Raw genomic sequence first — 144,179 nt, 5'->3', positions numbered from 1 at the left:
TTGTCTATACTTCCCAGTTGACAAACCAACTGTGTATCGGGTTGGGGCTTGAAGCATCTATTGTTTTATTGTTGCTCTCCCTTTTTTTTTACTGTGCTGTGGGTTTGGGACTCCTTGCTGGGGTAGGAGGGGGCGATAGCGTGCTTCAGAAGGTGGATCTTTCCTCACTACTTGCTGTGTGTGTGTACACGAATGTGTGTAGACTCCAAATCACAAGTACTCACTCGCTTGTACTTCACCCCTTTTGCAGTGTGTGTATGCCACCATCACCAGTATTTCCTGTTCCTCTTCCGGTAAGATGCCCTCTCTCTCCCCGCAGTGCTCTTACCCGCACGCACCGCAGTAGCGCCCCTACTGGCCGAGAAGAAAATGGTCGGGGGTTTTTTTGTGATTTTTTACTTCCTTTTTTATGCTTGTGATTTGTATACCTTTTAACTTTTATTGCCTGCCCTAATAAACCTGCTGTTTTAATTCACATCTTAGTTGCTTCATTTAGTTGGAGGGACCTGTGTATAGGACAAAACATCTTATTAAAAGGGTGTTAATTATTTCTTTGGGTGAAACTCCCAAAGTGGTGTAGTTGGAAGCCTAGCACCTGTACATCACCACATGTACATCAGGTAGTATATGTGTCCTATCACCAGAGCTCAGAGCAACCAAAGAATGGTGTTATTCAATCAAACCAGCCAGCAGCACACAAAATACATACTTACAATTCCTTGCTCAGTGACCTCCCGCTTGATATGTTCACTGTAGCGCAGTGCAGTCAACATCCCACACTAATCACCATGCATGACCCCGTTTAATGGTAGCATACAAATGTGGAGCTCTTTTCAAGAGATTACCAAAGACCAAAGGATTTCTTTTGTTTCAATAAGTTTAATATTTTGAGGACTAAATCGAAATCAGCCTGGCCAGTCAACGAAAAATTGAATTGCTGGTACTTATGCTGGCTGTCTAGTTGATGTCTTAAAAATGCAATTAGCACTATGGTCAAAGTTTTAAGGCAATTACAATATCCTTTCAAGTTGTAAAATACAGCCCATAGTAAGCTATGATGGAGTGCACAAAGAGGAAACTCAGTCCCTATTAATATGTATTGAATTAGTTTCCTTTTTTACATTTTTTACAAGCAACGATGACGAGACGGAATACAGAGAGGATGTAGCCCAGCTGACACGGTGGTGCAAGGACAACAGCCTTGCACTGAATGTCAGCAAGACTAAGGAGCTCATCATGGACTTCAGGAACCACCGAAGGACCCACTCCCCCATCAGCCTCGACAGGACACTGGTAGAAATCGTCAGTTGTTTCCGTTTCCTGCGTGGACCCACAACATGGAGGTCATGCTCAAGAAGGCACACCAACACCTCTACCCCCTACAGTGCCTCAGGAAATGTGACATAAGCACACGATGGCTTGTGAACTTTTACCGTGGCACCATAGAGAGTGTTCTGACGGGTGGCATCACTGTGTGGTATGGTAATACCACTGTACAGGACAGGAAAGCCATCCAGAGGGTCGTGAGGACGGTGGAAAATTGGGTGTGCACTTCCATCCATTGAGGAGATCTTTCGGACCAAGCGTTGGAACAAGGCTGGCTCCATCACACAGGACCACAATCACCCTGGTCACCAACTGTTCTCCCCCCTGCGGTCCGGTCGCCGGTACCGCAGCATTCGTGCCAGGGCAAGTAAGTTCAAGAACAGTTTCTACCCACAGGCAGTGCACCTACTGAACTGTTAATCACTCAATTCTGGACTCATAATTACACTGGGAACTCGGCTACACAGCATGCAGGCACTCTCACTGTCCTGTACGGCTCTGGCCACTTATCATTATCATGTATCATTATACTGCACTGTACTGCACTGGTCACTCTATCATCATTATCATTATCATATACCTTTTCATTACCACCTTTTTTTGTTAATATTTATTATGCCATTACCACCCTATTGTTAATATTTATTATGCTGTTATTACTTGGTCACTTTACCACATTTTAGAATTTAGAAATTATGTTACAATTTATGTTTAGAAGTTCAAAATGTATATTAAGAGTGTTATTGCGGGAGTGAGTGGGGAGTAAGAATTCCATTGTACTTGTTACACATGGCAATAAAGAATCTTGAATCATAAATCTTGAATTTACATAACTAAGAATAAGTGTTTAAAATGACATTTCCCTTCCATTGTAAATACACAAGATGGTGTTCTGAACTCTGACCATTACACCAATGATCACTCATAAAATGCTGTTGTAAAAATTGGATTGTAATGTCTAATCTGAAAAAGTGTTCAAGCAACAAAAGAACTAGACATAAAAAGAATGGCTTTGTGGTGTTCAAAGAAACCCAACACTGAGTTATATTTCTGAGCAAAGTAATTTGAATCATGTCTATTTTTAAACAATGTAATGACAGCCATTTACATCATGCACTGTCTAGAAATACAGAGGATACATGATTCAGAAAGAAAAATATTATATCAACGTTATCACTTTTGTAACAACTGAGAGAAAATGTATTTGCCAGTTGGCCAAACCTGGGGGAATTGCACATATGGCACAGCACTTGCAGTACAGGAAATTTCCTGGACAAAGATGAAAACATTTGGAGGTAAGGAAGCAACTAATAGGTAAGAAAAGATTCCTCATGATTTGTAAAATTTTAGTAAGAGTATACTACAGTACTTATTTTAAAAATCCAGTTTTAAGGGTGTGTGTTTAAAAATAAAATGTTTCAATCATGTTTTATACAACGTTCTTGAAACAGTATGCCACCGATATCATTATTTATTGAGATGAATGAAATGAAGTTGTAATTTCATTGAATTTCATTTAATTAAACTCAGTTTCCCTTCATTCAAATTCAATTTCTTGATTGCATCAGGTAGCACCCCTTGCAACTAATGAGCAACTCAGCAGCAACCAAGCTACACAAAGTTGACAGCAATTCAACAAACTCAGCTTCATGCATCTCATTTCATGCAACAGCCAATGAACATGCAGATATTGTTCACTCACTTTTGCCTGGCCAAACAATGAATTTCACTAATGACTCATTTTTAATGAACAAATTAGCTGGGTCTTTTGTTCAGAGCTTAGTTTTCAGAACTGATGCACATAGAACTGTTAACAGATGGAGGGGAAAATACACTGTGTGCACTCAGGAGAAAGAGGTTGTACACACTGAGCTATGAAGTTCTGTACAAGTAGTCAAGTGGTAAATAAAATGTCAACATGAATCATCCATGTCAAATTCTATTAGCTAAAGTTAGTTGTGAAGAACCAACTGTTTTGTTGCATCTGACCAAGTTTTTAGTAAGTTAGGTAAAACATTCAGGGTTTGAAGTGATCAGTAGCTAGTTTGCAAGCTGAATATGACTTTTTTACTTCAATTTTATTGGCAAAATTTGTAGTTGCCTGTAGTTGTGATAATGCAATTTATAATTTTAAAAACTAATATCACATAATGAGTCTTCATAGCAGTGATTGTAGTGACAAAATGTGATTTATTTATTATTTATTGATTTATATTCATCAAAAATTAAATTGCTTCTGAATTGCTTTGTGTAACAGTAAAGTTGTGTGTATTGATGTCATATGCAACTAGTGTATGTAACTATAAGAACATGTAGGTTTCTTCATGTGACATCATTAAAGCAGTGCATATAAATATAGAAATAGGTTTAACAACAATATGCCTTGTATTGTCATAGTGAACTTTCATTGGTTAGCAATTATGAACATCAAACTGTACACTGACTATCCATTCTCTATGATGTGCACATTCCTGTCACGTTAAAAAAGTACCACACATGTCCCTGAGTTGAATAGCAGTTGCAGGTAGCCTAGATAGTTGGAGACATTTGTTTTCCCAAGTATGATCTTCACATTGATGCTCCTCCAAAATTTCAGAACTCAGGTCACATTTGTTCATGGAACTTGTTCATGAGTAAATATAATCTATGATCTGGTGATCAGGGAATTGTTTAAAGATCAGAAATCACCTTCACTTAACAATTTTAAAGGTGGTGCTGATCCAAGCTAAGAATACTGTGTTCTTGCATGTGTATGATGTGGGCTAGTATAATTAAAAGATTTAGAGTTAAAAGATTTGCGGTGGGCTGGAAGAAATCCCATAGCCAAAGACTGCTATTTTAGAGGGCTGCATAGTAAAATGTTGAATGAAAACCCACACAAGACTGTATGCAATATAAAAATAAAAAAGTCCCCACAATTTAAAGATTAATGTTAAGCTACTATAATATTTCACTTCCAATCACACATTAATGTAATCATTTTTGACTTCTGTGCTAATTTCGCTTGTTTGTCATCTTACTTATTACCTACCCTTAGATAGAAATAAATCAGATAGAAACTCTTCTCATAAATATGAGAGAGATTTTGTTGAGGTAAGAACTAGGCATAGAAATACTGTTGGGGAAAAAAACACAGCTCAAATGACCTGCTCACTTTAATAACCTCATGACAACATACTCTGTTTTGCATCTGTGAAATAATCCCCCATTGTCAAGAACTCAATTCAATGATTCCACAAAATGTGTTTCCTCTCTACTGCCAGCATGCTAATTCTGACTGTCAGAAGTTGTGCCAAGCATTGGCAATGTAGGGATGGAAATCACAGCCTGACTGTAAGAATTAGCATGTTCAAGACACATGCCTGATGGATGTCAAGAGTCTTTTAAAAAAGGAATTTGCACATTTAACCCAGGCCAATCAAGTTCTTATCCTTACAAAAGAGAGATGACATTTTTGTTAAAATTACTTAGGACTTAATGTAGTATCCAGCAAGAAGTCCACATGCACAGAAAAGCCCAGCTGTTGACATGCTTTTGCTGTAAAGGAGGGAGTGCATTAAAAGTTAACCTGAGATTCAGCTTAGCTGAGCTTGAATGATCTTGCATTGCCCACATTCCAACTATGTCCTTCACCCTGGAAAACACTACAGTGTTAGTCTCCTGACTGGCAACAGCCTCAGTGTGATTCTCAGCTCTGGAGTGACTTTCATGGTGTTGGTAAGGCCGGCAGATGCTTCCCTTACAACAGCCTAAGAAGCTTTCTCAAAATTTATGGTCCAGCCCGGACAACTTCAACCCCCTCCTTGCTGGTCTAATTGCATATAGACCTCTGCAGCTCATGCAGAATGTTGCTGCCCAGCAAGTCTAATTTCCCTGAATTCCCTCACGTCTTACCCATACAAATCTTTCTCCATTCCCTACCAGTAATGGCTCACATCTGTTTCAAAACACTGGTGTTAGCCTCCCAGGCATCAAGGGGAACAGTTCCTCCATGTCTGCAATTGATCATCAGAGCTTGCACACCAGCCAGATTACTCTTTTGCAATCCTGATCGCTTGACCTCCCCTTCATAGCCTCATATCCTGGTCGTTTCCTCTGTCTGTCCTGGACCCTGATGTGGTGGAACAATCCATTGTGGTTCCATGATAGAATGTACATATATGTATTTACTTGATAATTGTTTACAAATGTTATAGTATTTCATAGGAAAACTCAAATGTGTAATCTTTTAGAAGTTTTTCAGTCACCTTTCAGCCACCTTCAGATAAATCCACAAGACTCTTAATATAATCAAACTGTTTGATTAGAGATGATCAAAGCAGCACAGTTAGTGCCAGGGGAAGCATTACATCAACATGCAGCATGAGTCAGAGGAGAAGCATTATCAACCCATTACTGCTGTCATATCTAGCTTATAGCATATCTTATTATCATCTTAAAATTTTAGCACTGACCAGCCAATATATCAGTTTAACCTTTCCAGTGTGGACATAGAGGCTATTAGCGATCTATCAGTACAATATTCCATTATGTTTAAGCTCACTATAGGTTGTGTTGCCTTGGAATCTGTTCAAACAAGCAAAACTTTCATAGTTACAGCTATAGTTGGTAACATTTATTTTACTTTTTTGTTTAATGCCTGTGTCAATGTATGCCTGTTTAAATGAAGATCCACTGCTTCCACTTTGCAAAGTTAACAAGTGTAATACTCTTTCAGGGAATTTTGTTTAATACTGTGTCTGTGTTTAGAGTGTATACATGTCTATGAGGCCAGCAAGTGAGCAATGATCCACACCTGCCTAATTGCAATGTTTAAAATCAGGGATGTGGCTACAGCACGGGAGCTGGGATGAGCTGTGGGTTTGTTTGTGTCTTGGTCCAGGATGGGCTCTGCTTGTGGATGCTTAAAATAAATCATTTGTTTTCAGTGAGAAAAAAATCCCCCTTCCTTCTGTTTTGTGTGTGGTGCATCAGCCAGCACTGTCACAGTGTCACAATTCTGATGTTCCCACTCTTCATCACAGTTGTATTCGTACACTTACACAGATGATGGGCCATTTTTTTCTCATCCTATAATTGATGATTTACTTTTTCTTTTTCTGTTTTCACACATTATAGTTCATGATAACACAGACTAGTCTACCAAAAAAAAACATCATGTAGCCAATTATCTAAATGGCATACTTAGACGTTTCAACATTATCACAAACAGCCAACAGCACTTGTTCCTTACTCATTTTTGCAAGTAATTATTAAGTTACAATATGATTGCCTGCATCATTTCATCAGCCATATGTCTTATGAATTGTGCGCATACAAATATACATACATGTATATTTGTATAAAATGCAGAAACAAGGTGAATGATGTGAATTTTTGGTCTAAGCTCTATTTTTCTACCGAGTGAGCACACTGTTGCTATGCCTATAACCTCTTTTGGGCACCTGACAACTGGCAAAAGAAATGACATGACATGCCAGGACATTCCTTTTTGATTAGCCTTTGTATCCTCTAGCTGCCTCTTGGTGGTTGTTGAATGTAATAAGCTTGCATCTGCCCCAGTTAATGTGTGACCCTGAGCTGAGACAATCATGAGGCAACCATTATTCTTGTATAAGAAACAATATTCCAATGATATAACATACTTATTGTTCTTATACAAAAACTGCGACCTCACTGTATGTGCTAGATGAGTACCTGGGTGAAACGAGTTTTGGGTTCCATACACATAAACTGCATGTAATAATCTTAGTGTGTATACCAAATCCATTTATGAAAAGTAGTGAATGTTGCTAAGGTTGATTCAACAAGCCTTTTGGGAGCAGGCATGTAGCCTAACTAAAAGTGTTAAGTTACAAATTATGATCAGTTCAATGCATGGCCTTTCACACCGACTTGGATTACTGGTGCATTAGAGCAAAGCAGTTCCGTCGTGATAGGGAAGTCCAACGATATATTCACTGCTGTTGGGACAACAAGAGAGCCGGGTGAATTCATGCAGCACATTTTTGTCGGGCAGAGAGTGTGACTCAAGTGCACAGGTAGTGAGAGGGCACTTCTTACACATGCCACAGCAGAAACAAATGATGTCACCTCTCTCCTTATTATCTGACATGCTGCTGTGACCTGCCCCACGAGATGGTAAATCAAGACATCTGGGTGCCACCAACTCCAGACTTCAAACAAGGTCAAAATTGCCACTTACCTACATCTTACAAGAGACGCTTTCGCCTAAATGAGAAACATTTTGCTTTAAACAGGACTGAAGCACAATGTACAGGCTCTCTCCTCGATGCATTGTGTTTTTCACATCTCTGTCATCTGCCTTTTGTTCTTGTATGGCAGCATAATATCTGCTTAAATAAATTACACAGAAATGTGCCATCAGTGGCGCATGTGACATCAGTTTGAAGCAGTCGAAATTTGAAATGCCGTGCCATCATGCGTTACCATTTTTATGGAGCTTGGTGTTTATGATACTGAACTACATGTATTGCCTCCATGCCTACTTGATAAGAAACAAGCCCCTTCTGCTTCCTTTGTAGACCACCATAGCAGTGGGAGCAATTCCAAATGCGACATGGAGCCCTAAAGTGACTGATAGTGGTAGAGAAGCCTAATATATTATATCCCAGACATGACATAACACAGAATAAGGCAACAAAGGTTACAGTGAGCAGTTTCCGCTATTTTTAATGTAGTATTTATGGATGAGGGCCGTTGCATTTTATGGCTAAATAAACAATATCTGTCAGAAGGTTATATTTTTGGAAACATTGCTCTTATTGCTGGCTGTGCATTAAGGCATGGAGTGCCAGGAAAACAAAAGGAGGTGGCCCAGCTTTGAACTGGGTCAAGGCTCTGCTAACATAGATGTGGCTCTGATCTTTTCCGTCACATGCTGTGTGGCCATTCCTTCTTGTTCAACAAAGCCTCTCCATCCATATTTGGTGAAATTCAGTTACAAAGCCTCATTGAAACACTGATCATAAAAAAAAAACACAAGGCACCTAGGTCAGTAGCTGAAAAAACTGTACAAAAATGATAATTTATTATTTATATCCACTGGATCATAAAATGCAATCCTGGAAAAAAGGCAGTATTATTTGAAATTTAACTGTTGGGAATACATTTCACTGGATGTATACAGCACTTTACCAAGTGGGTTTTACAGGGCAATTCATGAAAGCTTGGTACATCTATCACCTATCATCTATCGTCATCACCTGGATTTTGTGACGGAATCACACCCAGAGCTGTTTCAACCTGAGAACAGATGTGCATCTGGGACAAATTTGACAAATGATAATGTTGGTAGCTGGAATGGGGCTGAGTGTTTACCTGTCTCCTGTTGAGACAGACTGAGAGGCAAGTGGAGGACAAAGGTGGGATGGCCCATCCAATATACCACACTGAACACACTTGATAAGATGGCGTATATGCACAGATTTAATGGATTGGTGGCAAGGGAATGATCTCAGATGAATCAACTGCATGCCATTAGTGACTATAAACCAAGCAGACTGAGTTGTTGTTTTTTTTTTTTTTGATAAAGAGCTAATGGCTTATAGTCTTGGACATATGGATATATGGTTATATGTGGTAGATATACTGGCAACATTCTTGCAACAAAATCTAAATTGAACCATGCATCTTTGGAATGCCAAAGATATCCAGATGTCCAATAACAAAATTTGTTTCATTACATTTAATGTAACATCTAACAACAGAGAAGCCCTGATTAGTTTCATTCAAGAGAATATATATGTATGTATATGTATATGTACACACACACACACACACACACACACACACACACACACACACACACACACACACACACAGAAGCCCAGACAAGGGAGTTTAAAAACTGTGGTGAAAACATAAGCTATCCTTAGGACCACAATTATACAGTGATTGAATAAGCGATTGAATGAATGATTCAACAGTGTTATCATGAACACTAAACTGTGGCTACATTCATGCACTGGTCAGATGTGCAGAGAATATGTACTCAGTTTATTTAACAGTTTCCCCACTCTCATTCCTGTCACCCAAAGGACTCAATCTGAATTCATAAAAGGTTGTCTGAATGTTTTTGTTTTCCTATTGTTTTGAGGACTGGATGGAGATTCAAAGCTGACATTCTGCCCTTACATAGTTTCAGAAAATTAAATGCTTGTCTGATTTCCCTGGAGTTTTCTGTACAACACAGCACAGTGCCTCTAATGAGTCTTGTTTATAAACAAAGAGAAGGACATGTGTTAATGAGAAATCCCTTGGGAAAACACTTGTAAAAGTAATGAAAATGAGAATGTTTCATAATCTTTAAATAGCAAAGCCAGAAACCGTCTAATGGCAAAAGGTTTTTATGATTTCCAGTTTTGTGGAAGTTTTCTCAATAGTAATTTGGATTTATATAACCATTGCTTTGATCATGCTACATATTTGTGAATAGTAGGGTTTTTATGTTTATTATGTTTAGTTAATTTTCATAACCCCAATACTCTAAGACACAGAATTTTTGGGACCATGTTTAACACATATTTTATGGAACACAACAACAAAAGGTTCTGGTTTGTTTCATTTGATTTGCAGAGTTACAAATTTACTTACAACTTACATCTTATTAAAAATGCATACACCTTATTAAAAATAGGTATTCGGTTAGTCTGTGGGTAGGAAACATGAACATTTTTGCAATTTCAGCATTTCTAAGTTTTGATAATTAGCACGTCCCAACCAATACTTATTGTGACTCGGCAGGATCTGTCAATGTAAATAAATAAAATTAATATACTTGTCCACAAATGTTGATGTGGGCATTTTGCTTCTTACCTGTAATGATTTTCAGGGGCCAGTTTCAAGATAACTTGTCTTATTATCTTGGAGGGACACTAGCTAGAGGTATTATCAGTTATCTAGCAGCTGTATTAAAAAATGTCAGTATCAATGAGGGCAAATGTATTCTTGGTCTGTCTGCAGCCTACGCCCAAGAGTCAAGACAACTCTAAATCTTTGAAAAGAGACAATGTATTAAAGTCATTCAAACCTCTTTCAATACATTCTTCAATATTATTATAGTTGCTTGCACTACAATCCGTTGCTTGCTTAGGGAATAAGAAAATAATGGTCATTTTTTTGTCTTCTCAAATTATAGGCTTTAATCTGCATTTAATTCTTCTTCTTTAAATCTGCTTTTTTATTGTTTTTTCTTTTGAGTGCAGTAAACAGGCATTGAATAGCTATCATCACTATTACAGCTTTTTTAACTAAAATCAGTACAACAACTGAAAGCCAACATCTGACTTTTGGAGCCACCCGTTCCTACCCCTCTGAGAATTTAATCAGCCATTCTCTGGATCTGAGGTAAAATACCATAATCCCAAAGTCTGGGTTGGATCAAAGGTGCATGTGCTATTTTGTAAAATTGCACAGAATGTATTTGTAACTGACAGGAGTGCAACCTTGTAAAGTATGTGGGGCTAACTGCATGACCTAACATGAATCCTGTGTTTATTTAATAATTTTTTGTTTATTGCATTTGTTCTACATTCTACAATTCTTACATTTATCTTGCATTTTTGTTTGTTACATTTGCCCTGCATTCTAAATCTCTGACCCATAACAATTACATTATTATGTAATATTCAGCTTCCTGACGCATAGTGTATGAGAAGTTCAGCCAACTTCTCATTTTTCTGTGACATGCCATTGGTAATAGTTGTGGTACAATTTTGATTGCATTGTTCCTTTGTAGGCATTATATTTCACTCTGCTGAGCTGAGTGATTGGCACAATGACAGTGTAACATGGAAAAAGTGCACTTCCAAGTGCAGAGTGAATAAGCAACACAGTAAACTTGGGTAATTTCTAAAAATTTTATCCAGTCCAAAAAATGAACATTTCATTTAGATGTTTCAGAATATCACAGTTCTAATTCTTGTACACAATCAATTATTTGTGTATGCAGGATAACATAGGTTGTACTCACTGCTGTAGTACATGAAATTGTATGGAATAAATTACTCTGATGGGAAATGTGTGAATGTCATTGTCAGATATGTTCATTTTCTCAGACTGATGGCAAATGATGCACAATTCTTAGTGGAGAGATTCCCAAAGCATACTACTACATGTATGGGTGTTTTGTTATTTATTTATTTATTTATTTATTGCAATAATGCTACATTCAGTCAAATACAATCCAGCACATCCTGACATTAGTTATTGCTACAGATGTGTGGCACTGTCCAGATTAAATCTAACGGCAATGCACTTTGGCTTTAAATTTGAATTACCAATTTGAGTGCGATTGCTTTGAAACTTTTGAACATCATGGCCTCAACTTTAATGGCACAAGCACAAGTCTCTGGCTCAGAGCATCAACATCGAATGTGACATGAGAGAGGCAGACGGAGGGAAGCCAGACACTGCTTGCTTCTTTCAAATAAAATAATTGTTTCCTTTGTACTCTTTAGATTTCCAAGCCAAGACAGAAGCTAAGGCAAAAGAATGTGACAACAAATATTTTTACGAGAACATTACTCTGTATTTTAATGATGATGTCCGCTTTGACTGCTCTGTGTAAGCATATGCGCGCTTCACCAAAAGAAGGAATCATCTATTTCTGAAGTGGCAGTGTGTGTATGAGACTAGCGGATAGAAATGTGAATTGTGAAGGAGTTACTTGCCAGTGGTGGTAATGGCTGAGGGCCAAGCAACATAGCACCATTGGAAACCTGAAAGAAAAAAGGGTCAGAGGGGCCATTGGCAGAATGTGGGCCTTCCTGGTTTTTATTTCTTGAATATTGATCTTGAGTTGGCAGAGCTGCGAAGGACAAGATGCCACCATCCTCTTTATGTATTGTCCTCCATGCGTGAGTGCATGGGGGCACATGTGATTGAAGCTGCTCCCAAAAGCTTCTTAGCTTTTGGATAGAGAGCTTTTGGATGGGATCTTTGTGCAGTCGGGGTGAGTTTGCGTGAGTTTGTGGATGTGTATTTGACTGCCATGCTGTGTTCAGCAGGAAGCTACATTTGAAATGCAAAGTGTGTATACCTTAGCTAGAAGGGGGTGAACATGAGTAGTTTAGTAATATGCATCTGTGGTGGGAATTTGATGCACACTTATCTGTAGAGGGCAATCTTTTGCCTGGAGGGATCCAGGAGGTATTTTAACAGCCCTACCTGTTGGGGAGAGAAGTGAAACATTCTAGTCTTGCATGATTGTGTAATATATTATGAATTGTCAATAAATTACACCTTATCAGTGACTGCATGGTGGGCTGGGGTGGAACATCCTGTGTGAGGGGGAGAGGAGACGGCCCACAGCTCATGATGTTGACACTCAGGGAACAGACTATCTGATTTAGTCCTGTCACAGAAACAACTAATGCATGAATTTCTGGTACATGAGCTGAAGACAGACAAGAACGATACCTTTTATTTTTTGCATTTGTTGCTTTTTCCATATGTTAGTAAATTACTTGGCTTTAATAATGATGAATGGCCTCACATGACCTAAACTCATCTGGAGATCTCATGGCTGGACAAAGCGATCTCTCATGGCCCTTTCTGAAAGCACTTTGCCAGTGGACTCTGTACACTTTCAAAGTTAAACCTTGGCAGAGGAATCCGAAAACTCACAAAGCTCTTTTGTCTGGACAGCACAAGCTGCCATCCCACATTTAGACAACAGCTCACACACTGTGGGGTCATGCAGTATTGAAGAACCACAGGTTCCAATTTTCAGAGACTGGAAATGGTTAAGATGAAGGCAAGTGCACTGCAAAGAGAATATTTCATGTTGGTCCTGAGAAGAAAGACATGTTTCTAGAACTGTTTGTACAAGAACTGTGTGTATCAGATAATTATCTAATGACATGGGGCATATTTAACTTTCATCTCTGGGCATCCGCAGCCTTCAGCAACTTCTACAAAAAGTTTCCTCATAGAAAACCGGAGTTTCAAGCACCCTGGTACTCGTAACTCAGCTCACTAGATGCAGTATTAAATAGTGAAGCAGGGATAAAAAATAAAATCCATAATTCCTATACCTGGCTTTCATCTAGTAATAGTACACAAGTTTTGAAAGAATGAAGAATAGCTTTCCAAGACTGATCTTGGTTCATAATAATTCAAGTTTAACTGTACCTATTGAAATGTTGTGCTCTACCCAGAGAGTAGTTTTCTGTTCTCAGGACAGCTCTGGAATGTAAGTACTGCACTCTGTCTGACATCAGTTGTGTGGCTTGAATGACTTGGTAAAATACAACATCTAACTGCAAATAACCAATGAAGAACCACCCCCCCACCACCATCACCCCGTGGCATTTTTCTCCACTTTCATTGTAGTGTATAAATAATCTTTATTGATGTTAAATGCTTATGTATTATGCTTAGTGATTTTACATTAGTAGCAATTGTATGATGCTGAATTTTATAATCATGACTATTTGTCATGACTACAGTTACTTTTCATATTTCCAAGAGCATGTGGTGCTTATTACTGTCAGCTCTCATAAACCCATCTCCGCAGTAGAATTCTTCTGGGATGTTTCTGTCCCTCCTGCACTACACGGTCTGCAAGCCACCACTTCCTCATCTGTGTGAGGCTTAGAGAAACTACACATTCCCCGTGGACCCACTTTAAAACAACAAACTAATTAAACTGAATGTACAGAGCTTGAACTTCTTGTCTTACATTGAAAAACATAGCAGGATGAAATCCCTAGGCAAAATCCACTTTATGTTTCTCATAAACGTTGTGTGCGTTGATTTTACTTTCTTTTCCAAATGCAAGAAGCAGCTTGATGGATAGCTGAGGCATCTAGAGAGAAAAAGCACCTCCCAAGTATCTGGGCAACTGCCATGGAAGTAATGAACACCAACATGCTGTTCCAGGTTGTCACACAACACAAAAATAAATCTGCATTTCCCTTCAAGAAAGCAAACTGTCGAGGTGAGGAAGAGGTGAAATAAAGCATGGAAATACCCCCATAAGTCTAGGTGCTAAAAACCCCAGACAAGATTTCAATTCTCACCATTGGGAATGATCTGGGACTCATATGGTTAACCTGGACCCTGAACTCATTAATGAAACTGGACCACTGAAGGATTTAGCCTTAAAGAACATGAGAAACAAACTTACCTCGATACATTTGTCATCAGACATCAGGGATTTGTTAATATGTTTGTCTGTAATTGCTAAATTAAACCTGTGCCACTACAGATCTCAGCAGAATAGTTAGTGTCTATGAAAGAACGATGAATGGACCAGTATGACGGATGCCAGATTGCCAAACAAGTTTGTAGATTAATGATAAATAACACCTAGCAATATTAAAGGTTGCCTTTATCAAAGAGCCAGCAATTACATAGTCACAGAAAGCATCCGTATCTATGGAGTCAGGTATTTTCTATAGAGCAGAAAAGCTCTTAAATTACAAAACATTTTAGAAACTATTTGTTAAATATGAAGATTGATTTTTTCCACTCAAGCCCAGCTGAGAGGTATCGCAATCACTTCACTGTTTAAAGTCATACCATTTCACAAGATTAGCTATCCATGTCATTTACATTCCATTATAATGTGTCTGCTTACTTCCTTTATGTAATATGCAACATATTGAGCCTAAACAAATTATACTCAGTCCAATGTTTGTTCTCTTCTAATTCATTCTGATCTTATGAATGAAAGGACACACAAATAAAAAGAAATATTGACAGTATATGGAATCACTACTTTATTTACAGGCACATTTACAGGTGTACAAAAGGTGGAGCATTAGCTTTCATTGGAGGAGTCTGAGAGGACAAAATTGGTGTTGATAGTTCATGTAGATAAAAAGCTACAAAATAGCTAAAAAGCTATAAAATTATTTCAATAAAAAAAGACTTTGTTTTGGATTATATTGCTAAATTACACTGCATACCTGTTGTCTGCTCTACATACATAATACTAATACTAATATTTATAATACCAATATACTACATAATGCTAATATTTTTTTAAGTATGTGCATGTTCCCCTCTGCTCTTTACTGATGTGTTGTGCAATCCATTCCTGGCCACAAAAGACACACTGCTGTTGTTTCTGCTGTTGTCTCATCTCTTTTTGTTTAGAATTTATGTTAATTTATTGTGCAAATTAAGATGGTTTGAATATGGAATGGTTTTTCCAATGTTTAATTGCAATTGCCCATACGTACTTGAATTGTGCTGATGTTTTTTTATTTTTTGTGTGTTTGTCAGCTGTTTACTCAAAAACAAAGGTTACCCAGGCATGATATTCTTAAAAGTATAAAAAGGTGGCTGAGAATTTTGAAGATATTCTTTTTGTCATTTTTGTCTTTCTTTTTTTTGCGAGACTGTTTGAGCATAAGGAATGTAGGTTCTGTGGGGTGGCTGGGTCTCCAACAAGATGTCGGAAGCCAGACTGTCGCAGCGGCATACCCCATCTGACTTGCTGGCTCATACATCCGAACCGCGGCCCCCCTCCTGCAAGTCACCTCGGCCTTCTACAGCATCCTGTGCCACACCCCACTCCGACAGTCGATCAAGGCTGTGAGATTATTCAGGTTGACACCACTGGCAGACCACGTCGTAAAGCTGCCACATGTTCCAATTTTAATTTCCGCGAGCGGCAAGAACCAGCGGCCCGAACCCTCCCCAGCAAGCATGTTAATCAGGGCCGTTCAGGCTCCCGTTGCCACAGCATCCAGGTATGTGTGAGCTGCAAAGCGCAATGAGGTGACTTACCACAAATGTCCAAGAGCCGTGCCGCAGCCATCATTCATTACTGGCTACGGACATGTTTCACCAGTGCTGCCCCCGTCACAGCCGTGCGCCCCGGAAAAGCCATTTAATCTGTCCGTCTGACAGGCGGACGGGAGATGAAGTGCCGTCCCGCCTTATCCGTGTTTTTCCCTCCCATTCCGATGAGTAAATAACGTGCTGCATTGGTGAGCTACATGCAACCAGCACGGCAAAAAAAAAAACACACACACACACACACACAAAAAAACAACAAGGGGCCAGTGGCAGGAATGATCGAGACAAGCTACAAATCGTGAAGACAGTGTTAGAGGCTCCTCATTTCAGACTGTCAGCCTCAGCATGACAGCAACATAAATTCACTCATAATCTAAAAGTAGCCCCTCGACAGGTATAGTCAGTGGCTGAGGGAAGATTCATTTGCCAGTTTTGCAGCATTTCATGTTTGGTCAAATTTACGCTTGCCTCAGAGCCCCAGTATCAGAGGCATATTGACTAATCCATCTCAGGATGGCAAACTGGTTCTACTGTATAGACAGGGCACTGTGCTTACTCTGTCCATGATGAAAATGTGCTAACCTATGAGACTTTATGAACCAAAAGTATTTTGCTCATAAAGTTTTTTGGTAAGTATTAAATTTTCAAGATCAATATTAAGCACCACTGGTTTTTAGTAATCTAAGAATATCCCCTCTCAAATATTGTAAATGTTATTGAATTAAAAACAATGAACTGCCTTAGCTTTTTTCTCAGCTTTTTATTGGTGTGCTGCATTCATTGTTTTCCTTTCATTGCTTTACTTCAGTTCCTGCCGCTTGTAAGCAATTAATAATCCATCAAGGCCTAATCTGAATTTGGCAATGAACCCTTTCTTCCTCAGATGAGAGGTATTACGCTTCTTCTCGCTGTATGAATCATTTACAAAAAAGGCAGCTCTTCTGCATTTGTTCCCTAGGCAGCTGATGCCTTCATTACAACAGCATAAGGGCTTTTGATCTTTCAGCACAGCAGTACTAGCCACATTCATGGGGTCATTTATATGCATGGACAATGTATACAAAAATTATTCAATTATAGCATTGCCATCTGAAGTGCTGATCCATAAAAAGTGGGAAAAAAAAAGGAGGAGACACAGGTAATTTCATCCTTTTTCTGTAGAGTCTTTTGTCTGTAGAGTTTCCGGAAGACTCTCCAATGAATCACTGAGGGAGTTGATACTGCCTGAAGAAGGATGAGGAAAATATGGCAAAATAAACATAAAATCCTCATTAATCTACTTCTATGTGAATCACTGAGTGAAAGAAGCTAGTGTTGTATGCAATTAGAACTGCAACAATCCAATAGGTAAATTTCATGGAAATTAGCCTGGCACTTGGTACAAGAATATACTCTACTGCATGAATGAATATTTAATATACCATACAGGACAAAGAGGTCTGTAATTTATGCAAGTACTGTATGTCATAAACCCAGTGCAATCTAAATGAACTGAAAATTATACTAGCTGCTGACAGTTTATATTTCAGAGGTTCAATGGTTTTACTGCACAGTCAGTCCTGCAGGTCTTCCAGTCTCTCTGCTCCTCTCATGTGTTGCATTTCTCCAACAGCTTCAGAAGAATTAATGCTTTACAGAACATGGTCAGAATTATGATTAGATGAGTTTCTATACATTTCAAGTTTCAGTTAACTTCCAACGTACTATATACTGTATGTTGTACACTAACTGTATGTTGTACACTAACTGTGAAAAATCAGCTAAAAAATGTTTTCAATTTTAATCAATAAAAACACATTTCATTAATTAACATCACATCAGTTGGACATCTTCCAAGCTCATATTCACTTTTAGAGAAGTAAAGTTTTGCACTAATAGAGTGATATTACCATTGATAGAGATATTGTCATGAAATGGATCTTTAAACATACAGTGAATGCAGTTTAATTTCATGTTGCTTTCACAAAATATGTTGAATGCTCTAATTTCATTTACTTGTATTTTGAAGGGCTGCACTCTCAATGTGATTTATGTGCATTTCTGATAATTGCCCATATTTTCACAAACTGATTAATATGAGAGAGTAGAAGTAACACTTCTACTGTGTACAAAAGATCACCTAAGAGCAAAACATTAATTTCCATTGGCGTGTATGATACTTTATATGATAATTTATGTGATATTCTACAGTACTTTGTGAAACATATATAGTTTTGTTATAGTTTATAGCTCCTATTCAAATGTGGCATATCAGAAACAAGGCCAGATTCATTAACCTCCAAGCCACGAAGTGTGGCCTGATGAACTTACCTCATTTTCATTGTTTAATAATTTTGTCATGTTTCCATGTAGAAACTTACTGTTTATTTTGCCATGTACAGGAGACATGTCAGTTTCAGTGTGAAAAATACATCAACACATTTGCTGAACTGGACTGCTTAACTGGAGCTGTGACATTTTTCTAAGAGAGATCTGTTCCTACTATGTGAATTAAGTTTTTTTATTATTATTGTTTAAAGCTTTTTTCCTAACAAATGACCTGAGGTCAGTTCACATAAAAAAGATTATTCATGAATGCATTCTAAATTGCCCTTGCATTATTTCCTCCAAGCAAAACGCATTGACACGTTTATATTATCCTAATTTAATGTCACGGTGAAACAGCATTATGTGCTAGTAGGGATTCTTTTCATTTTCTTTACAAGAACAAAACTGGTATGGGGTTAACCCGTTATGATAGTGTCCATCATTAAGATTTGCTTTTGGAGAGAAATTCAGATAACAAATTGCCTTGACAGAGGAAGGGGTGGATGCAGGCACTACATCATCCATCTCTAGGCATGTTCTGCTCCCTGACCTCCGGCCTTGGGGCCCGGTAATGAGCAGAGCACCAGCAATTGTTAATTAGCTACTGCAGAATGTCAGCAGATTGCCATGGGGAGTCAAAGTGGAGCAGGAATTCAGGACAGTAAAAAAAAAAAAATCTCCATGCCCCATGCTTGTGTCATGCGTCAGACTTCAAAACACACAGGATGGGAGGGGTCACATGGGGTCACTGATATAGGTTGCTGTCAGTTTACAGGGAACACCGGGAGTCAGCCATGTTAAACAAATAGAAAACACATTTAGCAGCATTTACCTGGAATAGTTATTAACTGTCTTTTCTACAAACATGCACGTACTGACATGTGGACTATCATGTCATTTGCATTTGATGTGAGGTGCTGTAAATTTACATGATCAGACTGATTTTTTTTTTTTTTTTGGAAATATAAGTACTTTCCATGGCAGACTTGAAAATACCCTCAGCATGTACAGGGTAGTGGAGAAATGTCACAAAGAGTGGAATAACAGAGAGTGGACATATTATGCCTCAACCTCAGCCTTCATCAGGCAGTATCAGTGCACCTGAAAGCAGGAACCAGTAGTCACCATACTGTGTATGTTGATTTTCTCAGCTATTATTAGCTTTATGCTATATTCATGGGTGCATAGATTTTGTGCAATATGAGTGTTCAAAATCTTCATTATCTGGTGAAATTCACTTCTTATTCCCTATAGTTCCTGTAGTTGAGAAGGTATACTTGAAACTGACAGATGTCACTTCCAAGCGCTAACAGAAAAGAGGTTTGAGACAGATTCATTAGGTACAAGCCACAACTGGTTACAATAGACCTTTTCATCTGCTGTCTGCTGACAGTGGTGTTAAATATGATCACATGCTCTGCTCTGGTGACAGCCTGTCTCCTACTGTATGTTGTCAAACAGATCAGCCAGTGCAATTAGTGCTGTTTTCCAACTATTTCCTGTTTCCTTATGACATGATTTTTTTCCCTCAAAGCAGCTGCACACGAACACAGTGTTGTTTCTTCTTTACTTAATATTGTCATGTAGACCAGGTGCTAAAAGTGTGGATCAAAGTATGACTTTTTGTTTGATAGCAAAACATCTATTCAAACAGTTTTTGAATTTTACTTTTAATCTATTTTATGACAGACATTGGCACAAGTCTGTGTCATTTGGTACAGGCCTGTAGATATGACAGAGAGAAAAATATGCTGCAAAGAAGTTGATGATGAGGTTGCTTGTTTGTCTGTGAACAGTTCTTCGATTGCTATTTTGAAATGATTTATAGGCTTTTTTTTCGCAGTGACAGACCACTGCAACTTGTTGCTAAGATGCACGTCAGTTCTGTATATGTTGTTACCACTTGCATTGCACACAATGAACAATCATTCATTTTTTAAGCCATGCAATGTTCACTTCCAATCTTCCAAAAAGGCAGTTTGCTTGTAAATTAAAGTATATTGGTGCAACTTTAAGCCTGCCACATGTTGAAGTGATAGCTTTTTCCTTCCATGGCAAGGGATGTTAAGGCATCTCTAGTCAAAGCAATGCTCTATCATTGCTCTGAGTCTTGCTAATATTTCTTTGAGCTGTGCCATCTTATCATTTCTCTTTTTAACTTGTCAGTGAGCTGGGATTTCACTTCTTCACTTTTTTTCCCTCACATTCTAATCAAAATTTAAAAATTCTCAAAAACTCTTCAATAATAAGGTCACATTCCTTTGCACATGTATTTTGTAAGGTTCTTTGTACACTGTGCATTTAGTGCATTTACATGGTGCATGAAGAAGTGGTACTCAAAAAGATGAACTCTGTTTCTCATGTTAATGGAGTACTTCTTTGAAACCCACTAAGTCTAGCTTCCCAGTTCGGTTTTCTTGCAGTAAGGCAGTTGAAGCTTTTTTCTCTGCTTTCAATCTGACCTCGAAAAACCCAAAATCCAAAATATTGCTTTTCTTGTAGGTGTGCAGACACTTCTTGCTGAAGCCACAGTTCAGCTCTGTATTTTCTGCCATTGTTTCCCATCATATAGTTTAAAGCATACATTTTTCATTCCTGATGACTAGCCAGCATCCACTGGAACTGCAGTGATCTTAGCTGAATAGGTAACCTAAACTGCCATTTATGTTGTATCTTAGTGTATCTTTTGACTGCTAGTATGCCAGCTATCACAATGGAATATATCAAGTTGACTGCACCCGTTTTGATCCTGCATATGTCTGCACTGTGATGATCACCATGTTGAGTCTGGACCTCACAGTTTTAAATCTTCGAATTAAATCTTAGAATTTGTTTAGTTACTAATTAGATAATTCTTATTTTGGTTAATTCAGATAAGAATTGTGCCCTCAGTTCAATTGTTAATCTGTGCTGATATTGTGTTACAGCTCCAGTCCAGGGTTTCCTGTGTTTCCAAGCAGAGATAACACCTGAGTTATGCAACTAGGTGAAATGTGCATTGGTGATGCAAGGATGGTTTGCATCTATATCTGTCTCCTCTGTCATTGATGTTATGTATTCAAAGTCTGGCTTTCATTCTCATTCTCCCTGTCTTAATCACAAGCTCAATAGACCAAAAGAGATCTCTCTCCTGTGGGAGTAATATGCTGCATACAGAGGATTAGACTGGAGGCATCTGGCTTGTTAAAATGTATTTGTTACTTTGGCCTGTGTCAGAGAAAGCCACCCTAGGCCTAAAGATTTGAACTGGTTTGACAGTTGCAAGGATTATTGCAGGATGAGTGATGTTATGCTAGCTAGCCAGCAAATCAATTGTTCCTAGTCAGCAAATTGTCAACAAAAGAACATCATCTTTTAAAGTTCCCAAAGATAGTTACACAAACACACCACACACACACACACACACACACACACACACACAAATTAAAAATGCAGATGGTAGCACCTTTCCAATAACCAAGGGTCATCATACAGGAGCAGACAGAAGTAAAAAAGCCATCGAGGCTATGTGAATACCTTTGTCTTTCTGGCTGGCCTATTAATGCCCGTGTATTATTGCCAGTAAATCAGGGCAGGGTTCTATGAATGACTCGTACATCTGTCCAGTAACTCTCCAAAGATACATCAATTCTACAAATACTTGATCTGGTGTTCAGTTTTCTGCACAGTTGGTGATGCTGTCAATGCCTTTTTTAGGCATGTCGTTAATATGCTTCTTAAAGGAGAATATATGTTGAGATTTGGTAGAAATCCAAAACTAAAAAGTACACAACTAGACACTGCTTACTTTAAAGAGCCTTTGAAAGATATTTTATGATTTTATAATGATTTTTGAATAAATTTCTGACAAGAATGTGAAAACCAATGAACACTGTAGCATATGAATCAAATTAAAGTTCACCCTCTTTTAGCTGCATGTCCTCATTGGTCTGTTTTCAGTTTTAATCTTCTATGTCTGCTACAAAAGACTTGCACTACAAACAATCATCTAAATAACTAGTTGGCATTCAATCTTGCCATTACCTAAAAATGGAACAAATGTCAAATATTTACTCAATTTCCTTTTTAAGCTTTCTTTTCTTATTCACCAGAAGGCTAATGATAATACTTTGATAAAATGGTTTGTTTGAGTTGTTTTGTTCCATTGTTTCATGGATAAAGTATGCTCTTAATGATAAACGTGTGCCATGAGGGAACTACAACAACTGAAACCTTTGTCCATGTTAATCTGCACGGTTAGCATTTTAAAGTGTATCTGCTCATTAAAATGTAACTTAAAGAAGGCCCCTAGAATGACCTAACTTTGATATGAAAATGAATATTTCTTTAACAGTGATATCCATTAAAATCCATTAAAATAAAGTTAAATGGGAGAAAAATGTTGTACTTCTGCCTCTGTCAAACAAGAAACATCATTAGGGTCATTCTACACAATGTTTGGGAACCCCTGGTCCATTCTGTATTAAGGTGTTGACCAACTTTGTTAACACTATGGTACTCTTAAGTCATGTCACTGACTGAGATCTAATCTGATCTGAGATTCTAGTTCACTGCCTGATTATGGCCTTGCCAAGAACCAAAGACTGAAGTCTTAAAATCACATCTGTAATATACAAAGACATTTGTTTGTCATCTCTCTTAAGATAAACATATTTGATAGATTGATTGGCTGTGTGAAAGAATGGATTCAGTTGACTGTCAGATACACTCTTTGAGCCATAGAGAGTGGTTTCAAGATGTTCAATAAGCTTCAGCATGGGGGAATGTGTAGCAAAGCCCAGGCAGCTGGAATTATACTCCATCTGACAGACATAAGCTTGGAGTAGGTCCATTGCTATATAAGAAACTGTTGGTTATCAGACGTTCTAACATTGTTAGAAAGAACCTTACACAGGTGCTTAACCCTCTATGCATGATAAGAGAACCCTAGGGGTGAGCGATAATGAATTGCTCACCTTGAAATTTCAGAAAAATTTCCATCAGTGCTCAGCAATGAATGATTCCTTGCCTTTAATCCACTCATGATTATGGCTTGTTATGCTCTGTATGTCTCAGGTTTTATGTGTAGCAAAAATGAAGGTGAAATGGTCCACAACATCTGCACTGCAGTGGACATAAATCCCAGTCCCAATTCCCAAGCATTTCATTCTGTGAGGCTGTGCATTTATTCACTGTTCACTATTCATTCCCCTGGTTGTGACCGCTAAGGGATTTCTGTACAAACTCTATTATAAGTTAGCTGCTCTGTTTCTCTTCCTCTCTCTCTCGGTTCTCTGCCCACATAATTAACGCACATCCACACTAACATGAAGTCATAACTTATCAAGTATTTTTTTTTCCCACTCCATAAACAGTAAAAATAATTTATAAGATTTTTCAAGGTCCCTTTAGGACACATTATCACTACTTTGTTGTTGATTGGAATGTTTTCACACTTGCCTCATAAATCTGACACTTTTCTTCATTATAAACAAGCAGCTGAAAAGAAGACACTCAGCATGAACCTGCGGTCAGGATTTACTGGAGTGCATGAGTGGTGTCTGCTGCCTGTCAGACATTGCCAAGTGTTCCATGGGTGTCATTACTGCCAGCCCTGGCCACCAGCACCTGTTTGTAGCTCAGATCCAGTGCAATTGTAGCAGTGCCCTGGGCATCATGCATTGTGTCATGAGATGGGGTTTGTTAATTGCCTTAGCAATGAATATATAGTAGCATTTGGTTATTTTGTGTTTTCCATTGCTGTTTAGAAAAACGTGCTCACTGTGTGTGTGTGTGTGTGTGTGTGTGTGTGTTAGCAGTTCATAATAGTATAAGTGTTGGCATGTTACATCTTAGAGGCCTAAACCAAGGATAAACTTAACTGATGTCCCCCAATGTTCCTTTCTAACAAACAAGTTTTGCTTATTGTCTCTGCTGGAGAATTGACCTGACAAGGACCTGAGGCATCTAATTAGCCACAGCATCTCTGTTTTCCAGACAACAGAGCATACGGTCTGGGAATGCCTGGAACAGTCAGATCTGACTGATATTCCGAAGCAGATTGAAAGATAAGTCCTCTCCTCATGGTCTCCCTGGTAGTGCTGCATTGCGCTCCATCGGTGACAGATGTGCTTGGTATCCAGCGACCTTACGTTTCGCATTAATTTCCATTGCTGGAATTTGTGGTGTGTTATGGTCTTCTTGCAGATGGACATGCATTTTTAATTGATTTTTATGGCATTTTGGATACTCATGTGTGACTCTTAGACAAGAGTGAAAAAATCTATATATTCATCCGCTACAGCCATGGCCCAGTCAGTGACCTCCTCTCCGCCCTTTGGTCCTATATTTGTTGGAGTGAGCTAACCTCACCTTGGTTCAGTGTCAGAAAGGTTTGCAGTCAAGGAAATAAATGTATAATGCACACCTCCTACATGAATCACATCCATCCAGGACAATTTGATTCTTATAAGCAGTTGATTTCTAAAAGTGAAATTCCTAATGAATGGATGGAATTGGCATTCATGTCAAAAGCAACACAGCAAAATTATTCAAACAAGGAACGGACATATTTGGATGTACAGTAATTTTTATGCTATCCTTTATTGTAATTAAAATAATACAACTCACATTCTTTAATTGTGACCATCTAAATTGCTGGCACTGTATGGGCCATTGGTGTTGTCAATCTTCTTCACTACATTCAAACAAAAAATACAAAACTTGACTCAGTGTGAGGTTTGGTGTCAATTGTAATTCTAACCACACTTACCTGTAGACGGCATCTTAGGGCCAGGGTGGAGTATCACTATATGCAGTTGATTCTTATACACATACAGGAGGTGGACAAAATGAAAGTACCTCCACACAATAAATCAGTGTTTATAACAAATAAGGATTTGTGTTGCTCTTTGCCTTCAGAACAGTTTCAGTCCTTCTTGGAATGCTATTTTTAGCTGTTATTAACTGTTTCTAGTGGGATTCTGCACCATTCTACAACAAGGAAAGCCTCCACGTCTTTGAGAGATGAAGGAGGTGTAAATCTACTCAGCACTCTGCAATCCAAAACATTTCAAATTATGTTTAGATCTGATGAAGGAAGGTGTGTTACTTCATTCTGATATTCATTATATCACTCTTGAATCCCTTTATAAATATGTGATATCATCTTGGAGCGTGGGAATGTCTTGAGTTTAATGGTTAGGAACAGACAATGTGGTTTGAAGGCTTGTTTTGGCTTTATACAAACTTAAACCCATGCAGATGTAGGGAAAAGAGTAAAAGATGACTCATCAGATCATATTACTTTCTTCCACTGCTTAGAAGTCCAGGTTTTGCGCTCATTGCACCAGGTGCAATGTTGATGTTGTTGTGCATTAGCCTTGGTTATTACCGGTTTCTGAATGATAGCCCTACGATCAATATCAGCTTATGTAGCTCACAACATCCAATTTTTGTTGACACTGGGTCACGGAGATGTAGATTCAGTTCTGTGGTAATTTTTGAAGCTGTAGTTTTGTGATTTTTTACAACTGTCAAGTGTCCTGTCAAGTGTCTGTTCCTCTTTCTGGAGGAAACATATGCAGCACAATAGGTAGAGTCCTGTTGAATTGTGATTTAGTTACTCCCACCCCCTGTATTTCTTTTACATTGAGTAAGCACTGTTCTGTTATAACAAGTTATGAAGACATTCAGAGGTACTGTAGCCCTGGGACCAAGGTGTGTCACTCATAATTACCTGATGTTCTCCACACCTTTCTTGTTTCTATATATACAGCAGCTTTGGGGTAGGTATGAGAAAACAGTTTGTAAAACAAGTTTACGCTACCAAGCAGGTGGTAAAGTGCTCTCCTTTCATTTGTTGTTTTATCCTTTTAGTTTTTACACTTTGTTTGCACTTATGTGTGAATTTGCCATGGAGGGAAGAAGAAATGAGTAACATGATGTTTCTCATTTCAAAGGTTTGTTCATTTGCATCAAAGAATCGGAAGCTAATCTTTTTGAATTGTAACTTATCTTTTAATTAGAGTTAGTTTCTTTAAATTGGCAGGTGTGATACTGCAGCAGACTGAGCACAGATCTTGGCTTATGGGAGGGTCTTTTTTGTTTCTATACTGTGTGCTGTGATCACATGTTTTGTATGTTATTTTGCTGCATTTTATCAGTGATTTGTTCTGTACCTAGATTTGTCCCTGTCTTGTTTGGAGTTCATGTTTGCTTATCCCAGTTGCCTCCTATGGTTCGGTCGGTGCAAGGACTGCTGTAGGAGGTGCTAACTATCCACCGGCATTACCCCACTGCTTGTAATAATTTTTTTTTTTTTTAATCTCCAACCTACCTTTTAAACAGATGTATAAAAATAAGGACCTTCAAACTGAATTTGTTCTCATTATTATTTTTATTAGTTTTAGTGTCTGCTACACTGAAGTGGAGCTTCCCTTTATTCCAGATAAACCAAGGGGCGGTATGGTCAACTTCCTCTTTGGGGGGTTGTCTCTTCCTTCTTTTGGACGTGCTACACTATTTTTTGCCCTTGGCAACTTTTTTCATGAGTATTAACATTTGGAAATGGCTGATATCCCATTCTGGGATTAAGTTTAAATATCACAATGCTGTTTGTAGTTTGGTAGGTAGTCAGCTAGCTCACTGTTTTAGCTAGCCTACAACATAAATTGTCATACAAAGGTAATTTGTGTCCTTGCACGACTAGCTGTAGCAAGTTGCTAAACTGATTGCTAGCTGTCCCCAAGAATACCTCTGCTGTATCTGCTGGTACAATAGCGACCAAACCAGATGGCTATGTCCAGGTAGTCAGATTTATGATAAAATTGATTTCTAATGCACCTCTGATCTGAGGTGAATTATAAATGCAAATCTTTCCAGATAGCATTGCCATTTCATGACAGAAAATCTTGGTGGTGGTATGCTATTATGAGTGGACTACTGGCTGCTGACATATTTAACGAGTTCACAAAATGTGCCTTTAGTTTGTCCATATTTATCATTATAAACACATACAGTGCACAGATATACATGTGCACAGTCGTGTTTCCATGATAAAGCTAGCCTTCATGCAACAAGTCCTACAAGAGTCACTAGCCCGCTAGCAAATGAGCAATGCAACAGCACAGCTAAGTAACAGTTTCAAGAAACAAAATTTACATTTACCATATTGACATGAATATAAGATGATTCCCCTTTTCAAGTAAAATAATTTCAAGAATTAGATAAAAAAATCAAACCAATAAATAGTATACTTCAGGGGGGGAATATCGCTTTTCTTACTCACCATGAAGGTGTCAGTTTTTCAGTCTCTGGTTGATCTTGTGTTTGTGATACAACAACATAGCAAATGTAATATAATAACATTGTGTATAGTATTGTGGCTTTTTTTTCCTGAAACCATCTTTCTTTTCATCTAACACACACCAGTTATTGGATGCCTGCTTCATTAATCACGGCTCATGCAGATTCTTACTTTACCAGACGAGGAACAACGCATACAATTACTGTTACAGATTATAAGATGACGGTCAAATTATCCATAACTGGCATCATTACTCCCCCCATCATAACTCTTCCATCTCTTATACGTGAGTGAGGTCAAAAATACTTGTAGCAGCAGTGGAATCACTTCAGACTCAGGGATCAGGTAAGTATTGCAATTTTTGTGATGTGTTCACTTGACATCATTTTGTACATGTGTTAATTACTGTGTTTAGATGTTGTCTGTACATCTGAGGTATTTTGTTTTCATGTTATCATGTTTTAGCATGTGAGAGCTGTGCTATGTTTTTCCATTATATAAAGGTTTGTGGATTTCCAGAGGGTAGCACTCCACTGATTCTTCTCTCCAGTTTCAACATCCACACAAGCTATGTTTAAGTTTACTACATTGTATGCATCTGAGTATTATATTAGCACTGAACCTCTGTTGTGTTACTTTCTATTCCATCTTGTTACCTACGGATACATTTACATTTACATTTACATTTATTTATTTAGCAGACGCTTTTATCCAAAGCGACTTACAAAAGTGCATACAGCAAGTAGTATAGATACCTCTTATCTATACTTGATATTGCTTGCCATAATAGCCCTGTAAGTTACTTTGGATATAAATGGCTGCTAAACAAATACATGTAAAACAGTCTGCAGAAAACAGTTTAACATCAAGCTGTGAGTTGGAAAATAATGCAGTAACTACTGATGAACTCATAAATGTTGCATCAACATTCATCGCATTCTGCCAACTTAGTTTTGAAACTCGCCTCCATATCAGTCCCAAAAGACTCAACAGGTCCAAGCAGGAAAGGCCAGCACAGGGAGCAAAATATTTTGTGAACATGAATTTACTCTTGATTTATAAATGTAATTTTTGCTTAAAATACACCACAGACAATATACAGCATGATAATTTATTGGAGAGCTTATGCTGTGTTTTCAACCTCGCATGACTTTCAAGACTTTTTTTTAATGTCTATACAACAAATCTGTGGTTTCCAATTGTACTTTAGATGGACAATTCCTCTCTTTTTCCATTATTGCCTGGTCATTGTGAATGGTAATTTACCCCTTGGTAATAACAACACACAGATGATTCAAGCCATACAACACTCCAAAAATATGTGTTACATGTACTGAAAAAGTGCAGGGAGCAACTATATATTCAGTGATGGATTTCCCAGGATAATGCATAAAACAGAAGTTCAAACTGTTCAAGATGTTTCCAGATGAAAGCTCGCCAGTAATGGATACATTGAGCTCCACTTGTAGAAATATCTCATTTACAGTGGTGGCTGTTAGGGGATTATTTCCCTCTGTAGGCTTTTTGTTTGTTTTTGCTCTTAAGAGAAAGTCTTACATAAGATACCTTAACAATAAGGTGGTCCATTATGATATATCCATACACCAGCATGTTAAACCTCATTACTGCTAATACTATCACTGTAATGTAAGTAAATTCTTCTCTGCTGGCAAAGTATGATATCATCATGACATCATTTATAGTGTCTTGTATTGTTTCTATGCAAATACGGTTTATTAATCATGATTACTTCATCACTGTATTCACCCCTGACACCCTGAGTAACTCCAAGGGGCTTTGATTTGCACCCTTATTTTAGGTTTGTTCTTACAATTTTTTGTAATAAATTTTTTGTAATAAACTGATGGCAAGTGTTTATGTTCCCTTTCCATTGAATTCCTGCTGTCTCGTTTCTGACTAAAAAAGCAAACAAATTGATATTTATGACAGAATGGCAAGAAGCTTAAAATAAATGGCTTTATCGGTTATTGTAGGGGCACCATTAATTCACCTTCTGAGTGTTCATCCTTACTCTGCTGTAGGAAGACCTCTGAGGAGCGCATTTCTTAGAAGGAAAACAAACCCGAGATGACGGATGAAAATGTCAGTAGTAATGACAGCAAGAGCTCAAGTACGGCACATATACCAGCAGGTAGGAAGGGCAGAAATGGTGTGTGTTGCCAGGAAATTCATAGATATACCCTGAGTTACATCGAATTCAGTAAATGCAAGGTTAATGAAATTTGTACGTTAATTAACAGTGTGGGAGGTGCAGATAAAAGTGACTGACATGTCACTGTCGGGATAAAGGGTGACCTTTCCTACAGGAAGGCCTATTTTAGGACCTCTCCTCAGTTGAAGAGGTAGAGGATTTTCTTTTCAAGAAATTAAATTCCTCAGGCTAGAGTTGTAGTAATTCCCAAGATCGTAAAAATAGCCACATAACTGCCCTTACGCATTTGAAGAGCTCACCAATCTTGTTTATCCTTTGAGGATTTAGCCTAATCTAACATCCATGTTTAAACAAGAGATTTTTTCCATTACAAAGCATTCTCCTGCACAATTCCTAAAGAAACACTTCAACACTCATGGCGCTCCCTCCGTGCCAGAAGAATAACAGATTTGTGCTGTTTTATTTATGCAGTGGCTGGGGAAAGTTTTCATACAGCTCATAAGTTTACAGACTTCTGAAGAAAAAAATATCTCCCAAGGAAGGAAAACAAGCCAGGAAGGCCAGGCCAATAAATCTCTGGTGAGATGCTATAACTGAGGCATAGTCTTCAACACTTGCCTTACTCCTTGATTCATTTGTTTTTCCACCAGGACATGCGACACTGCTGTCTAAGCATAAACAACTGTCCTTTCCTTTTTCTTATCAGGACTTTTATGAAGACAAAAATGGTCAGTAACTTCCAAGTATTTGGCTGCAGCTGGTAGAAAGTCCCAGCGGTGAATGTTCCGAAGAACATGGAAAGGCAATATACAAAGGCCAAAGGCAACAGGCATACAGCATAGTAACATGGCTTTATGAAATTTGTATTCTGCATTACTGCCAGAGGAGGAGGTTGTCACCTTGTTTTTTTTTTTGTTTTTATAACAAATAATTGCAGAACAGAACGATAACATTCTGTAAGGGGCAATGAAGAATTAATAGCATCAAATTATTACACTTCAGATGGTTTACAGTCTGCTCTGTTGGATATGATTCTGTGGGTGTTCTGAATTTAGATCTACATTTACTTCTGAAGATTTAGTCCCACTACTGGATCTCATTCATTGATACCATGTCATTTTTTCATCATTCAGATCCAGTTCTTAGTGACAGTAAAATACAAATCATTGAAACACACCAGTTAACAATATTTCCCACAATGTATGTGCAAGTTCAATTAAAAACAGAAACGTCATCCCATATGGTGACAGGTATTCATGCTTTCTGTTTGTAAATTGACTACATTATTTTCTGAGTAAGTGTCTACCATAATTTGTGTACTGGTAATCTAGAATCATACATTAAAGCATTCACTTGGAGATGAGCCAGAAACATTTGATAGCACATTTGATAGCAAAGTGTCCCAAAAGTAAAAAAAAAAAAAGTAAAATTGTAAATCAGTAAATCAGTCAAAGACACATCTGGCAGCGTTCTCGTGGCAGCATTTACAGACAGTCAAGCCCATTTAACTATTGTTCTGTTAATACTTCCTCAAAAAATAAACCTAACAAATGAGCCTTTAAACTAGGCTAAACTGTATAGCAGTACAATACTATTAGTGTAAAAGTACTTATTAAAATCTGTATTTGATACAACTATCTGTATCATATCTTGATCACATGCGACGGTAGGGATTGTGAAGTTTTCACCTTTCACAGTCCTGCATCTTTAAAGAATGTCAAGAACTCAGGAAGGGAACACACAGCAGATGGACTGATACAGCTGGTGCTTGAATTTTACAGTTTTGTACACTTTCATGTCTTCTGCTGATAGAAATATCCAGGGATGTTCAAACTAATTAGGTAATTTGCATATTGATTTTTTTGGTCTTTAAGAAGCCCTGCTTCAAAAGTGGTGTTAGAGGTCCATGGTTTTCAGATGCTTCTAACTCTACCTTGAAATGAAATCAGTTGGCAGATTTTGTAAAAGCTGTTTTTGATTTGTGCCAGTATAAATCAAAGTAAATAGTAGCATCATCTTGTTTAGACCTATGCTAAAGCATTACAAGACAAAACAATACTGAAATGAATCTTTAAACAATAATAAAGGTCTCAGAAGTGGTTTGACTTAACTGAGCACTGAAACTGTTGGTTAATCTTCGGTGAAGCTCTTGGAAACTTGTCAATCTTGCTTCTAATAACTGGGACCTTGATGCTTTCAGCCTAAAACATGGTATTTAATTTGGAGAAGGAGGTTGATGAATAGAAGGCCAGCAACACAGGACAAAGGATCCTGCCATCTGTGGACCCTGTTAGTCAATCTATTAGAGTGGTGGGTTATATGAAGATTTTTCAAAGGTTGATCACTCTGAAGAACCATTCAAAGCATGTCTTGAAAGTGTTGTGTTTACTGAACTAAATAATTGTACTCCTGGTAATTAATTTACTCCCACACCTTCACAATGAATAGAAGTACTGATATCCCAGTTTCATTAAAGATAATTTCTTTCCATGAAAAATGAAATGGAAAGATTTGTACTCTTAATTAAAGTCAACGAGTCACTCTAAAATAGCTGCTTAATAAAACTGTAAGTCAATAGTACAGACAGTATACAATACATTTACTGAGCCACTGCTTAAATAGTAAAGAGTGATACATCGATCCATTAATGGATCCATTACTGCACATTTAAACTATGTGATCAGGATGAAGGTCTACTGCCTCCCTCTCTCCCAAGTTTTCCTTCAAGCCAGGTGTGAGAACAAATCAAAGGAGTTATTTGGCGGTGGCATTAACAAATAATGGGGCTTGAGGATCTAGGGCAGCCTTGGTCAATCTATAAAGTGGAGTAATGATAGTGTCCGGCAGCACATTCTTAACAACAGGTTGACACTACCGCAGAGACACTCATCAGTGTGTCTGAGAAGGGGAAGGAGGGTCTGAGTCAGGCTCATCCTAAGCCAGAGTGAATTTTCCACCAGTGCACTCATTATTTGGTAGAGAGATCAATAGTAATATATTGGTGGAATGGATATTTGTTCAAGCCAAAGGAAATGGCTTAAAGATTTTATTGACAATCACCATTAAAGCATTACTCATCCTTATATCTCTCAGCACCAAAACCCACCTGAACTGTCCTAAAATGAACCTTACCAGTAAAGCTGCATTTAATTTTCTAATGCCCCTTTTGGCATTTCGTTTGTGTGCTCGTGGTGATGTAAGAATGAATGGTGAATTTCCACTAAGCAAACAAATGACAGCTAACTGAAAAACTTATCGCATGTATTTAAAGGTATGTATTTAAAAGGTCATTAAAAGGAATGTCAGTATGGTACAGTATGTACATGTTTGCGTTTCAATAATAAATTGTTTCATATTTCATGTAAGTTCATGATTAAATACCACTGCATTGTGCTCCCCATTTTCACTTCTATATCATTATTATGTGTTCATGTCATCAGATATCCTGTCCTCACCTTGCCGGGGTCATTATTACAATATAAAATGAACAAAGGTATGATACAAGATGCATTTTTGTACATCTTTGATTCATTTTCAAACAAAAACAAACAGCAGACCAAAACATCAGTAAAATTATAAAGAAGGATTGGTTGATTCTGTTTTACAGCAATACCAGTAGATTCATTACTTTGAAGTACCACAGCTGTTTTTTGATTTAGTTTCACATGAGAATTGTGCATTAATGAATGTTAATGTTAATGCTTCACTGTTCACAACGACCTCTCTAAAATGCAGAATTGGAAGGCTATGGTTTCACATTTACTGCACTCAGCTGAGAATACATGGTACATCATGCTTAAACACAGGTTCCTAATTATAAACACAAAAGATGCACCAACAACAATAAACATACAAGACATACTTCTGTTCTGGCCACCACAGGCAAAGGTCCATGCTTTCTGGAATGTGTACAATTATGAAGATATGAAGAGACCTACAGTAGGTTTTATGCATCTTTGTACTTGGATTATCTTATTTACATGTTTAAATATCACTGCTGTAGAGAATGTTAAAAAATCCTATCCAGTATCGGGTATGGTTTTTACAGTTGTTTGGATCTGCTGGACAAATAACCGTAAAATAAATTTTGTATTTGGTATATTCATTTTTTCATTGAGCCATGGATTTATGGAAGAAGTGTGATTCCACTCCATCCTATCCAACTTGCTCTCATTAGCAACAAGCTCTAGATTTTTCACATTGCATTGTAGTCTCTGCCAGCTTTTTAAACAGTCCCAGAAGTGTAATATGAGATTAATGTCACAAGGACAGCCAACACGAGCTTCTGGCTGAGCTGATTATTCAACACAGACAGCTTTTATTAACATTGAAATCCACATGGGACATGTTAAGAGTTCAAATATTCCCTAATATCATAATATGAATGGTTTTAGGTTGTGTAATTTTATTACCACTTTTATCTGAATAAAAAACTAAGAATTACTCTATTTTATGTGCAAGTGCACACCATACACCTGGCACCGTTGTATGATAAAATTAAATTGCTGCTTTCCTCTCTGCTTTGTCATACTTTTTCCCTTTATGCAGCCTTATTTTGGAATTGCCAGTTGGATGTGTTAAGCTTGTCTGACCACAACAACTGCCGTATTTGTGCAGGAGTGCTGTGGCACAAGTAATGTAATCCTAGGATACACAGACTCAACAACCAAGACTATTTTGCATACTGCACATTGCCGAGCTAAGCACCAACTGGAGGATGGTTGTGGCTTCGCTGATGTCATCCAGCTGATGCCTAATGATTCAGAGCGTGCCTGAGAGCAGCAAGACCTGCAACAAAAACATATTTAATGTGACATAGTAATGTAATGACCAATGTATAAAAATGTGTTTACTTAATATCATACAGGTAAACCTTGGTTAACGACACCTCTGAAACCAAACCACCTCGATAACAATTTTTTTAATACCTCAAAATAATTTGTATGAAAAATGCTCTAGAAATCATGATTTCAAAATAGTGCACAGGCCCTTACGTTTTAAAAGTAAATGAATATTTGTTTGCATTATTTAAAACAAGAAGAGGTTTACAGGTTTGATTTTAACAATTTTAAATAAATGGTCCTTGTCTTACTTTTTTAGATGACAATATGGCATCTAAACAGCCATCTAATGCAACTGCAAGTGGCCATGCTGGGTTCAAATGTAAATAGAATTATGTAGATACTAAAATGCAGATTATGAGGAGGGTAAAATCAGCAGAAATTAAACGTGAAGTGGCACATTCATTCATAGTTGCATTTAAACATTTAAATCATGCAGAGAAGGTGAAGAATTTGGTGTGGAGGCCAATGGGAGCGAATGCAGTAGCAATTATAACTTCCAGTGCAATTCTCAACATTAATGAATCTTCAATAATACATGTTCCAGTACATACATTAAACAAATGCTCATTTCATGTTAAAGGCATGTCTGATGTTGTTTGATAGTTAACAACTTTTAGTAATTATGTTTGTTTTTTTAAATTCTGGAATGCATCCCTGTACACCTTGTTATTTATATGTCTTTGGCAACAAAATATTTTATAAAAATTACCTTATTGAATGCATCTGCCTCATTAACTGGATATGGATTTTGCTAAATACACCTAAGAGTGTACTCACAGAAACAGGTGAGCTGGATCATTCAATAAGTGGCTAATAATCATTCACACCTCACTGTGCACTCACTCCCTGGCCTACCCATTTCACTGCCTGATAATACCAAAACACATTTGTCTTTCATAGCTTTACAAATGTTCGTTTTAATTTGTGTTCCTACAAAGTATAACACCCACATGTAATGATACTATTTATCAAACTAAAAATTAAGTGGCTCAGGCCTTAGGGACAAAAACCACTTCTGCAGGAGACACATGGATACATATACTGTAAGTACAGTGAGTGTCTGATTGCATCATAATACAAATTGTTACTCATCAAGTGACAGTTAAAATGAATGTTATAGTGTGTGGCTGAATAACCAATTGTCCAATGCTCACAACTCTATGCATACTTCATGGTGAATTTTCCTATACTCATGGCTAGAGGTAAAATGAATGTGAACTTAAGCAGCCCACTCAGGAATTCCTCTACAGATACATGCCTTCCAGTATGTGTTCCATTCTTAGGCTGAAAATAGATTTTTTAAAAGAACTCGGTGGTCTTAATTTTGAACTGAATTTTGGTAACTGTGGAGTACTTGGATATGTTGACTGTTGGGCAAAGTAAGAAATTGTAATTTAACATAACATTTTGATGTGACATTAAAATGCTTGACTGAATAATCCATGGAAGGTTCAGATTTTAATATGAACACATTTATGCAACAGCATTAATCTACATAACTTCTACTCACTTAATTTTTTATGGTGAAATTGGCAAGTAATTGTGTGGATTTATCAACCACACACAAATTATGTGATCTCTAAAGGATGGGTGGTAAATTATTTGTAAGTCCAAGCACTACCATAGGTTTGGTGTATCACAACAGGAGTGCTAGAAGATATAAATGTATTCTATGCAACTGTAATTTCTGACAAAGCAATTATAGCAATGCAGCCAGAAAGGAGTTAACATTAAGAAGACCAGCGGAGTTATTTCTGAATGTTCTGGTATTGCAGTAGGTTTGGGAACCCTGGTTGCTTTGACATGAAAGCAAAGTTGAAGTGCAAGGGATTCTGCTGTCATAGGTAATTAAACCAATTACAAAAGTGCCTGGAATCTGCAAATAGTTCCCCACGGCTGGCACTGAAAAAGTAAAGGCCAGGGGGTGAAGTGGGAGGCCCCAGCACCACATGGAAAGATTTATACAATGTTGACTGTTATTCTGTTCTGTGGTGGCTTAAACACAGTGTCAGCAAGGCACATCATGAGATCCTGCATGAATACTGTTGCCGTCATTTCTGGGGTCTTTATTCATGCATACTCTAAATACATTGTACAGTAAGTACAGCTACATACAGCATACATAAGCCTCATATCCAAACCCACACTGTTATGTAACTCATATGACATTGCCAGAAAGAGAGGTGTCACAGTGTCATTTGAATCTGACATTCATTTCTTTATAGCACAAATTATGAAACTTGATAAAGTGTGCCCCATAGTGCTTACCAGCTTTCCATTGAGAAAAAACAACAATTAAAAGCTGTCTGGTTTATTATTATTTATATGCTTTTTGCTTTATTTTCTGGAGCTTTTTTCATTTACTGGTGAAGGTGACTCTCAAACAAGCAAGTCTTGTTTCGATATTAAGTGCTGGAAAAAAAACAGGAATGTAACTCCAGACGTTGAAAACTAGTTTATTAAGATGTTAAGTGAGACAGTTATCCCTAACCGCTTTCAGCATATTTGAGGCTTATCAAACTTCTATGCCCTGAAGGTTCCAAAAACTTTTGAGCTCTGTGCTGAGACATGTTAACAGGTAACAGACGATTTCTCAAAGGCTAAGAGAAACATGTCTCAACTCCACTGCTCATGTGCATCCCTTTGAACTCATCAGAGGGAGATTCCCAGGGGATGTGGCATTCAAAAATAATTTCCTAAACAAAAATAAAAAATGCCATATGCCAAAAGCAGACACAGGAAACAATGTAATCAGCCAAAACAAGCGCTTCAGCCAAATGCGTATCATTTTCACGTACCCAAAATAGGTGCATGAATGGAGCACTGTCAGATACAAGGGCTGCATTGTTAATTTTTCTTCACCACTAGTTGCACTGTAAATATTAGGGGTTGGAGAGGAAAGACACAGGTGCTGTACATAGGTGCAATTCAGCATATCCTGCAATAAAGCTGTTAAAGTTGAAAAGTCTCCATTTATATAGGTTGAATAAAAAACGTAAGAAGCCTTACTTCTAGACTTCTTCAGTATGTATACATGTATGCAATGCCAGCACGTCTATATGCGAACTAGGCAATTGCCTAGGGAGGCACTTTGGCAAGGGCGGCAAAATGGGGGCCAACCAGGGGCCAACTATTCAAAAATTATATGAATTGCTGGGGAACGTGTCAATCAAATGTTAGCAGCATCATCGGAGCGCAGACGGTTGATGCGTTATTTGTATATGGATCCGCAAAATGCCTGCATATTGCATCATGCATACTTTAATATTGTTGACACTTTGAGCACACTAGCGTTGCACTAGACCAGTGTTTCTCAACCCTCTCCTGGAGTACCCCCTGCCCTGCATGTTTTAGATCTCTCCCTGCTCCAACACAGCTGATTCAAATGATCAACTCGTTATGAACTCCTGAAGCTGCTTAATAACAAACTGATCATTTAAATCAGCTGTGTTGGAGCAGGGAGAGATCTAAAACATGCAGGACAAGGGGTACTCCAGGAGAGGGTTGAGAAGCACTGCACTAAACTATTTGCGTTATGTGTATGGCATATTGGCCTTTGTGTGTTGTTGCTGGTATGGTATGTTGTGCCAATCCTGTATGTATGTATGTATGTATGTATGTATATACAGGGGCTACCATTTCCCAAAGACTGCACACACATCTACAGTTACCCTGTTAATACTTTTTCATTGAGTATTTCCAGGTTGCTGTGGTGCTGATGCTGTAGATAGCAAGCATTTATTTTAAGGATATTAAACACATGATGAGGTAATAAAATTGAAATTGCTTCACCGCTCATTTAAAAAAAAAAAATCAAAGCCTCACTTACTTAAGTGATTTTAGTAAAACTGTCAATTGTGATGCAAGCAAGCACGCTACTCCTTAAAATAACCTGATATAGTTATGTATCATTAACTAAAATAGCAGGAACATATTAGCTTCATATGTTAATTGCCTGAGGGGTAAAATGCACAAACCCTCTGTACTTTGTTGGTTCCTTTCTAGTCTCTTCTGTATGCACGTAGGACTAATGAGCATGTTAGGGTAGCCAAATTAATCTATCACGCTGGTTGAGTCGTACATTCATTAATGAATGTGTCTTGCAATCTGTACCTCCATATTTCAGATGACAGCAAGTATATTATACATAAAGCATAAATTACGTAAAGTAAACGTTCAGCATTTAAATGATTGACTAATTGTCCATGGTTATCAAATGCGTTGAATTTATTCAAATGTAAAATTAATTATATGTCAAGTAGAAACCCAGTTTTCCATGGTTATTTTCACTGGACCTTGCCTGTTTAGTTATCAAAAATTTTGTTGTTACACACAATGGCCACTGACAGGTTGCAGAGAAAAAACAGACTTCAGTGTCAAGTCAGAATACATGTATCTTGGAAAATAATGAGACATACTCTCCAGCAGCATGCCCTTATTTTGCGCAAACTCTTTTTTTACTCTTTTGCCCTAAATCTAAATATATAAACATCTCCCACATAAGAACCTAAGCAGTCCATGTTAGAATGTGTTTAGTAGTAACAGAGGCATGCAACTATCTGCAGAGGCCTTTAAGAGAGGTTTATGTGCACATCTCAAAACTAAACCAGGTTCTCAATGAATGCTTCTAGGTATCAAGTATGGCTCATACTGAAACTTGATTGTCACAGGAGGTCATTTTAAAAAGATTTTTAAGACTTTTAAGATTTACTGTACATTTTAGTGGTTGATATTTATTTCTCTATTAATGTTAATGTTAAAACCAGAAATTCAGAACCTGAAAGTTCATCATTTAAAACAATTCTCAAACTATATTTTTACTTATAATATCACTCTTTAAAATTAGACTATTATTACTCATTTAGGATCTGCTCAGCATTGGATGGGTAACTATTTTAAATCAAGTCACTCATAGACAGGAATCTGTTTATAATCTGTTTTCTGTTTATAAAGTGGTTAACAGTATAAATAGGCCCTTAAAATAAAATGAGCCTAAGGATGAAATGGACTAGAGATATACAAAATTGTGTCACTGAGGAGAATGGCCACATTCCTCCAAAACATTAAAATGGATTCTGTCCTGCCCCAGCCCCACAGCCATGAATCTACAGGAAGTGCATGCAATGTAGTTACACATCAGTTACTCAGTAGTTACAGTGCAATTGCATATACAAAATGTGTACTTAAAATAGAGAATAATTGATAATATAATGTTAATAATTACAGAGATAAAAGTTTGAAGGGGGTTCCAGAATAGCATGAGTCCATGGGATTTCAAAGGATTACTTAAAGTTTGACGTACCAGATGAAATGGTTTGGTATTTTTCTCTGCAGTACTGATAATACAAATAAATCACCTTATTCAACATCTTGCACAGCACAAGCAAATCAGGTTTTGCCAACATCAAATACATACAGTACAGTATCTGGATTACTATCTTGTATCTGGTGTCTGCTTTCAGGTTTTTGTTTTGTTCTGTGTTCCAGTATTTGTCTTTCAAACCATATCTCCCTAAGGCTCAAATTACATGGATTGTCTCCCACTACACCTGTGTATAGTGTTACTGAAAAAATAAACAGGCAGCAGTGACTGTGGCCAGCGGGGATAGCGACTGTCATAATCACTGAAATAATTCTGGTTTGTCTCCTTTCTGTTAAATCAGAAAAAAGAATGATTACTATTAGCTAAGATTAATGTCTGTGAATGCCACCTTTATAAATCTAAAGAAACATGTTACATTTAGGGGGCCTATGTAAGCACAATAAGCAGTTATTAATTCTTAATAATACTGCAAGTAGCCATATGATTCTTAATAAAGCCTAACCAATATATTGTTTCACAGATGTTATCAGGAATTTAGTTTTATTAAATCATACACCAGTATTTTATTATCATCCCAGGAAATCTAAATAATTTGCAAAATGACTGTTCATTGATTTGACCCGTAGAGGGCCCTCAAAGTGCACATAGAGTGATCTGATGAATGCACAGCATACAGTAGAAAATATATATAGGGCTAGATGGTACATAGCGGTTATGTAGCTTTTTTAGGCAGGCTATTGCCCATTACATTTTCAGTACTGTGATAGTTTAGCTATAAAAATTTTCTCACAAACTCATGCATCTCCCTGTAGTGAAGGGCAAGAGCACTCACCCCACTCGGCCTCAAACCCAGGTCTACGGGGCGCTAACCATGCAACTTTGACCACGACACCAAAGAGCCAGGCTCGTTGTTGAGTCAGAGCGCATATTCAACCGTAGTGATGGCACTCTGTCACACTCCCCTTCTAAACTTTCACCTCAGTGACAAATTGTATTGATTGAGTTTTGTCAGGTTACTTGAAACAAAATTCTTATTTGAAACAAAGTGTCATTATTGCCAACTGCATGTCCACAAGGATGGTCAGTTGAACTGCTACGATTAAGCAGAAAAGGCAAAGTTAGCAGTGTAGCACAGTGGTAAGGAGCAGGGCTTATGGTCACAAGGCTGCTGGTTTCATTTCCCGCTGGGAAACTGCCACTGTACTCTTGGGCAAGGTACTACACAATCACCTCAGTAAATACCCAGCTATATAAATGGATACCATTTATAATTGTAACCTATATAAGCCTCTCTGGGTAAGAGTGTCTGCTAAAATGACAATAATGTAAATGTAATCTCTTCGGTATGTAACAGCATATTCTTCTGTAAAAGGTATTTATCAATTTTTACTTTTCATATGTTGTTTTTGAAGCATTTTCAATCATTTTCTAAATATCCGCAGCCCCAACACTGCATTTCAATATATATTTTATATTGAGATACTTTCTGTAACATTTATTAAATATGAGAATTGACTGTTCAACAAATTCAGCCTTTTTGTTGTCTGAAAATATAACCTACTGTAGCAAGGTTATCGAACCAAGCAAAGTTCTGTAAACAGAAACAGATTGTAAAGCAGAGCCTGATAACAATCTCCACATGTTTAGACTCATTTAGTGCCCCATTTTAACTGACACTGTATGAATTTCAAAACCTTTAAATAATTCATTTTATATAAATTCTCCCTGTATTCATATGACACCGATCAAATTACATCACATGTAGAGCTCCAGAGGTCCTCATCTCCCTGTGGGTATGCCAGTGTGAATAAAATGCTATTGCATATCAACTACGCAGATTTTTCTTTTTTAATTTGACAAGATGTGCTCAGCAATGGGGAACTAAAAAAATGTGTTACTTCTGTTTAAAAGGGTTACTGTATGTCACTCAGGCAGATTAAAATGGTTGCCTTTGTCAAAGATCTACGTAAAGCTTGTTTTAAAAAAACAGCAACCATGATTGCTCATTGAGGAAGCTGGTGAAAATGGAGAGACGTGTACTATAATGTAATTTCCACAGAGCCAACTACTTTGTACAATGAAGGCATGATAACTTGTCTTCCACGAATACACTTTTCTAGAAACATGATTTCAGTGAAGCCTTGGTGATTTTCCTGCCGTTGATCCTGCCGTGGTGCCAATCAAATAAAAACATGACTGCAAGCATAGGATCCGGTACAATTCACATGGGGCCATTGCCAGAATACAAGCCTTTTGTCAGTGCTGTTTGGGTGAAGTTGAATCTCCGAAGTCAGTAGGCTTTATTCATGTAAGCAATACATTATTTCCTGTAGTAAAAGTGTTCTCATGTTAGGGATGTATGCTCCTCCTGAATTATACAAAAAATAATTAAAAATACCTTTCAGGCTACTCTGAAGAATCTAAACTAAAAGATAGTTTTGATTTGTTTAACACTTTTTGGCCACTGCATCATTTCATTTGTGTTATTTCATAGTGTCGATGTCTTTACTATTATTCAAAAATGTGTAAAAATAAAGAAAAACCCTTCTATGAGTAGGTGTGTGCAAACTTTTGGCTGGTACTGTAGCCCATGGAACTACTTTGAAACAGTGTAACTGGAAAATAAAGGTTCTTCCTGTTGTTTTTTTTTTTCCCTATACACACAAAGAAAGGGGCTTTAACAATCACATAGCCACCCAGTCAGAACATGCAAACACTTTGGGATTCAGTATCCTGTCTCTCTGCTATATGGTAACTGGGTTTCACAGTTGGAGTGTCAGTTTTACAATGTTTATGCACATAATATCAAAATGATACTGTAAAAACACAGTTGAATGACCTTAAACTCAGGTGTTTAATAGGTGGTTATATGGCTCATTAAATCATATAACTCAGAAATCATAATAAAAGAAATACAAAAAAGGAAATTAATTTGATAGGTGATTTTTGAAGTTTTTTCAACATTCTGTGGTATGGCATTCTATTCTACTCTATTCTATGGCATTCTTTTCCATCAGAGATTGTTTAAAGTGACTTCCTCCTTATGTTTAACACACAGATAACTTGATACAGTATCTTCCTACACAATTTTGTAGATCTTGGGTAGTCATAAATGCAGAGGTGCATGTGACATGTGTCAATGGTTTAATTATCTGAACAGATTATTAGTAAGCACAATTCAACCATTCTAAAGCTACCACTGATGTGAAGATGCTGGATTCCTAGTATTGATGTGATGCACAATGATTGCTGGAATTGACATGGTTGAAAATCTGACTGACAAGTAGATGACATGTCAGTAAGCTGCACACTAAAATGTGATCTCTGTTAGCAAAAGTAGCCTATTTTACATTGCAAAATGTAATGTAATAATTTGTAGATGCTTACTTAGCCAAACAATATATCTACTCAGAGCTATACATCAGCTTTTGTGAAGATTCTGGAATAATACCCACTTCTTAATTGTAATGCATGTTTGAGAACCGCTGATCCATGGCTCCTTACTCCAGCTGTGATGTGGTTATCTTTCAGCCATTTAAGACAATGCATCAGCTTTGGTTTCCATACTACCCCACAGCTATTTATTTGAAATTAAAGGTAAAGTGAAATGAGCAAATATTGAAAAAAAGAACATTTAATAGCATTATCCTATTCTTTGCTCTTCTCATTTATGTACTTTTATCAAAAGCCCCCTTGAAGTGAATATAAAACATTAACTCAGTCTGCCAAAAAGCAGCAGCAATTTGAGAATAAATCACATAGTATCTGTTCAAACATAAAGCACATAATGCTTGTAATACACAATAATTTCTTTTTCAAACACACCTCAAGGTCATTTGTTGGAATTATCTTTGTCTGCTGATGCTGTGTGTGGGTCTAATTTAACCCTTAGAAGACCAACACATTCCTCATGTCAGTGGGGTTTAGCAGTTAGTCAATGATTTTTCGGCAGTTCAAGGACATCTATTTGACCCTCATTCATGTGCTCTGCATTGTGTGCACAGTAGTTTGACATGCTTGTTTTTTTATTGCTGATGCTGGAACTGAGAAATTGAACCATCTCCTTCTTGCAAGACTTCTTTCCTCCTTTTCAAAAATGCCACCAGTCCTTTTGGAAACAACTCAAACATGAGTGGCTGTGAAAAAAAAACAGGATAAAAATGCATAGTAAATAATTCTTTTTACAACCCATTGGACATCAGGTTTACGACACTCAGCTGTCATTCCAAGACAGAAGGTCCAAAGGAGAATGACATATATCAGGGCAGCTAACGGACGGCTGCCATAAAACAAAAAAAAAAAAAAAACTGAGGGGGAGGGAGTGTGGGTCTGGGTTAAATTTACTGCTGCTAAGACCTTGTAAACAGAGCTGTGGTTCACTCTTCAGAGTCGCCATGAGTCAGGTGGTGCGACAAGGAGCTATGCTGTCACAAGTGACCCGTTTGTTTTCATTCAGCAGAGTGTATGCTCCAAGGTTTTCAGTAGAGAGATCTGATGAACACCATCCACTACTACTGAAGAAAATATAATGTGTTTTAAGAATATATTCCAAAACACTGAGGTGCAAAGTGGATCAGTTTTCCAAGTGCATAATCAGTAAGCACAACCAGACTTGGTTGTGAAGGAGGTGGATTTCCGCTTCGTACGTTGTGCGTAATCTGACTGACATAATCATTAGAAAATAAACAAGGTTTCTTCAAATGCCTATGTGTTATAAATGCAATAAGCTCGTTCAGTAAATGTTGCATGATTTACCCAACAAAATAAGATATCTCCTCCTCTCTTTAGATATCTCTTCCTCTCTTATCTCTTTATGATGGCACCTGCTAGAGGGCTGTTTTGTTAAGTGACACTACGGTGAACGTCTCTAGAACACTTGTGGAAATTCAGGGACAACTCAGATCAGGTCTGTAAAGATTTTTTGAAATCTTTGAACAATCAACTTGTTCCAAATCCAGACATTTCAGAGAACTCTTGGTACTGTCTTTAATCCTGCAATTGTGTTTTCCCAGTGCAGTTTTAAACAGATCCAGCAAGATTCTGTCCTCAACTGTATGTGTGTATGTTTTGATATATCATCAAAATGTTCTAGTACCCCAGTTTATGTATCAGCTGTGCATTGTAACCAATTGCAAGACACTTTCTGCCCTTGGCAAAAAATGCCATCTTGGTTGTTCATGACAGTTAGTTAGCTAGCTCAACAAACTCCTAACCAAAGATTAATAATAATACTAATATAGCAGTATAACTTATTTGAGCTGCAAAATATTTTATAACATTTTCCCTATCATGTGTGATTGAACATCATGTTTTATGTCAACTCAGGACAGGTATCAAGGGTAAAGGGTAGCTATTAATATCTCCAATCTATTCTTGCTGTTCACAGCCATCTGTGACCTATTGTCATATACCAATTTAAAATGGACTCCTAGCCAGCTAGTTAGCAAGCTAACTCTGTTTTCAACCAGTGGACTCACTATATAACTCATTTGATATTTCCTAAACTGCTGCCTTGTCAGGTGCCAGATTTTATTTTCAGGAACTTGCACCAGTTAGCTAGGTAAGTAGGTAGTCTGCTTGGTTTTGCAAATGGCTACTCAAACTGCACACAGGACCAAGTTTCATGCAAAAAATAGTAAACATTGGGTAGGTTTCCTTTGGAACTTTGTGTGAGGTTAAGAGGCCAAAATTGTTCAGTGTAACTTCATTTAATGACAGATATAAATATAAAAGTCAAGCATTTCTACTGACAGAGACAGTATTTCTGTGCCCTGAAACTGTTCTTTGTGGAGATAGAGAGACACACATACAAAAAGAGAAGGACCACTCAATAACTTTGCTCTGATACCAAAATTCAGGGTAGCTGAATTGCTGTGTAGGGCCAGCTACAAGGTAGGGATTAGGTGTGTAACAGAAGGAGTAGGTTGATAACAACAGCTAGTGCTCACTGGCCCACACCACCTGCTGTTGTAGACATCACAGCAGGGATTAGGTGAGCAATGCTTTTGACATGAAGTTGATTGAAATTCTATCTGTTGCATGACCCAACCAAATTTATCCTCAGACTTCCTCCCCCTTGCCTTTCACCAAAGCCAGGTGGGAGAGGGGTTGCCCGGTCACCTTGGGGTGGTGGGCCATGACAGAAGCCCCCACCAGCCACACATTTGTGTGACAGAAGACAGCAGCCAAGCTTATGCATGATATACGAGCATGGCAGTAAATGATGTGCTGGCACTGGGGCAGAGACAAAGACAATACACCGTGCAGAGCACCAGAAGTCACAAACGACCATCCATTTCAAGTGCTTCCCTTGGTTTTTCTCAAATTTTACACACATGCAAATATTAACAAAGCAAATGAACTTTGCAATAATTATGACAGTGGAGGGTACTTAGATCACAAGGGCCTATTTATGGTGATAAGGTAACAGATGAATAATATATTGTTTTTATTTAAGTGTGAGTCACTTGTGAAGTGGTTAGCGAACAAGTATAGTTAGCAAACAATCTATTTCTGGGCAAAGAACTTCAGGGTGTAAAGTGTGAAAATTATTTTGTCATTATTATTATTATTATTATTATTATTAAGTGATTTATAACGGACACTCTTGTATGTTCATATTTGTTATTGATGAATTGTTGAATTAATATCAAATTATAGGATTGATATTTACATACAGTAATATAAAGTTTAGTCATTTCTTAGCAAAAGAGGTGCACCAACAACCAAAATGGAAATCTTATTACATATTTATAGAAAACCTATCATCTATCCGTTCTGCTGCTCAAAATGTCATAGACCTGTGCATTATTATTAACTTATGCACTAAATTCTGCTAGTACAAACAGGCATATAGGATAAAGTTTGACCTTTTTGGAAAAACATAAACCACGTGAAAATACTTGGTTTGATGTACCAAGCAGTAAGCACATACAACAACCTCTTAGTGTGTCTAACTAACACCTTCCCCGTGTTTGAGAGCTGAAAGTTAACATCAAATTAGATACTGTACCTGGAGTAAATGATAAAGATGCAAGTACCAATGGTTTTTCAGTGCAAAACTTTTATGCTTTTTAAGTGGGAAGGCTTTGGAAGTTGGTTGGTACCATGTCAGGATTATTTTACCAGGCACTTGAATGCACTACGTAAATTTTGGGTTGCAGTCTCATTCAACTTTAGTAATAAATCCCCTTTCAGTGAAATTCCTTTGTAGGAAAGGGGCCACTGCTCTGTGATATTTGCTCCCCATATAGAAGATAATCCCTTTCACAGATTGTGCATCACTTCTTATTCTTCACAGGATGAGGGTGGGAGATTGTTAGTTATGCAGGCACAGGCTTGGAATGAACAGCAGAGATGATTTCTTCACTTGAAGTTATGAAAAAAAGTCTTTTAAGGATTAAAATTTAATGCATTCTGGCTGAACCAGCAACTCTTCCTCTTCCTCTTCTCTTGTTTGATTTCAAAGTTTTCTCTTTCAATTGTCAGGACCAAGGGAATGTGTTCAAATTAACATCCATTCACAAAACCTCAGGTATTATCAGGTAAGGAGGGAGGTAACCTTTAGGTCCTAAACACATTGCCTGTCATATTTAGTTATGCATAAAGCCCATTTATTCACAATGCAAACAAATTAACGGTGAGCTCAAAATTAAAAAAAAATGAAATGATATGCAAGCACCATTATGGTCTGCAGGCTACTCTTACCACTAGCCAGAGCATTTTGTTAGGAAATGGAAAAAGACCAACACCAAAAATTCACTAGGAGTTCACAACTTCCTTGTGAGCTTAGAAATGTTTAATTTTTGTATGGTGGTGATTTTTTTTTTTTTTTTTTGAGTGAAACCTACAGCAAGTCATCCATTGTGGTTTGTGACCATGATCTCTCCTTTGTTTTTGTCAGGTTTAGTTCAGTGCCTTTTTGCACAATTTTGAAACAATGAAATTGTTACCCTACCAATGGACAGATATTCAAGTAATAGTGTTTTAAAGTACACATTACCCTTTAAAATACTTAACACACTTCCTGACAAAAATAAGAAAACTATCAGCACAATTTTACAAATATGAAAAAAGACCATTTAGCTCATTTAGTTTGGCATCATTTCAGTGCTTCACTGGGGAAGACTATTTTCCACTGTCTACACAAGTGAACCTTGTGTGACACTGGGAAAATGGATACAATTAGTGACATCACAATCAGAGCTTGTTTCAGCACATAGAATAACGCATGCATGGCTGCTATAAATTCCAGCACTTGTAAAATAATTGAAAGAATGAACTGACCCTGAATCTACCCGGGCAAACAAGGGACAAAATGTGCTAATATGTTACCGGCATGCTTGATAGAGTTTAATAAAGGCATTCAGGCCAGAGGTGGGCTACAAGCCTTGGCAGAATAACTAGAGCACCATGCTATTGACAATAATTCAGAAAACAAAGCAGCTTAGACAAAAAAAAAGAAAATTCATGGCTCACAATAGTAGGGTGACCACTTTTCTGTTTTCTCACCTGTTTCAACGCATTTCCCCTTTTTAAACAATATTCCTGAAATGCTGTTTTAAAACACTTTCTCCCATCCATCATCATTAGAACATATTTAAATAAGATAACTAAACATCCACAGATACAATCTTGTGTAACCAATGCTAAAATTAAACAAGAAATTCAAACCCATTATTTTTATTAAAATAACTGTCAGCCTAGTATTAAAAAGTCATTAACAAATCATCACTCTCTGCTTGGTCATTCCTATTGTTTGCCAGGCCTCCTCTCACCATGGCTTAGCCGCAATATGAACCATTCTTCACTGTGTGATGTAGTTATTAAATATCTGGAAACTGAAGATGCACCAAGCAACAACTGCATTAGATAGCATAAGAAAAAAAAAAAAAATTTCCACAGCACTCCATAGGCTTGACACCGCGCCATCAGCCGCCTTATTTGGTTTGTGTCACGTTGTTTACTTCTGCCCATTTGTGTCCTCAAAAACAAATCCACAAACATACCTAATAAAATGGCTTTAATATGCAGTCCTGCTATTAGCACACAATGTGGAAGCTGTGGCCATCATAAGGTAATTGTTGCAGAAAACTATGATTTGGAAGTTGTGGGAGCTGAGGAAAGGGTTCATTTTAACAAGCACAGTCAAGCTCAAATGCAGATAATTAATTCATGCTTTCTGCTCATCGGAGATAAGTGTCAATTAATATGTATGAATGATGACCCACCCCCCCCCCCCCCCCCCCCCGCCCTTTGTGAATCCCACAATTCCATCTGTGATTCTGCTATCATGAAAACAGGAATCTACATAAGGCTATGCAATCTAAGATGTAAAATTAGCATTAACATGACAAAATCTGGCAAGTTTGCTACCTCATAAAGCCCTGAACAAAAACTGTGCCAAAACCAAACCATAGTCACTGTTTGCCTTCCAGTCTTGTTTTAATGTGTTTTTGTTTTGTTTTTGTTTTTGCTATAATTATGTTAAGGTATCCTATTTAATTAAAGTAAAATTCAAAACGCTGACTTCAGGAAGGAAGGAAGGAAGAGGCTTGAATTACAATATTTTTTCATGATATGCTCTGCAAAGGGAATATTAAAACAATTAATTATTTTATTATACATTGTTGTGATTTACCGATGCTCTATACAGGAGTCTCTGCCATTATGCTTAAATAATTCAGGTAATTTGACAAATGTTCATTTTTCAAACGCTGAAGCCTTTGTCACATGATAATGCACCCACATATTTAAGGGGGTGTTATGAGTGAATGTTTTTAGACAGTGTTGGTTTCTACCTCACTGGCCTTTTTAGTATCCACACAGTCTGCATAGATACGAGGAAGGAGAGCTGTAATGGAGGGGAAGCTGATGCATGAATGACCAGAGTCAGTCAGTGTGAGGCTTTATTCACAGGACAATTTATACAAACATGACTCCTTCAGAGCGGGGAGCACAGATGGCTACCATTGATAACACTGTAGCTATTGTTGCCCACAGTGGAAGGCGCCCAAGGCATAGAGAACGGAGCAGAGAATGTTTCAGTGAACACGCAGCTTGACCCATTCAAGTCAGAGCATTGCTGAATTAGTTATCTAGTCGGATTCGAGTCAAAATTGGTCGAAACTCACAAAAGGCTGAACAATGGATATTGATGTAACAAACAGCAACTAACACCACAGGTAACTTCTTGGTACATCTCCACCTACAACTGAAACAACCACTGCATTCACAGCATAATGCTGTAAATGTAACTGTAATCAACCACGATTAGAAGGGGGTGAAACTTGGCCTTGCTTTCTAACCCCCTTCCTTTCTAACTTCCCAAGTCAATGTCCTGTTGGCACCCTATTAACATGAGGTTGTGAAAGGGGATGAATAAATATGTCTTTCTCCTCCTCTGCCATTACATTTGTGACAGAGAGTGGATAATCACTCCTGAAGTCACACAACAGTCACCAGCTGGAGTGCCACAGGGATGGTCATCTCTGAGGTACATGCACCAGACGCAAGCACCCGTGGGATGTGACTAAAAAAAGAAGACATAGGTTGATATATTGCCGGCTCCTGTCATAAAAGCACGGTCAGGCAGTATTATGTCATGCACAAAGCCTTTGTTAAGTGGTATACAAAGGTATGGTATGTAGATTGTTGTCTTATTTCTACTGGGAAAGAATTCTTACACAACAAGAGAGCTGGAATGGGGCCTGGAATTGAATGTCCATGGCAGACACAAAAGATGCATGTGCTTATGGGATATGTGTCTGGGGAGGATGAACAGCTGTGTACACCTATGAGGAAAGTCATCTGTTACAGGCTGAAAGCTCTGTTGCCATTGAATAAATGGCCCTGCTGCAATTCATCTCTCTCTCTCTCTCCTCTCTCTCTCTCTCATATATATATATATATATATATATATATATATATATATATAAAACATACTTAATCTAAAACATACTTAGGCTATCTGAACGAAATAGGTGATGTCTGACATATGAATGCACCTTCCTGTTGAGCTAATCAGGGTTCTTGCAGTGATTATATATGTATATATAATCACTGCAAGAACCATGTGTTTATATGTAGATGTGTGTGACTAGGTGTTTCTTCACACGTGCCTGCAACTGTTCATTGTGCACTGTCACAGAGGGTAGCATGGTTTGAAATGATAAAATCACAAGGCATAAACAATTTGCTTATTCTTTAATTTAACTGCTGCCATCATGCATTTCTCTGTGTTTAACAATGGAATGAGCTGCTGCCAATAAGTGGTGACTATTTTTTAATTCCCAGATTTTTTTAGCATTCACCATTCATTCATATATACAGTATACACACAGTACAGTACATTCAGCTAGTAAATAAATGATAATATCAATCACCTAAAGTGATGAAAACCCTCAGGGATTTTTTTTTTTTTGTGCTTACAATGGTCAGCTGAGAAAAATCTGCTGCTTAGGAATCCAAATACAGTGGAAAATGTAGTTCTATTAAAGAAGAAATAAGAGCTCATCAAAAAATACACTTGAGAAAAACTTTAACCTTGCAGTCATGCAGCCTATGACTAATATACATTCAACTTCTACCTGCAAACAATATCAAAGAAAATAAAACAATAATTATCAGAAGCACTATTACTATTGTTGTTGTTGTTGCTGTCATTGTTAGAGAAAATGAAGGATTATTATTTAACAGTCTATTCAACAAAAACTCATCATACAAGCTACATATTCATTTCACTTCTGTGCATTTTGAGTTTGGTTCTTATCATAAGAATGCCTTGCATTTCAGGACACAGCTCAGATGTGATTGCATCTAGTGACTGCTCTTGAGTATTTAAAATGATACTCTCCCAAAACCAGTGCCAGCCCTGTGATTTCAGAAGGTCATTACTCCTTACGTGGACTATTCACAAGGCTCCTGACTACTCACTGGATCATGCACAGCATGCTGCATCATTCAAGATTAATGTACAGCTAAACACATTTTCTGTCATTTCCTCTGTCCTTACCCTGGACTAACCTAACTGTAAAATCCAAGAGCATCATTGCAGATGCTCCTCATGGCTGTCATGGAGTAGATAACAGAGTACTCTTTTCTTTCTTTCCTTTTAATAAAGAATTTTTAATGAAATACAGTGCTTCAACCACCCATAGAGAGAACAAGCTGTAAGGTAACGTCTGAAAATAAGAGCAACATGTCTCATGACAGTTTCACTGCCTCAGGAGATTATGTCTACACTTATTGGTGCAATTGAATGAAGTATGTACATATAGTGTATTAATTGCATATAAAGGTCCACCAATATTGCTACCCACTGCAGTCATAACTTTCTGTCTTGCTGTACTTTCTCATGACTTCAACAGAGCAAAGGTCTTTTAACCCCATTAACCATAATGCATGTGAAATGAGAGCTGCTATACTCTACTGTCATGGAAAAGGCTGTAACATAGCTGACTACCCTTGTGGAATGACGAAAGCAGTTCTGCTAATACAGCCTTTCACTGTGCACCTCAGAGAAGTTTCATGTTAAATCTTTAACAATCGTTGAGGGAAAATGTTTTATTTCCCTCATTAGAGCACAGTAGGGGAGCGGGAAGCTCTAATGCCCTGAGCTGGACCAATGAGCTCCCTGAATCACATGAAAGTGGCACCATGAATGACTGTTGCCGACATTTAAATCCTGCCACTAAAGAGAGTTACATGATTATTTGAGAAGAATAGACATTTTTCTCTTTTTTTGTAGAATATGGTGTGTAACTAAGGCTTGCTTAACTACAGTAGACCAGTGACTCACATACATTGGCAAAAACAACATCAACAGCAACAACCAGCCTGTTTACAGCATCTCTACTGCATCTTCTCTTGGAGGCACTGCATAGTTCACTGGCAGACATCTTTTTATTATTTAATATAGTTTTAATACCATTGATTAAATAATCCATACAGGAAGCTGTTGTGAAAATAGGGGACAGTAATAGATTGAAAATTCTGACACTTGGCAGGGCCGTTAAAGGTTTTTTTTTTTTGGCATAGCAGTGAAGGTGAAGGGGAGGACAGGACAGGCACACTGGCAGACAGATACAATTTTCTGTTCTTAAGATGGTTTCTTGCATCCTTTAAGGGCTCTGCACTTCAGGTTAGCAGCCAACCAATCTCACACATTCATTCACGTAAGAAGCATGCTTTCATGATTTCTCTGGTTTGTGCTTATGCCATTTTCTTCACATCAATAAGGCCATGCCTGCTTTCGAATCATGCCTGAATTGTTTGTGCATCCATGACTAGATGAATACACTTCAGATCCTCTTAAGAAAATCAAATTCATTGAAGGTCAAGTATTACTAGTTGTCAAAGAAGAAAGCATTTTTTAAACACATTACTATCATGGTTTTCTCTCCTTTGCAGTAAATTTGACATTTTTGTACTAGATTGTGTACATTTAGTGAACGCAAGCCGGTTCACCTATTTCAAATGTATCTGAATTGTACACAGAAAAGTCCCAGTTGCTCCACATGCTTATTCCATATGCCACGCCAAATGTTTTAGCACTTAAGTATTTTCAAGCATCAAATGGTAGCTGATAAAGGGAACTGTTTATAAATTCATTTTTTAAAGCTGCACAAGAACAACATTTAGCAATTAGTGTTCACAAACTGCCTGAAGGACCTACTGCTGCAGAACACATAATCTGGGGCAGTTGAAAGAAGTAGATGCAAAAACATTCCCATTCATAAAACATCCAACATGAAGAGCCCCCAGATTGGTCTCAATTCATGCATAAGGTTTAATAAACCAATTGAAGAAGACTGAATAGGGGCTGTTAGATTGTACGGGAGCCACAGAGGAAAATTCACTATTAAATAACTCTCATATCTGAGATTTTGTCAAATTTGGCACATTCCTTGTGTTTCCTATTGGTTTTTAAGATTCAGATAGTTGGTGTTTGTGAGAGTTGTTTAACAGTTGCTTGTGAGCTTGATGAAATCCTAGTGTCCATTAAACACTGACAAATCATGAGACAGTTTTCTAGCTGTCTTAACCGCATATAGACTGAGGAAGGGAAGCAAATATGGATAAATTTGTGATCAAACTGGGTGGGAGGGACAAAGAATAAACAGGTTCAGCAGCAACAGAAGAGGGGAATGCCTGAACTGAAGCCAAATTAAAAAAGAAGGGAGGAACATAAAACCACAACATAGCTGGGAGTAGGGCTGTTTGTGGTGAAACAGAATAGGCAGTGCTTCTGCCTCATTTGTTGTTAAGTGGCTTTTCTGGCTAGCATCACTAGTCACAAGAATGTTTTTAACAAGTCAACACAGGGAAGAACCTGGGCATCAAGATATTAAATGATAGACTCAGTCATCATCAGTGAAGTGCATTAATTACAATTATAAACAATAACAAGTTGATTTCTCAGAGCAAAAGCCTTCAGTAAGTATACAAAAGACAAACACATAAACAAGACATATTTTACACAGGTGACCTTCATTCAGGTAGTTTGTATTGACAAAATCTACAGCATACACATTGATAAAATCAGTGTGAACTTGTAAAGGGACATTAAACCCTGTTGTTAATCTAAACCCAGTGGTGTAAAATAACGTTCTCAGTTGTCCTTTGTATGACTGTGTACAGAGCTTTCTTGGGCTGTAAAATGAGCTGGAAACCTCAGTGAGGCTGATGGAGCTTTATTTACATGGATGATATGTTCCTGCATGTAAGACACTTTAAAGGATCAAACTGACTCAAACACAACCTCTAATGGAGCCAGTGAGTATGCTAAGAGGTATAGCTCTTGGTGCACACTGAGGACCCAGTGGAGTGGCCTGACATATGTCGGTTGAGCCATGAGTTGAAACAGGCCGAAATGCTTTAGCTACAATGCTGTGGGAAGTGCTGTCTGTGGTCCTGACAATGTGTGTTTTCCAGAATTCTCTCTGTGGCTGCAAGCTTCTGTCTGCAACCATCCCTCTGTAACATGACATCTCCAAGGCAGCATGGCAGACAACTGTCCCATCACCCATATCTGGAGGACAGCAGGAAGTGTGTTTGCCTGGAGATGGTGAACTGTGAACTGGCAGTAAATTACTCTGCTGCTGCAAAACAGGACAAGGGTCCCCTCCAGTGACATTCTTTCCCCATTCCCACAACCCCATTTTTACTAAAAACAAAGTTGTTACATCACTCTACCAATTTAGATATTGAAGGCTATTACCTCTGTCCGGCAGAGGTACACCCCTTCCCTTAATGCATATTCTAAAATAATGTTCTTTATTATTACTAATTGCATGGAATCTGCTCTTACTCAAAACAGACAACTTATTTAAAGCAGTAACGTCAGGAAAAAAACTTAAATAACATCATAAATGTGCTCATTAATGTGTAATTAAACCATTTAAGCTGTAGTTGTACCATTTATTTACAAAGTGATATCGTGAGAGTGACAGAGAATCAACTGGTGGCACTATGTGTTGAGCACACATCAAATGATGCTGCTGCTTGGCTGTGGAATTACGTCCGTTGGTGTGGACTAGGAATCTGGAGTATTAAATCATTTTGATCAGTCAGAGTTTGTTCATAGCATCATAAAAGAGATTTTTTTCATGGATAAATTTACAAACGTGACTAACCTAAATGATATTCAACTTTAAATTCCACGCCTCTTATTAACGTTTATCTCGTCTGAATTGGTCGCTAGCAAACAATACGTTTTATAATCGTATTCAACACAGCATCTTATTTTTAATGAGACAATCCCAGGGTATATAGTATCCCAGTCATAGAGCACCATGCATCTGCCACAGCTTTCATTAATTGTAGTCTAGATTAATCTGCCAGACAAACATAACTAGGATGTGGGACTCACCGAAAACAAGGGTGGCGATAGCCAGCAAGAAAGGGATAATTTATAAACCAGTAAAGAAATGGAGAACACAAACCAAGTGGTTCCTTACAAACTTCAAATAATGAAAACAGAAACACAGCTTCCGAGCACAGATTCGTCATTTTCACAAAACAATAAGTGTTACAATCACCACAAAACGAACCTTAAATTCGACACACGGTGTTGTGCTTTTTCTGCACATGCGTCTCGTATGGCACAGAGAAATAAATGACCGCAAGTCGCTGTGACACTCGCCCAGACCATTGGATATCAAAGTAAGCACCGGGAGGGTAATGCGCGCTTATACCTAAGCGATGCGCAGGAGCGTTCCTGATGCGAAAAGACCTCAGTCTGACAACACTGTTTATGGACTGCAGAGTTCCGTGAGATCGTCCGGAAGCTATGTGAGTGGAAAGTCAGGCAGTTGGTCCAGAACAGGTGACAGACGGAAATATACGTTCATAGTTGGACAGAAGACACGTCTTCGCTCACGGTGAAGAAACATTATGTAGGCTATAGTACTCGGCAGCGATAATAAAATTCTAAGGTATATTTAAGAAAACGACGCCACGAAACGTAATCCCTGATCTACTTGGATATTTTTCTTGTTTCAATGGATATGTATAGGCTAACCTACCTAAGCCGCCGGATAAATACTGATAAACGTTTGAATGACTGACGAAAGGAAATAACAAAACTACACCTGAAGCACAAAGGCTGGGCTGACACATTGGAGTTCGACTATATTTTTACTAACACTCAGAGGAAGAAAAAGAAGAAGAAGAGTAGAAGTTGTAGAGGATTTACATTTAATTTTAAAAGGACATCAAAGTCGCAGTCAGCCGTCCAGATGAAGTATTTTTTAGACGGCTGCTCGCTGATCGTGTTTTCCGGTGCAGACTCAAAGCGTGATGGGGGTCAATAACTGATCTTGCAGATCTTGAGATCCTGAGACAAGAAAGAAAAATATATCCAGTTTTCTCTTAACTATATGAGACACTGTCCTTAAGAAGCGGCGCATTCTCTTACTCCTAAAAAGAGCCTAATGCAACCCAAGCTAAGCTTTTCAAAAATATTGGATTTACACGAGTCTTTCCGATGATTAAGTAACTTTTTCGCAAAACACATTTAGCTATATCTTGCGTGTAAAGTGTTCTGGCGAATTTGCAATCCGGCAAAAATGCTGGACTGGCAAACTAATGATGGCTCATAAATTAATATTTTTGGAGTCAATGAAACATTAATTCCTAAAGACAGATAATAAATTGTCTCTCGTCGATGTGCAAAGTAGCTGTTTTTGACAAGACGTCTCTCAGTGTGGCGACAACTTCTACGACGTGGGTGTGAAATTTAAACGACACCCAGAAAGAAATCGGAAAATGTCTTGTGTCCTTCTCCTGCAGGTGAGTCCGTGCGTGGAAAGGGGCGTCTACTTCCAAACTTTCAGGTTCAGCATGAACTGTTCCCAGAGGTAGCATATTTTGTTTTTGTTATTGCGACGGTCGTTGTTGTTATTCCATCTTCTGAGAAAATTGAAATGTGTTTGAATTTCGACCAGTCTTGGTAATTGTAACGTTCCTGTTACTGGTAGTTAGTGCTGTTGCACATGATTTTTTTGTTAATCATATTATTAATCCATGTCATCATTTGTCTTAGATTTCTGGTCCTTATATGTTTGCCAGATTGAACTAAAACCACCTGGCTAGTGTGGAGTTTCTACAGTTTTAATTTTTCGGGATTTTTGTTGTTTACCACAACATTGCCTGTGATCTCCGACTCTCCGACATGATTTTACAGACAGGACTTCAACGCTTTATCTTTGGTCGAGTTTACCCTGAGCGTGCGGTTTTTTTTATTTATTTATTTTTTTTTTTTACTCAAACCGAGATTTGAAAAAAAAAGTATTCAGTTATGTCGAAAAGTATGGTTTGTGTCTAGTGGATATTAGGCTAACACGAGCGTCACAGTCTGACACACAGTGATTGTATCTTATCGTTCAAAGATTATCTGCGAGTAACCGTCATCAAACAGCACTATACTTTTTCTTTTACAAATTATTGGTTGGTGGAGCGGCGCTATGGTGGTTAATCATAAACGTTTTGCTTCCATGTATTTTATTTGGATACATAAGCGTTAGTCAGGGGCATGCAATGTCCACTTTCGAACCTGTATCACCAGTACCTGGTTCTTAGAGAAAAAAAAAAACCGATACATTGCACCTTCAATTGAAACACACAATTGCTAAAGCAAAGGAACATACAACAGGGAATCAAATGCATAAAAGTAAGTTTAAAGAGAATTGCACACAGAAAGGCATGAAGCCTGTTTTTGTTGTTTCATTTTTTTTCATTGCTTCATTTTTCTCCTTTTAAAAATATTATTGTTACACAGTTTCCATGTTTTTTTTTTGTCATCAGTCATTTTATTATGTATTGAGGAGATAGTACTCTGGTTAAATCAGTGGTACAAGGCTAAATAAAACCAACTTAAGTGAAAATAAATTACTAACAAGAAATATATATATAAAAGAGTTAGATTATTTGTAGTTAAATCCTTCATCCTAATGAGCAACTGTACTTAAACATTGCTTTACCCTGGCTAATTCTGGTTTAAATCCAGCAAAAACATCTTTGTCACATTTGTTCACATTTTAAATATGCTCTCTATGTGTGGCAGCATATGATGGATTATTTATAAAAGTATCATGTGTTGCTCAACAATTAAAACAAAAGCAGGGTTGCTGTCTGTGCACAGGCGTCATCATTTGCCATAATACACCCTCTTGCCACAAGGCAATGAGGTGGAAGAAGACCTCCTATAACACATTCATTGAGAATACCAATTGCAAATGCTTACAGCTGAGTCTTGATAACCAGTGACTTCATTTTAGGATCATTTAGAAGCCATTTGACTTTTAAGCAGTTGTCAGTATAGTGCTCCTGTTTCCTGGCAATGGTGTAGATTATTATTATTATTATTATTATTATTATTATTATTATTCATGAGATAGTCTACTCAACAAAATCTAGAATTGTTTGGATATATAGACACCCATTTGAATTCAGGAATACAATGTCACATACTTACAACAGCACAATTAACATACTATGAATTAATCACAACTAAAATTAGAAGAGGTCGTTTCTGTGAAATCCAAAAATAAATCCAAAAATAAAATTTGAATAAATCATATCAATCATTAGAAAGATTAATCAAACAGCAAATTTGATTAGGCAGCACAGTGGATCAGTGGTTAGCACTGTTGCCTCACAGCAAGAAGGTCCTGGGTCCGAATCCTGTCCTGTCCCAGGTCCTTTCTGTGTGGAGTTTGCATGTTCTCCCCATGTTTGTGTGGGTGTCTGGTGGGCGCTCCGGTTTCCTCCCACCATCAAAAGGGATGCATGTTTAGAGTTAATACCCCTGTCAGTGCCCTTCACCAAGGCACTGGCAAAAGAACTGGAGTTGGTCCCTGGGCGCTGCACTGCGGCTGCCCACTGCTCCTAGCTCCTGGTGTGTGTGTGCTCACTGCTCACTGTGTGTGTAGGATGGGTCAAATGCAGAGGACAAATTTCCCCATGGGGGATCAATAAAGTATACTATTATTATTATTATTATTATTATTATTAAAGTAGGAATTGATTTTGAAGATGTCACTGGCCCTGAGGAAGCAGTGCTTGTTTCCCCTCATAGAACCTGCACATTGCATGTATAATCCTTACTTGTACTGCAGCAGAATGTGGGCTGGTCAAACACCAGGTCAGCGCTCATGCTGGCAGTCCTGTTAAAACATTACATTGTGAATCTTGTGAGATCGTTTTTCTCAAACTCAGCACATGCTATGCCATGCATGCTGAGAGTTTCAAAATCACAACGTTGTAGTCGAAAATGAAAAACTTCTCAGCTTTCAGGTCCTCACTGTTAGACTCTTGAGAGGACTGAGGGTCCTCATTGATGCAAAAGATACTTGTGCTTGTCTCAGACTGCCTTTTTGTGTTTCTTGAGAATGAAAGATCTCCTGACTTACCTCTATCAATGTGGAGTTAAATCTATATCTTGTATTAATCTACTGCATTAGAATACGTAAGTTATTGTACAATTAGATTGAGTTGGGTTTTGTAAAGTGAATTCCTTCCTCATCATGAGGAGGTGATCTGTGATTCTCTGTACTGTATGCAGTTGCTGGACAGATGTACTAGTTTGTTGAACTTACTTATGCTTGAATGTCTGTAGCATATTGGATGACTAGAGTGTTTGTAGAAAGACTTGCCAGAGTCAGACTTCTCCGAGTAATGGGACATGAGAGTTCCTTTCAACAGACTTCACATGAAGCAGAGGTTGTAAACAATTCACAATGTCACAATGTGTACTGCTGTGTCAAGCTTAAGGCCCAGATTCAGTTTCACCGCTTCAGTGGTTAAGCCTGGGTGAATAGGTCCCATTTAAGTCTACAAAACATTACCTGTGATTTGTGAATGGAAAGGATTTCTTTGTCTTTTAAGCAAATCTGTCAGCATGTAAAGATTGTTTCACTGTGAGAAAGGGGTCTCAGTTACATAACTCTCCCGTGAAATGGTAATTTGAATCAAGATGAAGAGCACACTCATTTACAGTGTGCTTTCCCTCTCTAAAAGGCAAGCGTGGCTGGTGTAACTAAATGCAGAAAGTTGGCAAGCCTGGACATGCCACACTGATCACAATCATGTGAATACACTAGTGATGTGGAGCAAGAAGGGATAAAGGCTAGCACTCTGTTCCTTTGCAGACGTTTGATCTGGTCACATTGTCATGTTCATGACTTAATTAACTGAAGGGCTCACTTATCGTAATTTGATAATAATATGGGTAGTACAGTACCAGACACCTGTGCTAGGACAATGGGTATGAGACGTTGGTTAATTGCACTTGATTTGTGCTAGTCACAACTTGTTTTGTCTGGCTTGGAGTTGCACCCCCATTAAAACAAATGCAAACATTAAAAGAAATCTGTTCTTTTGGTTAGAGGTGAACTCTGCATAATTATAAAAGTATTCAGCACAGTTGCTTCTGTGTTTGTTTTCAAATTACTGTAGAAGGTGCTGCATCAAAGCATTTTGTTCATTCTCTAATTAACAATGAATATTAATCCTGTTGGTGCAGAAATACATTAAATGCAACTGCATGGTTAATGATTTCTGGATATCAGTTATCCATTATAGGGCATTGCTGGGTCTACCTCTGAATATCTGATCTAAAATTCCTGAAATGTTTGGGAATAACTTAGGGCATACTTTACACAGACACCCTTCACATGCACGTTCAGCTTTCTGTTGTTGTTTTTTTGTGTGTACTTGTTAAATAAGTTACGTAACAGCACAGAGTGATGTCTTCTGAAGTGAAAAAATCAAAGCCCATCTTACTCGTGGTTAAGGAAATAATCTATCAAATATTATGATAAATGATCTTTTTATCCACTAGAGCAAAAAAAAAAAAAACATAATAGTCATGGAGTGCTACGTGTTATTTATTTATTATTTATACATGAAATTGCCCATTTTCAATTTCAGATAAAGAACTTATATTTCAATTGGCCAGTTATGCTGTAGAGTCACCTTGTGAATTGTTGTAATTAAGAGAACATAATTACCACACAATTATGAAGAAAATATTTTAGCTATTGTATATCTTTCTATAGATTAGCTTATAGTGTAGCTAACTAACTATTCATCAAATGGTGTATCCATTGTGAACAAAAAATATAATCTAACAAAGAAAAATGGAAACTATCAGCTAAAATGGTCTTTTAAAGCCTACTCCTGGTACTGTTGTAGACTTGTTGCCATAGACATACTTACTAGGCTTGGTGCAGTTGCTCATTGATGAAGCATTGGAAGAGAGACTGGAAGTTTACTGTATAAACTGAAAGATGAGCCACTGTATTACAGCATGCATACATAGTACTTTTTTACTGGGTATTTTTGCAAGAGGGACTGAAATTCTGAGATTCATCCCTATGTTATTTATTTATTTTCTGTATTATGCAGGAGTACAGCTATCTCAGCTGTGCCATTCTAACTCTTCCCACAACAGGAACAAAAGCATGCTAGAATGTTTGTTTCAAATGTTTCATTGTCGTCAAAGTTTTGATTTGCACACACGGCGGACTGTAAGCTACCTTCTGTTTAAAGTCTCTGTTGTTCTCTTCTTCTTGGATGTGTTGGTGTAACTACATAGACACCCCAATCTACATACCTGAACAACCACCCTTTAAATTGAAAAACTCCAACTGTTTATGGGGATTTATGATACATGCTGGTTATCCTTCAAGTCTCTATGCTGTAACACTGTAACAGCAAACTAAACTAGTAACTACAACTAGTAACTACAAACTGTTTGCTAAACTAGTAATATCTGTAAAACACTATCCATTATGCAAATTTGCAGAATGTTTGTGAGAACAGAATAAATATATGTCCATGGCTCAGTGTGTCTTGAAACAGGGACACTTAATAAACTGTTCCTCATGGAAGTATTTGCTGAGTTTAATATTAAGTCTAGCAACCAAATAAGTGAAAGTATATCTGTGTTTGTTGCATTTGCAGTTACATACAGGTTAAGCAACATTTCATCCTCTTATACCATCAGGCAAAGGAGAAAAGAAGTTCAGTTAATCCACTATACCTTTCATTCATTAATATCCTCATAAGGGAAACTATACCTGCTCGAACATCCCAGAACCCAATTTCATAAGTCTGTTTGTATGAGATGAAATCTTTGAAGTTCTCTAAAAATTACCATGTGAATAGGAATGCATGAGGTTTGCAACACAATTACTGAGTAAAAAGTCAGGATCTAATACGCACTTCGTACTTTACTGCTGTTTCATCATAACAAGCTTAAGCATCTTCAGTTAATTGTAAAGGCAGGAGTTCTCTGCAGTAGTGGGTGCAAAGAATACTGACGTTTGCTCTAGCTCAGAGCCTGTGACCTTTTTGTTTATCATAGTTAAGACCGTTCAGCAATACAGAGGCGCAGTAGATGAAGGCCAGACAAAGTCATTGGTGCACTTTATGAACAGATGAAAAACAGAAAAGAAAACAAAGTTTAAGGTGCTGCCAAGCACCAGTTACTTTCAATCATATTTTCTGGCCTTGTCCTGTGCTGATCCATTTTGGTCTTCCAAAACTGAGTTCTTTGTACTTACATGATAGATCCATAAACCCTAGCTTTTCAGCTGTAACCCATGAGGATGTCATAAATACTAAACAGCAGTCTAATACATAATCATTACCGTATCCTTGCTTCCCAATCAATTACGGTATTGCCTGTCCTCAGATTTGTAACAGCACTAAGAGGGAATGATGCATCTCAAAACCGAGACCAGGTACAGTGTTTGGAAGCTTGCACCTTCCTTCTATGCCTAAACTTGATCTGTACTTTTGTCATGTCTTCTAGCCATGCCTTCTCTAGTATGTTTCAAAGAGCAATGCAAACTCTCCACTATTGTGGCCATGTACAATTGTATACTCTGTTGAGTGGCCATGAGTCCACATCTGTCTAATTTTTTTTGCTTGGATTCCTGACCACATCCAAGTCTGAATGCTGCCAGCATGGTGACATCTGTGATCATCTCCTATTCTTGGGGTCCTTTTGCCCATATCTCATTTGTTCTTGTGCATACAGTTTCAGCTGGAGTCACTGAGCACCAAAGCAAGCTAAGTGCTGTATGCTGCTGCTGAAGCTGACCCAGTCTTGCATGAGACACATCAAGTATCACAGCTCTCTATCCATCACCTTCAGCTGTGCTCCTTTTGAATGGATGCACATGCACATACCACACAGGCTGCAACATACTCTTATGTGCACACACCACATGAGAATGCACACAAACAGTAAACCAATCTGACAGCACTGGCTGGCTGAAGATTAAGCTGAGTTCATCTTGACAGGCACAGATACCACCGGTAAGGTAACGTAGCTCTGATGGGTCAGGGTCAGAGTGTCACAGGGTCTTAAAAACACTGGGAAAAAAATGAGGAGACAAGCAGCTCCTTCCAATCAATTAAGCCCATGACTAGGTCTACTATTATTTATTCCTGTGGCATATTTCTCCTTTGTTTTCATGACATTCAACCACTTCTTGTATGTCATTCTCAACAAATTAGTAACACATACTGGTGGTGGGCCTCTTAGGTCTATTGAACTTGTTCTGGCACTTCCTCATCTCTGCTTTATGAGCCCAGGACAGTGTTACATTGTGAGATATCAGCTCTCTATCAGCTCTCTAGTGTTCACCTATAGGTGTGTGTACCCTCTCCCCCTCCCCAGTAGATTTATACCTGGTTATCTGAGTTATAACTGGACATCACTGGCCTGAAAGGAACATGTAGACAGAAGACACAAGGCACCAAAGGATGTAGTGTGGCCTAAAACCCCTGGGTTTGTTTTTGAACACCTGTACAGGTTTGCACAGGCTGCCTTGCCTGTAGAGGTTGTTAGTGATTGTAATGTAGACACACAGTTTATGAATGGTTTCTTGCTCCCTTAACCCTGAGACCCTAACCTTCATTCAGCAACGCAAAGCACTGAGGACTGTGGACACTGGCATATATGCTGTTTTTTCCATTTGTTTTTCCCAAAAAATATGATAAATATAAAAGGCTAAAATCTGTTTCTCTCTGAGAATGTGGAGAGAGTGTGCTTTGATTTAGGCCTTTGTTCAACACGTCTGTCTTGTAATTGAAGTTGTCTCCAGCCCTTTGACTTCTCCTTTTCCATCACTTTTGGCAAAGGTTAATGATACTTTTATTACCCATCTTTAAATATCGCAGCTCATTAAAACATAATGGCAACTCATCATCAAAGCTGGTGACGTGGCCAACTTTCTTACTCTTTTAAAGTCTCCCTGGAAGGTCAATGGCATACATTGCTCCCTGACACATTGGCCTGGATCCAGCAAGAGGTCACATTCCTCATTTTTCAGAGTGCTCCTAGGTAGCTGTATATTTGTGAAATCTGTGCAATGTGCTGCTTCACTATGGTAATTTATTTTAGAGCTGTGAACAGTTGTTGAATGGTCTCTTTCATTGATAATGGTTGATAGTTACTGTCTCCAGGGTGCAAGAACTCCGTCTCAATGATAATGGGTAAGGCCTGCACCTTCAGGGTGTGTTGCAGATTATAGGGATTGTGTTCTTCACTGTGTGAAGGCTTCATTGCACTTTAACATGGTTGTCCCTCTTTGTGCTCTTAACACAGTCGAGTTTGACATTTCAAAGAGGTCAAGGTATTGCTGCATATTTGGAACACATACAGGAATAAGGGCACTGTTTTGGATTGTCTTGTGAGGTAGTGTAGTTTAGGCTTTAATTAGTCCATTTGTTGTCAGTGAAAAACAAGTTAGAAGACATGGCTCATGCTTTAACGTAGCTTCATTTTAGAGTTTTTTGTGCACAAGAATAGCATACTCACTTCAGGTATATGTGTGGGTATGACAGCAATGAGTGCAGTTTGTTCCAGTGGATATCAAGCCAAAAGAGATGTGTGTGGATGAACTGGGCCTACGGGTATCTTTGAATGCTGAAGAAAACCCTCTCAGCGCCTGTGCTCAGGAGTTCAAATCCTCACCGCATTAGTGAAGCAATGACTGGGATTTGACCTACAGCACACTGTTCCTGGACTGAAGAGGGCTATAGACCCCTGAAATCCACAGGCTAAACCAACACTGATACCAAGACAACCGCATCCACCTCTAATGTGAAGCTCTGAGCAGGAGGATTTGCCACTTGACCTTAAGTGAAGTGGAAGGAAAAGAAAATGCCTCTAGCTGTTGCCATCAGGGAAACATATGGCAAAGGATCTTCCACATGCATTTAACCAATTTGCTGCTTTTTTGCATCTGTTTCATTCCACTTCACATGTAATGCCTCTCTTCCATTTTTCCTTCCTTCAAACCACTTAAAAACACAAACCTGAAAGCCCAATTGCATTTCAAATTTGAATGAGCACTTTACATCAGATGCATGTAATTTCAAAGAGGACTTCAACTATATGAAGGTAGAACTTTGCAACATTTAGTTGTAATGGTATGTGATGATTTTCACCTGTTCACTATGACTACGGATAAAATCATTACATGTAAATATGCAAGAGCAGCAGTGTGGTGTTGTCTTGTCAGTCCTGTTATGTTGCTTTGCGACATCCAATAGCATAATTTCTGAACTGAATGTCATGTTATATGTAAGAGCTAAACTGTGTAAATTACCCTGGATAAGGGCATCTAATAAGGAAGTAAAGAACTATGTAAAGTTCTTTCTACTTGATTTTACACGTAGTTGTCGGAGTCTTCAGCCTTCCAGTCTCTACATATTCTCTCTGTCATGCAGCCACATTTGTGAACAGGTTGTATTGTTTTCCCATGGTATCATACAAACAATCTAAACATATAGATCCATTTCCATGGTCTTATTTGTGAATACTTAGAACTAAACCAACACTAATAGCCCATGTGCTAATATTCTTCTATATTTTGCTCTGATTATACGTCGCCATTTTATCTTATTATGAAATAGTAAAGCATTTTGTATTACCTAAAACTCGCTACAGTGCCCTCCAAAAGTATATTAACGGTAGAGTGGAATTTGATATTTTTTGTAATGTAGGCATGTGAGATCAAAAAATGATTATGAGACCAAAGTAGAGACTAGCTTTTATTTCATGCTATTTACATGTACATACATTTTTATCATTTTATAGAAAGAGCCATTTTAATGTTTAATCCCCTTTTTTCATATGTGCAAATGTAGGTTAACAGATGAATTTCAAAACAAATCAAAGTGATAAGGTCTAATATTTGGTTTCATAGCCCTGTGATGCAATGACTGCATCAAGTCTACGACCCATTGACATTACCAAACGTGTGGTATCTTCTTTGGAAATGCTTTTCCAGGCCTTCACTGTAGCTGCTTTTGGTTGATGTTTGTTACGGGGGCTCTTTGTCTTCAATTTCCTCTTCAGCAAGTAAAATGCATGCTCAATTGGATTTAGGTCTGGTGATTGACTTGGCCAGTCTAAAACCTTCCACTTTTTGTCATTGATAGAAGCTTTGGTTGCTCAGGCAGTGTTTGGGGTCATTGTCTTGTTGCAGGATGAAGCACCGGCCAATGAGACTGGAGGAATTGCTTTGTACATAGCCAGAAAAAATCCGTCTGAACACTTCTGAATTCATCCTGCTGCTGCCATTATCTGTTACATCAATAAAGATGAGTGAGCCGGTTCCAGAAGCAGTATACCCTCTATAAATCTGCTGTCAAAGTCTTCTGCAAACAGTGGATTGTGATGCTTTCACACCTGCCCTCTGTAGACTGGAGGTGATGTCACTGTCCATTGTTTTATAGTTTTTATTCACAGCTCTTAGGATTTTTCTGTCATCAGCTGCAGTTGTTCTCCATGGGCGACCTGCTCTGTGTTTATTTTGAAGTCCACTAGTGGTTTTTTCAGAACTTTCCAAACTGCTGTACTTGATATAGCCATCTCCTGTGCTATGGTTCTTAATGACACTTTTTGTTCTCTCTTCTTACAGATTAGCTGTTAGTTTAGTTTAGTTACAGATTAGTTTTTCTGCCATAGTCAGTTCTCTGGTTTTCATGCTGATGTATGCCTTCTTGCTCCAAATGCAATATCCACAGATGAAAATATCATCAGGCTAGACACCCGCTTCCCTTTTATGTGTGAACAATCCATGCAAAAGGAAACACCTGAGCAACAAGTTAGACCTGTCAGTCATTTGTTAACTTACTTTTGCACACCTTAAGAAATGAGGGCACTCAACACAAATGTATGTGCATATAAATAAAAGCTGCTAGTTTCTACTTTTATTTCACAGTCATCAATTTCAGGAAAGCTAATTGCATTTAGCTTTACTACTTCAAGCTAGCTAGTAACAGCAGCCAGCAAATCCATTTTTCAATGGACTATATGAAATGTGACTGTTTTGGGTAAGACATTCATGAATGAATTCTTCATTTCATCAAAAAGGTTGCATTTCTTTTACCTAGAAAGCATTAGGAGTGTTAGTAGCAGTAGGAGGTTTTATAACCAGATAGCATATATGATTTTCAGTGTTAAGCAAAGGTAAATAAAGTCATGTCACAAACTACAAATGTGGTTAATCTAGAAGAACTAAATCACTAAATGTGTATTTGTCAGATTTGCTCTTGTTCTTCTGCTCTTGTTCACTTGATGCTAGTTTGCATCAAGTGAACTATAGTTGTGGAAGGTTTCTTGTCTGTATCTGTTTCACTACATTAAGTCTCATTAAGTGTTTTGTTAAAGATTTCCCCATGGTGCATTTTAGAATGTCTCTGAGTAATGATAATATGGTTTTATGTAACATTTGAACCTACGGGCCATAACAAAGTGTTTAAAAATATGACACTAAAAGGTTTTGGGATATAAAGGGAGGACATTTGAAACCAGGTTCTTCTGTACCATGAAACTGACATACTACAACTAAAACAGCTTAACTTGGTGCAGAGCCAAAGTCACTAGGCAGCAACACAGCTCTGGTTTCACATAAAAAACACATGGTCAAAAAACCCCACTTGACACAAACATGGGAACATTTGAGCTACTGTAAACAAAGGCACTTCCCAGAACTCTGGTCCAAATAATTCCAAAGACTATCCTTCCATTCTCGTCAAAGCTCAGCTTTATCAACACACAAATAAGTTCTGAAGGCTTGATATGATATATAAATAACACTGCACCATGAAGCACACATAAATATTTGTGAGCACAATGTGAGAGTCAAAGCACTGAGGTGTAAGTCTGCTTTCCCTTGAGCCTCTGATTCTTTCATGCTGAACAACATTATTTGGCCCTGGAGCATGTTTACTCGGAGGATGCCATTTTTCCCCTCTTTTGCTCAGAAGCCCTGTTGACAGTTGAGAGGCCTGCAAACATAAATCTACATTTAGCAGAAGTTCAGTTCCTATGTGGTATCTGCAAAGTATTTTTTGTTCTTTGCTGATTACGACATACTGAGAAAAGCCAGAAAGATTGATGGCAACTGCATTGCGTATCAGGTTATAATAAAAACTGGATGCAGTACAGAATAACCATTTTCACAAGACTTTGGGCTATTCAGTCCATTCAGTATTGGCATCCGAGGGTCCCAAAAGGTTTTACTACATCTTGCAAAGGCATCCCTGTCCAGGCATGCCATGGATGTGGTGTCAAAAACTAGCTGAACTGCATTACTATAGTCTATCCTAATTGGAGACACAATTCCTTTATTCTGGTTTAAATAAAATGTGTTGGTTTTGGCACTCCACTTAAACCAACAAAACAAAAACACCTACACCCACACCTTTATTAACAGTACACATTATGTACACATTAAATTTGCTGCCAACCTGAACTTTCACATTTCATGTTAAATATCATAGCTGTGTTCCATGTCTATAGCAGCAAGGACTACCTGCAGGGCCAGCATTATGACTGCTGATGTCATCTAAGTCAAGGGTCTACAAAAGGCCATAAGATATCCACTGTCTGCTATCCTCACATTTCTGTAGCAAGAAGGTTATGCATTACACAAATAGTCTGCTTGTTACAAAATATTCTCAGATTCATTAATTCATTTGCTTATTGTGGCCATATATTTTGATCTCCTAATGGTCTAACAATTAACTGTAGTAAAATTCAAACCCGCTGGCTAAACAGATGATGAGCTGATGTTTAAGTGTATGATAGCTAATTCAAGACAGCTGCCAAATCATGTGACTTATCCTTATGTCATGAAGATGGGAGTTATTGCTGTTAGAAAGGAAAGTATGCACATGAAGTTTCAAGTATTGAAAATGCACTGTTTTGAAAGAAGAACACATTTGCTTTGAACAAGAAAAAAAATGGCCAATACAAAGTAAACACTAGTGAGGAGATGACAGCACTGTTGCTGACACACCGAAGTATGCAGTTTGTTGACTCCTCAGGGACAGTATGATGTCTGCTGAAACCCATGTCTGGGGAGATGAGTATAGCTGTTCTAAACCTGCTGCTCAGTATTACTCAGAGATTAAACTAATGATGATGGAGCTAAAGGACTTAATATGAGCATACCTGACAGACAGAGAGGGAAAAAACGATAACTTTATGATGAAATCAGCTCAGGGCACTCGTGAGAACAGGTGAATCATTCCTCTGAATTGATTGGCTTATGGCTGTTGTGTGCAAAATGAAGCATGAACATGTATTATTTCCCGTGTTGAAGCTATTACATACATTAATAAATTGTGACATCAGTAATATCTTTTATCCTGCATTCCCTCAATATCTTTTATCCTGAATTTCCTCAATATACCTTTTTAACTTCTGAGATTTTAACCTTCACTTTTTCAGAATGCATTTGCCACCTTGTACATAGGGGGAATATTTAGGTAACTGCCAAAGAGGAGCTGCCAACAAAAATAAGTGAAAGTTACATTTCAATATGTCAAATGTTGAAACTGAAACAAAACCATCTGTTGTATTATTGTCCTGAGGCTGATATCATATCAGTTACCATAAATCGATACCAAATTAGTTGTGTGGAGTAATTCCATTGTCCTCCACAAACCTGCCATTTTTTCTCAATAAATTCTCTGGATTTTATTGCCATTTTATTGCCATTTCTCAGTTCATTTTAGGATCTCCATGCCATTTATTTGTTTTGTTTTTTCATTTCTATAAATAAATCACACATAGCATTTGGTTTATGTGCATCTCCCTCAGTTATATTTAGGTGAATAGAATATAGAGCTGTTACAATGCCCTGTTTCTATTCAGGTCAAGGTCTGCACAGCTTGTTGGCTTAGGTTCCAATTTAGGTGAGGTGCCACACACAGCTTGGCTCTCAACCTTCCATTTACATTCAAAATCATTACTGTGATAATACAGGCCATTAAATACCAAAATAGAAAAACAGCCTTCCATTTACCTTTTGTTACTGGACTAATTTTGCTGCTTCCACTGCACACTTAGGTAAAAAGAAAAGATGACCTATCCACATCACATGTAAAAAGGGCCAAACTGCAGCTGTTTTCCATTCAATTACGCAGTCTACTTTTATTGTCAAACATCAGTGTAATTCAACAGAGTCAACAGAAATCAACTAAAACTGACTACTAGTTAAGATTGAAAGCATTGGTTGTATAGAACTAAACAAGGTCATTGAATCATACAACAAAGGAATGGATAAAGGATTATGTTTGGCCACGTTGAAACATTTGATGTTAAGCCAGTGATTAAGTCTGGAGGCTCAATGTGAAGTTCCAGCCCATTATTTGCTGGAATCAATAAAGACTGTCAAGAATTTGTAATTCATTAATGAGGCCCATGAAACCAAAACATTTTAGTATTTATAAACTAAAATATTACACAGACAGTGACTCATTGATATTTGTTTTATATAAAAAAAAACATTGAACAAAATTATCACCTTCATGTGAATCTGTTATCATGGATTACGCATTATGCATATGAGACCTGAGATGAAAAGAAGATCACAACAGATTAGAGAAATTCAATCTAGAACTGACACAGGTTGCAGCAGTCAATGTCAGCCTTGAAATCACTGAAAGCCAAGAAGCTACCTTTTTAACATTTTTTCATGTGTTAATATTTTTATGGGCTCTTTAAATATGCAGTGCCATCATCAAGACAAAATCAAAGATAAGACTTGAAAAGAAGTTTTAGCTTTCAGCATTTGCAGTGCATTTTATCGTACTAATCTTTCTTCATGTTTTTCAAGGTTGTGATGTAATTGTATGTACTCTTATTGCATGTACTGTTATGCTGGTGCTTTTGAACATGGTTGGGGGGTAGGGGGGTGTACTGCCAAATAGAGGTAACCTCTTGAGTCATCAGGGAGCAGCACTAACAAATACATTCATTCTAAAAAAATTAAGTACCTACCTGCCTCCATGGATATACCCTCGTTTGTTCATGACAAGCTTTTTAAATATCTAAACATTTCTCAGCAGAAGGAGTCTGCCTGTTTGGTATGATTAGTTTAAACCTAACAAAACAGAAATCTTACCACATACACATAATTCAACATGTACTGTTTCAACGATTTCTCAACACCAATTACCAGGGATGAAGGTATTACATGCAGCAGTAGGAGGTCACAACGAGATTTGCCTGCACTGTAGATTGCCTATACCTTAGTCTCAAGTCAGATCAGGGGGAGGAAGTGTTTTAATTTACATGTGGGCAGTGATTAACCTAAAATCAATGAATAGGTCATTTGAAAAAACAGCAAATAGGCACCGTAGCCCAGGCATTTAATTCTGGTTCTCTGCAGGGATCAACAGAATATTTTTGGTTGGGAAGGGAGGAATTTAATATATGCTTTGGTCATTATTACCCAGATGAATGTTGTTTTAATATGCATACTCTGTTCCCAAGTTATCATCTGCTCGTAGGGGTACTTGCTGCATTGGTTATCTGTTTAGGAAAATGTGAACAGATTTTTTCATTCTAAAATGAAACTGAAGAGAAATTCTGGAGCATGCTGTGATTTGTTCATGTGCATACATATTACACACTGCAGTGATGGTTATTGTTCTGATTGGATTATAGTTATAGCTGTCATAGCTGTCACTGGTCAACTTTGCTGTCACTCTGCAGTTTCACGCATTCATCTTTCTCACAAGGCCCTTGTGAAATCAAAAAGATAAATGTGTGAAGGAGGTGTATGGGGGTCTTGAACCTATGTTGGTTTCAAGTGTGAAAAGTTTAGAAGATGATTATTTTGTAAGAAGGCACTAATTGCTCCTGCTGACAATGTGACTGCCTTTCTTTAAAAGCCCACACATGGGGACACCATGACCTCTGACCTTAAAAAATAAATGAAAATAAATATTGAAAATAAATATTATCTCTTGAAGCCTTTGCAGAAATGACAATGCAAGTGTGATGCAATACTGTCTTCCAGTTTATGATTTCCATGTTCATACTGGCTGGCTATCTGGCTAAGAGGTCTAGCGAGACATAAGAAGAATCCTCATGATCGCGCTTACTGCATACCCACATGTTGGTTGTGCTCAGAATTCACAGTTTGCATGTGATTCCATATTTGTTAAATCCACACACCCTGTTGGAATGCGTATGAATGCCAGCAATCAACACTGATATCAAAGCTGTACAGTTTCTCGGAAGAATTCAGTCATCACAAAATAACTGTGGGATGTTAATCCTACTCAGCCTGCTTCTTCCATTGAAAATAGAATATTAAGTAAAATGTGACAAATACAAAGGGAGGAACTGTATCTCCACACTGCAGTTTCTTTTTCAAGATACACATGGCCTGCACAGCAGTAGCAGTCTATAATGAGGCACAGGCTTGGGGCCTAGATTTAAAGATTTGTCTCCTAATTTAGCTCAATAATAAGCTATTGTTAAATGTGCAACTAAAAGTACCCTGTTTTTCAGCCAAATTCCAGTGTTTACTTAATGGCTTCCCTGTGGGATCACTGTTGCCAAGCAAATAGTCCTCAGACTACCCTATAAAATAGGTTTTTGTCAGTAATGAGTGTCATTTTTTCATGTCATCAAGTCTTTCTGTCAACTCACCACCACCCTGACAAATAGAGCTCAAATTCCAATATTATAAACTATACTAACTTAGGGTTTCAGCAATTACCAGAGAAGTGTTAATGTTAAGGACATGGAGTATATTAAGGAAACTGACTATTTGCCAGTATTATCTCTTACACCAGGGGTGTCCAGACCTCTCCTGGAGGGCCACTTGTCCTGCATGTTTTAGATCTCTCCCTGCTCCAACACAGCTGATTCAAATGATCAGTTTGTTATTCAGCAGCTTCAGGAGTTCATAACGAGTTGGTCATTTGAATCAGCTGTAGCAATATGATGCTCCCAATTCTGTTCTGGTATCAGAAACTGTAACAAACAACACCAAAAATCCTGAAGATGGCCAGTAATCAGAAACTGGCTTTAACATGATACTCTAATGAAAAATTTAAATCCAAGAACCAACAATTTTAAACCAAAAAACCCCACAAAATGTTGGATATCTTTGCAGAGAAAAGCAAGCGTCTCAGAAAAATCCACATTCTGTGTAAGAAAATTTTAAATGAGGTGAATTTTTGGTGAAGTATCCCTTTAACATTTGTGACCTTAAAATGAACTGTGCTCTACTTTGTTAAAGAAGATCACAAGGGGAAAGAGCCATGATCTGTACAAGTCAGTGACTAGGGACTAGACCAAAGGGGAGGTCATCCAGTCTGATTTCCTGGGATTTACCAGGGACCCCTCTGCAGGACATGATCTTGGAATAGTGACAGAGACTGAGCCCAAGTCCCCTTTTTTTCTAGTTATATATGCTGAGAGAGTAATTACAGCCCCTGTGCTAGTGTGCAATCCACACTCCATATCCATTTTCTGTTTGTTTTTTTTTTGGATGAACATATCAACCTTCATACCTAGGTAGTGCCCAATGTTTGCTGATACTGCAGAGCGCCTATGTCAATACTACAGTGCGATGTGGTTATTAGATTGTAGAGAGCAGGATTGTGCTTGTTGAAAGATTATACATAGTCCTTTCTTACATCATCAGTTACAGTATGGCTTATCATAACATATTTTTGCACTTAACATTTGAGGGTCAATGTACAAGATTTTAAATAGTTACAGCTGATGGTGAAATGTTATCCCTTGTTCATTGTTATCCCAGTACTAGACTATGCCTACCTCAGAGACCACTGTGTGAGTGTACAACATGGCATGTGATTTTGCTGCAGGTCAGATGAGAGGATTTAGATATTATAAAACTCCACATACAAGCTTCCCTCTAATTTTCCACACATTCAAGAAAAGCTGTACTATACATAAAGCCACTTCAAAATAAGGAAATACAGAGCATTTAGCTTGTAAGAATCACATCTTTCCAGAACAATGTGGCTGTTGTGAGCAGTATTTTATATTCCAAATGAGTCAATGAATTTCGACTTTATATTTGAACCCCTTTTTTTAACTGAGTAATGCCGTTTGCTGAATTATTCAAACATGGAGCAAAACCTATTTGATAATGAAGTGTTTCTTCATGCAATTTGTTATTAAATTGAATAAAAACAATTCATTACATTACTGGCATTTAGCAGATGCTCTTATCCAAAGTCACTTACATGGGTCAAATTTTTTACATGTTACTCATCTATACAGCTGGATTTTTACAGTGGTAATTCTGTGTTAAGTACCTTGCCAAATGGTACAGCTGCAGTGCCCCTGTGGGGAAATGAACCAGCAACCTTTTGGTTATAAGTCCTGCCCCTTGCTACAATGCCACCCATTCACATTCAATATTTCAATGTCACTTTGTGAGTTGCTGGTGCCGTTTGGTCTACAATGTTGCAGTGCAGTCCATACTTAAACTAAAACGATAATTTGAGTTACATTCATTTTTGAGCATCTCCGTGATTGTTGGCACTGTGTTGGCTTCAAAAGTGCCTTTCCAATTTATGTTTGTCTTCTTTAGGGATGACATACAGGATGACAAACAGGAGTTTATTTGAGGACATTCCAAAAATCAGTGGTAACAAACAGTCCAAGTCAAAACGAGAGAATCCACAGGCAGAAAATCCAAAACACAAGTCAAGTTTCAAAATACAAAAAAACAGACAGAAAGTCAAAAGAAACCAGAGTGAGCAAAAGACAAACAGGCTAGACCAAAACAGAGTAATACACTTTGACAGAAAAACAGAAGATAGAGAGGTGTATATACACAGACTGGTGATGAGAAAACGCAGGATGGGCTTCAGGTGGTGGGCGTGGCAGCAGGGCAGATAGGTGGGACAGGAGGTCACTATTTTATTGATATCAGTGTTTCTCACAAGTGGACTGCTTTGTAGTTCTAAACATGAGGTCTTCTGAGGGAAAGGTACATTTGATTTCTGGCCTTCAAAAGATTAGCACCTCATACACACGTTGAGAAACAGAAAATCTGCTTTAATGTGCCTGCTTTTCTACTGCTGAGGGACAAACTGTTTACAGGTGATTAATCATTTGTAGGCCCCCGAAGGTACCCCTGTGACAATCTGGTGAAACCATTAGGGAGATTTGTTTCACACTTGGCTGGGGACTACAACAAGTGGAACATGATCCCTTTCGCCATAAATAAGAAAATGTCCATCTCCCTCAGCACATTGCTGAAGCTAGAGTCATCACCACCAACACTGATCAATGTCAGCTTGTAGGCAATAAAATGTAAAATGGGGAAAATACCAACAAACACTTTCCACTGGAGTGGCATGTTATATTTTCAAGATGTTTATATATATATATCTGCATGGTTAAGTACCCACACATATCCAAATATCTCTAGCAATGATCATACCACCGCCTTGTAGTGTGCAAGAAATTATTACAATAAATGTGTTCTTTTTACTTTTTTCACTGACTGCTGGGAAATATGTCATCTGTTTTAGAATCAGTATTTAACAGCCTGCTGTTTAAGTGTTGGCTGATGAACAGTAATAACTGTAAGTCCTGTAAAACACAGGCACAGAGCACAGCACTACAATCACCATGATTGTCATTACTGTTATGTAATCAGTGCAGATTTCTATTTATAACAGCAATTAATGTCAAATACTCATTGATTAAATAAAAATGGCAATTGGCTTGTGTATAAACATTATGCAAAACAACTTGTTTCCTTGTTTATACTGTCATCAATAATTATTCATAAATGTATCACCATTATTTATACTGTTAAACAGCAGAAAAAATTTGTTTTGATTAATTTCTTAGCATATACCATTTAGTTTGCTTCTGCTGCAGAAAAACTGTTCATAGATTGTGACAAGCCTAGGCTTCCTTATAGTTTGTTTTACAGGTTCTGCAGCTTCATGATTTCACCTTCACCGACATTCGTACTAAGAGGTTACTGTGGCCAATGCAGAGGGAACTTACCATGCATCATCACAATACTGTATATAGATCAGCATTTTAAGAATAATGCAGCTATAAACATTTTTTACAAGTTACCTCTTATTTTCAAGAAACAATATAGGTCAGAAATCTATCAAGAAAAAAAAAAAATCAAGAAAGAGCATCAAGGGAGGCGAGCTTGGCAGAAAAGTACTGTAGACTGGTTTGATGTGTGGGAGTGTGCCACAGTATAAATTTAATTTTCCTTCATAAATACGTTTGCACCCTGCTGGTGCATGTCGGCTGCCAGTTGGAGAGCTTTGTACATCACACCATAAAAATGATGGTTTTGCATTTGTCAGTAATATTCAGAATAATGGCTGACCTTTAAATGTGGGCGAACATGGCTGCTGTGAAAATAGATGGCTTATGAACTGAAACTTGATTTTCATTATCCAGGTCCAAAACTGTTCCCTCCCTGCTTTTTTCTAGGTGTATACTCTTTGGATAACCTGCTTCTCCAGGGCTACAGCAGACCTGACCTGTGATGCATTGCTCTTGCTTTCGGGAAACATCACAGGTAAGCTTGTCACAAACTCCACCTAAACAGCTCATGGTTAGTCAGTTCACTGAATGTCATGCTACAAGACCCAAAAGAAGTGCTGTGATTCCATCTGCAGTGAGCTGAAGCTGTACGTTTGAGACTGGGAGACCTTCCATCATTTCAAAATGGATCACTTAACCTTACTTTGGTATGATATATCAAGTCAAGCAGTGGTTGGCCCTTGCTCAAAAGTAATTTCCATCACTCACCTAGAGAGCTTTTGATATAATGGACTGCCCATCTTGTGCTGCATCTTGTGGCTGTAAAGGAGGTAGCATGCACTTGGACAAGAGCACCCCAATATACCAGCCTGGCCACTCAGTTGCTATCATTTGGAAACTGTATCTAAAGTTAAAGCAACACAGCAATGAGCCCTATTGTGTAAATACATGAACTAGAACAGAACTGACTTTGATCTAATGGGTGATTATTTTCAAGGTGTCCTTGCTGGGAGCAAGCTGTACAGGTGTAGGCCCTTCATGGAAATGTGTCATAAGACTTATGAGAGCACTGGGGTGTATCCTGCATTGTTGATGGGATCTGAGTGATCTATCTTTAAAAACGGAACATAACATGGAACACAGATATCAAGCAGCCATTGTCTGATATCGTCAGAGATTCCCCCTTGCTGTGTTCTTCCTAAATGCAGACACAAATCTGGCAGTGACTTGTAACAAATGGATTACCTCTTTCTGTGGACATGAAAGCTTAGACCTGCAAGCGCTTGCAAAAACATACAGGACGTGCAAGTCAAGAGATGTTGTGAAGTGATTTTTGGGTGTTTGATCACATTTACCTGAAAAGATCCATTGTTGGAAAGCTCTGTGTTTGATAGTATTATTTACACTAATCCTATATTTTAATGTGGAATCTTACACAAGGAAAATGTATTTAAGATTTTCTTTTCATGGCATTGCGGTCGAAACCAAATACACAGTGTATAGATATTGCAGTGGAAACCAAATACAGTGTTTAGATAGACTTAGTAATGAAGAGTAGCAGGTATTTAAAGTAGCTTCAAATGCTAGTTACTACTTTTAGTGGTGCTATTTTTTGTCTTAAACATCAGCAACTGTAGGGTGCCATGCACTGGATGCCATGCATTGGATCTGTACACTGCAGGGTGCACAGAGTTAGCACAGTGATATCTCAGTTGGAGCGAAAGAAGGAGTGGAGCAGATCTGAATGAGCTTTTTAGCTGTTGTCCTGTCCTACATTTCCTTATGTTCCACTAGTACTGCAAAGCAACACTGACACATGGCTAGCCACCCCCACTGGTGAGCATGGCTGCCTTCACTGCTGTGCAGCCAACTCGGTATCATAACTACCCCACAGATGCCACACACAAACACTTCCCATCTTTAGACTTGCTGGTCACAGGAGCCACTGCAGGTCCCAAATTATGGGGACTTTAATAGATAGTGGAGAAGTCTAGTCTTGGGAAATGGGGATGACAGATTGGTTGTTCTGATCTATGTAATGTGTATTTATGCAGTGGCTACAGTGGCTCAAAACTGAAGACCTCAGATCTTATTAGTGAAAAACAAAGATATTGCAGCATAACATTTCCAGATTGGGTTAGCAGGCATCTCCAGGTTACAGATAGTGGGGCATACACCATAGGTGCTTTTTTTGGGCTCAACAAAAATGACCACAGTGACCCTGGGACCTTACAGACATTTATGTCCATACTATCTAGAGATGGGATTTCTAGAGGGCAGTGACTCAGTTTTAAAAATGGCTTAGTAATGGTTGACCTGGCAGGAAAAGGCACCTTTGACTTTTGAACTGAAAGAGCAGGGTCTTACTGCACCTTCTGCATTAAACCAAGGAAAACATCATTACATTATACTTTAAATGTCATCAGGTAACAAAGTTAGAGTGTAATATAGGCCATAAAATCCCTGTTATAGATTTTCTATTTGTGGCCAACTGAAAGCTATCATCTCTGCACAAAAAAATGATCCTAAAATAGGCAGTTGGTATGTACTATTTAAAGCTAGCAAATAATGCTTGTGACAGCTAACATGTTGTCTATTCAGTGAGCTTGTTTTCTAGCTTTTTCTATTGTCTGAAAGTTAAGTAGCTAGCTAACATAATGGCTAATTAGCTAGCCAACATGTTAACTTTTAAATGCCTGATTATTACAAGGAGGAGAAGCCATGAGAGGACATGACTGATCAAAAGATTTAGTGTAGAGTGAGAAGAGGAGAGGGCTGAGAACTGATCCCTGCAGGATTCCATTGGTGAGGAAGTGAGGCGTAGCGATAGAATTGTGCCATGTAACCTGTTACGAAGGGTTAGAAAACCACCAGGGTCGCTAGGAGGGTTGGATGTTTGACTGTATCAAAAGCAGCAGAGATCAAGGAGGATTAAGATAGAGGACAAGGAAGTAACTCTGGCAAGGTTAAGAGTCTTGGTAACAAACAGCAGAGCAAGTTCAGCTGATGACCCACTTTGAAACCAGACTGCTTGTGTCGATTAGGTTGTAGTCAGTCAGGAAATGAGATAGCTGGTTTGGTACAACTTTTTGAGTTTAGATAGAGATAAGAATTTTTGAGAGAAGTGGGAAAGGACAAGGGGCACAAGTGTGTAGTTGTGGGGGTTTAAGGAGGGTTACTTGATCAGTGGTTTTACAAGTGCCTGTTTGAAGGCTGTAGGAATGCAGCCAGATGTCAGAGAGAAATTAACCACTGATGAGATATTCGGGCAGACAGTTGGTGCAGAAGCCTGTACTAGAGGAGAGGAGATGGGGTCCAGTACTAGAGGGTGACACGGGAGTGGATTTTCACTCCTGTCCCATCCCACTCCCACAAAAATACTGGGGGTGGGGGGGTAGTCTTTAGGCAGTGCAATGATTTTGATTTGATGTTCTCGCCATCCTTTTCTTAAATTACTTTGTGTTATACTGCACAGTTTTTAATTCACACCATTTGGCCAGAACGTTGGCAGTGCCAAGAACACTGGTTCTCCTGTGGTAATATGGCATTAGGGATACATTGGCTTAATCCAAAACCCAAAAATGACTTCTCTAAAGGGAACAAAAACATAAAGGTCTGTCAGTGTGATACACGGGTCATTGTCCTCTGCGTTGCAACGCTGTCGTCCCCCAATCTGACTCCGACTCCATTGTTGGCAATGGAATTTTTTGGTGACTGCACCACCATCAATTCACCAACGTCCACCACCATCAATCCACACATGTCATGCACTAGTCAGGTGGCTGCCTGCAACCAACTAGCAACCAGCCACTAGAGCAGACAGGAGAGAATAAAAAAGACAACAGAATGACAAGCATTATGTTCACAATAGGATTGCCAAAATAACGCGTTAATTTTGACTAATTAATTATAGAAAAAATAATGCATCAAAAAATTGACGCAGATTAATCACACTCTATGATGCCCCTTGACCCCATACGTCACTGTGCATTTAAGCAATATCACATGAGAGGGAGTGCTAAAAAAAACAAACAAACAAATAATTGCTGAAAAAAAATGAGAGGTGAGTGCTGTTATACTGAATATCAGCATGGCTGTGATTCGGTCGTAGGTACGAGACCGCAAGCCAAGTGCCGAAGATAATCACAACCTTGCTGATATTCAGTATAACAACACAACCTCGAGTGTGTGCTTTTATACAACAGTTCTACAAACAAGAGTGTTTATCCAGTAATGATAATTTGAGACAATAAATTATGTTTTTTGTCATTTATTCAGCTCCGCCGACAAAAATAGTTCCTTCAGGATTACATTTACACGTGTTGTCAAGCAACACCTGAACAGTTTCTTGACTGCTAGCTAGCTTCCTGCTTTTTATCATACATGAAAACGCTACTTAGGTAATTTCTTTAATACCCAACAGCAGGCTCGCCAGTTACTTTTTATCATACAGGTAAAGGCTAGCTATACGGTAGGCAAGCAAGCCACTTTTAATATTGATATATATGCAATATAGGCAAATATTGATGCGATTAATTTAGATTAATTAATCACAAAGCATGTAATAAATTAGATTATTTTTCAACTGCTTGACAGCCCTAGTTCAAAATAAAGAAAATAGTGTTTATTCATATTAGAACTGCATATTTATATATAAAAACTGACCTATTGTTATTATGATTCCCGTCCTGCCTGCTTCCGTTGACTTTTTTTCTTGTCCCGTCCCAGTCACGTGATGAATAGTGAAATTGACTCCCATCTCATTGGAAATCCCACAGGAATCCCGTGACCCACAGGATTCCCGAAAAAATGTCAGCCTCTATCCAGTACACAGGTGGTCAACCTGTTAGCCAGTAGGAGTAGTAGGAGATTAGAATTAGAATTAGAAATAGTGGGGAATGCTAATGCTAAGGCAGATGAGCTGGTAGTGGGACACATAGCAGTGTGGATTGTGGATGATTTGGTTGATGTAGGGAGTATGCTGATGTAAGAATGCTATATATATAAAACTCAATATAACTCAATATATAACTCAGTTAGCCAATAAGTTCCATGTTGAACCTGGTTTAAAATATCATTCATGCATATGTGTATGTGATGTCATGCATACAGACTTGTGGTATAGCAGTAACTAAAAATCTTAATTAAATTAACAAACAGCATCTTTGCTATTTCTCTGATGCAGATTTGGTTGATCCTTTTAATCAATATTCAGGGGCAGATTGGGCCTAGTTTGAGTTATTGTTTTTCAGAATTTTATTGTTTTTCTTTTGGGTTGGAAAAAAGTATCAGAACAGTGATGCAGAATTGGATTCATAGCATTGCATACAAATACTTTACGCAAATCGAATAGAAAAATGGAATAAATTCACGTGATATTATCTCTCTTTGTTGTGGATTTGTCTGCTAATAGTTCCATAACACTGCAATTCAATTAGTCTTGTGATTTTAAAAAGGGCAGCAGATTAAGGGTGAACAATAGGTATCACTCAGCTTCAGTTAAGTAGCATAGTATAAGTAAGAAATATTAATATCCTTTTCCTCATTAATGATCTCCACAAGCCAGAAAGAAATGAGAAAAAATGCCATGATGATGGACATGTGGGGAGCTTAAAATACACAAATGCTGTACATCGCTCAGAACGTTAAAGGGGCTAAGACCTTGCAGTATGACTGAGTTTTGATTTGTTTAACCGTACTGTTTCCATTCCTTTAAAGAAGTGTTCTCAAGGATATTTGCTTGAAAGTAATTGTCCTAATGATAATGGGCTTTTGTGAGAGGTAAAGCAGAGTGTTTTGAGCATGTGGCAGAACATTGTGTAATGTTTTTGCTCAGGCAAATGGCGCTTTGTTCTGTTTATATTCATAATAAATCATGATAGTACCCTTAACAAAGGCATTAAAATGAAAACACTTTGAAACAAAATGCTCACAAACAGATTTTTAATTGTTTTTCAGCTCTCGATTTATTGATTGATTGTCTGTAGCTTGGTTGAAAAGTGGAGGCCTACTCGATAGAGTCATGCAAGTCTTCAATTATTTATTACAAACATATGCAATGCATGTGAAATGCCTTGATTCAAAGAAAAGCAAAATAATATAAGATAGAGCAGATCAACAGATCAATGAGATATTGCCTTTTAAAGAAAATATTTAATTTTGACTCTTGCCTCATAGCCTGTGCTAATTACAATTTATTTGCTTTTTAACTTTAACCCTTTAACTTTAACCCTTTAATCAGAGAGATCATCCCCAGTGAGAGATAAATGCTTTTATGTGACTTGGTAGTTAAACAATCTGTGACGCTGCACAGAGGTAACCTTGGCGGTTAGTGTGGACATTAGGTCACCACATTATAGACCTCAGACAAGCATAAAGGAACAGCCTGTTGCTGATCTTTATTTAACTTGGCATAATGTTAATCAGGCAAAACATGAATAGATTCAGAATAATTTGGGTACATATTTGACTGCACTTCACAGCACAGGATGAATAGTAATAACAATACCAATCACCTGAATTTCCTCCCAGAGCGTATGGCTTATTATAAACAGAAATTAAGTTGCATTGCATGTGTGAAGTAATGTGCTTGTAACCTCTAAACCTCCCTTATTTCAATCTCACAAACCTCCCTCCACATGAGGAGAAGACTTCAGTGAGCTCACCAAACCCTATTCACACCATCAGCAGTCTTCCTCACATCAGGTCACCCATTCTGTCCCCCATGCCGATGTGAGAAAGTAAAATTCTGGCCCCTATTATGCTTTTTAGTCCCTCCCAGCTACAAGTCAGAGGCCTGACACAGACATGTATGTATGGACAAAGCTGAACCCCACATTCAACTATGATACAACACCACAAGCTCCACCAGCTCAGCACCACACCACACTGGTCCTTTCTGCCTCATCTGACCTCAAAGCATTACAAATCAATGAAACAAAAATGCCATTTTGTGTCCTAGAAAAATATTTTTCACAACATTCGGAAAAACATCAGCCTATTCAACTTATTCAGTTGTACCTTTTTCATCAGAGTAATTTCTTTTTGCTCCGAATCCGAGTCAGCCTTGAAGACATATACTTCACCTGTACAGTTGTGATATTTCACAGTTCTTTGTCTGAAGTTGTCAAATGACACACACCCTTGAATGGCTCATCTCATGACTGAGACTTTGTCATTGTTCTGTTCTTGTTATTATAATGCACCAGAGCAGTATTTTTAGACAGAAAAGATGATCCTGGTTTGAAAGCACAATTTTCCAAGAAAAAAAATTGTTGAATTCCATGCCTGTTTCTCCTATTGAGGTAATCACACATACCAACACAAAATGTTAAGCCATTTTTATTAGAAAACCTTGACATTCAGTGTTATGCTGTGGTATTCGCTGTCAGTCTTGTTGACTCAAAACTTAATTTTTAAGCTTGACAAATATGTCTACATATCTCATTCATGCATTCTGAATGCAAGGTCAACACAAGACAAGGTTTATTTTTTGGTTTCACTCATAGTTGCCTCAGGGCCTTCTAAGAAGTATACCCATTAATACCTGGATTAGGTGGTGCAGAGATCAAGCTGTGATTTGCTAGCAGCACAACTAACAAATTAAACTACTCACCAAACATGATTTGTATAAATGGTTAAAAGTACGAATGTAGAACAGTTTATATTTCCTTATAATCATAGTTCTCCACATAACTAACTCCACATAGCACATGACTTTCACCTGAAACACTTAATGTAGCAGAAGAGGAAGAGAGATATGTTTGAATAGATGCTGCTAAGCCCATATTTTAAAATCAAATTCACTTTAATGCTCAATATTTCCAATAAATATTGTATAGAGTAAAGTCAAACACTAATGGCTGTTTTTTTATCAAAATGTAAAGTATTATGGAAAGGATATGGAATATGTACTTTTAATCTTTTATCTTTTTTAATCTTTAATCATTGACACCAAGAAATGGAGAGGCAGGTTCACTGTGATTTACTTAAAAACATGAATTGTGATAATGCACAGCTGGTATTTAGTCAGAAGTCTTTAACAATGAAGGTTGGATGAGGACTTAAACACCAATTAGTAATAGTACAAGTTAGGAGTACTCTAAAAGCTAATCGGTTTTACAACGAGCTTTTATTCTTACTGTAACACTAAAGACATATATTGCTGGTTGCTCACATTCTTGCTTCCAGCAGAGAGAAAATTAAGGCAATGAGGCCCTCTGCTTTTACAAAAAATATGTATGTGGTAATTTTGTTGTTTTGTTTTTAATTGTGTGTACATTTCACTGATTTTGCTCTTTCCAGTTTTTCTAAGTATGATGCTGGTGAATTTGATTTCCTTACAGTTTTTGATATACAGTACGTGTGTAATCGCCCCTGTTGTCGGAGAGGGTGAGATGAGTTTTTTTACAGCAAGGGATCTTTGCAGCAGTTTTGCAGACGTTCCCCCAAAGGGGGAAGACTCCACATGTAGGTCATAAGGTCCAACCGCTGACGCAGTTCACCGCTTGTCTAAAAGCTTCTAGTCCTCTCAGCCATTGACTAGATTTTATGCATCTCAAAGAACGACTCAGGAGAACGTCTTCCAAGGTATCCCTTTGACAAGACCACACTTGGTTAATTAATTACAGAGAAATCTAAGCAAACAGAAGTGTGAACAATGGCCAGGTTGTATTATACACAGAGATAAAATGAGCATTTACATGGTCGACCTCCTGCTGAACTCTCACACAACGGGCTCCTGTTCCGTGTGACGCCTGTTTATCTTCGCGTAACGAGTTGTCATTAACCCTGCCAATGGGGAGCTGGCTCAAGCATGAACATACTAAGGAAATGTCCCTCGCAAGAGCTTTGGATGTGTGTTTGAGGCAAATTTCTGGTGCAGTCAAAAATGAGTAGCTATGCTCTACTTCCATCGCTTGAGTTGGCAGTTTGAGCCACACAGTTTAGCACTCAACAGCTTGCATAGCATCCTCCCAGAATAGCAGTCATCTGTTTACCTGAGCCGCCACACTCCCAAAGCATCTTGTCAAGATAGCAGGGCAACAGCAATGTGTTTATGGGAGACTTGGTCCTGTCTACTGCAGGCCTGGTGTGATCTGCTGCTGTAAGTGTGTTCAGCTGCCCTCTGTGGCACAGTGAGGCTCCCTCAGCCCCCACATAGTAACAGACTCGCTCCAGCCCTTTAGCTGTCAGAGACATGCTTCTGCTGAGACAACGACAAACATTAACGACTGTATCAGATCTCCCAGCATGCAGCACAGGCACAGAAGAATTTAAGATGTCACCTTGATGTGGGCAGGTGCAAATGTTTCCTCTCCCAAAATCCCTTGCTAGTGTGTCACTATGAGTAATTGTCCAGATGGAATGGCAGTCCTCATATGACACAATGAGATGCACAAAATGACTGAGACATTTGTAGTTTTCTTTAATCATGATGTGCTGAATGTGGATACTTTTTATGTTTTCCTTTTATTTTTTTTTTTTGTTTGCATGGCTGACACTGTCATTGCGTACATTTTACACAGTATTCACTAACATACTGACTTAGTAACTGGATAGTAATAATATATGTTTACACAAGAATCTAATATATTTACTTGATAATGTTTCTCAGCCCTCGTAATTGACTTGTAAATGCTCATCAAATATCAAATTAATGCTGTAAAGCAATAATTCAGTTGTTTTTGCAGTGACTGTTACTTGTAAGGGGTGGGTGATTTCAATTTTATGATAAGTGTTATAATATTTTTTTTAATAACGGATTAATCAATGTTTAAATAAAAGTACCTTAACATACCGTTTAACCAATAACTGTTTCAATTGAATAAAATGGCAGAATTCCTAACTGGTAACATAGTACATAACAGGTGGCAGTGGTTAAAAATGCCAAAATCAAGCTATTTCTGGGTACAAAAAAGTAATTATAGGTTCATCGGCAATACCATTCATTCTCTTGTACCTTCATGCATTTAATCAGTTGTTAATAAATGGACAGGTATGCTGGGTGTCACTTCAGAGTCACTAATCAATGTGAAAAGTTAGGGGTAATGACATTACAGTGTAACATTGCACAGGTATCATCCAACATGATCATTGCCCCTTTCCATTGTGTGGTGTTTCTCCAAAAAAAGTGAGACCAAATGGTTTGCAGAATGTCTGTAAGGATCTGGAAAAAGACATAACTTTTCAGAGCACTTTCCCCACATTGTTTAATGTGTGAATGAAAACGAGATTAATGGTTGTCCAACTTAAGCTGGGGAAAACGGCGGTGCAACGCACAATTATGAGTTTCTATTTGCAGTAAATCTTAAATATACATACAGCACTGAGTAATAAAATGGAATGTCCTGTAAGCACCAAAAATGTAAATCTTGAGGGGAGAACAACATGCCTTACTTTCCTCTCAGCTCCTGGCTGAGATGAAGGAACATTTCCTCTAAAATGGGAGTTGTAGTAACTCGGAAATAAGATTTCACCCATTTCTGTGTAAATGGCCTTTTATTTCATTTACTTGGTTGGTGTCAGAAATACATTGTTTAATATAAATGACTTTTAACACTGACAACATCACTGTAGAAGTGTTTGTTAGTTTTGTGGAAATCACCAGATTGATACATTACATTACTGTGGTACCACAAATTATAATTAGCCAATCAGTGGGTTACAGCTGTACTAAGGCACTGTGAAACAATGTGCTAGTTTTCAGTCGCAGCTCTTTGGCCAACGTTTATCACAAATGTGCTCCATCTGGGATTCAGGCCTGCAAGCCTCTAATCACAAGATCAGTTCCTTAGTCACCATGTCACATAGCTATCCTACTTGCTGCATCCATCTTCTTTTTAAAAGATTACACTTTATGATTATTATACACACTAAGATTATATATATATAAAATGTACATTGAGACAATATAAGATGTTAAAGATGTTAAAAAAAAAAGATGTTAAAAAAAAATTGAAATGTTAATTACTTTTTTTTTCACTTCCAGTACAATCATTGCTATCATGGAATCAGACATCCAGCAATACCACAGGTGAGTAAAGTATTATTGCTTTATTGTGCAGTGAAAATCCACAACCAAAATTGTGTATACATGCTTATTAGCAAACAATATGATCAAGACAGATTCCTTAAGTTACATTTGATGAGATGAAACTCCAGCCTTGAATGTCTAATATGTGCCTTGTTCTGTTCCTGGTAGTAGTAGTGCATGTTCGTTAGGACTGATTTAAATAGCATATACTATACATGTTAAGAAGGTGGTAGGTTCACCGTCCTATCATCCAAAGAACGAGAAGAACAACAGCCATCAGTTTCACTACTGGGTGAAAACAGGGTGGAAAAAGGATACAGTAGCTCTGAATTTTTATCTTCATTTTAAATGTAATAAGTCTAGGCATTTAGGTGACTTGCAGACAGAGTGGAAAGGGGTATTTAATCTCTGGAGTCAAAGGTGAGGGTCACAGTGGATCCTGTTATTTATTTACTTTTATTTACTATGGTTTATTCCATAGGGGCAAATGCACATTCATGTACTGGTGTAGTTACTATATATCTGTACAATCGGTTTACAATTAAATAATAAATAATAAAAATAGAAACTTAAAGAAAGAAAATTTAAAAAATAAAGTTAAATGCATGAGATCTAGATATCTATAAAGCACAGTCATATTAGAAATCAAACATGATTACTGACTGGAAGTGAAATTTAGTTATTTGTATATACAGTATTAGAAATTACAGAGGAAAATACACACATTAGACATGATGTTAGATATCGGACAAGATTGCAAGTCAGGTGCTGAAATATAGACTAAACAGTAGATGAAAATAAAGACATGAATGTTTGTGTCATCAGATAGATATAAAAAGCATATAAGATTACAAACTTAACTCAAGTTCTTTTAATGTCATGAAAGTCTTTTGACAGTTTTAAGTCCAGCAGTGAGTTCCAGAAATGTGCACCTTTGACAGATAAAGCTAATAAATATAAAGATGTTCTGCATGATGGACTTCGTCAGTTGACAAGTTGAGTGTGAATGCAGTATCTCCGTTTAGCAGTTTTTCCTTGTATTTGCCAAAAGAATGTGGTGCAAGATCATTTTGGTGTTTAAAAATTAGTTTTGCAAAGGCACATTTGGTGAAATTTTCAAAGCTCAGCATGCTTCTATAGATTTGTTCACTGTTTGACCAGGCTGTGACCATGATGTTATACAGTAAGACAGACATGAGAATGCAAACTAATAAAGTGCTGTCAAAGGGCAAATAAGTTCTTACTGGTTTAAAACAGTTTAAGATTTGCTTTCACAGTTCTGCTCATTTTTGGCGTATTCTGTCATTTCTAGTGTTGGTTGTCCCTTGATTTTGAACTGAAAGATTTCTGGTAAAAAAAAAAAAAAAAAAAAACTGAAACTGCCAGACAGCAAGTACTTTCAAGCTGTCCTACAATTGATTTTCTACCATATTACCATTTTACCATTATCTAACATATCTAACGTAAGTTTTGTCTGAATGACAATGTCATCAGTGAATATTTGGAGACCAGCACTTGGACAGTTTTCTGGTAGGTCATTGATCTAAAGTGAAAAGACCTGGACCTAGCACAGATCCCTGTGGAATTCAAATTTTGATATTTTGAAATGCTTTCTGCTTTTGATCATTACATACATTTTCAGTATGACTGTAACCATGTTAAAGCTTTGCCCAGAAATTTGAAAATAGTTGCTTTTTGTGATTTTCTGTCCTTTTTAAAACTAACAAACACAGCCCCTCCGATATTACCTCTATCTAGTTGTTTTTATAAATATTTCCAAGCAGGAAACATTTTGCTCTTTCATGAGAGTTCTGAAATCTGAAATCTAATTGGATGTAGAAAATGTTTTTCTTCTAGATAAGTAATGAGTTGTTCTGCAGCAACTTCCAATACTGGAAGGACTGGGAGGATACTGATAGGTGTGTAATTACTTGTCAGCTCTGCACCTCCTGATTTAAAAATAGATGCAACTAAGGCATGTTTCCATCCCTGAGGAATTTGCCCAGTTTTAATTGAGACATTTTACAAATGATAGATTGGCGTGACTAGCTTAGTGCTGTATTTCTTTAAAATGCAGTGTCTAGGTTGTATATATCTTTTGAGTGTGTTGTAGGTAGATGTGATGTGATGTAGATAGAGGTGTTTATGACCTTAAGTATTTCTGGCAGATCTGCTTCTCTAATCTTGAAACAGTTGTAATATCCCAAATGGTAGTCTTAATGATAGTTTTGAATTGTTTATGATTTCTCATTACTGACTAGTATTTATATGTTTGATAGTCCTATATCCTATTCTGTACTGGCCATATAAATAGACATCCTCTCACCAACCAAGCAATGTCTCATGGAATTTACAGCATGATTTTCATTGCATTTTCAAGTAATTATTATATTCCCATGGCAAATGTGTTGTCAGACAAAAATGACAGTACACTGCCACAACATATAGAATCATTGTTCAAAACATTTTTCATATTCCAACTGAATATTTAATACGTACGTATTTTCTTTGGTGTCCATATTTGACTTACAGATATTCTGCCTGCCCTCTAGTCTTGGACAGAATGATTGCCTGTTTATTTATCTGTTTGAGCTGCTGCTATTTGGTGATTATGGTGTACAGCAGGACATTTCTTTCAAAGGTTTGCACTCACTTTGCTGACTCCCTCTTGTGAGAAAAGATTGAAAACCGGTCAAGCTATTCTTTATGATTTGCCTGCTATTCCACCTGGTAGATTGCTCAAATGAAAAAGTGAAATTGTACGCTTACACTGATGCAAATATAAATAAATCACAAATTTCTCAAAAGCCTCAATGAGGAGAAAAGAAAAAGACATTGCTCTCTTTGTGCAGCCATCCTTTTGCTTGAGTGTGTACATTGAAACCACAAAATGGGAGTTAACAGAAAATAGACAAAACATCCCTCTTGCCTTTCTTTCTCTCCTGACTCTCACTTCTCTCTCCTCCCTCTCTCACTAGCATTCTCTGTCTCATCTCTCTATCCCTTTGTGCCTCTCCCTTCCCTCTCTTTCCTGGGTAACTGATGGTCCCAGCTGCTTCATGCCTGTTTAACAGCTATCAGAAAAGGTTATACCTGCTCCCTCTGCTTTTGTTGTTGTTAAGGATGTTCGTGGTTCTGCTGGTGATGTGTTAGGAATAGTAGGCCAAATGTGAGTGAAAAATGCTGTTTGGGCATTTAATTACTTTCATTTAAAGATGGTTTGATACATTTTAAGGACTTTAAAAATGGCTCTGCTTCACCAACAAACAAATAAGTCTGAACTTTTGTAATTGTCTCATGACGTAAGCGCCCTTTGATTAATAGTCTGTGAAAAAGCTTTTTTAGAAAAGGTAATACAATCTATCCGTCCTATGCAGGAGGATTAGCATGCTATTACAACCGTATGTTGGTTTGAGCTGGCCATGAAAGGAGACAGAATGAGGCTTTGTCTGTTCAACTGACTTTCATACTTGTTTAGCAAACGGAATATATATCAAATATATACAGATCCATTCAGTATTCCAAGCCATATTTTTGTTGGTGTCCAGGTGCAATGTCTAGTGGAAAATGTAAATCCTTGATTCTCCCAATTACCTGAAATCATCCCTCGCTGAATACCTTCAACACATGCTCGTTTAGTTTGCTTAAACCTGATTGATCCAGCTGTAATTGAAAAAGAGGACATTACAGCTTAGGGATCAGAGCTGTAAACATAATATATCACTCAGATTGAAGCTGCATTTGAGCAAAAAAGGAAGAATCTGCAATTTGTTAACTCCTTTATTTCTCCATTACCTTTTGTTTACTTGAATATAGATTGCGTTACCCCAAACCATGCTGAGGCTTACGTTCAATCTAACCTGTGCACTTTTTTCTTTTGAATTTAATTAAGCAAGTATTACCTCTTTATGCTACCTAATAACGTAATGCACACCTTGGTGTGGTCAGTAAAATAGTCAGTGGGCAGAAGCGGGCACTCTGTTTTTGGTTACATTAAACCAAACAAGAGTATTTAAGATAAAAATACCAACATGTGTTCTGTTACTGTACAGTTTGTATAATATTTATTCCAAAGGACTTCTGCTTGTGCTTGTGTTGTGTTTCAGTGTTCCTGTTGTCAGAGAGCTCTGGATCGCTTGTTCTACTTTCAGCCAGTTCTGACATGGCCATTTTTGAATCGCGTTGTCACAAACCACCTGTTCACCCTGCTCTCCCCCTCACACAGGGCTATTCTGCAATACATCAATAGATGGGATAGGCACCTGTTGGCCAAGGAGCAGCGCTGGAGAGATGGTCTCACGGCCTTGCCCAGAGTTCTTCTACGGAGTCAGATACAACACCACAAGTAAGTGAGACAACCAACCTGTGAAGTATAGGATGTAAGATATGAAAGGGTCATGCAACTCAGCTACACAATGGCTCAAAATCTCTAGATCAAATTGTGGTTTATTGTGGTTTTATGGTAATGCTGTTGGCCTGTTTTTGTCTCTGTGTTGTACTGGTTTTGTCTGTCTGTGGTGGAACCTGAATATACTGAACCCAAAAACTTTCCATTTTAACCTAAATTGACAATAAAGTGTTTTGAAATTGTCCTGAAAGCTGGACCCTTCTGTCTCCACTACTGCGTGGCACAATGTAAATGCTAAAATTCTGTATGCCTTGGCTGGACCAAAGGATGCCTTGCACTCATACTGGTGAAGCCTCTGTGTTTAACCAATCAGAGCTGAATTAGTGACCCCATCCTGCAGTCCTTCCATTTTCCTAAAGTAATTTTGTGGGCCTCCACATCAATACACCATCATACAGGATTCAGTACAGTGGATCACGTTCAGCAGTGAAATCCCCACCCTGCAAGTACACACAAGCTCACTGCCCTGACAGGTCCCTGTGGTAGAATCTGCTTACCATTCCATGCTGATCCATTACTGCTGGTGTAGATTAGCACAACCCACCATGTTCCCCAGTCTCCCTGATAAGCAAAGCGAGCCCCTTCCCCAGAGGAGCACCACCAATCGATTTATGGTGGCATCTGTGTAGCAAATTGATCTGGGAGGCCAGTTAGAAGAAACAGCTCACGGTCACCCCAGTGCAGCAGAGCACAACGTCTTTCCCTCACAATAAATCTATAATGGTGCCCCTGCTGTATCAGCTGTAATTAGAGATTAGAGCTGTGTGTGTCTGGCTGTACATGTGTGCTTCTGTATGCACAGTTGCATGTGTGCCTGTGTGTGTGTGTGTGTGTGTGTGTGTTGTGTGCGTGTGCATGAGCAGGGGCATTCTGCATGTGTTTGTGAAGGAACATTGCAGCCAGTCCAAAGCACACTTCACCTGGGGAATTTGAATTTGAAATCTTTCCAGTTAAGGTGCTGAAATGAAAGTCACTCTTTGCAAATATATTTAATTTTTGAATTTCTTGATAAATCAGCAGAGCAAAATATACCAGTTTGCAGTGGCTTAGCTGAAGGTTGAAAAGGCCTTGTGCAAAAAGTGGGGCTTCACATTAGTTTCCTGCAGTGATTATTTGGTGGCTTCAATCAAATTTTCAATATTTGTACACACCAGTAATGAAGTTATCAGTGTCTAAATGATGTTGCTAGAGACAGTCGGCAACTGTCCATCCTCTGAGAAGGCTTTGGGAAATTACATTATTTGTGGAATATTTTTTCTTCTCATCTGTGATCCAATGCCCAATATGTTTTCATGTACATGCCTGCAATGGTGAAATCAGTGAAGAAAGTCAGGCTGTTGCATATTTTATGAGACTCAACTTTACGGCGTCATACTATAATTAAACTAAAAACATGGAGGAAGAGTTTCTCCATTTCACTGAGGTTTGTCACCTTCATAAAATTGATTATTTACTTACTAGTTTCTGTATCATTTCCGAGCACTGTCATTGGCAGTGTGGTGCAGTGCTTGTAGAACTGGGCTCATAACCAAGCCTGCTGTTATACCCTTGAGCAAGATGCTCTGGATGAACTTGCTTCTGTTCTGCTTCTACTAAAGATCTAGCTGCATATATGGATACTACGTGAAGCAACGTACATCTGAGCAACGTACATCTCATTAGAAAAAGGCATCCGCTTAGCAAATAAGCAATATGTGCTTATTGGGTCTGCTTCTCCCAAATAAGGCAAGAATGACAAGAACATATATTTATATATTTATATAGAGCACTGTATGCATGGTATGTGTTATTGTTATTTGGCCCATATGTCAAGCCTTACCACTCTTGAAAAAATGTATAAATCTGTCCAAAATTGTAGTTTTTAAGGCTGGAATGATAAACTGCAAGACCCCTTTGGTCATGTTTCCATGTGGAGACAATATATTTAATTGCCATTCCCCTACAGTATCAGAAATATCTTTATTTTTTTCCCTCCTGACCCTTTACCTAATAAAAACATTGCAAATGTCTTAGATGACATGATACAAAAAATTCAGCAATATAATAGCTCTTTCTAATAATTAAGAAGTCTTTTGAAGGAAACACTATCCTGTTCACAGTCTGTGCATTCAGTTCCTTTTTTACTGCCCTAGTATGAAAATGCAGGCTCTGAAAGGCAACTAGAAGTGATTTTTTTGTCAGGGGGTGGGGGGAGTGGGGGCTGTTTTGGGAAGAGGATAATGCATAATGAGTATTAAAAACCCTACAATATTGTCAAAAAATCCCTGGAAATGTATTTAGGAGAGTGTCCAGTGAAGAGGTTGGAGAAGCAGGCATGCAGTCAGGAGCTGTGAGCTGATGGGGCTGGTTACCCTCCACGGGCTTGTGTAGCCACAGTGGCTAGGCATAAAATTTGCTGTCGGGGAGCTCAGCATTATCATCATCTGTGAACCTGACGATACAGGACTTGTGGCAGTGTGACACATCTCCTTTGGCTGCAATAAATTTGTTTAACACCTGCTCTTTCCAAACAAAGAGTTCATTGTAGCGCTAGGAAACACTCTGTAGTCCCAGTGACGGATCTTGTAAACATCTCCACTACGCTCTGGTAGCTTCTGTATCTGTGTATTTGTTATTATTATTTTTTGTAGTGAAAGCTCCTCCTCTAATATGGACAGTCATTTGAAGAATAAAGATCTGTTTTACATGGATTATAAAAGATTCCACATATAATTCATATTGATTGTTTTAGTTTTGTTGTAGGTTTTTTTTTTTCTTTTCTCTGAAGGCTTTACATATCTGCATCCTGAGAAATGTACTGGTGCAAGCTGGCAGGTTTAGCAAGGTGAGAACTAGATCATGATGAAGGGAGCTGTTTGAGTGGCGCATATGGAATGAGAAACGAGATAACAAGTCAACATGCCATATATACTGGAAGTGTCACATGGCTTGATTGATGGTAAGCAAGATAAGATAATGCTGTGCCTCAGTTTTATGTTTTTGAGAGGTTTGCTTCTCAGCCTGCATTTTATGTATTACATACTATATATTATGTACTATATATTATATATTGTATATTATATGCATGCAGGTACCATGATGGTAGAGTACTGTAAAGTGATGAACTGTAATTCTTGAAAAATTTTGGAAACAAAGAGGAAGTGATATGTAATGACCCCAATGTTTCTGTGGAAAGGTACAGGAAACAAGAAGGAAGATCACTGTTTGTGGAGATCAGGGAGTCATCAAGGTTCATTTTGTCACATCAGATTACATTTACATTACATTATCATTATTTAGCAGACACTCTTATCCAGAGCAACTTGCAAGTGGTGAGTTACCCTACTGCTTAGGGAGGGGGTTAATTTGGCCACAGTCCAGCTGAGCCCTTGACAGAGGAGATCTTTTAGATGGTAAAAAGGAAAGTCAACTGCAAACCACCCAAAGGTAATGTTGCCCTTGTGTTATGCCAGTGTCAGCGGGAGCGGCTCCAAGTTTATTTTGACTGATGGGCTTACATTCAGAACATTGCCTTCATCTCACCGTGTACGAACGAGCAGTATAAAAATATCCTCCACGCCTTTATTTAGTCTTGTCAGGGCTATGTATGTCACCACCTAGCTCCCAGAAACAGCCAGTTGTAACTAGAGCAGCTTTTTTTAAACATCAGATTAATTGATGACAAAAAAGGGTTTGTAATTTTATAACTTAATGGCTTAATTAAAAGCTTATGTGATGAATGAAAATTACAGCAGCAAAACCTAATATTTGTTTTTCTAACCGGCATGAATAAGCTTGGCAAACAGTGATTATTACACATTGCTCCCACTGCAGGGAATTTCAGGCATTAACTTTTGAAACAAAGGCTTACGAGCAGAGACTGCTGTGGGGGATATTTGCATGGGCTGAAAAATCTAGTCGGATAGGCAGAGTATTAGACATACTGCAATATAATACTGTGATTGTGATGGTTGTAATTTTGACTATTATAACATGTGAAATGTGCTTTTTATATATCTTGGCAGTGTTAGGTATCCTTCTGTGGTTTATGAACGCATTTGAAAATCAGTCCCTTTCATCATTTTGTTCATCCCCTACCTGAGAGGATTGTGATGTGTGTTGAACTATGCAATAAAACCCATTAGAAAATGTTAGGCTGAGTAGGCATACCATGTAATTTGATCAAAAGCAATTGCATGTGGCTAAATTATTCTTTCATTTATGTTTGAGAACTTTGAGTTACTCGGTTTTTGTAGTATGGACTGTTGCAATGAACAAATTGTCTTTTTTTCTTTTGTGGTTTCCCAGAACCTTTGAAATGTGCATTGCCAATCACCCAGAATAGCCATAAGCAATAAGTTGTGAGCCTTTTCGCTGAACATTTAAAAATTGTGCCAGTGAATGCAAATTACAGTGGGTGTAATTACAGACACACCAACTGAAATATTGATGATAATCCAGGCAAGCCTGTAAAAATTTCCTTTAAACACTTTAAGCCTGTAGCTGGTCTATTTATATACTGGAATTAGCAAGACCAAAGTTACAGTGGGACGGATCAAAGCATGTGAGGTCATTTCAAATGCAGTGCAGCCTTTGAAATGAGCCAGTGCATCGCACAGAAACATTGAGCCAACACCCACCATTTTCTCAAATGATTGATTCAACACAGATATATTTTTTTGTTTTGTTTTTCTTTTGCAGTATTTAATTTAATTGAAGTTCTGAATGAAGATTCGGGAGAAGAATTTACAGACAATGCTTATGCAGTAAACCAAACATAAACAAACCGGTCCTGTCCAAGGACTAAAAAAATCCCACTTGCCGTAACAATCCCTCTTTGTTAAAGGGAGGCACTGAAGACAATAACAACCTGGTGTAATACACAAACCTGTATAATATTCCAAATGACAAGAAGCTGTACTGTGCAAGTAACTGTTGTATATTGGACTATGAGGGATACTCTGGACATTGATAGTACATTAATCAATGCATAAATACATGACAATAAATTTTTACAACTAAGAATGCATTTAAACAAAAACCTATTGTGACAGAGTGACCTATTTTGAAAATACATGAATTAAAATCATAAGCATACTCAAGAGATCCCAAGGACAAGGTTCTTGAATTATTTAGCAGGGGTTCTGTAACTATGGTGTATTAACATGCTTCCAATGAAGCCTTTTCTTTCTCTAAACATGACCTTGACACATCTTCAGGAATCCAGCACATCTGCAGTGCATTTGTCTGCCTTAGCCTCAATCTGCCCTGCTGGAGCTCCGTGTCGTGCTGAATGCATTGGGAAAAAGTTTCCCATGAACGAGAGTGGAGGAGAAGTTCGCATGGAACTATCACATCAGTGCACTTGCACGTCAGGCCTTATTTTCAGGGGAACAATTACCCTGGCCCCTCGGGTAACCCCTGGGGTTTTGAGTGCGCAATCAATATTGCCATAAATCAGTTCATGAATGAAAAGGAAGAGATTGCAAGGGAGAGGAAGGGATGGTCCGTGTCCTGGACACCAGCCAGCTCTCCTCCTCACCAGCCCCACGTGGATCTACCAGTAACAGCCGTGCCAAATTCCATGTTTCCGCCAGTGTGATTTAGCAACAGTCACAATGCTGTTCCCTTTTTTACATTCCAAAAAATTTCAAAAATAACATCCACTGCACACAGCTCTGAAACACTAGAGTGCATGGATTAGGTGTCTTCCGTCTCCCCTCTCTCTTCCCCCCTCGTTACTCTGAGAGGCTGGAGCTCTGTGAGGATGGACATCATTTACAGAAGCTAAATCCAGGCAAATTCAAATTTACCAACTGAATGTGTTTAGCAAACCGGGAGACTTCCATCTGATTAGGCTTAAATAATAGTTAATGGAGAAACAGGAGGCGGTACAGCTGTAGCTTCCTCTTTCAAGCCTTAAAAAGGTTGGTTAAATATTGTAAGTTCTCTTTATGTCTGTGTTTCTCTATATATCTCATCATGTCTCAGATCAGTTTAGTATACAAATAAGGCTGTCACCCACTGACTCACTTTCACAGTCCAAGCTCTCAGCAGATGCCTCCCATCTTTGCCTTCCCGCGTATGAACCAAACCCATATTTGATATACTCACAGGGGGAAGTGTGTCTTCTGCCAAGCCACTTAAAAGGGAGCTGTATATTAATCACACATGCATCTCTCTCTGAGGAGTTTTAGAGTGATCTGAAAAAAGGCCCCATGTGACCTGGGTGTGGGCTGCCTTTCAGGCCTCAACATTAAATATCCCCCCCCCAATTCACGTTTCTTGTTAATTCCCTAATGAGGATCACTCCCACCACAGTTAAAAGCAAACCACACTCTGACTCTGTCAAAAGGGAGGCGTGCTCCAGCCCACCCATGCCTCAGTGGCTGAGTGAGTAGTTACACTGAAATGCTCCACTAATACCTGCCACTCACACTGCTGACAGTAACGTGGAAAGGAATGGCCTGGTGTGCTTTCTCCCAAGGAGGGGACAATGCGGTCAGATCTGGAGCTCAGCAGGTCTGAATTAATTACAGCCTCACGCCATCTGCCAATATTCATGAAGGCTGACAGGAAGAGCAGGCCCAAAGGGTCTCACGGACAGTGGAAGACCAGGACACCAAATCCAACTGACACTTGAGAACAACTTCACTATGCATTAACATTAGCCAATTAAACTGCGGAGTAAAGGGGTAAATCAGCACAACAGCGTTGATCAAAGCAATAACTTTCTTAACATGCACACTCCAGGAGGTTCAGGGCCTTGTCAATTTTAACAACGTGCAAGAGGCAAAGTGTCAAATTGATCTCCTGGCCTCTGAATCAAGTCTAATTCCCCTGCTAAGAGAAGATGAAGTCAGAAGAGCTTCACTGAAAACAGTTGCCTTTGGAGTTTTTGAAAATTGACTTTGAACCAAAGTCAAAGTGATTAGGAGGAGACACCACTGTGAAAGGTGTCTTCTTTATTCAACTGCTTTCCAATTATTACAGTCTGCTCTGCTCAGCATTCATTTGTTGTGGAAAGCACAAAGCTGGGGTAGATCAGCTTCAGAGCCTGTTCCACTAGGGTGTCTTTGCTTTCGTATCTGGAACTGGTTTGTCGGTGTCAACCCTGCCTGATCCACAGCAGAAATTGTTTATCATAGTAATGAGTCACAAATCAATATGGGCCTGTCCACAGAGGTGGTGAGATTGTGTTCAAGGTCATGTGAAACACTGAGCATTGCTCCTACACATGTTGACAACAGGCCCCTTCATCCCTAGTCCATCCCAGTGGCTGCTCCACACTGCCCTGCTACACAATACTGCAGACAGGGTTTCCCTACCTGTATGGAACATTCTCAAGAAATGTCACAACGGACAAGATTGCTCACTGGTTTATACCGCTGTGAGGAGGAGTATTTCTGCTCTTTGTCTGGATCATTGACAAAACATTGCCAAAACATTATTGTTGCCCTAAATAACAGTCTAATTATAGTTATGACTCCTGATCGGTATTGATCAAGAGGAGCAGCAGCTGCTGTTGCCACACCAGTTGTCTATTAATACAGATGGATTTAGCAAGCAGAAAAGGTAGGCATAATGTGGTAATCCACAGTACAGCCAGTCACATGATATTGTGCATCTTACCAACAATAAACATGGCATGGTGTCAGCTCTGACTGATGGTCCTACACTGTGAATGTCCACTCGACCACTCATGGTAGCATCCAATTGGATGGATACAGTTTCTGTGTGAAAACTCCATCCAGGGCTCAGAGACATGTATTGCATGATGTCACTTTGGATATGCGTTCATTGAAATAGGAATCAAGATTCTCATAACTCTATGGAAATCTGTTACTCCCATGTATGTTTCATAAGGCTGTAGGTCTTAAACAAAAATTGAGCTAGTAAGGCCAGCCCTGACTTGGGGAGTGAAAGGTGCCCAAGACAATATGATGAAGATTTTATGGGTTGTGATCCTTTAGAAGGGCATTGGTGATTTTGCTATGGAACTATCATTGTCTGGAGAGTGGAAATGAGTCATTAACTATGTGCCAACTCCTCTGGAAAAAAAAGAAATGGCAACACTAGGTATGTAAGGTACTCTAGGTACTTGGTATGTAATAATAGTATTATTGCATACCAAGACTATTATAATAGTCTTGGTATGTAATAATATATGTATAATTATGAATTTTTATGTACCAAAAGCATTACAAAACATTAGAATTTTTTATTTTTAAATTAGTGGGAAAATAACCTTTTATCCAAAACAAACACCACTGAGACTTCATTTAAAAGTATTCAATTAAAAGAGTATTATTCATGTTAATACTTGTGATTTGGCAGGCAGGACCAAATTCATTCCAGAATTTCTGTGTTGTGGAAACACACATTGCTTCTATTGAATGAAAAGTCACACACGCTGAGGAACTGCAGCCCTTCCTTTCACCTCAGAGCAAGCTAGTGAAGCCTGATTGAATGAATATGATATTTATCTTCATTGTATTTTAGCCAGAACCCTATAGATTTAAAAAAAAAAACACCCTTGCTTTGGTCAACAGACTTGGGAAAGAGAATGTGGATGTGCTTTGTGTGCATGTTCCTTTTGTGTTGTTTTGTTTTGTTTTCTGTTTTGTTTTCATACAGTGTCATGTGTTTCTACCTATGCACACCTTAGATCTCATTTGGTTCTTCTTAGAGTGTTTTTCTCTCACAGGTCTGTGGTTAAATGGCTGGTTCAGACATGTGTTGTTTCTGCATTGCTTGAAAATTGAGACTCCTCTTTAAAACCCTCGAGGTAGGGGCCAACTGGCCAAGTCAGCTGAAAGGAGGCATCAGCATTGTTTGTGGAATGCTGGTGTGCCGCTTCCTCTTGAGGGTGTGCGCAGGCTTTATTCTCCAGTCCAAAAGTGAAAGAGCTCCTACTGGTTAATCTAGTGCACAAACACACATCAGTGGCCTGGCCATCAGGTGGACAGAGGTTGCACAGAACCTTGCAAGGAAGTTCTGGTGTGAGAATGTGAGAGGCCTGTTCAGACAACTCCTGCCACAGGGCAGAGTCAAGGAGTTTACATGACATGTCTCCATCAGTGATACACTGATGTGGTGGCAGTGGTTTGCCACTTTTGCTCTGGGCAGCATATTCTCCATAGACCCTCTTTTCTCTTTACAGACAATGTGTACAGGGAATGCCTCTCAAATGGGACCTGGGCAATGAAGGGCAACTACTCGCAGTGCCAGGCCATACTGAATGAAGAGGTAAGGTCAACAATGTGTGTACATGTGACTGTTTAAAACCATCTTAAACAGTCTGTAGCTTTCCTGTTTGTTTTTGTAATGCTTCTCTACAGCTAATCTTTTGGTGTTGTCCATGCTGTTAAGAGGAGATGAAAAGCTTAAAACTCTGAATCAAAATGACATATAACAACAGTCAAAAACCTTTGTCTTCACAGAGCTGTCTTACAAGGGTTACTTCACTTTCACTTGCAAGGTGAATGGTGCATTTGTTTTATATTTGTTTTCTGTCTTACTGTTCATTCCACTGTTCAGTCACTGAAAAAAGTGGAAGTTTTTTTTCCCCTGGGGCCTCTGATACAAGCTAGTGAAGTTAAATTTTTGTGGCATGCTCACTAATCGGATCACAAGCTAAGCCAGTAATAGCATTTAATCTTAGGGCTCCTGGGTTTGTGTGCCCTCCACTCCCTTCCTCTCAGCTCATTAATAAAGCTTGTCACTGCTGACGACCTGGAAAAATGATGGACAACACCTTATCTCTGACAGGCAAACAGATACACCTGCCACAGAAGGGTGAGAGATGTTGTGCTGTAGCCTAAAGATTTATCACTCGCCATGCAACGTTTAGGCAAAGTGCTGAACTTCAATAATGCATGGGCACTTATGTTGTTCCAACCCAGAGCTGGGTGGTTGCTTGCAACCATGAACAAACTGCAAACAACAGTTAATGCAGACAGCAGGAGAACATGGGGCTCTCTCCCCAGCAGAGAGGGACAGCTCATGAGCTCTGTCATGAGCTGGGAAGGAGCTCTCCTATTCAGTCCCCATCTCTTAATAAATTAATGAGGAAATGTACTTTAATGAGAACCAAACTCTAAAAGAAACGTTGCGTGTTTCTGGAGCATTGGGAATATTTCATAAAATGCGCTGCATGATGCCCATCCCCCCCCCCCCCCCCCCCCCCGGCCCTCAGATGATGTTACTGTTCTCAGCTGCTTTTACTTTTGCTGTCTTTTCTTGAACGTCACGTCATGTTAGATTAAAAGCAGCATCTCCAATTGTGTGTGTGTGTGTGTGTGTGTGTGTGTGTGTGTGTGTGTGTGTGTGCGTGTGTGTCTGTGTGTGTCTGTGTGTGTCTGTGTGTGTCTGTGTGTGTGTCTGTGTGTGTCTGTGTGTGTGATGCATTAGGGCAGAAGCGTTCTTGAAGTCTGCATGGGAGAGCTCCTGGACCAGTGCCTGGTTGAGGCTCAGCAAAAGTACACGAAGCATAAAAGGTCGTTTAGTCCTGTCTTTTTCGGCAGAATCCATTGTGCCTACAAGAATTTGAGATAGGTAGAAATGAAACTGCCGTAGTTGTGTTAACTCCTGCGTGGACCATGCTGCTGAGGTCTGTAGGTCTGGGTAGGAGGGAGTGTTGTGCAGGCAGTGAGTGCCCATATCACTGTGTCTTTTAAGCATGGTATGAAGCACTCTTCTTGAAGCACTGCCAAATCAATAAATTCCTATACATAGCCACTGGTTTAACTTCTGTCTGGGGGTTCGTTTAACTGATGTCTATATAGCATAAGCTATTTATGGTATGGGCATGGGAAACATTGTTTATACTGAAGAGATTAATGGAAGGAGGTGAAGATGTGACTCTGGCATGGCTCTGTTGTCTGGTGAACTGTACTGCATTATGTGATGATAACAAAGCAGACAGCTTCTTGTAATGTTACATCACCTGCTGGAGTAGATTATGAAGAGAGTGACATTTTGATTTTGGTGAGACTTGATCTCATCAAGCTCATAACTTACCTCCTGCAAGGCCCGAGTGCATAGAAACACGATGCAGGGGGAAGGTGCTGGAGACAATAGAGCTTGAATAAGGTAAGGACAGAGGACAGTCTGTACCCAAGGGTGACAGGCATCATACATGGACCTGGGGTGAAAGGTGTAGTAGTAAGGGAAGTGTCTTACAGATGTCCTTCAGATTCTATTCGTCACTGAGGCCATTCAGCCGATTAGGCAGATGTAGCAATAATAATTACACTGACATGGTGTTGACACAGCAGAAAACTTCTCTTGTTAGATTTTAGCAGTTCATTTTACAATGTGGTTCATAAACCACCTGCAGCATTGGCTGGGTTTGAACTAAGAGGGTGCTACCTGGCTCATAATGTGGGAACGATGCATGACACCCCCACTCCCCTTCCCCCGTGAAGCCTTCAAGGTTGTCCAAACAGAGGCAAGGCATTACATTGTTGTGTTCTCTCGTATTATTGTGGGTATTCCATAACTCTCTGATTGATTTGGCTTCAAAAAAATAAACCATCCCATTCAATAAAATTTTATCATTTCTTCATTGTGTCTATAAAACTCCCATCACATCCATCACAGGTATGATCTCAGTAGTTTAATGATAGCAGGAGACAGCTCATCCGTAGAAACAGTCTATAAACAAAATTTTCATAAACTTTAGACAAACCTCATGAACATCATGAAAAACTAGTCTCTCATATGGCACCTTGTACATCTCACTTGTACAAACCTGTGTTTTAACTCTGTAGATAAACTCTGTAGTTAAAGTTTTTTTTTTCAATTGTTTCATACCTTTTCAACACAATGCACAAATAGTGTTTTGTGAATCGTAACCTGTACTGTCTGTATTCTAATGGTATAGGAAATTTACATTCTTAAAGTATGGAGGCATTCATGTTCCTTGTATGTCTCTTGTATTTCTTGTACTTCTCAGGGCACTGTATATTATATCCATTTAATCAAATGAAGGCAACTTTAATAAGGTTCCTTCAGTTTACTCCAGTGATAAAAAAGCAGAGATGCAGTAACACCATTTGATGTTAAAAGAGCAAGTTGAATTTCATGCTATCACTTCCTCCCCAGGCAGATATGGAAGGCTTTGAGGTTGACATTAACATGAATAAAATCAGTTTCAGCAGAAGCAGAGGTCAATGCATTGTAACTACACTAAATAAATAAATCAAGGCCTAAGTTATGACACGGGAAATTCATTTTCTTTTTACCCTTTATTCATATTGGAGTAGCGATTTTGGTTATCCTTCTGTGACATTTTTCCCACCGCAGTCCATTACAATAAAATTTGGATTCTAACTTCAAACTGACAAGAGGGCCAGATGAGGGCTCGTTAAACTCAAATCATGGAGAGCTCCAGTACCAAAGCTTCATGTCATCCAGTCAGGCTTCTCATGACTGCTTCTGAATACTGCAGAACTCAGTGTCATTGCAGACTACTTTACAGTGTACAAGGATTTGATCTACTGCACTGATAGAATCAGCATTGATCTGACACACAATATTGCAAAGGCCCACTAAATCCACCCTTCAAGCCCTGCACCTCTTGACACACAGTTGCTCAGTCAGGGACTGTCTCTGTGCTTGCTTTTGAGCAAAGTCAAACTTATCAGACTTCTTAGAGAGCTCTGCATGTCCCACAGTCTTTATGAGAGAACCTCAATCTCTGACTACCACCCACCCCAAGGGAGTCTCATTCCTCTTTGCTCAGCTGCACTGGAACAAAGCCTGAGCACACAGTTTGCCTTGTGCTCTACGGTATCTACCCTCACAAACACGGAAAAGCACTTCTCGAAAGAATGGCGAGCTGGAGCTTCTGACGTCACCTGAGGAGAAGGCAGCTGTGTATCAGCAACTGATGCACGCTACTGCACCGAGCAATTGCCTTGCACTCCGGAGACCAGAGCAGAACAGAAACAGATTGGCAAACCCCGACACTGATGCAGTTCCACAACAGCATGTCTTTTACATCTGTATCATGCACAGTATACACAGCTACATTACCATATACTGCAAATTGAAGAGAAGCAACCCCCGAAGAACAAATGCAATGGATGGGTGTTTGTGAGGGTAAGTCAGGGTAAATGGGTGTTTGAGAGGGTAAGTCAGTGGCAAAAACAGGCGTAAAAAAGGATTGTAAACTGCTCAACCTTATATGAAGAGCACAAAAATGGAACAGCAAGCCCAGGTGATCGATTCCACATGGAGAAGTATTATTTGCCCTGAGGAATAGATGCCTTTGGGGATGTGGCTTCAACCAGTCCAGCCATTCTGATGGAAAGGAGAATCAAAATGAAACAATGTACTCATGAGAAACATCACAACTCCAGAATATTTTTTGTTTTGGATGACAAGACTCATCTTTTGAAGAAAACGGTGAGAGATGGAAATGGAGTAGAAAAAATAGGGTGATAGAATAAAAAAAAGATGCCATCAAGCCCTAGAGAAGATAGATGGTACTGCCTCTAATGTCATGGTGGCTCCTTAGGAAGCACAGAACCCCAAGCCTGTATTAATATTTTATGAGACAGTGGAATGTAGGAGGTGTGTGTGGCCCACTCTGTGAAGAGGCAGTGAGCAGAGGTCCTTCCAAAAAAGAACTGCATTATGGGATCAGACGCATTCAGGTCTCCCTCTCTTCCTGTGGGAGATTAATTCCTGGCTGTCTGCCTGCTTGTCTTAGCGCCTCAGTACGGTGGAAGATGATGCCCCATGAGGGGAATCACACAGGAGCCTGGCATAGCTGTCAGAGGCCGTCCATGTCAGCGCTGGCACAAGGGTGGGGCAGGGAGTGAACGTCTTCCTGCCATCTCCAGCGAAGAGCCCTCCCATCAGTGCAAGGGGTATCCAGAGGCCCAGCTGGGGTGTTTGTTTTTAGGGACAAGGCTGTACATTAACAAGGGGGGTTAATGACCACCCTGTCATGAGCTGGCTTTCTCACACTTACTCTCTCTGTCTTAGATTTTTCTCTTCCAACCTGCTCTCCTCTTTTTCTGCCTGTGAATATTGGTATTAGTCCTGCTTTTCTGGTCTGTGTATTGGGCACTACACAGGCAAAGTAGAGTATTGGTTAATTACACATTGTGCAGCCTACGCTGGGCACAAGCACCATAATGGATGTGTAACACAATCACCATTCCAAGTCATTCTTAAACAGTCCTTCTTAAACCTTAAATGGTGACAGTATTGTCAAGTGTGAACTGTAATGAAAGGCTACTCCTGGCATTATGAGGGGCTTTTGGAGCCATCATGCTGGCAGGATGTAATACATGCTGCACTGAAATGCACTTTAAATAAATTGAGGGTTCATTTTACCAAAGATTTTAAGGCAAATTTGAATGCATTGTTAGTAAGAAGTGAGACTTGGTTTGAAAAAAAATCCATTTGTTTTCACAGTGGATGATGGTTAAAGTACCTATTTCCGGTAGTTGCATACCAATGGCAATCCTACATAATACTCATTTTGCCTTTTTTCATCTTGTCACTCCTGATAAACCACAGCAGAGAGCTTGCTGAAACATTATGCCTAGCACAACCATGAAGTGCTTGAGCAGCTATAGTAGTGGGGCCTAGTAGTCCCTGTGCTATTTGTAAGAGCAGCTCTGTTTGCTCACCCTGTTTTCCTTTCTATTTCATTAGTAAGAATGCTTGCTGTCTCCACTTAGGCCTGCCACTGCTTTATTGGTCCTGCAGGCAGCTTCACTGGTGTCCTTTATGGGTCGAGGAGGGAGTTGGTGACACATTTTGACAGTGGGACAGAGCGTCACATGGTCTCACCCGGAGGGGCACCATCAGTCAGTCCTCTCTGATCCAAAGGAATCCAATGCTGTCCACAGTTGTCCCAGCGTGGTGCAATGAAACAAACAGAAGATTCATCCAACAGAGGGCAATCAGCATTAGGTCATCACACAGAGTTGCTGCAAGTGACTTAGAAGTGTACCGCATCAGTTTCAACTAATGCACCTCACACGTATTTGGAATTAGCACAGATGACGCAGATGAGCTCATGTGCAGATGAAAATCAAGTTGGTCCAGGCTAGCCGTGCATCTGATCTCCCTGCATCCGTTCCAACATCCAAGCACTTAATAAAAACATCAGGACAAGGCCAGACAGAATAGCACTCAAAATAGCCTCTGATTGGGGCATCTTCCTGCAGTAACCTAGTCAAAACATTTATCTGTCTGGGAAGTGGCTGTGTGTGCAAACATTATATTAGCATCAGCGTCAGAAGGCCTATGTAATGTGAGCTTCTGATGAGACAGATGTCCAGGGTTTTTTGGAGTTAGGATGAGCATATGCTTTAATCTGAGTGCAGCCACAACCTCGCATTAATCCAAAGAAAGTGATAGAATCACACTGGGGAGAGTGGGGCAATCCAATCAGAGTGAACTCATCCTCTGACAGGCTTCTCTATGTCCCTTGATGCGCATATCTACTGCATTGCTCCCTACTTCACACACATAACGTGGGTCTCAGTATGCACTAATGAGCACATATACAGTGGAGATGAGGTGTGTGTGCAGCTTGTTAACACTTTAGGAAAGGAAAATAAGGTAAAATGTATGTTGTGTCAATGTCTCTTCACTCCTGTTTGACACAAGTTTACTTTTGTTTTGAAAATGGCATACCCCTCTGTAAATAATTAGCTACAAGGGATTTTTTTGTCAGTTTTACATAAAATCATCCAGAAGCACTAACCCCTGCTGCAAAAGAAGAACCAGCTCTCCATTTGAAAACAGTGCATTCTGAGGACAGTGCTTGGATATTCAGAGGAAAACATGCTCATTCATGTTTTTGACTGTATTCTATATCATACAATATACTTTGGAATTTTCATTTGAAATGGAATCCCTGGTTGGTAAAACCTCATGTCATATAGTTTGCCAGAAGCTGGCTCTCTTATTCCATCTAAATCACATTATGTAGAATCTCTGAGGCCTCAGGCCACAGTCTTTTTTGGCTCTATCCAAAGGAACTTGTTTTGTAAAAGTCTATTGGAAGGATTTAGAAAATTAAATTGAGAGATAATACATTCAAGATGAGCACAAAGCTGAAACATGTATAACTTGCAAAGGAGCTAACGGGAAAGATAATTCCATTTGGTGTTGCGTGCATTCTAAAATGTGGAGTGGTTGAAAGACATTTTCTATATTCTGATTCTAAATGCAGTTTTCTTGTGAGATGTTTGGGACCTCACATATGCTGGAGTTTGAAGGAAGGCAGTTTTTGTTATATTTTGTCTCATGTGTCCAATGTCATGTGTGTGTGATATCTTGCAGAAAAAGAGCAAGCTGCACTACCACATAGCAGTGATCATAAACTACCTGGGTCACTGCATCTCTTTGGGAGCCCTCCTGGTTGCCTTCATCCTCTTCATGCGCTTGAGGTAAGGCTGGATTTCACATGGCTGTATGTTCTCAGTTGATCCTGTTTCTCTCTGCACATCTACCCAGTTATGGTCCTGCATTATTTTGAGATGCAGGTAAATCTGTGTTCAGCATTTGCCATTAAAAAAGCTTTTTGTTGAAACAGGAAACTCCTGACCCACTCCGGAGTGGTTAGATCAAAATTGCCTTTGTGAAAGCAATCCTGTTTAGCTTTTGACACAGAATTACGGATATTTCTATTTTCAGCCTTTCTTTTATTTGTTATTTTAATTTAATAGTAGTCCTCACTACATGTGTGTAGCACCTCAGGCACAGTATAGACACAATAAAAACAGGTGTCCATTGTAGTATCCAAGGTTTCAAAGCATAGTCCAAAAAACCATGGCTTTCTTCCTGGGTCAGTTTGTGAACTAAATCATTGATTCACCATTAAAAAACTGATCTGAACAGTATATCCACCTGAAGTGTCAGGTGTTGTAACAAGCATGCAGGGACTGCAGAAATGTGGCCACAAAGAAATTTGCTTGCCTGTACATTACTGGTAACTAATTCTATTAGGCATGATCCTTCCCTGGACACACATAAATGACTCAATGTTTCACTGCCTATTAGCACAGAAATTGATTTCCCAACTGCTGACAAGCACCATGTATTCAGTGGCTAATCAAATATACAGCAGGTTATGAACTTTTGACTAATCTCTAAGGTTTTGCTTTATTCGATGCCCTGTGTGATCGGCATCCCAAGGACATTCTGTTGACTGCACTGAGCATTACAGGAGACTCACTCATGAAGATGACAGCTGTCAGCATTGGATGTTTGTGACAAAGCTTTGATCAGGAGTACTTATGATAGAGCAGGGTACTGAACGTATATTGTGAAGAGGGTGAGAGAATAGCTCGATGGTATCATAAGTGGAGAGACACTTCCATAAAGGATTCTGGATGGTGGCATGTCATGCATTTGACTTTTGCAGGATTTGTCTCACACAGACCAGGACAGTTATTGCATGTGAAAAAGCTCCACTTTAGTGATGCTTTGTCCCTCCCTCTGTGTTGGTTGGATTTCATTAGGTACAGCTTGTAAATGCCCACAAACAACACTGTTTGTTGTTGGAAATGATTTTTAAGGCAAAATACAATTTAAATGTATGGTACAAGGGATTGTCAGGAGCAGATTATCCAAGGATTAATCTGCTACAAGAAATTTTCTAGGTAGGGTATTTGAATGATATATATTCAAGCCAGACCATTGGCTTTTAGCTTGTTTGCAGTAGTTGCAACCCTCCCAGCCCCCCCCCAGCATCATGGCCCTCTCGTTTGCTTTAATCTGCCACCCTCCCTGTTGAGCATTATGGGGGATTTTGGTGCAGGAAGGAACAGCTATGATTAAATGGAAGTACTTAACAAACAGGTGTTGTTCTTCCTGTGTGAAAAGCTACTGAAATTACTGTCAGCAGCAGATGTCTGTATTAACGCGTCAATATTTAACACTAACATTTATCCCTCTCGTCCCACAAAATGTGTTTGTGTAGGGTCATTTCTCTGCTTTTCTCAATTTGCTTTTGGAGCACTATATCAAGTTGCTTATCCCTGGCCCTAGATTAATCACAGCGTAAAGCAAACCTCCTTAACACACAGGATGAAAGAAAGGTCACGTATCTGTTTCAAGTCCCGTTATTGCTTCATCTGGCTCCTCTTGGTCAGTATCGAGAGTTCAGCAAACACTTACATGTGTTGTATAGATACCTGAAGGAGGAGAGTGATATCATTTTTTCCCCACATACTTTGAATGTCTGGAAAGGGAAGGAGAGAAACTAGTCAGTAATTCTGGACAGCAGATGGTCGCTTGCAGCAGTTGTATACTTGAGAAAGGTACTTGTTTTTTTAATCATGGCAGAAAAGGTCGTACACAATCAGGTTGAGGATTCTTTGTCAATGTACCATTGCCACAGTGACCGCAGTCCGTCAACACTCCCATGGCAGTGAGTCATCCATTCATTCATTCATTCATTCATTATCCATCAATACTTTGGTTAGATGCGATCACAGGGGCCATGAAAGTGGTAATCAGGATGCAGTATGTGATATGCACAGAACCAGGAGAATGTCTGTTTCTATTTTGATTCCCCCTTGACACTGCAGCAAGATGAAAAGGTAGCAGACCCTGCAGCACATGGTTCTCAGTAGGAGGCCGTAGGGGGTGGGCAGTGTCCAATGCCACCGAACAGTCTGTAGGAAAACCAATACCCTCACGTCAGCCTGCATGTGACAGCGGGTGCTTACATCCAACAGTCTATGCTGCAGCCCACAAGTGAAACAGCTCAAAATTCTAAAGGATTTGATGCATCCTGCTGGTGACAGAGCTAGCCATCTAAGGATGTGCTGGGTGGCTGAGTCCGTTCATTCATGCTGACCCCAAAAGGGAGGGACTCGAGTGTCACCAAGAGTCTTTCGCCTTTTTTTCTCGTTAGCAATTCAGCTGTGTGATGCGGCTCTCTTACCCTCCAGCCTCATGCACGGTGGGGAGCATCAAGCATTGACACGATAGCAAAAAATTTTTCCACCAACACCCAAATTTAGCTTGTCTGATAATAACTCAGTCGAAAACCGACGGACAATGGAGGGCGCAGCAGGGAATGGAATGAAGATTTACCAAGGCAGCTGTGTGCATAAGAGAATTACAATTCCTTCTGAAGTAAGCACCATTTGCACAAAATACCTGTGGAGGCTCAGGAAGAGTATATGTTGCAACCCAAAAGGAACCTATACAGATTTAATGTTGAGTTTTTAAGGTACAGCCCCTCCCCACTAGGGCTGGGCGATATAGCCGTCGCAGTATACAGTATATAATAGCTATTTTTAGCGCAATAACAGCTATCCACGGTATGTGGCGCGAGGTTTCTTCCCGTATTTTTTTCCCTTTAGTCATACCTGATGCGGAAGCACACCTCCAGTTTTCCGAGGCCATGTGAAATACTTCCGGGGCAGAAAAACGCCACTCGTATCTATTCAATGTTGATATCACAGCAACAGCACTATGCTGCTTCCATGTGGTAGGTAGAAACACATGGCTACAAAGATAAAGAATGAAAACATATGCTATGTGTTTTTCAAAGCTAATAGGTAAATTAACCAACATATAGATACAAGTGATATTTTTCTGCCCTGGGAAAAAATATGGGAAGAAACCTAGCGCCACATACCGGGGATAGGTGATATTGCGCTAAAAATAGCTATTCTTTATCTCGATGGCTATATCACCCAGCCCTACTCCCCACCCCACCACCAGGGCCCCACTTTATGTGAAAAGGAATCATATTAGAGATTGACAGCTTTCTTATTCTGTCATTGCAATAATCAAGCAATCAGCGAGTGCTATGGGCCATAAAATGGATAAACACACAGAAAGTGTTTGAGAGGTGCTTGCCTTTCCTGGGGGTGGAGGTGGGCCGGCGCAGTAGCTGGATGCAGGAATGCAGCCCACAAGCACACTGGCAGTTGGAAGGGTCACCAACACTGCAGTGGACAACCTGCTTTCTCTGTCCATCCCTCCTCCTCTTATTGACCTGCCTGAATTTTTCTCACATGGGGCCAGAGCCATTACTCAGATTAATGTCTACTTTTGCTGCATTTTAAGTCTCCGTAGAGCTATCACAGAAGATAGTTGGGTCACAGGGATAGCAAGGCATGCACTAGGCCCTTGAAAATGAATAATGGTGATGCTGGTTACTACCCCCAAAAAGGTGTAGTCACTTATCTGGGGGAGATGCTGCAAATGGCCTCAAGTCATTCAGTTTGTGTTGTGTTCTACGGCAGAATTGAAAAGCACACATTTCTTCAAACTACGCTATCTTTATTTCAATTGCTTCTCTTTTCTCAGCAATTCCTGTTGTTCTACAGATATTTTTCACATCAGTACTGGAAATATTACAAATGTTACAGGTTAGGTAGGTGAAATGATGCAGATCTGTGAGCTTTATTATGAGTCTGGTGATTGTCAATATTTGTCATTGTAATGGTTAGAGGATCGAAGTCAAGCGCAGTTGTTTCCTTTTACTTAACTGTCCATTAGGCCCCTCAGGGAAGCTGATGGGTGTCCACAGCGTGCGCTGGCAAGCGAGCTGCAGGCGGCGTCATCCGCACCGCCAGGCGAGCGCAGAGGGAATGTGTGTAATTGTACAGTCAGAGGAGAAAACCTTTTATCTTCGTGGGCTCATCATCATACCCCTCTGCACCACAGTTCTCTGGCCCATTGGATCAATTTACTACCCCTCTTCCACAAATAGAAGTGTACGTAGTGCCCCCTCCCACCTCCACTTCCGAGAAGCACAGATGAGAATCAGACACAGAAAACAAGGCCTCCTCAAAAGCGGTTTATCAGGGGGGGATTAATAGGGGAGGCCATTCATCTTTCCATGAAGGGGGGTGGGTGGGTGGGGTGGGGGGGGACCATGATGTTAAAAACAAGGATCACACTGATTAAAAGCCTGCTGAGCTCATTCACTGTCAGACCGCCACAGATCCTGTAAGGCAGCAATCAAATGCAGTCCTCTGCTAACCAGTCCCCTGATGTAGAATTAAATCTGTGCCACTATTCTCCATCCTCGCCTGCCATTCTGTGCCATATCAGATTAGTGTTGGCATTACAGGGACATTTATAAAAATGCTGTGCTCTGCTGTTTCCGCTCACAATAATTCATTTGAGGCTTAAAGGTATAGGAAAAGTATTTCTTACTTTTTAAAATTTCTTCACTAGGAGTTTGCAACATTGTGAAGGAAAACAGCAATATAACTTTGCACATTTTTCTGCATACCAGTATTGCACTACTGCCTGTTACATTTATAATCCTTTATGGAGGTGGATTTAAGCAGTAAGGATTTTAATGCCTTCAAAGTTGTGGTTAGTGTGTAAAAAAATCAACTCTTCCCACAACAAGAGAACAATCTACCTTTAAGGAGAGCTATTTAATCAAAATGGCCACAAGAGTATTGGAGCAGGAGAAAGGTAAAACCAAACTTGATTTGGGGGGTGTAGGATCAATGAGGTGCCACTCCGTGCCATCAAGTTTTCATTATTACCTTGCAGAGTACTTTTAGTAATATTGGTACAGCCTGTCTGTGCCCTAATCCAAAGCCTTTGATTTTGCCTTTCCCGACAGCACCCAATAGGTAACTCATTTCAGCAATGGGAAATCACTTCACGTGTTTCACCACAGCAATGTCCCATTCCCTGTGCATGGCTCCTCTATTACTGTGCCTCAACAAAAGGTCGTTCGAAACACTGGAGCCCAGCCAGGAAACAGGGAGCTTCTCACATAGAACATAGTGCCCTTATACTACATGCACCATTCCTTCTTTAATACAAACAGCAAAGCAAATGTGATGTACAAAACAAAAAGAGAAGGTCACATCCTACAGGAAAGAGTTTAAGCAAAGGTTTTATTTCGTTGAAAAAAGAAAGGCACATGCTTCACATTTAGGAGTTATATAGCATGCCGTGAATGCATTTGAAGTCTCTACTGAAAACTGTTGTCTGTCAGTGCCTTCGTCCATTTGTTGCCAGAAAGCACATCATTAAATTAAATTAATGCCAACGTATACTTTTACATTAATAAAACATACAGTACTGGCTGATATGCCTCTGGCATCAGTATAGAATATTCAGGATCATGATAGCTGCACATCAACTAATGAGAGTCTTTCCTTGGCTCATTTTTTGGTGCTTTGAAGAAAAGATATTAAGCCAAGGACAAAGGCTTCTATCTTAACTCACCATTTATATGTAATTTTAGACATCCCTTTTGTCCCTCTGGTTGGTCATCAGCTGACTGGCCTGAGCAGTCCTTTTGCTCAGTAAGATCTGAAATGTGCCATATTCAAATCCTGTGAGAGGAAAACCATATAAGGTATAACACCAACATGATGTCCCCCAAACCTTGCCCTCTTGGCTCTCACTAAAGCAGTATTGACTGTGTTATGTTATGTGTGAATGCTACTTACGTCAGTAAATGTCATTGAGTTTGAGAATTGGTCAAGTCCCACAAGGAATGAGAATAGTAGTCGGCAATGAGGAAACAGCATCAACAGTGTGAATGAGGTCTTACAGAGAACAAAAGGAATGACCTTTGCAAAAGTGGAGAAGATTTGATATTTGAGGTAAATCATTTAAGTAGGATCATGTATAATGCATAGAAAAATTCCCCAGTGCTGCTGACTGTAATGTAGAATTTCTCTTTACATGACTGATCTTTTGCCCCAGAAGAGTGAGCAGCACACTGAAGTGTAGAGTGGAGCAGGGAATGCTTTTGCCACGAAACTTTGGCTAGTCTGGCCTCTGACTCAAAGAAGCAAATCCACATTGGTTCCACCATCAGTGACAGGATACCCTTACACAGTTTCACCCCTGACCCAAACCTCCACCTGCTGAAAATCAGCTTTCCTCTTGTACCCAGAAAACTAGACTGTTTGCTGTCCCCTGCAAGTTTATTACTGGAGCAGTTACAGTCCATAAACAGTAATGTGTTAAAAAATAATAATAAAAAAAATGATGCATGAAACCTGCTGTGGCTAATCCTCATGAAGCATGATGACAAACCTGTCTGGAGGACAGATCACAGTTTAAGATCACAGAGAACATGGTCTCAGCCCCTGTCATTTTTCAATAGGTCAGAACTTGAGTGCCATTCTTTTTTATTTCAAATTCAAGCAGTCACTGTGCTCCATGTGTGAACACACATTTGTGTCTTCAAAAGTAACAGATTTGGTTTATTATTTTAAAATTATGTGGAGTTAGCATCATCACCACCATGCAACCACTCATCCCACATCTCAGCATGTCTCCATTAGGACAACGGGTCATCCCTGCTGATATATGGATCCATGAATTAGAGAAGAACCTGATCAGATTTTGATTATACTGTAGAGGGGCTGAAGAGAACTTCAATAAGAAAAAATGCTACAGCTTGTTCTTCAAAGCTATATGCCACTCACACATTTCGACAACGGGACCTGTTTCATTTTCAGTAGTAAATGACCCCAAAGAAATGCTCCGTACTTGCACCCACACCAAAACTACCCAAGGGGGACACTGCTGGTAATAGTATTCAGGAGAAGTCAGTTCCAGGAGAACAGGTGGACCACTGCAGCAGAGCATCACCCCCCTCTCTGGGGAAGCTTGAAAACCTTCATTACACACAAAGCAACCCCCAATGCCTTATGTGAAAAGGAGGTTAATCGCAGGATTAATCTTGATGATTCCTGGCTGTCTAGATGTGCTACTATTTTTTTCCCTATGTTGAACTACTCTGTCCATTTTTTGTTTCTTTGTATGTATGTTTGTTGGTTTTATAGCAGGCTTCATCTTGATGGGAAAATGAATTCAAGACACACAAAAGGTTTTACTGAGTAGAGCCTGCAGTATTTTGTTATATGGTCCTTTTTTCTCCATATGGACAAATAGATGTGTCCCATGATACCTGGGGAAGGAGGAATTTGGAGGATCAGACAGAGATAGCCCCCTGCTAATTTAAAAATCCTGTCAAAGAAAGATGGAAATAGAGAGAGGGTGGTGAGAAGAGAGGGCATGCCTGCTCTGGCTGGTGTGCCCACTTGCAGATGGGTTAGATATAAAGAGAGATAAAGAATAGAATGTTTGAAATCTCTAGTCTTTTTCTCAAAACATTTATTAGGGGAAAACTAGTCTCTGAAGGGGTGCATTTTTCTCGTTTTTTATCAATAAAATAAAAAATGAAAGAGAATATGGTGAATGATCAAATATTGATAATGTGCCAAGCTTAAAATAGCATAAAATGGTGCCTTTTCAAAAAGGTGATATGCAATGTTGGTAATGAACCCTGGCAGAGAGTGTCTAGGCACTGTGAGCATTCTGTTTCACTCATCTGAGGCATAAAAGGAAAATACATTCTTGCCAATTGGCAGGACCATTTTGGGAGTCTCAAACTTTGTAAGACCTTGAAGAAAATGTTGTAGTACATACCAAGAATATTCCAAAGAATGTAAAGTGTTTCTCATTTTGTCATGAAAAAGGATTATTGATAAAATTCTGTAATTAGGTAATTACCTGTAAAGTTCAATATTTCATTTTAAAGATCAAATTTTATAAGGTGAGGCTGCCATTTGAATGGGCAGTGAAAGCATTCTTTCAGAAGGACTTGGCACAGTAATTTTGCCTGTCTTGAAATACAAGAGAAAATTCAGAGGCCAAGCACAAATCCTTATACTAGCAGGAAATCAATTAGTGTCCTTCAAAAAGTGACATTGATCTCTTGTCTGCGTACACAGGGCCTCTTCAATCAAATGTGTTTTGTACACAGGGATTGGTTGCTGCTGCGACCGGATCGAAGCTCATCCTGTCGTTTTTTTTTTTGTTGTTGTTGTTTTTTTTCCGCATGTTGACAGGAGCATCCGATGCCTGAGGAACATCATTCACTGGAATCTGATCACTGCCTTCATCCTGCGAAATGCCACATGGTTTGTTGTCCAGTTGACCATGAACCCCGAAGTTCATGAAAGCAATGTGGTGAGTTGGGCCGCAGTTCAAGTTAGTTGCAAACTGGCCACTGGATTAATCAGCTCTTGCTAGATCCACAGTTGTTTCTCTACACTAATCACACAGTTGAGTTCCTTGACTGATTGCAGATCCAACCTAAAGCCTATTTTTTCAGCTCTCAGTCTGTTTTTAGCAGTCAGTTTTCTACTCTTCAGATATCCTACAAGAACTGGGCCTCTGACAATAGAACCAGTGAAGTCTTGCCCTGATGTGACAGTTCCTCCCCCTTGGATAGACTTACAATCCTACTTCAGTGAGTGCTCATTAAGTCCTCATGAGAGTAAAAATGACAGTACTGTTGATTAATTCTTCCAATGCCTTCAAGACAGCTACTGCTGCTTCTAAGATGTGCCAATTAAATCATCCAAGGCTTTAATTGAAAACAGTTGAGGGAGGTCTGGGAAACAATAGTCATTTGGAGATGTTTACAAATGGATAACACCCAAATGGACTTAGAAACAATTAGTGGTGAAATACTCATGTCTAGGTTCACTAAGGAATAATTAGTACATTTTCACATATTCCAACCATGACAGGCCATGAGCTGTAATCAGTTTCTAGCTTCTGTAAACAATTTAATTGGACAACAGGATTTTATTCTGCATTCAAGTGTACATTAACAGTCTGATTCACACTTGAAATAAATGTGCATAAGCCACCAGTGCTTCCTGGGAGAAGTCCACGAGTCTGTGACCACTGTATGATTCTGACCTGGGAGCTTTAAATGGCCTGTGTAGGAGATGTGTGTTTGAGGCAGAGTTTGCCCAGAATGAGTGTGTGTATCACTTATTGCCAACATATGCATATTCTGGTACCTAACTCAATTTTCTGCCCATAACCCTTGTGATCAGGAAAAGGTGGAATGAAATGTTTGTGTAATATGTACTGTATGTGTAACATGTGTAACATCAAAATAGACAGGGTACTTAAGGTTAAAACCTATAGAAAACTGCATTTCTATTTGATACACACTGTATTTTCTTACATTTGATAGTCTCACACATTTATTAATATGTTGAACATTTTCTTTATTGAAACATGATATTATATTCTTTCTGAGGTCTGAAATGTGTGCGCACAGATGGCCAGTAAAATGTATCAATGAGGTACACCCCATGGATTGCTGAACATATAAAAAATAACTCACCTTGGGTACTCACCAGTATGATCAATTAATTCAGCTATCATAATATGTGCTCATTGGTCATATGTTTTACCACATGTGTATATAGATCACCTCAAATAATGTAAGCACACCAGAGGCCATGGCCATTTCTATGTGATGTGCAATGTATGAACTTGGTTTTAGCAACTTTTTGGAATGGAAGAAAGAGTTTTAACAATATCAAACAATCATGCTGTACGTGGCACATCACATTCACAACATCCAGAATAATGTCTTGAAAGAATGAAAAATGGCATTTGGCAGCTTTGATTTCACAAGTGAACCTAATTCAGTGAAAGCACTGAAATGAGCTTCTAAAGCAGCACAACACAAGAGATTGGCATATCTTCTCACTGCAGTGGACCCTGAGAAAAACAATACGTTGTTTAAAACAAAACAAGCTGAAGTAAGCCTGTTTGAAACTGAACCAGTATGAAAAGGCCAGAGAGAATGTGCACTCTCTATCTGTAGATAGGTGTGGGGATAGGCACTCAATTCACAAGAGTACACTTGTCAAAGTTGATACCGTGGAATTTTAAGGACCAAGGAAAGCTAGAGCCCATTTTCAAGGAAAATGCAGAGGTTAATTAATTTTTTTACAGTTTATTGCTAAGCTTTGAAATCTCTGGAGTGGTTCTGAGTTGCACTTGGTTTCTCTGACAGTAGTATTTGGTCTCAAATTTAATTAGATAGAGTCCTGGCAATGCATTGTCATTTTTCACATTGTAGCTGAGATAAAGTATTTGGATTCAAGACTGATGATAAATGGTTCTGGTCTTGCTGGCTGCTCAAAAAAAAATTGCTATTATTTCTTTTTATGAGCTTATTGAGTTTTTTTTTTTTTAATAAGGAGGTAGACAAAATAAAGAAAAGACCAAATAATGCAATGGAATAATTGGAATGCTATTATACAGATTTTGAACTGTTTCCAGTGCAATATTTCCAGTAGACCATTCTTGAAGAAGGAAACCCTCCAGTTCTTTGAGAGACGAAGGAGGTCGAAGTCCACAGAACTACACAGTCCACAGAACTTCCCATAAAGGTTCAATAATGTTTAGATCTGGTGACTGGGGAGTCCATGGCAGGTGTCTGAGTTCATCGTGGTGTTCATGAAACCAGTCTTGAATCAATTTTGCAGTATGTCTGGAGGCATTATCCTCTTGGAATATGGGAACATCTTGAGGAACAAAGGCTACGTTTACATGCACATTAATTATGTGATTTTAATGTTATTAAGAAAATACTTTGAGCTAGGTAGAAGTTATGTTTTTTATGTAATTAAGCTCTTAATTGCTGTAAAAATCATTGCAGTAATTGTGGTTCTTTGTACTACAATGTGTATGTCTTAAAGAGAAAGTCAATGGTTGTACTATAGGATGCACCTGGCTGCCTAAAACAGCTTTGTATTCCTTGGCTGTAATTCTACTATGTAGAGTAATAATCAGACTCAGTGGCTCCCATGAGATGGCTGCTCATACTATAACAGATCCACCACCATGTTGAACAGCTGGGAACAGGCAATTCCACATTTTGTGCTCATTATTCCAGGTTATTATTGAACATGGGCCTTGGTTACAAGTGGTTTCCAAATGGCAGCCTACCATACATATCAGCTTTCTGATGCTCAGGACACACAGTTTTTGTTGAGACTGGGTCATGGAGGTGTAGATACAGTTCTGTGGTAATTTTATAGGCTGTTGTTTTGTGATTTTGAACAACTGTCCTGCTAAATGGCAATCTATCCCTGTCAATGAGCTTTGACATGTGACCACTGTTTCTTTTCCTGATGCAGCAACTGTCCCAAGCTTCATAAATATGGAAGCCCTCTTCTTGTACATAAAAGCTTCCGTTTGATAACACGGAGGGACAGCAGGGACAGCATACACAGAACTCACTTTTTAGTATCAACAAACTGAACTGATATAATATCAAAGTTCAAAATTCTGGTATTTTGACAACCCTAACACATATAGGAATGTATTTTTCTGTAGTTTATTCTTTTGTTTTTATATTTGACCCATTGCCATGTTTCAGAATTATTTGCTACAATCCATTGCAACAAGGAAATATTATTCAGCTGCATCTTTGAAATTAGGTGGAGCCATCAATATGAGCTTGAGTTCTATATTTAACACATTTCATGTATCTGTCACATTAACGTGAAACTTTTTTAATATATCAGCCAAGTGGCATTGGGGGACAGATTTTTTTATCACTTGTCAGCAAGTAGATCTGATAACATCTGAGCGTGTCACCTCTACAACAGTCCTGCGCCCGCAACCCCCTCACCCCTCTGACAATCCGTCTCTCACCCTGAACAGTTTGATTAGAGCAAAAGAAAGGCTGCAATGAAGTTGTGAATTGAACCGTGGCTTCATCCTCGTGAACACCTCTGACAAGGCGAGCATCTGCCATCTGATTTTGGCTGTTCAAATTCACAGTTACACAATGTGTTTGCAAATTCACAGTTACACAATATTTTATTCTGGGCAATTATATAGTCTGCTCTTTGCTCTAGTTCTGCTCTCCTTTCTGCCCTTTGGTCAAGTATGTGAAACTATAAATAGAGAATTTATTAAAGCAAGGAAATGTGTTTTTATGTACAATTTCTTGTATCAAATAATATATTTATATTCTTCCTTTTGGATATAGTGCTTAAAATAACATATTACATTAGGGCTGTTGTGCTTTGTTGATTAATTGGTCTGACAACAGCTTCAGCTGTCAACTAATTTTTGCATCCAAATTAATCTGGGTCAAACTTTTCATGGGTACTTTCTAAACAATAATGCTGGTACTGTGGGAGAGCCATTGAAGGTCTTTCCTCCCTTATTTATGTCTATTTTATTCTAAAAATACAAAGAAAATTTTCGTAACTGTTCTTTTGTCAAAGCAGGCTATGTATGTTAGCCAGAACTATGCACCGACAGTACGCAAAACATTTTGATTGTGATTGCAATGGTTCAAGAGGAAAGCTGTAGCATATAGTTGTTTAAACAGTTTGTTTCTCTTGATACCCTGTCAGGCTTTTTCTTTGCTCACATCATTGTTCAATGCATAGGAACAGAGTAAAGTAGTTTTTGCCACTATGAAAAATAAAATTTTCAGTGCAGTACAAATGTCTGCTCATTTAAATTTTCTTGGAGAAAAGAAAGGACTCAATGTGCTAACATCCAAGAGGAACATCTTTCTGTACTGATGGGGGTTGAGCCACTCCATTTTCCTCTTTTGATTGTCATTGATCTAAATCCATTTTTCAAATGAATAGGTGGCTGCTAGATGGCTGGATTTACATCATGTACCTTCAGGAGCATCTGTACTTCTGTGGCAACCACAGCTCTGTTGGAGATATGAACAAGCGTGTTTGAAGATGGCTGCTGTTTTAACTGATTTACAGTCACCCACTAAAACACATTGCTCCTGTTATTCTAACAAGATGAAAAATGATACGACAACAACAGGGTGTTATCTCATATTCTATTCAGCAGCACGTATTTCCCTGGCAAGAGGGTTTGTTCTCCATCCAAGCTGAACCAAACAGTCGTATCATTTTCTCCAATCTCCCATCACATCTTTGAACCAATGAATTATCCTCAGAAACCTTGACCGCACCTGACTCCAGCTTTCCTCCAAAACGGTGAGAGTGAAATGACCTATTTTTAGGATGAGACGGTGGAAATGGAAGTGAAAAAGTTCAGCGCCCTTTTGGCTGAAGAAGAGAAGGGTGCAAGTTAGAATTAGGAATGACATTTACAGCTTCCTTAATATTGTCACCTCAAAATGAGGGTTGTTTGTGTTAAACTGAGCCATGCTGGCGTACTTCTCTCAGCTCAGACTCAGCCGGAGCTCCAGAGTGGCAAAAGTGAAGTGATGAGAGCAGGTTTTATTTTGGAAACAGATTGAAGCATCAACAGGCCAGTTGATATATAACCAAAACAGAGCAACAGAGCCCCTGGCAGGATCACTTCTTGTACTTCTACTAATTAGCGCTCCACGTGGCAATTGGACTCCAGACACTCTGGGTCCGGTAGAGGCTTTTTTACAGACTTTGTCCCCTGGAGTTGTAGTAAGATGGTATCTGATGATGTAGTGCTCTCACATTTCTGCAACGAGAGTACATGCAGTCAGCAACAGAATGCAGCCTAATGAAGTACCCGTTGTATTTTTTTATTTCTTTGCACATTGTTTTAAGAAGTGGGGGGGGGGGGCTTCTTAAAATCCTCAGTGTGGACTGCTTATCTGAGTAAACAGTGTGTTTTTTTCTGTGTAGAAATGGATTTTACAGATCAGTCATTATTTAAATGATACTCGCTACTGGTTTGGAAGGTAAATAGGTGTTATCAATGGCTGCCTGTTGAAATAATTACAGAGTATCAGTGTAAAATCGAAGTGGTTCATCAGTTATGTGTGACTTTGAAACTGTAATTCACTCTGGCTATATGAACATTATATGAAAGTTTTAGCTAGCTATCTAGTGAGAGAATGTTCAAGACTAATAATACGCAGCTAGCTGGGGTAATTTATTTTGGGGACATGAAAAGGAGGTAGCTAGCTCTAGGTATATAGGTGAAGGATATAGAGAAATAACTGGCAGCTTTTGTTGCCAGTTAACAAAATGGTGCACTTTTAGTTATCAATGGCCTGAAAATATGAATAAACTTAGTATGGTGAAGGAAAACCAACTACACTGTCAGGAGATACTTGCGTAATAAAAGGCTATGTGTTGGTTATTTGTTCACATTGTGTAAAATTGTATAAAACATTGATAAGCTGTACATGTGTAAAAGTCACATTGCAACTATACAGTATATATGTAAAAACTACATTGGACCTATACAGTATATGTGTAAAATCACATTGCCTCTATACAGTATATGTGTACAACCACATTGCAACTATACAGTATATTTGTAAAAATTGCATTGCCATTATAAAGTATATGTGTAAAAATTCCATCGCAACTATATTGTATATGTGTACAGTTACATTGCAGCTGCACTGTACATGTGTTTAAATCACATTGCAACATTGTAAGCCACTCATAAAACATCCCGTAAATCTGTTTACAAAAAATTTACATTAGATACATAAAGAGCAAGTAGTGTGGTGACGTCTTTGATGGATGAATAGCACGTAATGATCACAATGCGGTCACCACCAGCATCCAGTTTGCGTTCATTCTGCTTTGTTCTCAGACACTTGTAGCATCCTTGACATGCTGTTCTGTGCTGTTTTCTCTGAAAAGTGTGAATTTATGCATTGCAGTCATGTCAGGCAAGCACCCAAATGATTCTTAGAATGCTGGTAGTTACTCCTTTTTTATCAAGTACAATGTCTTTACGTTATATGTCTTTATGATGTAATGCTTTTGTGCACTTTGATGTGATGACTAAGAAAGGGTCACTCCTGACCTACATAAATTTTAGGTTGCGTAAACAGTTGCATAAACAATATGGGACCTTTACATAAGATGGTGAATTGATGTATGTGTGTATTGCATTTACTGTGCAAATGAAAAATCACAGTAAGGGAATGAATTCCTCCTAACCCAGTGCATTTCTCAAGGTGGAGGGGATGATAAAGGTTTGAAAATGCAGAGAAACTACTGTAGAGTAGGGTTTTTTGCTTGTCTTTAGGCACCACTCAGTTTCCACTTTGACCAGTGGAATGTCGTGGTCATTTCTCTTTACTATTTTGATTACAGAAATCAGTCCTTCATGTCTGCCAAAAATTCCTAGTTACATATTCAGGAAGAGGCCGTTTAAAACAAGAGACTGGCTGATCCTGTCAGGTTTCTGTTGTGTTTTTCAGTCGCTTGGGGATAGGGACCTTTATCACATTAAACTTACCATCATTGTTGTGTATACCATCTTTTTTTCCCTTTCTCCCTAAGATCTGGTGTCGACTGGTCACGGCCGCATACAATTATTTCCATGTGACAAACTTCTTCTGGATGTTTGGCGAGGGCTGCTACCTCCACACGGCCATTGTCCTCACTTACTCCACAGACAAGCTACGCAAGTGGATGTTCATCTGCATCGGATGGTGTGAGTAAACCAGCTCTCCCTAGTCATGTCTGTCAAGGATGTGTTAATGGCTGAAAATGCCTTATGGAAGGAGAATGGTATTTAAAGGGCATTAAGAATTGCTTCTCATCTTCCTTGTGTTATTCAGATATGACAGAAGAGGAAGACATATCACAGGGCTCAAGAGCAATGCCAAACTCCCCAAAAGCAGTATCACACTGTTACAGAAATATGGCAATAGTTTATTATATTCACAGAATGTCTGAGGATTGTGAGTGCTAAAAAAATAGCATTAATTGTGTCTGCAAAATGAACATTATCAATAATGTTCAAGATATTCAGGATCCAGGTCCAAAATCAGCCTGAATATTCAAGTTTGCTTTTGTCTGCCTCTAAGACAGCCTTGTTCATAACACAAAGGATGTGTTGAACAAATTTTGACAGCTAGAATCAGCATTAATTACTTTTTCTGCACAGTTCTCCAGTGTTTTTAAAGAATATTATTACTTGATTGATGTAAATAAGGGATTCATAAAGGGATTCTTACAAAAGTATGCACAGTGGTGAGATTTTTTTTTTTCATTAAAAATGTTTCATTCATTTAAAATGTGATTTGTTATGACAGGCATCCCTTTTCCAATCATCGTTGCGTGGGCAATCGGCAAGTTGTATTATGATAACGAAAAGTAAGTTTGTTTTTGAAGTTTATCTATAAGACTGTTTATTATGATTTCACTGTTTCTGGTGTTTCCCACAACAGGCCACGTAGTGATGGACAGTCATAACTGTGAATTAAAGAGATGGATACTGTTCATTAGTTCCAATTATTTACATAATTGCATTCTCTGCTAGATCATTAAACAATCCATTTTAAATTGGCCCAAGGCATTTTACAGTGTAATGGGTGTTTTTAGGGACTACTGCGTGACCCATCCACTATGCTCAATATCTCAGTGTCAAAAGGGCAATTTAAATTATCACTAGTTGTCAATCCAGCATCCATGGCATTATTCAAATGAGGAAATGAGGTTATGTGGGTACACATAATGTGTGATAATCAAGGCAAAACAATGACAAATATTTCAATCCTTTCAGTGATTGAATAAAACGTGATGAGGCTGGGAAACACTAGCTGAGGAGCATCTTCTCAACCTTGCAATTTCTGTCTGCATTCAGTTTCCTAATAAGCATTTATTGCCACCCATGCATTTTCAATATCATTCAGTGGATTTTATCAGCCAGGTATGAAGGATGTTGTAATGCACTTGCCTCTGCCCCACAACATGCCAATCAGAGGTTACTTTACTAAAATTTAAAATCCTGTTTTAAATATGTCTTAAGTATTTTAGAAATATTCTAAATCCTAAAATATTGTGTTGCTTCAGGGGCACCATTGTAGCGATATTACGTCTTACTGTAAGTGGGTTCAGCCTATTGCTGCACAGTCAATCCACAGGGCAGCACAGGCTCTGCATTAGTAACCTTCAGGTCATGTGTTTGCGTGGGACACAGCTGTTGTAACCACAATAATTTATTGTATCTGAACCGCTTTTGAAAAACACTGACTGCTAAAGTGGAGTTGCAGAATATCTATGATGTAAAACCAAAATGATTGCAATAAAGGTAAGCAAATGCAATTGTGATAATGTAACAGGGCATCCCCAGGTCAGGTTGGTTACAGCAAGCAAGGACCAAGTCACATATTCTACTGATGGTGTGCTTGTGCTATGCATTGCTTGACTTGGCAAGAAACAGTTTTCGTTCTGAGGTATAGGCATAAGTGTGAAATTCATCTGGGAGCTTGACATTTTTTGGGTAAACAAACAGCCAGCTAGACAAACTGCCTGAAATGCCTAAACATTTAGTTGGCGTTCCTTTCTCTGGTTCAAAAAAAAAAAAATACCAAACAAAATAATACATGACATGACAAAAACCTGCTTGTAGAAACTCATTTGTTCAATGAAGCTGAACTTTTTTGGAAGAAAAGCACTGCAGATGTCTATTGTCTGCCACAAATGAAGGTAAATGACCACGTTTGTCTAAAATCCCAGGTGCTGGTTTGGGAAGCGGGCAGGGGTGTACACAGACTACATCTACCAGGGCCCAATGATTCTGGTCCTACTGGTAAGAATGGGACTCATATGTTCATATGATTTCTTTCTTTTATCCTTCATCTAATCATTTATTATTTGGGCTCTTAACATACCTATTAATATTACCATTCCTGACATGTCTGAGTGAAGTCCGAAAGCTTAATGTGTTCACCACATGCACAGCTCATGTCAAAATCTCTTCAGGAATAAGGAAGTCAGTGATATGGACCCTTGCAATGATGTTTTAATTAAGCCTGAAGAAACAATCAATCCATTGGTTGTATGTTTATAGAGGCTGTAAATTTTCATTACCTGAAATATTGATTTCCCAAGGCTTTTAAAAACTGTTTTATCATGGTATTCATGGAATCAGATTAATTTATGTTCAGTGAACAAAGGCAAAAATGGATGCAGTGAAAATGTACACAACATGATGTTGCATGAAGTGATGCCAAAGGCAAGAATTGATCTCAAATTCTAAGCATGACTGTCTACAATGTTATAAGCTTATTCACCCAGGTGTATAAGTATATATAAGTGGATACTGGAATGTTGAAAAAACCCAGCAAAATTCATAATAATATGAACATTATTATAATATTTTTCTTTTTCCTGCAGATAAATTTCATTTTCCTCTTCAACATTGTCAGGATTCTCATGACAAAGCTCAGAGCATCCACCACATCCGAAACTATACAGTACAGGTGAGTTGAATTAAACATCTCTGGTTACCAAAAAAGGAGAAGCAAACTGGCCACGGTTATATGGATATTTATGATTATGATATCCACAAACTTTTGGAACCATTGAATTGTTACTTAAGCAGAGGATCCTCTAAAATGTATTATGCAAGGCAGTTATCTGTTCCTTTAGAAAAGTAAAAATGCGTAGGCAACAGGCACTGCAGTTGGTCATATTTTTTTAGAAATGCAACTGTTATGTGAAATTCAGCTCCAATCACCAAATTTAGCCTTCAAGCAAGTAATTATTTGTACTCACCACATTCCCTGCAAGAAGATAGCTAGCTCGTAGTGAAGACATTCCCTTTTGTTTCCAATTCATCATATATTTTAGGTAGCTGATGTCTCATGTAGGTGATTATATATTTTTTACTATGAATCTGGGTTTTGACAATGTCTTTTTGAAGATGCTGGCTTTTTAGAAGCATTTCTGCTCCAGTGAACTGTATTGATTCCATTATTTTACACAGTGTACATTGGCTTTTACCATTGAATGAGCACCTAGAGCCTTATGAAAATGATTTTAGTGCTATCTAATAATACTGTTGAGCGCTTTTATAATTCTTGTTGCCATGTAAGCACTTTCATTCAGTAGAGCCTGAATGATTTTAAATGTCATCATTATCTTTCCAAGTGTGACCAGGCATTAATAGGAAGTCATTTACCACACAGTGTTGTCAAAGCCAAGACAGCAGTCTTATCTGCCAGGTATTTTTAGCAAATGATACAAAGCTCCAGTGGTTTCAGTGCATGTGTGAAACACATGTACATAGGTGTGAAGAAGACTGTGAATAGGATAAGGATAGCTGAGAGAGATGCACATGTTAAACAAATTTTGTTTTACTGTTGTTTAGCCCAAAGTATGTCCACTTGGTAGATTGTAAGTGATAAACAACTCAAATTCTGTTGCTGTTGAATCCGATATTAAATTATATTCATATGTAAACCTTAGAATCTCACCATTATGCTATCCTTTAAAAGTCCAGCAACACTAGTTTAATCATTTCATTTAGATGTTCAGTTGTCAGAGTTGTTATTCACATCAATAAAGGTCAAAAAGAGTGAAGTCTGGTCTCAGTATGCTAAATGGTGTGTGAGAACCACTCTGATGGGCTGTGACTCTCACACACCACCCTCGTTACTTCTACATTCTTCTCTTCAGGAAAGCTGTGAAAGCAACTCTAGTCCTGCTTCCGCTTCTTGGAATCACTTACATGTTATTCTTTGTCAACCCTGGAGAGGACGAAATTTCACAGATTGTATTCATATATTTCAACTCTTTTTTGGAGTCATTTCAGGTGAGTTACATAATGTCAATGTTATGCGGGAGCATTAGATCACAGTCTGTCTGTCGCCGACAAATATAAATCCATTAGTGCAGTTTGACTTCGACAACTCTATATAAAACAGCTAAAGAAAAGATTTTAAAATTATAACTCCATTTTCATTTGATGTTTTTTCAGAGTCCCTGAAAGTGGTTTAACAGCCATCAGGCATGTTTCTTGTGTGACAAGGAGCAATGAATCTCTGAGTGAGATCTGGGTTTGGAGTTTTAGAAGATGAAGATCAATTTAAAAAAGATCACAAAAGCACTCCTCTTTTTGTACAGTAGAAGATTAAATCATGGATATTTTGATGAATAAAAAAATGTGATGACCAAAAGTACTTTTTTCATGGTATTTTTTTTAAGTTACCCTGTAATTCTCTTCTGTAATATTGTTTTCTTTTCTCTCTCCCTCCCACCTGACCTTGCTCCCAGGGTTTCTTTGTATCTGTGTTTTACTGCTTCCTGAACAGTGAGGTAAGCAGATTCATATCCTCTATTGATTCACCGCCTTGCAATTGAAAGCTGAGACTTTTTGACACAGCACCCTGGGCCCCTCTCACTACTGCCATCTGCAGCAGAAAATTAGACGCATGCTGTCTGCCTCTCCCGTCTCTGCGCAAAGCTGGCTGGACAGTCTTTTCAGGATGCTGACGTGCACTTAGGGGGGAAAAATAGATGGGAAGATGGGAAAAATCGATGAGATCACATTGAGCTACCCTTCCTCACTCCATTTTCAGAGTTAATATCAGTAAAAAGCAGATTATCATAAAATATTCATGGTACGGGGCTAAATCTGGCAGGCGTTGCTGGGCTTTTTCAAGCAAACACTTTTTTGATTCTGGGAAAGCACCCTGATGTTGATACAAAAGCGTCCAAAGATTTTTGGATCGACCCATCACCTGACTGTAACATTTTCCCCCAAGTGACAAGAAGAGAAATCGTTCTGCTACACAAATCTATCCAAGTTTGTTTTTTGTTGTTGTTTTTTTGAGCCAGAAAAGAAAAAACAATCAATGCAAATGAGTAATTGCTTTGCTCAATACCATTTTCCTCACTAAGGAAAAGAGCTGTCAATTAGGACAGTCAGCGGGGAACAGGCAAAGGGCCACAGGAGAGAAACCATCTGTTTACGGGAGAACAACATACCAGAAGATGTGCAGTTACAGCAACACATGTCTACTAAAGACTTGTACTGTGAGACAGTGAATGTGTTACTAAGCATAAAGTTGACAGAGCTGTCAGTCTGATATCTTAGCTAAGGCTATTTAAAAAGTTCAGTAGTGATACATGTGTAACCATGTCAATTGATGCTGAGGGGAAAGAAGCTAGAGAGGACTAATTCTTTGCTGCTTGTGTCCACTAACAACCCCAGAGAAACTGTGTTTTTTCTCTTCTCAACTAAGCAGTTTAACTACACAACTCTGTTTCTTTTGTGGATTACTTTGGATATATTGTAATTGCTTTGCTCAGCTTCATATATTATAATAACCCATTTCATTTGAGATTTTTTTCTCCCTGTAATCCAGAGCCTCATCATAGCAAACCTTTCATCCATAAAGAAACTTCAATGGAAATTAAAGCAACCCTTGCCTTGATCCAACGAGAAAATCATTTAGTTCAGGAAAAGAATTATAAATGGCAACCGATGACTTACTATATCATAGTTTATACCACACACAAGTTCTCAGCATTAACTTGAGTTAATGTTATGTTCAGCTCTTTGTTTGAACAGCTTTGCAAATGTGCCTCAACAGCGATGAACAGCAAAATGTTGTTCCGCCTAAGTAACTGTGAATCTTCTTTGCAGCCCTAAAGGAAAACATATTTCATGGTGTTTAGTTTTTTAAAGCAACAGTTTTAAGTGCTCCTCCAGCATATGTAATTACATTACATCATTACTTGCAGAGGTTGGCAGTATTTCTGTTACTTGTATGTGAAATACGTATTTCAATTACTTTTGAGTATTTTGTAATTTGTATTTGACAGGGCTGAAAAAATTCAAATGTAACTTGTAACAAGATACTTCAGAGTGGATTAATTTTGTTTTTTTAAAAATACTCAAAATACTTTCTCCATGATTCATAAAACATAAAAAAATCATGTAAATACATCTCAAAATGAAGAACAATACACTTCAACACAGTGATTTTGTAAGCCCACACTACTCACAGGGCCATATGTATCAATCTTTGTGTACAACTTGCCGTAGAAACATGCTTATGCAGAATCCTATGATTTGTGTACGGAGGTTTTTCGTCAAAGTTATCAAACACCACGTACGCCTGATTGTCTTCATAAATCTAAGCATAAATCAAATCAGCGTCAGATTATGCGCACGTGAACGTGCTTAATGTCCACTCCCACAATTGTTCATATATGGACCGAGACAAGCCTTTAATTAGTCAAATTAGCATATGAAAATCCCAGGTTAATCTGAGTGAAATGCAGAGATTGATGTTGAGGATTAATGGTAAGAAAAGAAATTATTCGGACACGGAGGTAGAGGTGATGGTGGATGAGGTGGAGAGGAGAAAAAATGTCCTTTTTGGAGGCCAGACTAGCGGCATTTCAAATCGACGGAAAAATGCAGAGTGGCTCAAAGTGGTGACTGCTATAAATGTAGTTTCACCAGAGGTGCGTACGGTGGAGGAGGTGAAGAAGAAGTGGTCGGATTTTAAAAGAGGCCAAAAAACGAATAAGCGCACACAGGACCAGTGTGTCCACACCCTTCGCCACGAGGGGCAAGAGGGGGCTTTGCCCCGTCAGTTGTATTTTGTGCCCCCCAGTTTGTTTTATGTACCCTATCGAAAAATAGCAAAAACAACAAAAATATTGGAAAAAACATTGGAGTACTCGTTGGAAACAACACGGAAGTGAAGTTTTGGTCAACGAGAGAGAGAGAGAGAGAGAGAGAGAGAGAGCTGCATGGCATGAGCAGAAAGACAGACAAAACGATCTGATCGTCTTTTTTTTTTTTTACTTAATGACCCTGACGCTGTTGGCTATTATTTTGCTTGATTTTAGCAGCCATCTCTCAGTGGTTAGAATTGTTCATAAATTCTAATATTTTGCGTGTAGTAGACCTACGTTCCGAGTGCTCCGATTCCCTAATGTGTGAAGACACTCAGGTTTAATACTGGCTTCACCACTGCTGTGAAATAAATGCATTGACGTACGGTCACCCTAAGATACAGTAGCATTCTACTTACTGTCCTTCCTGTAGGGTTCAAACTCTCACCAGAGCCTTGTGTACATTATAAAAATCTGAATGTCCTGCCATGTTGTACAAATTCAGAATGCCCAATGTTACAAATGTATTTTCCTGTATTTTGAGAAACAAAATACATGTATTTTATCTTGATACATTTTCTGGCACCAGCATTTTGTATTTTATTTTGAAACATTTTTTTGAGCGGTATTTTGTATTTTGTAACAAGATACATTTTGATGTATCTTTGCCCACTTGTATGTTAAGATATGCACGGAGTGAAAAGCATTTGCAATTTGCAAAACCTTCGTACTGAATTCTGACAGTCTCCACCTACATGCAATTAAGCATGATATGTGTCTCTTTAAAGATCCTGTTTCAGTCCCACCAAAATGATTAGAAATCCTTTTGCGAACTAAGCAGATAGCCCACACTAATTTTGAGCTTTTATCACCTTCATTGAAAGTAATGATCTCTGTAATGGTGGGAGGTGGCCGCTCAGCAGTTTGGCTGTAAATCAGGCTGCCAGTTTAGTGCAGAACCCAAGCAAGGAGGGAAAACAGGCGCACTAAATCCTCTCAGCAGCTGTGCTGACATCTGTATGCTCATCCGTTCTCTGGCCATTGGGCTGTCCCAATGCATCTGAGCATATGGTAATGTGGGGGGTGGGGGGGTGAATATTTCAGCAGGGCCTCTATATGCCTGTAACAATATCCGCTGACCTGCTGGGCTCATTCTCGTTTCCAGCAGCCAAAGTGATTGGGCAGCTTTTGTCCTTACAACCTGCCATGAGCATGGTGAATTAAATGCCAGAGTGCATGTTCTCTTGGAAAACAATGTGGTTACTAGGCACACTGGGAAACCACATGACAACAAAACCAGGGATTAATCTCAACCGTGGACTACACCGTCTTGTTTTGTGAAGCACAATGCTTTCCCCCTTCCCCCAGGGTGATGCAGTTTAACTGCTACTGTTTGTCAAATTAGGGTAATGAAAAAGGAGCAATAGCGTTTCCAAGCCTTGCGATTTCTGTTAGTTACAGTTCCACTCGATTATTGCAAGGCAGAGCTAGCAACACCTTTTAGCAGCAGTAACATCATCATCTTCCCTCCTTTCGGTGAACCTTCACATGGCTATTGTGGGTTGTGCAGACCTATTATTTTCTATGTTGCCCTTTGGACATGTTTCAAAAGCACACAAGCCTTATCCTTAATAATTCTTCACAGGTATTTGTTGAAAGACCATTTTCTGAAAAAGGCTTTTTCAGAGGGATTCTACATTCCAGTCTCTGGTCCTCCGTAGTTTGTGGCAAAACCCCAGCCTCACACCAAACAGCTCCTGTATGACATACCTTTAGCCATCAAATGTCTAAACCTGAGTTTTCACAGCTCTTTACACACATTTCAGAAATAAGCATGAAGGATGTTTCAGAGGTTCAGGATTTTTTTCTATTAATTTTCATCAAACTCTCCTACACCTATGCTTTCAGTTTACATATCTGAGGATATTAATGAGTGTTAGTTTCACAGTATTACACATGTGCAGAGAAAATGTATTTATATATGAAGAAAGAAATGAAGAAATGCAAGTGCACAGCATTTAGATATTGTAAAAAAATAAATTCAAACCTGCATACATAAACAACCGTTTGCAAATAATTGCATATTCATACCTTGTAAGTATCTTAGAATGAAAATGTAGTTTCTGCATTAGGTTTCTTTTGTGTATAAAGTCACAGAGATAGCTAGTCATAGGAGGGTCAAGTGTCACAAGGATAAAGTTGCAGTTTCTTATTTACCCCATGAGCACAGCAGTACGTCACCCTCATGTTGAGTTCGTAACAATCAAAAAGTCAGGGGGATGTCCTCATTTTGAGAACACATTTTCCATTTTCACATCAGGAGTTATCCCAGTTTGACAACTTCTCAAGGTTAAGAAGGTATGCAAATTCTTGAGATATTACAAACATTGATTTAATTTTTAACTAAACTATAATGTCAATCCTGAAAAGATGCCAGTCTTGGCTAGCCCAGAATAAAACATTTGCTTAGTGCATGAGAATTAAAACTTAAGAATTCAGACTTATCTCAACTGGTACTTATCCTTATTCTTGCATTTCCTCTAACTTTAATGAGAAACACAGCGAAGGGGCTGTCCTCTCAAAATGGCAATGCTAGAACCCTTGTTTGAGATACTTACATAAACCCTTGGCAAAGACAATGAGGCAAATAACTGACTGCCTGGAAGATGGTTCTTGGAAGAAACATTAACTCTTTTATGGCCATAGTAATAATAATATTTTTTTCCAACCGAAATACAGCAGTTTGGTAGTTTTTATTTTTGTCCAGCAACCTGTTACAGGCACACAAAGGAGAAAGACCCAGCCCTTCGTCTGTGGTATGGCTGGGTGCTGGAGGACCATGTAACCGTGTAACCTCTTGTCTTCCTCTGCCTCCCAGGTGCGGTACGCAGTCAGAAAGCGCTGGCACCGCTGGCAGGACAAGCATTCCATCCGGGCCAGGGTGGCCCGTGCCATGTCCATCCCCACCTCGCCCACCCGGGTCAGCTTTCACAGCATCAAACAGTCCACTGCTGTGTGAGAATGGAGCAGCCCTTTCGGATCCCTGCCCCCTGTCCTCCTTGTCCCTCTGCCCTCCTCCTCCAGCTAGCCAGGGAACACAGCTGTGGTGAAAACAGGGTACACAGCACCGTAACGTGGAGACACCAACACAAGAGTGGAAATATTTGCTGTCCTATTCTGTTGAGAAAAATAAAGAACCCAGATGCCTCAGCCCCCTCTATATTGAAGGAACTATAGATGTCTCTGGACCAGAGCCACAAAGTAAACCAATTAAGTTGTCAGGAAAACAGACCAGTTCCAAAAGGCTTGGATTTCCATAGCTTTACTAAAGGATGGTTCTCTTTGCCTGTTGTTTCATGGCCTTTTCAATTTGTTCCATTTTCTTTTTGATTTTTACCGCATTCCTTTACAAAGGATCAGTGTTTGTCCAAACCATTCCCCCCAAACAACCTGATTGTAAAGACTAATTGACTGGGGCAACAACTTACTTCAAAGGACAGTGTTATAAATGTAAGAAAATACACCTGAACTATGTGAGGAGTCAAGGGGCATAATTGACAGGTATGTCTCAACTTCAACAGAATACCTCTGTATGATTTGCAGAATGTGTCCTCTATGTCTGTTTTAGATTTTTGTTATTGTTTTGTTTTTATGTGTTTTTACTGGGAGCACTTTTAAGCATACCATATTAAATCACAATTGCATTAGGGAAATGCAGGTCAACAGGACCACAGATGATTATCAAATCTCCAGTTCACTTTGATTGGATGAAGAAGCTTCCTCATAGCCTATTCATGTGTGAGACCATCATTTGTCAGGTGAAGTACTTTACGCGCTTTCCCCACAATTTATTTGTGGGGTGTTAAGGTTACATATTATGTAATACTGAAATGTATGTATTTGGTATAATTTAAATACATTTTGAGGCTAAGTACAACATAAATGTTTGAAGTTCAAATTAAATTGCCCTGGACATATAGGGAGAATGAGTTTAATAGGGAGTCTATATATGGTTAGGAACCAACCGGTTTTTGGGAAACTCCAATCAATGGGTGCAAGGAACAGTAGAGATAGTCCAGCATTTAGCAGAACTGCAAATGAAGAGTGAAAGCTTTATGAGCTGTTTTAAATTTTGGAGGTCTGCAGGAGTGGTGCAAAACACTTATAGTCCCATTTATGGGAAGAAAGGCTTTTAATGCATTTTATCTCTGAGTAGGTCGGTCCTGTTTCATTTGGTCTCACTGGTCCCTGGAACTCAAACATTATGTTCATTTAGAGATGTTCAGACTACAGGGAAAGAAGAAAAGAAGAATGAATCTGGCTTAACATCAATGTTAAATTTCATGCTTGTTATTTTTGGTTTAGGAGTTGCACTTGTAAAAGCATGTAGTTGAAGACAAATTCAGTTGATATTTAGGAGTTGTAAACATGACTTTACAGCATGTTAATCCTCTCAATTGCAGCTAAATAGCTAAATGAATGTATTTCATAGCCACATTCCTACTTATTACTTACTAATGGCCACACAAAGAACAATAGACAGGAATTCCACAAGGTCAGCCCCTAAACGTGTAGGGTGAGAAAAAAAACAGCTCATGATTTTCAAACCTGAGTTTTGTAAGCTCCTACATCCAGACTGTTTCAATTTAGCTATATACACTTTTGACATATACATTGCCACCAAATTACCAGGACCAGCATTTGATCCTGGTCCAAGTACCAAACCCACATTTATTTTCACATATGAGATTTTCTCCTTTAACTATAGAGTACTTGCATGCGAGTATTGTGAATATTACACCATAATATATTGACAGATCATAGAGGAGTAAAATAACAGGGTAACAGGGGACTCAGAAAAAAATGGATTGTGGGACTGAGGGAACAAGGTTTCCTACCCATAGTCTAGTCTGCAGTCTGGTTAGGGAGGTATTCTCATATCTGAAATTTACATGGGCACTTTTGCATCCTGTTAAATTTCTCTATGTTCTTTTTCCTGAGAAATAATGGCTGTGTGAAATATAGTAATCAGCGTGGACCTCTTTCCATCTATGTATTATTTTGCCAGATTAGGTGTGGTAAAGCTCGGTTAAATTCACACCTTAATGGACACAAAGCATAATGACAACAATCTGTTACACAACATAGTGAACATAGCCCAGGGCCTGAACATAATAAAAGTGTGCAACCGTCTCCAGTAATACAACTAGGATGGTGTTTTTCCAAGCAGCAGGCTTGTGAACACTATACAACACATGGGTAAAGGTGTATGACTCAAAGCATATCTTTAATGATGGAACTCTTTGGAGAAAAAGCTCAAAACTGGACTGTATCAGGCTACATCATTAATTTGATCCGATTATGAGGGAAAAAATTCTGCTTTGGCTTAATTGTGGAAACAGCATTTGAGCATATTTTAAGGAAAGGAGAAAGAAAAAAACGGAATCCTGCAACCTCACGAGAATTGCTATAATTTCCTTTGTTTTATTTTTTAGATTAACAATCATCCGTGTAACATTTTTTCAACATCTTTTCAGTGGGGCCTTTTTTTTAAATCATTAGCTATGTTTTCTACAGCATTTCAATGCTGCAAAATGTCTTGGCAAGCACATTCCCGTCACATGGAGTGGTGTTGTGCTGAAACAAATGAGGATTACTAGACACTCAGTGGCATAAATAGAATTATGATAATCACCTTTGGGGTAAGTGATGAGCGCTTTGTGTATCTGTAATTCTGATGGATATATGAGTTGTTGACAAGTAGCATCTAAAAACAAGAGGCACGGTATCATGTGTTAGTATAAATGCTGTACCATGATGGGAATTTACATGTACATTTACATTTACTCATATAATTGTAGTAGAACTACTGTGTAAAAATGTGCAATGGCAATGGATTTGTCCTGCTAGAAAGAGACTAATTTGAAGCATCACTTTGCAATTTTCTTCATGTTACATAAATAATTACAACTGTACACCTAATCCCAGTGTTACCCCTGCTTCTAATTTCAACCCTAAACCCCAACCCAGTTCCCATCCCAAATAATTACATGTTGTACCCATCTAAGAACAAGTTAAGTAACATTTTGTACTTGCACTGCAGAAATACAGTAATTGCTTGAATCAATGAGACTGCATCAAAACATGCAAAGGCAGCCTTTGCTAGCTGTCTTGGGTTGATGAAATATGGAATTCAGTGACATACATGAGTGCTGAGGCACTGCAATATTTGTCCAAATCACTGTCCTAAACAAAGTACACAATTAAACCATGCATTTTACTCTAAAAATCCTTTGAAGAATTCTGAATCAGTTCTGTACCATTGAGCAGCTAATGTAGGAAGAGTCAATGATGCTCACGGGCCCATTTTGATTTTAGGTTATCCTGAAACAGAATTTTCTTCTGAAAATAACTGGAAGGCCCATTTATTTCACAAATTAGCGAAACAAATGCCAGTGCAATTAACTGACCATATCCATATGAACAGAAATGTGTTGCACAATGAGGGTGTTATGACAGATGCATCAGTAGTGTATCTGTTACTACACAGAGGTGTTTTCAAAGCAAAAATCAGTGCACTAATATTTAATTAGAATAACAAATGGCACATGGCATGCTTTGTCCTCTGTGATTGCTCTTTTGCGATAGCTGTTGTCATGCCTAGTATGCATGCCCTATCTGAAAAATAAGGATAATTGCATCAATTGAACACAAAGGTCAGAGGCATTATGCTCACTTGATTTAATTAATAGATCTGCTGCTATTACCTCCCTAAACAATTAACGATGACACAATTATGAAAGACCCGTGGCAAGGAAACGTCTTGATATTAACAGCCGATGCTGCCTTGATTGTGTTCCTAGCGCCTCTTTTCTTTACTAGCCATGAAAAACTCATGCCTGAGATCCCTCATTAATTTGTTATTTGGCAGGACAGCGGTGGCTTTAAAGAAATAGCTCCTGGTGGAGTTGTTAGATGAAAAATAGAGGACACAAATGTCAATTTCACCATGAACTGTGCCATACAATATTCTGTGAAATATGCATTTTTATGCAACTATCTTCTGTTACTTTAGCATCACAATACAAATTGTAGATAAGAGCCACCTGCTTATATTCATCCACAATGAAATGACTTTAACAACTACTGCAAAGGGTGTAACTGAAAATACATTTGCATCAAAGGCAGCAGCAAATCACTGACCATCAGTGTACTGGTTTAAGATATGTGTGTGTGTTTTTCTTCTACTGCAACTGGTTGGCTAACAGGACACATTTGTCCACCTGCCATTTTATAAAATAAGTGCAAGTTTTGAAAACACACCATAGGAGCTTTGAGGCAACAGCCCTAACCACTGTAACCCCTTGCCACAGCAACTATGGCAGAATTTAGTTTCTGTGGTCATGTTGGCTTTGACTACACTAAAATTGGGGTTGTCTTCTTTCGTGTTTTGATTTAGGGGAGATTTTGTGCACATTAAAATGAATGTTTTCTTATGCAGATGCATCTATATGAGAGTGATATTTTTACAGCTGTGTACTTTCAGGTTACATTGTTATGTAAAAAAACATGAATATTTGTTTTTACTTAAAAATGTAGATTTTGTGCAGTGAAATTAAATAAATAATATGTATTCATACCCTTGATAAAAAGAAGGGTGCAGGGACCAGAATATGAAAAATGGCCCTACCTAAATGATATACCTCTCAACAACAGCTGCATCTGTTTTTGGTTGTTTTTTTTTTAGGAGGGGGTTTACTTGGGGGTGCCAAACATATCAACCAATGCCAAACAGTGATGACTGCGTCTGATAAACACATTTTGTTCCATCATGGTACCAGGTGCAATTCTGCTTCATTTCATGTTGTGATATTAAGTGATATTTGTAATATTAAGTGCATGGGTGTTGCTATGGGGCATAAGAATGTGAACCCACTCTCACCATTCCCTGGACATAATCTAAATATCGCTGTTTAAATTTCAAGCCAGAGTGAGCTAAAACCTGGTCAAAAAAGACAAACATAGCTTAGATATGCGTCACCCAGACATGGAAAAAAATAGGACAAAGAAAGTTTTAGGGATTATCATGGGAGTTTTATAGTAGATGGGAAACAGGCAACATAGGCTAATGGTAACCATTAATATGATAAACTGTTAATAGTTGTTGCTGGAATAGTGTAAAGAAAGGATCCTTGTATCAATAGCTAACCTGTATGTTGAATTACAGTATTGGAAGAAGTGTGCACGTCTGTAGCTAGTTAGGTAGACAGGTACAAACTGTATCAGTAATGTAGCAAATCTAAGATATCTTGTACAATAACATAAATGTGAAGTACTATGGAACACCTCATACAAATTCCCCATATTAAGAGAAGCAAAATGATGCAGTGTTGCTTTATTTTTGTCAGACAGAGGACTAACTTAGAGAACTATATTCTGTACCATAATTATTCCTTAAGAAAAAAGAGTACCCCATAGTAAAGATATGATAAAATACATTCCTTGGAAAATAGAAAAAAAAATTAGTCAAATGCTGAAAAAATACTTCTTACAGTCACTGTCAGTGTTTTTCAGTTGTTGTTAATGGAGTTGAACTTAATAGCTACTTCTTGCACACTTACTCTGAATCTGTGCTAGTAAAAAAGACTGTTGTTCTTTGGTTACTCACTGCTGACTGACATTGAAAACATACAAATGACCTGGGTCCTTAAGAATAAAATAATATTATTGAATTATATAATACTGTTACACAATACTACCTTAGACAATTGTGTGTATTATTAGATCGTGTTGATACAATAATAACAGAACAGTAATATCAAATGTAGCATCTAGAGTGGCCTGGTGGTATAGTGGTTAATTTTGTTGCTGCAAAGTCTATAATCATGAATGCCAATACTGTAATTTGATATTTAAAGAGATCATGAACATCAGCACAATGACACTGGACAAACTCATCCCGTTAGACAGCCAGTCCTGGTACGAGGTTGTACATACAGAGTGCGCGGTGTTACAGAGGTCAGCTCTACCTGGGCTCTGTTGTTTGCTCTTTCAAATTGTTGAATTTGAAGTAGTAGAGTGTTCAATGAGCTCTCTTCCAAAAATGTATCATTCAGTATTGTTTCTTGCCATCTTTACAAGACATAGCAACCTTTCTCTCATATGTTGGATTGGACCTTATTAAGTGAAACTTCATGAGGCTAGTCAAAGAGTGGTAAAGGCATCTGGTCACACAGTCTTATCCATTGTGATGCGTAATAGAAAGCTCCAGATTTGTTCCTGAGTAAAATGATTAAATGTACGGTAGCTGCCCGTTCTCAGTATGCTTCCTTTCAGTGTGCACTGAGGAGAGAAACATTTAGGTGGATTCAGAAACCACCTAATATTTGTGCAGTGCTGTGACTGATTCAAAACATGAGAGGAATGATGAAAGCTGTTAACAGATAAGAAAAATTGTGTATCAAGTGACCCCTTTAAATAATGTTTGTTATGCTAATTAAAGTCTCCTTTTCATGTCATGGACAAGATCAAAACAAAACTTTGAGTCATTAATTACATTTGAAAATAAAATGAGAGCACTGTAAATGGTCTTGTCATGTTTTATTTTAGGCTTCCTAAAATGGTAAATTGAAACTAGTTCAGTTTAATTTGACCACCAGAAAGATGATGTACCAAATAATATCAATTCTTCACATTATCTGAAATTTGATTGCCTGTGGAAGAAATCCTGGGTGAAAATTTAAAAGTACATTTGCTCCTGTTGTAATTCCATGAAGACCAACTTAAGTGCAGATATTGTTACTTATGGCAGTGTTGAAAGTGGAATGCTGTATATTCTAACAGCAAGAAAAATATATAATAATAAATTCTGACAGTAGAGTAGGTACATAGAACAACCTTGCATACTGTAGGAAATAACTAGTGCTGCTTTTCCACACCGGTCATGGTATACCTTAGAGGCAACGTGTCTTCGCAACCTGCATCAAGCTTACTCTGCAAGCTTAATCTGTTCTTTCCACAGGCACATCATATGTACAAGATATGTGCCAGTTTGAAATCCCATCATTTGTGAGGGCACCGTTTCACTCCTTTTTCATAACATTAATCAGTTACAGCAAAGTGGACAAGGATATATTCAATGAGAACAGTGTTCATTACAGTGAACCAGTTTCAGTGTTCATTTACTGTTCTTTACAAATGTTTTGTTGCGATAGCTGTCATGACAACACCACAAAGAAAAGTGCAGTTAATTATGGCTACCTTATACCAATGCCACCTGATCAGTGAGAAATAGCACCATTGTAGGTTTTTTTTTTGTCCATTTGTTTTTCTATGGTGATTCAACAGTATACTGATTCAAAACTGTCATTTTTTTTTCACAGTGCTGTCATTTTGCCATAAGAATATGTCAATTATTGTTCATTTTCAGGTATTCCCATATCTGTCTCTGTTGTGTATATGTGAAATTAAATGTTTGTATTTATGAAATTTTTTGTTACACATAGAATTTCATATTTATCACACTCTAAACAGCACAGTTTTCCTGACACAGAGTTACTTTTGTGTATCATACAAATGTATAAATACGAAAATCATCATATAGATATGTACTATATTCAGAATATGTATGTGTTTCTTCTGAAGAAGACTTGTAAAGTGATAAAGAAAGATGTGCGATATTTTTTGCTTTGTTTTGTTTTGTTTTTTTGCTTTGTTTTTGCAATTTGTGGGACAAACTTGCAATGTTTTTTTTTTCTTTTACAGTGTTTCAAAAACGATATATTTATTAAAACATAGTGTTTTGTTATCTTTTAGTCTCTGTTTTGTTTCCTTGTTCTGAATTCTACCTGTTGGAAAGCTGAAAATTACAAAATTGTACATAATTTGTGTACTAATTACACAAAAGAATAAAAATGAGCAAAGATGGAAAATATGGAAATGCTTCAAGATCCTGTATGAAATAGTGCACATTAAGTCAGTACACAGTTTATATAATTCATTTATATGCACCCACATCTTCACACCAGTCTTGTCCCAAAGATCATTACTGCACTGTGGCAAGTGTCATGTGTACTCTGGGAGCCCATCAAAGGAATACTGCCCACAAGTTGATACATGTCTGTATCAACATTTATGTGAAATATAAGACAGTGAATTCAATAAAATGTTGCTGTGAATTATGAACTATAGAGGCAGTCTGATTGACCTCTTACAGTAATGTGTAAAATCATTTATAAAAGAATTTATAGCAGTACTGTTTTAGTGATGACTGAAATCTTCAATTTTTTGTCTTGTTTTCTTGAATATACTTCAGTCCTGCACATGGAGGTCGATACAGCCTATTTTCTAGCCAGTTGTTAAACAATTATCCAATTGCACATCCCCAACCATCTAAATAAAGTAATCATCAACCATTAAGCACACATGAAAGAAACATTCAGATCCAACACCTGAGAAATTCAGTTGGACTATTTAGAACCACAGACAATGCAGACGTGTGTGAAGTGTTGTACAGGGGTGCGTTGGCAACAAGCCTCAGAGGATGGCATATACCATTACCATGTAGGTCATATTATCAGACACACAATGTCACATAATTAAAATTGAACTCAAAATCTTTTGTGTTCTTCTTGATGCCATCCACAGCCGAGGAGTAATTCAGGACAGTAAGGTACACTGTGTCAGCAAGGATGTCTATCAGATTTTGGGTGATTGTCCTTGCGAAACAAATAGGTTATGGTCTTTCCCATCTGTTAATTCATCAGTGACTAAGACAAACTGTCTGATTTTTTCATTGCTTCAAAGTTCTTTTAATTTGTTTTATGCAAGTAGGATGTCCACAGAAGATGACTGTCATGAAGCTGGTTAGTTCATGGAATGCCCCGCCATTTAGTATATGGTGGTTCAAAGTTTCCACCTGGATGAATTTTAATTTTGCCACAGTAACAAAGAGGATTGAAAATTTCCACCATTATGAAATTTTGTCCATCACCATTTTCATAAGGAAAGCAATTATCACCAGAAAAAATGATGGACAATAGCATGCACCACAGTCCAGCTCTGAAATGCTTACAACAATAATTCAACGGCAATAAATGAATTCAAAACTGTTAATTCTAGCCTTTTCACTGAAAGCATTCGTTTTGAACATCAACAGTTCTACTAACAGACTATTAACATGGCATTAAAAAGAAACACTAATTTGGCAAATCTATGAAAAAACACCACTTGTGCTGTTGTGCATTATAGCCATAACCTTAAGAAATGTTCCCCACCATACAATATTTAAAGTAGTGAATATATCTTAGGCTCTTTGATGAAGAATCGTGCAAGGTTGTTGTAAGCTGAAAAAGCCACTTTCTACCAAATCTTATAAAATTTGTTAAATGATTAATTGTCAGTTGACAATAACCATGTGGAATATTTGCAAGTAGGAATGTTGTACTGCAAATACTGTCACACTCTTTAGCTCAGAGATATACTATTTGTTGTGGACATTCTAAACGTTCCATACATGGCTCCTTTCTTTTTCCTCCTCCCCTCACAATTAGCCACTAATTTTATAATTAGTCAGGTGACTGTTCAGATTTCTCAATCACTGCTGATATTTTAATGCTTACAGCAATGCCTGGAGGATAATGATTGAAATATAGGTTTAAATCCTACACAGGGGACACAATAAAGAAAAAATGAGGGCCCTAGTCATGACTTTTAATTGTTCTGTATTTAAGCTGATGTGTAAGTC

At 38.5% G+C, this 144,179-nt stretch overlaps 1 protein-coding gene across 2 annotated transcripts; it reads left to right on the top strand.

The window, feature by feature from the left end:
- The first annotated feature begins 57,016 nt into the window (after window positions 1-57,016).
- LOC118776655 (corticotropin-releasing factor receptor 1-like) lies at window positions 57,017-135,162 on the top strand. 2 transcript variants are annotated; one of them, XM_036527138.1, is made up of 14 exons: window positions 57,017-57,326; window positions 77,323-77,410; window positions 87,866-87,910; window positions 92,136-92,255; window positions 101,461-101,546; window positions 108,615-108,721; window positions 117,143-117,263; window positions 124,352-124,505; window positions 125,110-125,170; window positions 126,536-126,608; window positions 127,196-127,281; window positions 128,480-128,615; window positions 129,077-129,118; window positions 134,313-135,162. In XM_036527138.1, the coding sequence occupies exons 1-14, from the start codon at window positions 57,303-57,305 to the stop codon at window positions 134,451-134,453; spliced, it is 1,284 nt and encodes a 427-aa protein (XP_036383031.1). In that variant the 5' UTR covers window positions 57,017-57,302; the 3' UTR covers window positions 134,454-135,162. The 2 variants fall into 2 exon arrangements, with proteins under 2 accessions (XP_036383031.1, XP_036383039.1); XM_036527146.1 differs by lacking the exons at window positions 129,077-129,118; window positions 134,313-135,162 and adding an exon at window positions 128,781-128,934.
- Window positions 135,163-144,179: the final 9,017 nt, after the last annotated feature.

This window comes from Megalops cyprinoides, chromosome 1 (genome assembly GCF_013368585.1).
Source record: "Megalops cyprinoides isolate fMegCyp1 chromosome 1, fMegCyp1.pri, whole genome shotgun sequence".
Classification (NCBI taxonomy): Eukaryota; Metazoa; Chordata; class Actinopteri; order Elopiformes; family Megalopidae; genus Megalops; species Megalops cyprinoides.
Note: the sequence above shows the minus strand (reverse complement) of the source record. Positions and strands in the feature narration are given on the sequence as shown.

What these genes read in the sequence shown, in the direction of transcription:
- LOC118776655 (XM_036527138.1), top strand. Translation starts at nt 57,303, where the DNA reads ATGTCTTGTGTCCTTCTCCTGCAG. An exon ending in CTTGTGTCCTTCTCCTGCAG is followed by an intron (nt 57,327 to 77,322) that starts GTGAGTCCGTGC and finishes GCTTTTTTCTAG; the next exon opens with GTGTATACTCTTTGGATAAC. An exon ending in CTTTTTTGGAGTCATTTCAG is followed by an intron (nt 128,616 to 129,076) that starts GTGAGTTACATA and finishes CCTTGCTCCCAG; the next exon opens with GGTTTCTTTGTATCTGTGTT.